The sequence below is a fragment of the Epinephelus fuscoguttatus genome, linkage group LG16 (genome assembly GCF_011397635.1).
Source record: "Epinephelus fuscoguttatus linkage group LG16, E.fuscoguttatus.final_Chr_v1".
In the NCBI taxonomy this organism is placed as follows: domain Eukaryota; kingdom Metazoa; phylum Chordata; class Actinopteri; order Perciformes; family Serranidae; genus Epinephelus; species Epinephelus fuscoguttatus.
In genome coordinates this window covers 33,618,072-33,742,408 of record NC_064767.1, presented here as the reverse complement: position 1 = coordinate 33,742,408, position 124,337 = coordinate 33,618,072, and the positions used below count along the sequence as shown (strand labels likewise).

The 124,337-nt window shown below is 40.5% G+C and overlaps 1 protein-coding gene across 1 annotated transcript; it reads left to right on the top strand.

Annotated features, from left to right (window-relative positions):
• The first annotated feature begins 46,308 nt into the window (after nt 1–46,308).
• b3gat2 (beta-1,3-glucuronyltransferase 2 (glucuronosyltransferase S)) lies at nt 46,309–123,761 on the top strand. Its single transcript, XM_049600398.1, has 4 exons — nt 46,309–47,415; nt 83,978–84,122; nt 110,900–111,048; nt 123,647–123,761. The coding sequence occupies exons 1-4, from the start codon at nt 46,879–46,881 to the stop codon at nt 123,731–123,733; spliced, it is 918 nt and encodes a 305-aa protein (XP_049456355.1). The 5' UTR covers nt 46,309–46,878; the 3' UTR covers nt 123,734–123,761.
• The last annotated feature ends 576 nt before the right edge of the window (nt 123,762–124,337 follow it).

Genomic DNA, 124,337 nt, shown 5'->3' with positions numbered 1-124,337 from the left:
GCATACTTAATGAGATTGTTGGAGGGAGCCTGAGTTCTAAAATTCCTGCCGCGGTTCAGCGGTTCAGATTTCTGATAACTTGAAACTTTCACTTGAAACATTAATCATTCCACGGCCTGCAGATTTATCTTGTGACACTTTAGAGGAGCCTGGGATTGAAACCACTGGACTGAACTACAGAACTGTATGTGAAATAGTTAAAGCTAGCTCAATGTGGACCAGCTACAACAATAAACTGCAACGTGCACATCAATATATCAGTGATAATGTCATATAAGATAATATTTCAGTCATAGGGGTCATTTAACTGCTGACAGTGTTTCTTTTTTGTTTTGATACTTCTGTACTTTTAATTCAAGGGAAATTTTTACAAGACCCAGTGATTTAAACCAGTAAAAACACAACAAAGCAATTTCACATTTCAAATCAGCATTTCCCCTTAGCTGCTCATCGTGGAGAGAATGCTAACTACAGTGGCTGATGCACACATGGGAATGGCCCTATCTAGAACCAGTGCTTGGTTTGTCCATTCTGGGCCACTGTAGAAACATGGTGGTGCAACATGGCCGACTCTATGGATGAGGACCCACTCCCTATGTAGATGTAAATGGCTCATTTTAAGGTAATGAAAACACAATTCTTATTTCAGATGGTTATACAGTAAAGAAAATATACTCATTATATTACATTTCATTTCTGCCACTATATCCCCCTAAATCAGGGGTAGGCAACCTGTGGCTCCAGAGCCACATGTTCTTTAGCCACTCTCGAATGGCTCCCTGTGGCTTTGACAAAAGTTTACATTTTTGACAAAAGTTTACATTTTTATTTATCATTGCTGTAGGCCTAAATAAATTTATACATTCTCCAAAAAATGTGTAGCCTATGCACTGGATAAAAACAAACAAACAAGAAGGTTTTAACATTTTTAACATTTCGTCAACTTCAATATGCATTATACATCTATGGCCTGGCACCTTTGCCAAACCTTAACAGTGGTGGCTAGTCTTTAGCTTCCTCGGCTAGACTAGCAATGGATTCCGAATCAGAAAAAGTGAGTCTCAGAGGAAAATAGAGAATTTAATAGTGCATGGACAGATTTGTTTGCTTTCACTGCAAACGCTGCAAAGTTGATGTACCAAATAATCATAAACTTAGCCCACTGCACAATAACCACCTTGTAGTATAACATATATTTACACCTATTTTCAGTGTCAATAGGCTAATTTAGACTTTATATGCTGTGTTACCAAAAGGCTCGAATATGTTTTGCAACTCCAGGCAGATTTTTTAAAAATTATTTTTGGTCAAAAATGGCTCTATTGATAGTTAAGGTTGCTGACCCCTGCCCTGAATTCTACACACCTCACCTTTACCAAAGTAGGATTTTAAAATGCAGGACCTTTACTTTAATGGTTTATTTTCATATGGTGGTATAAGTATTTTTCCTCCAGAAAATGTTGAGAGTACTTGTTGTACCACTAGTATTTACACTGGTCTTTGTTTACAGTTTAGGTGTCCTGTTTTTCGAAGTAAAATTTCTCTGGATAATCACCACAACTTATATGCAACTTCACTGCAAATGGTATTAGTATTGACCTTCAAAGGCACATAGGAGTCCAACCCTCATAGGCATTTTTGGTTTTGGTTAAGCCTGTAGGTCAACCAGCCTTACACTGGGAGGGGAGCTCACCTGGAGGGGAGAGTACAGTTGTTGCCAGCATGAGCGACACCTGTGACATTGATGTGACTCTGATCATATGATGTGTCCAGCCTTTCAGCTGGGGCTGCTGCTGCAGTGAGTTAAAGTGAGTCACAGGGGTCAGGGTAAAGTCAAATTTCTAACCAAACGATTTGTCTAAACTGAGTGAAACCAAGAAATGAGGCAATCGAGACTCAGTGCCACAGTATTGACCACATAGTTTCTGTCTCATCCACAAGTACAGGAAATGAAAATTAAAGTGATAGTTCAGGTTTTTGGACATGAAATTGTGTGAAACGCTGACCATCTGTAGCTCTGATGTGATGGTGTCACTACTCTCAACGAGCCTCCTGTTCTGAGAAATCGCCCGTAGCTTACCGGAGAAAAAGTAGTTCTGAAGATGTACGGGGGACACGTAACCAAAAGGTTTTAAGCTACAAAAAAGTACGCATGTGTTTTGTTAGACTATTTCAATAATTTTAAAACATCCCGCATTACATCAGACCTTGCTATCAACTGGGACTATTTTCTGGCCAGTATCACTCCGCCGTGCAGGCCCGCAAGACAGCACGGCAACAGAAATCAATAAGACAGTTCATCAGCACGCTGTGCAGGTGCGCAGGATAGCAACGGCTAACGAAAACTTCATCGGCTGTTTCCAACAGAGAACCAGTAGGCTATTATTAGTGAGGAAAAAGATGTACTAGCCCTATATATACCTACTACTACAGCCCAAACACCGGCTCAGGCTCACGACACACCCTCGCCAGCTGCTGTAGGTAAACAGAGGAATGCCAAAATGGTGCGAACAGCTGTGGGAATAAAAACATCGCCGGCTCCCAATTCCATCGGTTTCCTGTTACAGATGTAACCCGCAGGCAACTTTGGCTTGTGTCAATTGGGATGAACCTCGCTACCAAGTTAACGAGGGTGAAGCAACTGCGCGTATGTCAGGCTCACTTCAGCTGCCCACAGATCCCGACGGACAGAGAAAACGCAATTTCCGCACTGCTGTGCCCAAAGAGAGATATATTACCTAATGCCAGTCTATATAACGATGTCTGTAACTGTCTGTAAAACAAAATGTTTGATTGAACTAATAGCCTGTTGTGTTGTGAAGAGTACATTATACGCGGCCTCGTTTTACCGTAGGCATTTAGTTTATTATATTAGGCTAACTGCTAAATCCATGACATGAGTCACATAGAAATGTGAATTCATATGTGATTACGACCAGTCTCTGCTTTGTTCTGGTGGTGGGTTAGCCAAAGTTGCCTACGGATTACATCTGTAACAGGAAACCGATGGAAGGGTGAACCGAGGGTGTGTTGTGAGCCTGAGCCGGTGTTCGCGCTGTAGTAGTAGGTATATATAGGGCTAGTACATCTTTTTCCTCAATAATAATAGCCTACTGGTTCTCTGTTGGAAACAGCCGATGAAGTTTTCGTTAGCCGTTGCTATCCTGCGCACCTGCACAGCGTGCTGATGAACTGTCTTATTGATTTCTGTTGCCGTGCTGTCTTGCGGGCCTGCACGGCGGAGTGATACTGGCCAGAAAATAGTCCCAATTGATAGCAAGGTCTGATGTAATGCGGGGATGTTTTAAAATTATTGAAATAGTCTAACAAAACACATGCGTACTTTTTTGTAGCTTAAAACCTTTTGGTTACGTGTCCCCCGTACATCTTCAGAACTACTTTTTCTCCGGTAAGCTACGGGCGATTTCTCAGAGCAGGAGGCTCGTTGAGAGTAGTGACACCGTCACATCAGAGCTACAGATGGTCAGCGTTTCACACAATTTCATGTCCAAAAACCTGAACTATCACTTTAAGTACTTTTGAGTGACCCTTTAAACATTATAAACACATTCAATATAAAATATAAAACAACTCAAAAGAGTGTAATCCTTTACAGCAAAGCTACAACTCCTATAATGCTTCATAATTGTCTGTTGGTTTCATGCTGGCTTTTATTATTGTATAAAATGGAAGTGAATGCAGTGTTTTCAGCCAAGTTGGAAGGTGGATTTGTTGGACTTCCGAGCCACCATATGACCACGGCAGAATTCTTCCAAGCATACATCAATTAACTAATGATGGAGATCCCAGGATCAGATGACGACTACAATCAAATCAGTTACATTACAGAGAAGTCCTTTTCAAATGTTTTGAGAGACGCTGTCTGCTACAGTACGGTCACAGACAGTCTAGTCTCGCCACCAGACAATCAGAGATCTCTGCCTTTTGATAGTGTCTAAAGACTATAGACAGTCATTCTAACATGCAGAGGTGAACAAAACCAAAATATATATTTTCTTCTTAATCTGAGGACTGAGGAAGAGCCTGAAGATATCAGCATTTCATCTAAATGTGAGCCATAGGCCACAGCACAAAATCAGTGGAGATACTTTACTGCCGCGGTTTTCGTTGACTCTCATCCCTTTATTACTCCAATATTGTGTCAGTCACGAAGGAGTTTCTGCCAGTAAGCATTTTATTGCTTTCAGTCCAACCCGGTTCCTCTAATGTGTGTTTTGGAAACACTACCAGAGCCTGTATATTGGGAAATAATGACTCATGCTGTGTAGTGATAGTATACATACCCACACAGCATAAAACTAATGTTTGCAACTGATGATTATTGTTTAAACTGTTAATTATATTTATAGTCAATCACCTGTTTGGTTTAAAATGTCAGACAACAGTGAAATCTCGTATTTCCACAAGGCAGATTGTCCTCATGCCCCAAGTGACTTCTTCCATGAACTTGTCTGACCAGCAGACATTCAGTTTATAATCCCAGAATATAAAGACATGACTTGTTAAAAAATGACCTCAACAATTAGGTTTATTAACAAAATAGTGCTGTTTCATTTTTTGATAACCATTGTTTCAGCTCCATATTAATGCATCTTGACTATCTGCAAAATGTTAACATGTTATGACTATGCTGTAGTTGCTTTTATGGCATTAAGCACACTGATCCACATTGCTTCCAGTTGAGTTTTGACTTTTTTTTAGAATTTATTTTAGCACTCAACAGAAAATATCTGATTCCACAGCTAAAACACCAGCAACATGTATGTGAGCACCAACAATATGAGGAATAAATGTTTGTTCTTTTTTTATTCAAGAGAAGTACAATATGAGGATTCGATATGAGGATTCTGCTTGTTTGCCAAACAGAGAAAAAGGCTGATAAAGACAGAGTAAAGAAGCACAGACTTAAGATGAATTTTAACAAATGTATTTATACAGATTCAGGTACAAAGAGATTATCAACATGCTAATTAATGGCAGTTACAGGGGAAAATCACCTAAATGAAGAATTTCACAATGTTATTTCCATGGCCTTGGAAAGTTCAATCAACACTTGTGAACATAAAGAGCCTGGTCTTACTCAGAAGTCGTCAAAATCCGGCACTTAGTCAGTGATTTGCTGTATCAGAAACCAACGAAAAAAGGCATTCTTTAATGTAAGCATGATACACGGCTGGTTGCCGTTATAGTCTAACGGTGCCCAACGGCATCATGGGGAAATGCGGCGTGACATGAACGAAAGTTAAGGCGGCATGAACAACTGTGCAACAACTGGGGTGGCTGGGAGGGGTGTTGGATGGGTCCAACAAACACCGTCTTTCAACCGAGAGAGCGGTGCTCATGTCCTGTAAGATTCTGAAGTCAAACCCTGTTCTTTTTTCCTAAACCTAACCACATGTTTTTGTTGCCTAAACCCAACCATGTGTGTTTGTTGATGAAGGGAAAAAAACGTCAATTCACAGTGTTATAAATGGAATGGACCTGCATTTGTATAGCGCCTTTCTGGTCATCTGACCGCTCAAAGCGCTTTTTACACTACAAGTCACATTCACCCATTCACACACACATTCATACACTGGTGGCCGAGGTTACCATACAAGGTGCCACCTGCTACTCAGTTTTAACACACTCACACACCGATGGAACAGCCATCGGGAGCAATTTGGGGTTCAGTATCTTGCCCAAGGATACTTCGACATGCAGACTGGAGGAGCCCGGGATCGACAATCCGCTCTACCTCTGAGCCACACCCGCTATGTTGTACTGACATAGTGCATTTATTTTGAAAGAGACTGTATGTAAATGGTAAATTTCCTGTGAAAACAGAAGTGTATTCTGTAAGAGGACAATGAATGTAACAGGCTTAACTTGACACAGTGTCCCAGAACGTCAACAACCAACACACACAGGGTACCTTGCACGTTGTAGTGGGCGTGGAAAGTCCATGACCAAGCACGTCAATATGTGACGAGGTCGGAGTGAGAATTTGTTGACATAAACTACTCTCTCTCAAAGCCAAAAACCAGAGAAGTAAGTCTAAAACTTGTTAAGTCGTAGCATACAGAGCTTTATTCTATTAGCAGTAGTATTCTCAGTTCTGCAACAGAAGATGTGCCCATATATATACCCATGTACTCCTGGGTGCTCTTATACCCCTTTTCAACAAAATTAGTTCTGGTTCTTGAACCAGTTCCGTTCAGGCTTCTTGGAAACTTGTAGTCTAGTGAACCAGCCCACATTTTCACCAGTTTTGTTGAACCATTGTAATCAAGTTTTCAGTGGAGGGCACTGCACAATGCACAACCAAAGTAAACAGTAATAGCATAATTGCAGATTACATTGATTACCTGCAAGCTTTTGTTCTGTTATTACAGATTTAATTTTTCCTAAAAGAAAAAAAAAGCATGTACCAGCTGTTAAAGAGACAACTGCATGCTCTTCATTTTTACATTTTCTCTTTCCAACCTGTAGAATATGACACGCCTACTGTTGTTATGGTTCGCACTTCAGATCAAGGAAAACCTGCTTCTTTTTTGTGCCAGCTGACAACCAACTTTTCTGGTCGGGTTCTGAATCAATGTATTCTTCGTCAAAATGCTCTGAGCAGTTCAAAATTAGGTGCGGGAAGCAAAATGGAACCAGTTCATTGTTGGTGAAAAAGGGGTGTCCGTGTCATCTAGAACATCTTTCCCACTTCATTGGCTATAGAGCAGATCTGCACTTTATGACATCACAAATTTGAGCTTTACCACTGTAGTTTTTGGATTTTCAAGACAGTTGTTCATGTTTACTAATATTTTGGACTGTCTTAGACCAGAGGAATAACATGTATGAATTTTGAAAATGAGTGGAGTTCCCCTTTAAAGTAGAGCAGCATGGATTAATGATGCTTTATTAGGCTAATCTGTTGTTGTAAAGTCACAACTGTTTCTCTTTCATCATGAACCACATTTAGGTTTCAGTTACACCATAATACTTATTTGTCTGCTTATTTGTTCAACCTCTCCACAGACTGCAGATAAAATCAGCCTTTTAGTTAAATCTTTGCCACATTTCTGACACACAGATGTCAGTTAAAGCTGTAATAATTGGTTTTATTATATGTAAAAAGATTACTATGTGGAATGTGAAATGTCACTCCTTGTGACAAACCCACAGGAAATGATTAAAGTCCAGACTTCACGGCTAGCTGGTTAGTTAAGCTGGTGGAGCATCTAGAGGCTAAAGACACATATTTTTTCTTTCAAAACAGAGCAAAGAGCAGAATGAATAACTTAAAATTATCATCAGGTGGCCAGGAACATATAATTTAAAAATTGCTAAAGTTATTATTATTGTTCTGCTAGATGTGTAAACAGGCAGTGGTGTGTTCACACATCCAAGAGGATAACAAATTGCAGGCCCAGTGCTAAAAAACCCCTCAAATATTGCATTTTCAAACGCCACTGCCAGACTGGCTTTTACCGTCGCTAGTAATACTGTTCACAAATAATAAACGACAATTCCTGTATAGTACACCTTTAATTTTACTGAAAAGTTGAAAAGTAATTTTGATATAGGCACACGCACTTTTCAGATATGTCAAATATGAATCCACAGCACCATGTGAAAACATCCATTTATATCACATATATCACACAAATGCTTAGTAAAGTGCTTTCTATAAGTAAATATACAGTGTCATAATTCAGGGTTTATCTGTACTAATCTGCAGCCTCCAAGGATGGTTTTATAACTGATCAGTGGAAAGCATTCATACAAATAAAAACTGAAAAATATAAAGATTCAGCCTTTGACAGTTCCCCTTCCTCTTCTCTGTTGTACCATATATTTACCACCAGGGAGCAGTGTTTCCAACATAATACTGTCAGACTGTCCCATCCTCAGGCCCTCCCCACTGTGTGTGTGTGTGTGTGTGTGTGTGTGTGTGTGTGTGTGTGTGTGTGTGTGTGTGTGTGTGTTCATCGTTGTATGTAGTTGTGCCTATGGGGAGATAACCTCAAGAGGAGGAGGGGAAGTGGAGGTGGTCCACATACACACATGGGGGCTGGTGCTAAAGCACTCTCGCTGCAGCTGCCAGCACAGACGCAGCACGCATTGTGCTAAGAAAAGGCCTCTAAGTGAAAGGGGCAGCTCAATATTCCCAGCCTACTGAGCAGTATAGGTGTGTGTGTGTTTGTGTGTGTGTGTGTGTGTTTGTGTGTGTGTTAAAAGCATTATGTTTCTCCAAGGATTAACTTGGATGTGTCACTGCCATTAACAGCTACCTGAACTGATGCTGACAAATGAACCATAACGACCATACAGTACCTGTGTGTGTGTGTGTGTGTGTGTGTGTGTGTGTGTGTGTGTGTGCGTGCGCACGCAGCTGTCTCTGTGATGGCAGAATGGGGTGACAGAGTGAATGAAGGCAATGCGATTGATGAGAAGACACTCTTCTCTCCTGTCAAATTGAAGTACATCTAAATGAGACGAGAAACTGATCCAGACAGTTTACACTCTTTAAGTGGTTATCTGTGAGGTGTTTTTTTTTTTTTTCCTCTTTTGGCCCGTCTGTGGTGTCATGACCTCATTGCCAGGTTGTGTTTTTGTTGCTGGGACTCTCAGAGGGCGCCTGCCAATCAAACGGTGTTTCCCGTCCAGCAATGCGACATCTGTAACCTTTGATTTTCTGTTTTGATTGGCCATGGAGGCTGTAACAGCTCATACTCTGTATGCAGCTGATGTACTGTATGTGTGTACGTGTGTGAGAACAGGGAGAAATTGCTGATGCATAGTGCATTACAACAACTCAAACCCATGGCTTACAGACGATTGAGCTGTGTGAAATCTGAGGTAAAAAAGAGTAATGATATCTAACATTTTGCCATTTTCTTGCTCCATGTTTCAATATACCGTAGCCTGTTTGTCTTAATAGTAAACCTACAAAGCACTGTGTCAGTATAATCTGCAGAATTTGGTCCACAGCACACTCTATTAATATTAAAATTGAGCATTAATCATGAATAAATCCCATTAGAGGGATTTTGAAGTATAACCGAATAGTGTTTCCTCTAACAGCTGCAAATTAAACTTAAGTTGGGTCCACTAATGATGTGAAATTCCAACACACATTCTCAGCTAATTAAAAAAGAGGAAAGAAAGTCATAAATGTTTATAGATTAAACACTTTCTAAGGAAACACAAACCCATTTAATGATTGTGGTTGTTATGGGATAAACAGGAGTTAGAACAGGGTTTGCCTGAGCAACTGAATGGCAAAGTAAGCATCAATATATCACTGTAACTCACTGTTCATGTAACAATTTAGTAATTTAATTATGTCCTCAAGTGGCTCAAAATGAAAGATGGAGCAAGGCTATGGTGTTGACTTCAAACAGCATGCTTATGTCCATCCTATAACTGGATTTCAGCCGCTCAGTTGATTCAGGAGTGGCCTTCTGACTTGGTTCAATGGGTGCTGCAGTGTTGCTGTTTGTCTTGCTGGCAGAAATAAAACCTGTGGCTCTGAACCTGAGGATTCACCCAGAGAGGAGATAAAGGCCCAATCCCAATACACCCCTTGCCCCTACCACTTAGCCTTCACCCATCTGTTTTGCATGTTCACAATTAGGGCTAAGGTGTCCCTTTTTTGGTTGGGACAGAGTGGTAGGGCGAAGTATTAAGGCCCAGACACACCAAACTGACTTCTGAGAACTAGTGGTGAGTCGCGCCGAAGACCCCCTGCTACATTGCCTGACATTGCCGTGTCTCAGCCAAGAAGATGCACATGAACACACTGCACAGACTACAGCTGGCGGCCAACCAGCACGTACGTTAAGCACCAGCATGAGAGGAAACTGTCCACACCAGCAGATGGCGGTAGTCCGTAATCGTCATTCAAAAAGGGAAACTGGAAGATGCTGATTAGCCAGTTAGCACATTAACAACACAATCTAATGGTGGAAAAACAAAGAATATTCAATATGCACTGGCGAACAAAATCACAAACCATCAGGAAACGTTTCTGCTAAAGAGCTCAGTGGATAAAGAAGAATAATCTTATGCCATCTAACAAGCTTGATTTGGTCTCGCTCCCTTTTGACTTGAGCTCTTTGTTTATTTTCCTCTCTTCTGCTTCTCTTCTTTTGCCGAGCTGCCAATTAGAGTGAATTCATTCAGACAGGCTGTCCCAGTGCCGTCACCAATTCAACACACTGAATTTGCCAAAAAAAAGCCAAAGGTGGCTGACAAGGGGCAATGGTGCAGGACACAATGCACTGACTAAGGCAACAGACGCTAACTGACAGCCCAACATTGACTGACGGCTGACTGTCAGCTTGGTGTGTCAGGGCCTTTGGGGCTACATGGGCCCTCCAAACTGAGGTTTTTCAGAGCCACATTTCCAAACAAGTGTTATGAGAAATCATGGGCAAGGTGGCTGCAGGAGCAACAAATGAAACTAAAAAATGTATTCTTTGTTAATACTAATTGAAAAACTATAACAATCATATATCTTAATTAAATGTTTTAATGTATGGTCTTTGTTTTTGTAACAAGTACAACAAAGGAAATTGCTTAAATGCTGATGATTTGGTAGCTAGCTTGCTAGCAAATGTAACATTATTGGTGATTTGTTCTTGACAGTCCCGCATTTTGACATATTTCCATGTTGCATTCCACCATTTGATGGCATATGAACCCCAAAATTGAACTTATGTCTGCCAGCAAATTCAACGTTTTTTTTTTTAGCGTTCCTCTAATATCTGTGTTGAGTGGCAGGTTAGGAGCATGGGTTGCTGACGTTAGCCTACAGAGCACCACTAGTTGCCTGGTAATGAAGCAGTGTTCTTTTTTATTTTCATGACTTCTTTAATCGATTGATAGTGTGAAATGTAAGTTGTGAACAAATCACAATTGTCTTGACAACTGCAAAATGATGCCTGTAGCCCACACAAGAGAAATCACTGCTGCAGAAGACAGCATATTTGCATTATGTCCAGCAACACTTGTTGCATCTGTTTATTTAAACGCCTGCAGAGAGTGCCCCAGGCATGAGTCCTAAAACCCAGAAATGAGTTCACATTTTTGCACTCCCAGTTTGCTCTCAAAGTCAATGGGTTTTTTTGAGTGGGTTTTTGGTTAGATGCCAGAAATAAGGTCTGTGGTTAGGCTTACGAGACTTTCATGTTGTGTTCTTTTATATAGAATACATCAGTTAACACCCCACTGGTGGATTTTGAAGCTTGTATGTCTCTTAAAAAAGGCTCCGCTAACAAGTGGCTAAATGGGACTACAGAACATCATCATGGCATCCATGGCTTAACAGCATCATTGTTGTCAGGATGTTAAATCATTTATAGCCCAACATTAGCTTTTTACTTAAGGTGATTGCATTTGGTCTTCAAAAATCATTAAAGAGGTGTTTATTTCTGAAGATTATCTTGCTGAACAAAACGTGTAAGTGCCATAAATCTTTGCTTGCCACAGAGCTCATTTTCTGCAATAATCTAAAATCCAATGGAAAAATCCCCAAGGCTTTTTGATGAGGGAACCAGGGCGAAGCTAACTTCTGTGTCGGCCACCAGATGAATGTCATGCCAGGGGCACTCTATACCAGTGAGGTATCAGGGTCTTGAAGGGTTGACCCATTTCATAGGGGAAGTTTTCAGCCACTACCCCAAGCTCTGTAACTCTGTTCTGAGGGGCAACGTGGCACTCGAAAATAAGGGGTGAAAATATGAAATGGGTTGGGCCAAAGTCCTCACTAGCAAGAGTGACTCCTGGGACATCCTCTGACACAGTGGCTGTTACATCAACCTCAGTGTAGAAAGCTAGCAATTTAAAGTGGTAGTACTGTGACATCATCCTAACCACCTCATTCTTTTTTAATTAGCAAAACAGAATACATCATGTCCTTTATGCCAGAGTGTTTTTCCACAACAGGCCGAGTGGGCACCAGACAGTCCCTCAGAAGACCATATTAGCGCTGGGTGAAAAAGATCAAACTCTACAAATCATTCCCCAGACTCTCCACAGCCTGCAGTTGTGCATACTGTTTCAAATAAATCAACTTCCCACACTGGGTGGACAGCAGCTCTTCTACTGCCCAGCTAGTTGCCTTGTTCCTCCGCCCACTCATTCACACGCCAAACACACTCAAGGTTATGTCCCTTGAAAAATGGCTTCTGTAATACATGCGCTGGACCCTTTTACACCACCCCACATGATGTCACCATGTAAGGGCTTTTACGTGTGATGTGATTATGGGACGTTGGTCAGTCAGTGCGTAAGATATTGTGAATGGGTACATTAAACTCAAAGGCACAACCTGTATTATTGATAGTTTATTTCCAGTAATGTTGTACATTTCATTTTCTCGGAAAATAATTCTAGTCATAGTCCTTTGAATGTAAGGACACTAAAACATTAATACACCATATTAAATCACAAACTGAGTGTCCCCTTGAGAGTGTTGCAGGGACAAGGACAAATAGACTGAAAGTGATTATTTTATAAAATAGGTAAACTGAGGGCGCAATTAAGGTTTTCAAAAAATATCTGAGTAAGTCCACTGTCAAACACAACCCGTTCATGTTAGTACACGTTATCAGTAAGTCTGATAAAATAATTCCAACTCAGTGATTTTGCTCAGTTGTGATTTAGGTGGATCCATTAATATGCAAGCTAGGTAGCTGTTATGATTTCATCCATTTTAGGACTTCTGATCCATGTCAGCTTAAGAGTCAATATTTTTACATAAACAATGGATTACATGACTATGTGGAAAGTGAAAGTGTTCACTTGTAGGTATGTGCCTACAGAGTTTATCACTGAACACTGCAGTCTCCCTCAGCTCTACATGGAGTTTTAGCACCTTTCAGCTTACTGTTTTGGTTTTACAAGCCAAAACGTAAGCATACGTAACCCTGCCCAGCCAACATTCTCAGTCCAACCTAACACATATCGACGTTTGGTCATGGATTTCAAAGTCCAGATACAACATGTAAGGTACCCTGGCAGCGTTGGTTGTTGATGCTCTGGGACGCTATGTCAAGTTATGCCTGTTACATGTATTGTCTTCTTTCAAAATACACTTTTCACAGGAAATTTAAAGTTTATATGCAGTCTCTTTCAAAATAAACACACTATGCCTGTACAACATCGGAAATTGCCCTTTTTTAAATCTTTAACAACAAATGCATGTGGTTAGGTTTAGGCAACAAAAGCACATGGTTGGATTAAGGAAAAAATAAGGGTTTGGCTTTACAAACTTACGGGATGCAAACACTGCTCTCATGGGTGAGAGTCATGTTGTTGGACCCATCCGCCACCCCTCCCACTCCACTCGGACTTTTGCCACCATAACTCTCATTCTCATTGTATAATGCCAACTTTGAAGGACACCTTTTTTTTGTTAGTGTCCGATGCCACAAATCACTACCCAAAGGGGCAGATTTTGATGACTTCGGAGTGATACTGGGTTGGCCCAGCCCAAAACTGCAGACAGACACAATAGTGATAATAGTGAAGCATACTGCAACTACAGTGTCAGAATTTTGGAGACCAAAACAAAGCTGGAAGGAGAGTGAATACTGAATTTACAAGATGGTCAGAAAAATAGTAAATAACCTCAATAGACAACTGTTTGCCAACACATTTACCATATAACTTTAGTAAGGTGATGACACATCAAAGCTCAAAGTGGCCAAAAACGAGTCAGTCAATGCAGGTTTCAGCATCAAGGTAGACCCATCTCCATGGCAACAGAATAAATGACATCCATTAATAACTTGTAATATGGATAAAAGCATCAGAAAGAGCAAGCAAGTTGACAGTGACATGGGATTGTTTTGTTAAACTGCTTTTATGTTTGAAAATGAACATGCCTGATGATTAATTATCAACATGGTTTAAACTGAATGATCTTTCATGACGAACACATAAATTGATATGTATCTGTAATGACCTGTATATGTTGGTATGTATACGTACTGCTATATGTAGCCTACTTATGTTGGTATGTATATATGTACTGACAGTGTGTGTATGCTGGTATGCACATGCACTGACATATGTATGTCAGTGAATCTGATGAAGCAACATGTGAAACGCATTATTCGCCCCTTCTGTTTTTAACTTTTGATAATATATATCTATATCTATATCTATATATATATATGTGTGTATATCTATATATATATATGTGTGTGTATATATATATATATATATATATATATATATACAGTACAAGCCAAAAGTTTGGACACACCTTCTCATTCAATGCGTTTTCTTTATTTTCATGACTATTTACATTGTAGATTCTCATTGAAGGCATCAAAACTATGAATGAACACATGTGGAGTTATGTACTTAACAAAAAAAGGTAAAATAACTGAAAACATGTTTTATATTCTAGTTTCTTCAAAATAGCCACCCTTTGCTCTGATTACTGCTTTGCACACTCTTGGCATTCTCTCCATGAGCTTCAAGAGGTAGTCACCTGAAATGGTTTTCCAACAGTCTTGAAGGAGTTCCCAGAGGTGTTTAGCACTTGTTGGCCCCTTTGCCTTCACTCTGCGGTCCAGCTCACCCCAAACCATCTCGATTGGGTTCAGGTCCGGTGACTGTGGAGGCCAGGTCATCTGCTGCAGCACTCCATCACTCTCCTTCTTGGTCAAATAGCCCTTACACAGCCTGGAGGTGTGTTTGGGGTCATTGTCCTGTTGAAAAATAAATGATCGTCCAACTAAACGCAAACCGGATGGGATGGCATGTCGCTGCAGGATGCTGTGGTAGCCATGCTGGTTCAGTGTGCCTTCAATTTTGAATAAATCCCCAACAGTGTCACCAGCAAAACACCCCCACACCATCACACCTCCTCCTCCATGCTTCACAGTGGGAACCAGGCATGTGGAATCCATCCGTTCACCTTTTCTGCGCCTCACAAAGACACGCGGTTGGAACCAAAGATCTCAAATTTGGACTCATCAGACCAAAGCACAGATTTCCACTGGTCTAATGTCCATTCCTTGTGTTTCTTGGCCCAAACAAATCTCTTCTGCTTGTTGCCTCTCCTTAGCAGTGGTTTCCTAGCAGCTATTTGACCATGAAGGCCTGATTCGCGCAGTCTCCTCTTAACAGTTGTTCTAGAGATGGGTCTGCTGCTAGAACTCTATGTGGCATTCATCTGGTCTCTGATCTGAGCTGCTGTTAACTTGCGATTTCTGAGGCTGGTGACTCGGATGAACTTATCCTCAGAAGCAGAGGTGACTCTTGGTCTTCCTTTCCTGGGTCAGTCCTCATGTGTGCCAGTTTCGTTGTCGCACTTGATGGTTTTTGCGACTCCACTTGGGGACACATTTAAAGTTTTTGCAATTTTCCGGACTGACTGACCTTCATTTCTTAAAGTAATGATGGCCACTCGTTTTTCTTTAGTTAGCTGATTGGTTCTTGCCATAATATGAATTTTAACAGCTGTCCAATAGGGCTGTCGGCTGTGTATTAACCTGACTTGTGCACAACACAACTGATGGTCCCAACCCCATTGATAAAGCAAGAAATTCCACTAATTAACCCTGATAAGGCACACCTGTGAAGTGGAAACCATTTCAGGTGACTACCTCTTGAAGCTCATGGAGAGAATGCCAAGAGTGTGCAAAGCAGTAATCAGAGCAAAGGGTGGCTATTTTGAAGAAACTAGAATATAAAACATGTTTTCAGTTATTTCACCTTGTTTTGTTAAGTACATAACTCCACATGTGTTCATTCATAGTTTTGATGCCTTCAGTGAGAATCTACAATGTAAATAGTCATGAAAATAAAGAAAACGCATTGAATGAGAAGGTGTGTCCAAACTTTTGGCCTGTACTGTATATATATACACACATATAATAAACCTTCTGTCATTCCTATGCTCTAGTGTGCGCTGGAAGTTTTTTGAATTTTTGACATATGTATGTTGACATTTATATTTACTGACATATGTACATATGTTGGTATGTATATGAACAGACATGTATGTGTGTTGGTATGTATATATACTGACGTATGTATGTGTGTTAGTATGGAGTATTAAATGACAGCCTTTGCTAAAAAAAAAAAAAGAATTATAAATAAGTTCAATAAGAAAGAGCTGCTCTAATTGTAAAATCTGTTTTTATAGTCCAGATCATACTGTATTTTTTTTTAAAGGGTTCAACTTGTACCTGTCTGATGCTGACAAACACATGATTTATGGCTTTGGGACTAAAGGACGGAACAACAAAGCAGACTCTTTGCTCTCCTCAATGACACCTGGGCCATTATCATCATGCTGAAATCATCACAAATGGGTGTCACAATCTGAGAGCTCTGCGTCAAGTCATTTAGGATTAACAATCAGTAATCAGCACAGATTACAGCTCATGAAAAAAAACACTATCTCTCCACTCTGGTAATTAGGACCTCCAGTTGATCTCAAGTCAGCTGCGTGTGAAGCAAAGCACTGCTGAAAAACAATGTTTGTTCAACTCCAAATAAATAACGCTTACAAAACCAGCACCTTCCACACAGCCCTCCAAACTCACTTCTAACTGTTCAATGTCGCACTCAAACACATTTTGTCGAATTCCACCTCCATTTTCTATTCCCCCGGAGCTTTTAAGTAGCAGTGTGCTAGCAGCTAATCTCTCAGGCCGACAGTTTGGCTCATGGCGAACGACTAAGTGTCAGTGTAACAGATGAGGCTGCTGTCTACACTGACCTGTTTACAGACACTAAAGGCTACAGGCATAAATGGTGCCCAGGATAAATCATTCATCCTCAATGGCTAGAAAATGAACTGGTGGTAAATGAAGAGCAGCCCCCAGCCCAAAATGTTGCTAACATAACACATCAACCAATTCATTGATCAATTACGAGCATAAAATATAGATTACAAGTCTGGGATGCTAGAAAAACCACTTTAAGAAAAACAAACTTTTATTCTTCCTATAACAGTGAAAGGATCAGGAGTTGGTAGAGTGGTGATGAACCCCTTGTCATCTCATAGTGTGCAGCTGAAACAGAAGATGCCCAGTTTGTTTCCCAATTAAGGGACTATTAGATTTTCAAATGGGGAAAAAAAACACCTCTAGTATCTAGTTGAATTAGAATATTAAACTGAAAAGATGGAATCATTGAGCAGGCAGCACAAGTTTTTCCAGCTTAGACAGAATGGCAGGTGTCAGAGTGAAGATGGATTACTCCGAGCTCTCAGTGCACTGGTAGACAGCGAAGGCACAGGGAAACATACAGACAGCTGTAAGGTGATATATTACACTAAAGTGGTAGACACAATGATGTGCAGTAAACCAGCCAGGGGAACCAGGGACAAGAGGACTTAGGCAGGGAACATAGGGTACTGAGATGAAGGCACAACCATGAATTAGTATCTGGAGAAAATTTAATCCACTGAGATATGAATCTTCTAGACGTTGTAACATCTGGAGTATTGAAGAGAAGAGCATAAAATCTCTCTCATGTGTAATATCTGGCTGATCTGGTATATTTTGTCAGGGGATATGTCATTTAGAGCTTTTTCTCTGGCCAGGCACATTTCATAAAATGCTCTCTTGCACTAAGTAGCCACCACCATGACCAAATCTGAAGCAGGAAAAGTGTCAGGCCGTCCCCACACTTCTCATGCTGTCTTTACACTCTTGCCCCACACCTAAGAACCTTTGCAATAACTTAACTGTGACTTGTCTGCAGACCCTGTACTATACCACTAGGTCGATCACTTCCAGCTCATGCGATGCATTTTTAAAGGAAGTTATTGGAAGAAAGCAACAGCACATATGCTGTTCAATAGCAACATGCATTTATTGTAAAAGTTTTAACAGGGCAGCTTTTCCTGTTTTGTCAGCTTGAGTAGTAGCCTTTCTGTGAGCTTTATCTAGATTTGTCAACAATGCCCACTTCAGTGTCAAAGCCCAAAGATGACAACTCCTGAGAATATGAATATGAGCACATTAACTTGTTGCCATGTATCAGCTATAGAGGAGATGGGGTGTGGCTTGGCGTAAGGACCATGCTAGCCCATAAGTGTCTTCAAGAGTCACCCAAGTCCAAAAGATTCATGCTCGAAAGAAATCAAAACTTCTTTTCACTCAGAGAAATATATCAATAATACACATATATTTTCATTAGAAAGGATCTAAATAGGTACTTTTCTGTCTCTTGTGTGTCTGAGATCATTATGTCATTAAAAGGAAATATGGATAACTGTTCCCACTTTGTTAATTCCACTTCTGACCAAGTAGGCCTTCTCCGAATATTGGATGACCAACAAACACCGCTGCTGTACACCACGTGTCAAAACGTCCTCCTATATTCTATGAACAAACCCACACCGGCACTGGCCGACGTGCCCCTCTGCTTCACGCCTGGGATCCACAGGCTTTTTTTGTGTCCGCCGTGATGCTTATGTCTATTTATTTCCTATGGATCGCGTCAAAACGTTGCTGACATCCCCGCAAAGCATTTTGGGTAGGCGGCACGGCTGTTTGAGCAGCTCCGGCGCGTCCAAAAGTTGACCACGACTCAACATTATGCAAATTAACCTGTCAGACGCGAGGACACTATGCAATAGGGAGCAAGCTTGGTGGTGGTCTGTCGTGACGTTTCGTTAACTTTCCCTCTCTTGAACAACATGGCAATGGAAGACAAGCTATTGTAGCAGTGGTGAGAGCTTTGCTATAGTAGCCACGTCCATCTGTATTTCCATATATTTCCGGGCTCCGCCTCCAAAGCGTCCTTTTCAGGGTAGGCGTCGCATCTGGCAACGATTCTTGGTGACGCCAGTGGATCCCAGCCCACTGCACTATTTCCAGTGCAGCTGGCGCTGCGAGAAAAGCCTTTTTTGTACGTCTCGGCCGCCGTAGTATCAACTCCGGTTGCAGCATTCAAAGGGGTATCTGGATGGTTAACATTAAGTTTTTCAAATTATTAATAAGACGATTTTGATCAGAAACTCACCCCTGAAATCCAAGTTGTTGTTGCCTCAAAGTTTTTCCTCTTCTTCTTCTGTTACTAGCAGTTGGCAACCGTTGGCAACTAGTGTAGGTACAGCCACCTAGTGGGCTGGGGTGGAAAATACACTTCAGTGTCGAAGGTGCTGCTGCACACCGCTGCCAATGTGTGTTGGCCACAGCGCCGCGCTGGCGGCAGTGTGTGTTGCACTTACCAGTCCCGATAGAGTGAAGCCAGTCACTGCAAACAGAGGGCCCGTGGGCCTCATATGGTACAATGTCACGTGACTGAATGTTCTACTGCATCTCGAGATTTAAAATAAAAATCATACATTCACCTGATTTATAAGACTGGTTTCAACTGAATGAAGCTGCTCCCGCAACATACAATCTGTAAATCGAAAGTGCCACAGAAAGTTGATCATTTCAGCTCCTGCAGGGGAGTTCTTTATATCAGATGCAAGCACTACAAATAAAGACATCAATGTAGACTTCTACTTGCAAGAACAATTTTTAGCCATGCTAGTGGCACGGCTCTTGGGGTGGCAAGGCCGATCTCTCAGTTGTTCTGTCAGTCGGTCCATCACTTTGAGTCAAGACTGAAATATCTCAACAACTGCACAATTGATTTACATTATTTCTGTACAGACATTCATGGTCCCAAGAGGATGAAGTTTAACAACCTTGGTGATTCCCCTCCTGTTTCTCTAGCAGCACCATGAGGTTCATGTTTGTGGTTTTAAGTAAAATGCCTCAACAACTAGGCTATTGGATGGATTGTCATGGCATTTTGTACACACCTTAGTTTGCCTCTTGAGGTGAAATATGCTTTATTTTGTCACTTGCAAAACAAATCCCATTCCCATATGCCTCAGCTGTTATTTGTGCTTAATGCTAATTCACAAATGTTAACATGCTACCATGCTAGACTAGCAATTAGCTCTTACACTGAAAATAAATAAAGCTGGAGGTACTTGAGGTGAATACAGATCATCATCAGTTGTTTTGTGTAAGTATGTTTAAGTAGGATGTTTTTAGTGCACAAACCTTGTAAGTCTTTTGCTGCTCTCTGTAGCATAAATGGATAAAAAAAATCAAATGGCAAAAATATACAAACCGGAAGCTGTCAAAATTTTTGTTTGGCCACAGTAGTCAAAGGAGCCAACTTTACAAGTAATATGTAATAGTAATAGATCTTTCAGGAGTGTGTTTGATTGAGTATTTTTGTACTGTCACCATTTATAGCCCTAAGTTTGTCACATTTTTAGCAAAATGCCTTATTTTAGCTTCAGCCCACTACTTCAAGAGGTCTGAAGGCTCGGGGAGCACCTCTGTGCAGAGTTTGCATGTTCTCCCTGTGTCAGAGTGGGTTTTCTCCGGGATCTTCAGCTTGCAAAGGCATACATGTCAGGTTAATTGGTGTAAACCTGAAAGTGAACAGTTGTCTGTCTCTATGTGTCAGTCCTGTAATAGTCTGGTGGCCTGTACCCCCGACCATGACCCCCAACAGGTTAAGGCAGTTACAGAAAATGAATGAATAAAAGAAGCACAAATACACAATAGCTCCCACCATGTAGGCGCATGCCCCCCTTTTAGCTACAGTAACTGGCATGAACACAAATACACACCTTCACACTTGACCTCCAAATATCAGCCTCCCTGGGCAAAAACTGGGGCCACCAAAAGTTGGGGAAATTTTTGTGGACTGACAAACCAACCAAACCACCAACACAGCGAGCTACTGAGCTGCTGGTCACAGCTAATAAAAGAAAGGTTCACATGAAAGTAAAAATATTGTTGTTAATGAGGCAGGTTGTTTTGGGCTTGTTAATGTTTTAATGTGAGATCCAAAAATGCAGAAATTATCTGAGTTCCCATAACAACCTCCTGGAAAAGGCAACCAGGATGAAAAAAACCATCTTTTAAAACATAGCAGATAGCTCTCGCTGAATGGATGACCGTGTGCTGTAGATCATGTCTCACCCCTTCTTGTTAACTTCTTGTGTATCGGTGTGACCTTGTTGGGTTGTGTTTTGAATGCTGATTGGATGTGAGAAGGAGAAACAGAAGGTAAAGTCACCGGTAATGGGAACTCACCTCCTCTGGTGTCTCATATCTTTAAGTCTCTGAGAGTGAGGACAAGCAGCATCAGTTTCCTCTGCAGAGACCAACACAAGACTTCACACACACACTTCAGTTTATTCATATTCTTCTTCTTATTGTAATCTTATTGTGAATAATAACTCCTCTTTTATGTTGAACTTTACGACCACATTGTTAATATTTTAAGTTCAAATATACAAACATTGCCTTAATGCAAATACAAAAATGTTAGTGTGATGCCTTGCAGTGGAATTTTTTGTTCATTTTTATTCATTATATTTCAGGGTATGTATTTGCCATACAATAATAACAGTGTCAATTAATGTTATTATGGTAATGTCTCTCACTTCCATTTTTACTCTAATGAAGCCTTTCCCATCAACCTGATAACAACCCAGCTAGCCGAGACTCTTCTTCACATCCTACTGCATCATGCCAAGCCCGTCTCCATTCGTGCTGGGAACAGAAAACCTATCCTGCACCTACATAACCTGTCCAGAGACACCTCCAGCACCTCATCCAGGCCAGGGAGCTCCATGTTCAAGGTTACATAACCCCCCTCAGATGCATCGAGCCCAGTAAACAACCCCATTTTTCTCAGTCACACAGACAAGAGGAAACCTGTCCTGACCGTGCTTTATCCGGGACGAATACGTGGGTCACAAACCTGTCCCAGCATCCGGTGCCAGTGTCTTGGACGTCAGCCCTAAGCGGGATCCCCAGTTCCCACTGTTAGTGCAGCCCTGCAGGGGGAAGGAGACAGGAGGAGAGGTGTAGGAGCAGTTCAGAGAAAGGAGCATCACTGTTTAATGTGTGGACATCTGCTATGGCTGTTGTCCTGGCTATCTTCACCCCACTGGAAGCGGTGGAGTTTGTATGGCTGATCTCCTGACCAGAGAGTGCTGTTATGAGCATGGGAAAGACGCTTACCCTGTGGATGACCCATGGGCTGCATATGAAGATACATATCTTCGAATTACTGTAATAAACCAGAATTAAAAACAATGCATTTGCTGTGACATCTGTGAGTGGTTTTTGTGGAATACTAAAATGGAACATGCACAAGATGCTTAGTTTACGTCATTGATTAATAACCGGGATAAAACCCATGGTATGATCCTTTGAGACAGTGGTACATCTGTGCCTAATGTGAAATTCAGAGCAGGAATAAAAATATATTGTATTGTTTCAGCAATGTTGTTCTTCTTCTTCTCCTTTGATGTAATTTGTACTAAGTGTGACTTACTGTCAACCATTTAACTGATGAAGATAAACTGAACACATAAAAGTTGCCTTTCCATGTTATGTGCACCACCTAGTGGCCTCATAGCATATTTGCTGTATTGAAGCAAAAACATATGGTGCCATTTTACTTCTTACATCTAGTTAACTGTCTACATGCCGCACTGTAACCCGGCTAAACAGTCAGGTGTAGATAATTCAACTGTCAGATATGGAAATTAAGTACATTTACTGTAAGTACTATACTTATGTACAATTTAGAGGTACTTGAATATTTTAATTTTTGTGCTCTTTACTGCTATATTCTGGAGCGAAATATTGTACAGCACACTTGCTCCATGCTTTAAAAGTTCAATCAAGACAAAATTTCTACTCAAAATGTTTAAAAAGTTGAAACCACAACTATAATGCACACCAATGGGCTGACAGGCTCTGTGGTGACTCACACACACACACACACACACACACACACACACACACACACACACACACACACACACTTTTTAACCTCCTCCTTCCTTGTCCCATAAAACACAGCAGCTAACATGTCATTGAGGGAACGGATTGGCAACTGACTAAATACTGACATCTAAAACACTCTAAAACTTGTAGCACTTTACACTCACTTAGCCAAAGCCAAACATGTAGTTAACATCACATGCACACACATTGTACAGACTTTACATTGACACTGTGTTTCTAAAGTTAAGGTCTCCTCTGTTATGCTAATGGGGCCAGATATTGCCAGTAATTCAAGGTTAGTCAAACAGCAGTTTGTTTGGTTGCTGGGCACGCTCGAGAGACTTTCCTGTCCTCGCTCGACAACACGCTGGCAGAGCTACAGCCATCAATGTCATTGCACAGACAGCGCGAGGTAGAGCATTTGTTTCCGAGTCCAGCCCTGTGTTGTACACAAAGGAAAAGCCAGGCTGCGAGCCAGCTGAGAGTGTATTCACAGGGAAAAGTATGGAGTGTATGGCTGCGTGGAGTGTGTGAGGGACAGATCGAGGAAGTGTGAGATTCTGCTACCTTCATATTCATATGTAGGGGTTAGATATTTACACTTTTAAAGGCTATAGATATTCTGTCAATGTCAGTCACTGAAATCCACACAGCTACTGCTGGGCTCTTTTAGGACGGGTCTAAACTGACTGCTGCGTGTGACTGTGTTTTTCAGACTTCTGTACTGTACTGTCCCCTCAAACTGCTCTGTTTTCTCAAACAAATCAGCTTAGATTGCCTCAGCGCTCTCAGAAAGAGAGAGCGAGGAAGAGAGATAAACACCAAATGAAATAAGAAAAGAGAGGGAATGAGATGGAGTGGGAGGGGAGGGGGGGGCGGTGGAGAGCCAAGAAAAGGCACGAGAAGGCCAAAGAGACAAAGAAAGAGAGAAATTGATAAACAAGGAAGACAGTGAGAGAAAATCTTTATTGCATTTTCATCCAGTCCGTCTGGTAAGAAAGGAGGCACAAAAAAATGTTTTTCTTTAGGAGATTTCATTTTAGAGGCAGAGAATAAATGCTGTACACTGCCAAGTTGCTGGGAACACAGGAGAGGCAATTTTACCCTTTACGGCCCTTCCTTCAAGGTCTAATATTGTTCAGCATTCAACCAAATGTTCAAATGTGTTATTATAACCAGAAACTGGACTGTATAAAAACTGAACTTGTCTGAATTTCTTTGAGCTGTTTCAACATAGTGACATAACTGAATTGCACTGGTGGAAACTTTGTGATAAAACTGTGTTCTAGTCATTTATTTTTTCCCAAGCATGATTTTTAATGGAAGTGCCCTTTACAACAGGCAGCCCTGGTTCACCTCATGAATAATCATGTTTCCACTGAGTATTGTCCTGCTGCTCAGGGAAGCGTTAACTGTGCCTCCTGCTGACACAATGAGACCAGTGAAAGCGCATTTAAAGAATCCTTAGTTAGTAGTTAGTGTTTTTGAAGCTTAGCAGCATAACAGCAGCATTTAGTCTGTGTGGATAACTGAATGTTCCTAACAGGCTCACACCCAGGGGCCCAAATGGTTCGGGGTGTCCTGACCCAGAGCCTTTTGAAGGGACTGTTGTTGATATTTCTTGTTGGAAAGTCAATGAAATGAAGACAAAGAGATGCAGAACAATTGCAAAGATTCACAAAATAACTAAAATGCACAAACACAGAACACCTACAAAGAAACACAAGCAGGCCACAGTGAGACTCAAAATGACCACAATAACACAAAACAACTACAAAGAGATGCAAAATGACTACACAGAGATGTAAAATAACCACCAAAAGGTGCAAACTGCCCATAAAGAGACACAAAACACTACAAAGAGACTCAAAGCAAACACAAAGAGATGCAAAATGACTACCAAGAGATGCAGAGGAACCACAGAGAGATGAAAACGACACAAAATTATCACAAACAGATTCCAAATGACCAAACAGAGACACAAACTACTAAAAGTTGCAAACTGAGCACAAAGAGACACAAAACAACCACAACGCGACACAAGCTGACGAAGAGACTAAGAAAAAACATAAAACAACAAAATGACTACAAAGAGATTCAAAACAACTACACAGAGACACTTAATGACCAAAAAAGCTTGCAAAATAACCACAAACAAATATTAAATGACCACAAAGAGACAGCATAAAGAGACACAAAACAATTTCAAAGGGACACAAGCTGAGGCCAACAGGACTCAAAACTACCATAACACAACACAAACAACCACAAAGAGACACAGAATGACTACTAAGAGATCCAGAACTACCACACAGAGATGCAAAATGACTACAAAGAGACACAACAACTATCAAGTGATGCACGCAGTGATAAACTGCAGAGACACAAAAAATGCACAAACACAAATGGCAAATGACCATAAAGAGAAGCAAAACAACCACTTAAAGGCACAAACTGAGTGTAAAGAGACACAAAACGACTGTAAAGGCACACAAGCTGACTACAGGGGCTCAAAACAACCAAGAAATGACACAAAATGACTAAAAAGACATGCTAAATTATGACTCAGAGCTGTTTAATTACCACAAAGGCATGCAAGACAACCACAAACAGACATAAAATGACCACAAAGAGATGCAAAACAACAACACAGGAACACAAGCTGTCTACAAAGAGACTCAAAACAAGTCAAGCTGACCACAAAGAGATGTAAAATGACCACAATGAGAAACAAAACACGTCAAAGACACAAAAATAAGACTACCAAAAGATGCAGAAAGACAACACAGATGCAAAATGACTATAAAGGACACCAAGTTTTCACAGATGCCAAATGACCATAAAGAGAAGCAAAAAAAAAAACACTGAAAGATGCAAACTGAGCATGAAGAGACACAAAATGACGTCAAAGAAACACAAGCTTACAACAAAGATACACAAAAAGACTACAAATTAACACAAGATGGCTACAAAGAGGCACAGAATGACCGCACAGAGAAGAAAAACCATCACAAAGAGATGCAATGCAGCTGAAAAGCTTACCAACGACCACAAGCAGATGCAAAACGACCGCACAGATACACCAAATGACCCCACAGAGACTTTCAGTGTGTTTTGTTCCTATGTTAGTGGGTCAGTGGGGCTTTTACTTGCAATTAGTATAATGCCTTTTACTTTAGTCCACAAGCAGCTGGTGTACCACAACCTCAACACTGGATTAACAGATATTTTGATGAGGGCCATGACGCAGTGTGATAGATAGCATTTACGGTACAATATCAGTAATATACTGGTTACCTGTGGACTCACCTTGACCTGAACTGAAACAAACCTGGCAGAATGGCGTTTTGTTTAGACATGACTAACAACATAAGCATTAATACTTGTTCCAAATAGCTACACTCAGATTAGGAGTGAATTACTGCCATCATGTTGTAGCCTTCTCATGGCTACATCACACTACTTCTTCTATCTGACTCCAAAAACTCCTTTGTGTATTGTTGTCTCAATGGTATGCTTCATAAAATGGAGATAAAGGCGCACACTTCAGTCTCTGCTCAGAGGCTTTCATGCCGTTACACTCATTTTAGCTTAACACACTGAAGCTATTTCACATCAAGTGTTATAAGAAACAGCTCCTGTTTATTTTATTTAAATAAACAAATGCATTATTATTTTACGCTGCAAAACAAGTGACTAGTTGTCAGAGACTCCAGTCTGCAATAGTAGTTCAATACAGTTCCCTGATACATGAATGACACATTCATTACTTAACAAAATTACCCTGTCTGTGTGCTCTCTGGTGGTGGAACAACATGTCAATCATTTCAAAGTTTTTTAATCGTCAAGAGAAAACAAAATCTAGCAACTGCAGTTTTTGTGCACAGGACCCTGCTACTGAATTTTTTTTGAATAAGTGAAACTATAGGCGTTGCTACATGTATCACCTACTCCCTGACACTGACAGTGCTGGTGTTATTGCTACACAGTTGGTCGTGTCATTTCTCACTGCCATTATTGGCTTGGCAAAAAAAATGTTAAGGGTGTTCCAGCCGCACACAGATTACAGATGCACACATCAGAAGCTGTGGCTGGTGCCCTTTTGTAATACATATGAGAATTGGATTTGGCAATGAAAAGGATCACAATAAATAGCTGTGTTATTATCATACCTGGCAACAATTAAATGGCTGCAACATGAATGTGAAAATGTGCTCCAACAAATACAAACTCTACACCGTAATACAATCCAATAAAACTGTGATACTTGGGTGTTGTTGACATGGTGTCAGAGAGGGACTGATCAAACTTTGTGGTCATGATAATGGTTGTAATTATTGGAATGTAGAGTCAAAAATATCAGTGGAGCGATACATATTGATTTCACTACCCTTTTTTGGCAGCACAGATACACTGGTACTAGGGGTAGGAATCACCAGAGGCTCCACAATACGATATTATCACGATACGTGATTTTAAACATGTCTCGATATGCTGAACATTGCAATAAAATATATTGCGATACATTGCAGTTTATCCTTTTTTTCCAACTGTAAATTATGTCCCCAAAGGAAACTTTGTCAACATCTTTATTATCTAATAAGATAACGTTTTCAGTCTGTTCATCTCACATTTTATTTGCAGGAAAATGTATATGTAGTGGACTGAATAAGTGGGATACCTTAAGTTTAATTTGTATTTGTAACATTGATAATTTATATAATGAAAAAATCAATACTTGCCAGTATATGACAATATAATATTGCGACACAAAAATATCGCAATCCAATGCTGTATCGATTTTCCCCCACCCCTAACCAGTACCAGCTGTGCTTTCTTGCTGTAATGGTTACTACAGTCATTCTGCTGTTCACTGCTACTAATAAAGAGTACAAGTCATTGTTGTCATGTTATAGCTTCGTTGTATTTAAAGGAGCTACTGTATATGTAAGAAATCTAAAGCAAATAGTCATAAAATCCTCCTAATATGTCACAGAGACTAAGGAATAATGTTCATATAACATACTGACCTCACCGACAACAATAGTACAGCCAGAATATTCGCATTTAAAAAACATTTTTGTGGTCTGCAAATCACGTTTATGTTTTGAATTTGTGTTTTGGCCTGTTGCGCCACCCACCACTGTCTACCAGTCACACAGTCAGTAGAGTCTCAGCATCAGTTACAGTTACGACTGAGCTACAGCAGCACGGCAAGCAGCATTAGCAGTGTCCCAGTACATAGCATTAGCAGTCGGCTTCTCCTCAGCTGTATCCTGGCAGCAGCGTTAGCAGCAGAGAAGCCGGACTTGCTCGGACGGTCCGCTGGAAAACCGAAGATCACGGACGCGGCGACACGGTCCTGCCACGGCAGCCGCCCGTGGGCAAACAAATCAGTCTCCAGCGTGCCGCTGTCCAGCAGCCTTGAATCTGTAGGGGAGGGGGGGCAGACACGACCCGCGGCAGTATTTTGAATTTGAGTGCAGTAACCGTTTTGGCCATATTCTTAAATACAGCGCCTTTAATTTTAAATTATGTGGTAAAATTTTATTTTATTTAATAAAACATGTAATGGCATGCCCTCAGTGTCCATTTTGTCCCTGTGGTGTCGAGGATGATATCAAATGTTAATATTTTTCAAGGTATTTTGGCAAAGTTTGTGCTTTAGAGAAAGGATCAGCACTCAGTGAATAACCTCCTAAGCCCTGTTAAAGTTAAAAATACCAGTATCATGACAACATTATTGGACTGCATTTTTATATAATACAGTCCAACAGAACAACACCGTAAATAAAAGCCTTGGAAATTACTTCACCTTTCTACGGAAGCGTATTGCTGCCACACCAGGAAAAAAATAATGGGTCAGTATTATGTTATAACATGAAAAGTTTATTGTTCGAACAATACGTTTTTCACATTATAACAACATATTTTCACGTTAAAATGTGATAACTTATTTGGAAAAAAATGTGAAAAGTTTCATGTTAAAACGTGCTAATTTTTATTGTTAGGACATTAAAAGTTCCACATTATAATGCAATATTTGGTCTCGGGAGGAGGTGCATTCATATACTCTGGTTGTGATTTGACACTTGGCTATTCGCAATGAACAGGCATCAACATGGCCCAAAACATGGATAACATGAAACTATATTGTTATAACCTGAAAATATATTGTTATAATGTGAAAAACTTCTTGTTAGAATAATAAACTTTTTGTGTTATAACATAATACTGATCCATTATTTTTTTCCTGATGTGGCAGCAATACACTTCCGTACCTTTCTGACCGTGTCAACAAAAGCTGAACCCTACCGCTACTTTATATGTTTAACAGGGGTGGGATTTGGTTCATGACAGTTGACAGTGGATTGTATTATGATGTACAGGGGCTTCTATATTTTTGAGTCAAGTCAGTGTAAAATATATATAGTCTGATGATATTACATTTAGATTATAGATGATTGAAATTCTGGCTGTTTTGTTCTTGTATAAATGAAGGTCAGATCTTTATTTGCAAACCCAGTTTATGATGTTTCAACCCAATCACCAGAATAAATGTTGGCACTGTACGTTTCTGCAAACAACAGATATGTTACATTTGCATGTTATAATGTAGTGGATACCTTGAAACTTTATGTTTCAACAGTGTTGTGGTTAATGTGTGGTTAAGTTTAGGCACAAAAACCATTTGATCATTGTTACAAAAAGATCTTTGAAACTTTGACATGATATGAATGAAGTGTGCAAATGGAGGGTACTGGTAGTTTGCCGGAATGTACAATGCCAACATTTTCCTCTGGTGACTGGGCTGGTTGTTTTGCTGTAGAAACATCTTGCTGTCTCAAAAGTTAACGTGAAAGTATTCTAAATTGCTCCCAAGCAGATGGGATGGATACAGATTCCCATTCCTGGCTTCCTTCACGCACACTCCCTCTGCAAAATGCCTTTAGGCCCACTAAGGTTGCCTCACCCCACAGTTTGACAACCACTGATTGAGTTGTTCAGACCCTTTGGCAGCTCTGTGTGGCTGTAGAATCAGTAAGTGATGCCAAGTAACAAAGAAAGAAAGAAAAGCAAGATGCTTTACCCTGTATATTATTTATGATAAATGCATGGTTTCTTCTAGTCCACACTGTTAAATGTGAAGACATTTAATGTCAGCATCTGCTACTAGCACTTTTATAAACACAAGACATGTAGAAGTGAGTCAAATTATTATTCTGTCAGCATTGGGAATTGAGAATTTAATCAGATCCATTTTAAATATAGGTCAATCCATATTTAAGAGAATGTCAGGAGACTTACCAATTTAACATCTAACGGAGTATTACACTCTTGACTTTTTTAATGTTGATGCCATCAAATGTCAAGCGGCGCCTCTGAATGTCTTTTCAACGCGCTGCAGAATGTATCAAGTCACCCACCAATCTGTAGAAGTGCTGGACAGAAACTTATTTCTATGCTAATGGTGTTGACAAATGTGTTGTGATCGGGTTGCCATTTTTGAGTGGATTTGAATAGTCCCCGTGAATTGAATTGTACTGTGAATTATCATATAATTGCATTTTCAGTCTTGATTTATGTGCACATCGGTGCCGGTGTGCTCCAGTTAGTTGGCTGTGGCATTTCTTCAGCTGGTCTGACTCCAAACACTGCAGGATGTTTCTCCACCAGTAAACATCAATCTTTACCCCTCCCCTCCCCCTTTCCTCCTCCCTCTTTCTGCTCTTTTCTTTCTTCATTCATTTGTTCTTTCCTTCTCTTCCTATTGTAATTGCTTTCATTCATTCATTCTTTGTTTTTTTTTTCTTTCAGTTTCCCCACTAGCAATGCTTTCACTTGCTCTTTAATTTTTCCATCTTCCATCATCTGTCTCAGCTGTATTTGAAGGAATGACAGTGAAGTGCCCTCAGGGTTATAGAGTGGCTCTGTCTCATTCATAGCACACAGGCACATACAAACACATGAACACTCATATCTTCTCTTCTCTGTCGTTGTTCTTTTGTTCTGTCCCAGCACTTGGCATTGGCAATGACATTTACACGCATGCTAATATTCCACTCATGGACTGTTTAAAATGATAGCCCCTGTGATGTTGGCCATTGGTTCGTGGACTCCCATTCTGAGGCCTTGGGTTTGGCATTTTTGACTGTTGCCATCTTGGATTTTTTGAGCCAGAAGTGACCATATTTGGACAAGTGGAGAGAGAACCCTAATGCTTGCTGCTAGCTCAGTGAGCATGAGGCATTTACAGCTATTCTTAACTGTGATAGTGTTAATGCTATTTTTTGCTAGAAAGAAACAGGCTTAAAACCACCACAACAAAATGTACTTACCAGAAAACCTGAATATCCGCCTCCTTAGAGGGACTTTATACAAGCAAATGCTGACCAAGATGTTATGGGGGCGACCAAATCATTACAATTAACTTTCATGAACTGAAAATGCACTAAAATAGTGACAACTATGACTATGGCTACATTCTGTGAATCTGGGGTTATGCCATGGTTACATTACCTAACCAACGTTGTTGCTGTGCTAGCGACTTGTCAAGTGACTTGACGTCACCCACTTCTCACTCTAAGCAGTTATACCACTTATTATGGATATCTTTAAGCCTTAATGAGGTTTACACAGATGAGTTACATTAAAAATGTACCTTCGTACAGTTGTCTTGACTCATAAAGAGGGAAATTACCTACAGAGACAGGCTGTAAACATGTTTATTGAATTATTGATTGACTCATTCTTGGAGCCAGCCTCCAGTGGCCATTTGAGGAACTGCAGTTTTTGGCTTTGCTGCGCTGCCTTCATTTTTCAGCCCAGGCGGTTGCTGCTTGATTCAACTAATATCCCAAATATGACACTATTCTGAATTTGGTCATGTAAACAGAAAATTTTGTGTGGATATGCCGGATTGGGTCTTATTTCGAAAGTAGCACTGTTTGCGAACCTTTTCAAGAAGCTGGTTGAAGGAATGAAAGAGGAAGGCTGCATTCGCACAACTGAACGAGCTCACCACTGGTGGAAAACTTTGAGAAAACACAAAGAAGCAAAACAGCACATGCGGCTCCAGCCGTTCCACTATTCCATATTTTGATGTAATGAATGACGTGCTAGGGCATGAACTCCTGTCAAACACAGCTGTGCCATAGTTGCATGGAAATGGGGATGACTGTGAAATATTCATTTTCATCAACAGCTTAGTAGGAATATTGTATTTTTTCGGAATAAGTGAAATAACCCAAATATTTTGTGCTATTTTATAAATGTAGTGACTGCCACATTATCTCTCTATAGGGGGTCTCATTCACCAATATGTGTGCAGATATGTTCTTACTCTGCGCATTAAGTGTGCCCACAAAATTGTAGCCAGATTCATGATGTGTGCATAGACTGATTTTGTTCTAACCCCAATGCATATGTTGGTGAATTAGAAACATTCTAAACTGACCGACATGTGCCTGCTACCTACAATCAGCATCCTGTCACACCCCCATGTCTCTATAGAAGGAAATCTGTTAAGATGTGCGTAGTCACAGCATCACTACTTTTGCTTTAATAAATCTCTAGGCAAACAGATTTCCTTTTACAGAAAAATGGGGGTGATAGCGGGCTCCTGTCAATTTAGAATAATTCTAGTTCACTAACATACATGGTATTAAGAACAAAATCACCCGGTGCGCACGTCATGAATTCAGTGGGGATTTTGTAAGCATACTTATTTTATGCACAGACTAATACTGTTTCTTCACGCATATTAGTGATTGAGGCCCAATGTGACCACTTGTACAACAAATATTACAAACTGCATTATGTGTACATGTGAGAGGTGGATGACCATGTGGCTGCACAGTCCCACTTTTCATCCTCTGGCAGCACTCTGCCACTAGCAGGAGCGGCGTCAGTCATTGCGTGGTACCACACTGCAAGGCTCTGGCTGCCCTCAATAACACAGAGTCCTGACATTTAACATGATGTCACATAGTAGCCAAGCCCTCAGGGTCAAATCAACAGCATCTCTCAATCCAACCTTACAGTGACGCTGAATCAAGCTTATGTCAGAGGTGAACACATCATCTAAATTGACTTCACTGGGACCAGCTTGTTTACTGGTGATACTTTTAATAGCATGCAGCTGGACCAGGAGTGGTGCATGCAATGATGGGATGAAAGAATAATGGACTGGATTACCTGAAATTGTTTTTTTCTTCTAACTGCATCAACTGCTTTCACACTTTGACAAAGTGCCCAGGTAATGCTGAGCAGATTGGAGGTTTAGCTTTACAAACATTTCTCAAAGCTGCTCTGGAGGCAAAAATAGAAAGAAACACTGGCTGATATAAACCACAGCTTTTTGGGAGCTTAAGGCAGGGACACAAGTTTGCAAACTGGCAAACAAACCCAATATTTGCAGCAAGTTAAAACGACTTTATATTTTTATATTAACACTGAATCAGTGTTATATGATGTCAAGTAAAATGTGTTCCTCCTTGTGACAAACCCACAGAGAATTTACCACCTGACAGTTTCTCTCAGTTCTGTAGAGCCTTTCATTTGATTTTTTTCTCATTAATTACATTTTTACCCTGAATGGGTAACTTGCTTCAGTAAAAAGCTCTGTATATATACAACATGTCCAGCATCAAACAGCAGATACACAAACCTAGTTGCAAGCTGGCTGACTACCAAACAAAGCTAGTATCTAGCTGGTGATTATAGTAGAGCATTTTAAAGCTACAGGGCCAGATACACTTAAAATATTCGTCTCAATGGTACCACATTTGTTCTGTGTTTCTTGATACGTGTTACATGTTCTTGTGTTTCTTTTTCTATATTGCATTGTGTTTTGTAGTTTTCTCAGGAGTGTTTGGAGACCAACACAGAGCTGAAAAGAGAGTAAATATTGGATATTAGCCAGATGGACAGAAACACTGCTCAACTGTTTGCTAAAGCAAACCGTTCTTATTCCCAGGTCATCAAATGCTGTTTATCACATCCATTGGTGTCCCATAGTGATGCGCAGGGCACCCTTTAGCGTCTGTAAGGACGCACAGCTGGCACACATTGTGGTCGCAGTTAGGTTTAGCAAAAAGATCATGTTTTGGGTTTTAAAAAGTATGTATGTTACATAACAGTAACGTAATCTGACGTAAATACTTAATGTTATGTAAATATATCATGTAAGTGACATCAGTAAGTGACAACCATACATAAATTATGTAACATTACGCTAGAACAACACTGACTTTTGGTTTCACATGGAACACGCACTGTGGTCTCCTGGGTGAATGTCCTGTTTTGTTTGACCATCAACCTATGCGTACTTTCTCAGTCTAATGTTAGTTGCTCTCAGTGTAAAGTACTGCTGCAGATGGAGTTACACTGCAGTTGGTTGAAAGCTGGTGTGTCTCATAAAGACGGTAAAGGGAGCCTTTGATGCAGATATCACATGCCAAGGGATGTGACAAAGTGCTAGTCTCATGGATGTATAAAGAGAACCTGAAACCGGGGCTGGACCCTGTGAAAGTTGCTCAGGCCGCATGAAGCCAAAAAAACAGCTGCCCCATGTGAAAATTACCTGGATGTTTGGTGCAACTTCCACATTGTGTTGCTCATAGAGAAGGCACAATAGAGGCTTTCATTGGGTGAGACGGCTACTTCTGGTTTAGCGCTCTGCTAATTTGAATGGGAATTAAATGATTCAATCACGTGGCTCTTGCAGACTTGCCAAATGTTATCAGATGTAATCAACTGAATTGTGATAGAAACAAGTCATTTGCGAGGGGTGTGATGCCAGATTTATCCATTGATTTATGGGTGTATCTTTCGCTATGTAAGTCCAAGGTCTTTTGGTCTTTTTGAGCCCAGTGGCATGGTGTGATGGGTGTAATTCCACCGTTTAGCCACTATGAAAATTGGCTTCAAATCCTGGGACACTTCCTAAGGTTCTGGTCTGTATTTGACAACCTAGGAATGAGAGCAGGCTTGTTTTTTCCTAAACCCAACTATGTGCGTGCGTAGGCATAACGTAACCACGTGCTTTTGTTGTTGAAGGAAAAAAATGTCAATTTGTAGTGTTGTACCGACATAGTGTGTTTATTTTGAAAGAGGCTGTATGCAAAGTGTACATTTCCTGTGAAAACAGAAGTGTATTTGGAAAACAGACAATGCATGAAGTTGACACGGCGTCCCAGAACATCAACAACCGACGCACCCAGGGTTCCTTGCACATCATATCTCAACATAAAAGGTCCACGACCAAACGTCAGTATGTAACAAGGTCGGAGCGAAAATGTGTTGTCCACAGACATGACATAATTAATCTCGGAGCGTCAGTTAGCTTGCAAACCACCAGCCATCAGCTAGTTAGCATACCTTAAATTTGGAGATGCAGAATAACTACTTAAAAGAAAACAGAGTAAGAGAGTATGTCTTCATCATATCGGCTAACTCCACTTTTATTCTTTGCTTTACATTGGTCTCATGTCTAATGTTACATACTGTTTTCTGATCATTGAGGTTTAATTCTGTCTCCAGAGCAGTTCTGCCAATGAAAATCTGCTCTTATCATCTGACAAAGCTTTTGTTATTGTAAATTATAATTTGATTTAGAAAAGCATGCCTTAGCTGTGAGAATTAACGACATGCTGAGGCAATTAGTTTGAAAGCTGTTGTTCATGGTTGATGCTTTACATTGGTGAGCTACACATGCTGCATCTGCAGCAGGATTGGTTCTGTGTCAAAAAGTTACAATTATTTATTCTTAAAGGTGTCTATTTTTGGCCCAAAGGTTCTTTCAGTTGTCAGTCATTTTCATACTTGCACACACACATCCTATGAATAAAACAGCATTTATAATGTGGAGACAGGTGAATGACAAGGCAGTTTGACAAGTGATTGATAGATTTGACAGCACGACAGGAGGAAGAGATGGGAAAAGATTTTACAAAGATTGACAGTGCAGGAAAGGCGTCATGACTTGACACTGGACTGACAGCAGGATTTAAAGCAGCAATACATATGATTTTTCTTGTACCACAGGATTGACAGGATTGAATTGTTGATCAATTCCAGTGACTCCAACATCGCTCGTCTTGCTGCTGAGAATTCTCTTACCTCAAGACGCTCTGAAACAAATGAGTCAAGAATTGCTACAAATCAAGTTTGAAAATACTTGATTATTCAGTTGTATCATAAAATATTTCCATTTCCATAAGTAAGCATCTTTTGATCATGTTGTTTTCAATGTCCTACATAGAACAAACAAACAAACATGCTGTCCTTCCTCTGTAGATAGCTACTAATATCTGAAGCAATTTCAATCAAAATGATCTCATTAAAAATTACATTTTGCTTGATGAGTCATCTTAATTTCCAAATTGCTCGTTGTGTGTGAACAGATGGAAGAACACGCAATCAAGGTTGATAAAGCATGACAATTTAATATTGGAATAGAGCCTGGTAAACCATTTGCTATCATCACATCAGTCTCTTAAAAGTGATTTATCATTGAGTAAGCCCATTACTTGGTTTTCACCCAAATCATTGAGCATGAGATTGATTAAGCCTCCAAAAGTCATTTTGTTTGAGGACAGTGTGATATGCGATAGGCCTCAAAGTGCCAAACATCGTGCTTTAAAAGTACTGCCAGTTTCTACCACCCTCCACAAACATCAGCTCTCCCAGGCTGCTCCCTAATCCAAACAATCAAAGGTGCTTTCATCCTGTAAAATTATGAGCTTGTTTGCCTGCAATTAGTTTGGTGTGAACCAACTCTATTAGCGTGGCTCAGTGATTTCTCTTCTTTTTCCTCCCGACAGATCTCTTGATCCGTGTTGTGTGCATAATTAACCATCAATGATTAGCTTCTCAGCTGAAGTGGAGAACACCAGTAAACCAGGAGCTCCTGCTCTTATCAGCTTTAAGGATCCCTGATGGATCCACAATAGACCACTGACCTCTGTTTGATCCAATTCTGTTCAGATGTACTACATTGGTGAATTCAGCTGTTCTGACCCTGTATAGTCACAAGTCTATATCATCAACAAATATTCTCTTTGCCTTTCTGTATGGCCACTGCATCAGATAATCATGGACTCATAGAGACTGAACACTCCCCAACCAATCATAGCAGTCCATCGTTCACGACTTGCAAGGCATCCATAGGGGGTTGGGAAGGAGGTGTCAGTGTCTGACTTCACTGTTCCTATAGACATCATCATTCTTGTTTTGCTTTGCCATGTGTGGAAGAGTGTCCTGGGCCAACATCCCGGAATGTGTCGTTGCAAAAATCTTCAAAAGGACTTCAGTTTTTCAGATACACCTACTTGACTAGAACAAAACACAACCATGTTTCTTCATAATTTTGACTGGTCGCCATCATGAAATGGGTGATCATAGCAAACATATTATGTATATATATATATATATATATATATATATATATATATATAGACTCACCCCACAGGAGAAAAAGTGCAGAATAAAACCATTCTGGAGATGGTGGTGGCCATTTCTCATGTAGTTATAAATCTATTGCTGAGAGGCTTTTAAATACAAAGTTGTCAAAGGCAAACATTTCACACTGACACTATGTTAAAAGAAAGTTACTTTCACTCAAGTATGTCTTATATGATGATATGTTAGCACAGTTCAGGCCATCACATTAAGAAGCTCTGCAAAAAAGACAATTAAGATGGTGCCATAAAGAAAAATGCGTACAGTGAAGTGTAAAGTGCTTATTATGTTATTATGTAACCAAGTATGTAGAAATATGTTTTTATTGCTTTTATACTTCTAGAGATTTAGTAAAATACTTCTTTCTACAGATTTTTGAAAAAAAAAAGTTTTTAAGTTACTCTCAATTCTATGATCTCCATTTATTTGCTACATAATTTGCTTCAATTTAGAAGATACAAACACCATTCCGACTTTCCAAGGAACGGTTTGTGTGATATCCTACAAAAATGTACACAGACCAGTCTGTATGATATCCTACAAATAAGCGCCCCACGAATGACTTTACGTTCTTAACTTAACCTTAAAGTCAAGTTAAAGTCAAATTTACAGAGGTTAGGATTAGGCTAGTAAACTTTATGTGGTTATGTTTAAGAAAAGAAACGTGGTGAGGACCAGTGTTGGTTACTAGTAACACGTTACAATAATAAAATTACTTTTTCAAGCAACGAGTAGTGTAACTAATTACTAATAGTAATAATGTAATAATGTAATAATACAGTTACTCCAAAACCAAACAACTCGTTGCAACATTACTTTTGTTATCACATCAGTACTAACTTGAAATGCAACAGTCACATCAGCAGACTCTTTTTAGCCATTGTCATGCTGCGCATCCACGTCACAAAGCAGCAACCTTCTTGGAAATGCTTACCTTGGCGGATGGAAATATTCCCATTATTTTGATTTTGTCGGGGGGAGAGATGTCAAGAACACTGCTGCTGTAGGTAGTTGGACAAAAACTCTTTCCACTGCAAAAAAAAACATGTCTCCAAACCTCCGGTCTGAAACACCTTGGCTATTATCACCAACAAAACAACAATGTGAAGCTCCAGGAAATACACCTCACCAAAGGTTAGCCATCCTTGGCCACAGAGATCAGTTGTAGCCGTGCACTGGCTAAACAACTAAAACTGGATTTTACTGATGACAGCTGCAGCTGCAAAGAAGTGATGAAGCTTGTGGCTGGATATGTGGTGGATGAACTGTTGCTCCACGAGGGACTCTCAATCTTTTGGGCAGAGACTTGGGAAAATACCAGTAGTATCACAATACCACAATGTCATTTATAAAAATATAAATCACTTTTCTATAGGCCTAATTCATCACTGATATTTCAATGGAATAAATTACTTACTGACTTATTCATACTTCAAAAACAGCATCAATAAGTGATTAACATAGGGGGGATCAAAATAAAATAAATAAATAAAATAAAAATCAACCAGCCACCCTCCTCCCCTGACAAGTAAAGAACAGTCCCTAAAGTGCGGTGAGGTTTGTCGGCTGTTACCTGCCACAAAGAGAGAAATGTGAACTGCTTGTTTCTCCTCTGACACATCACACCTGTGTGCTGCCACGGTTCGGCTGTTCAGGTATTTCTGGGCAGTCATGAAATCAACAAAGAGGAAATTACTGGACCTGGAGCCAGACTTCTCCGTCGCCAGTAAGCCATTATCTTGCGCCGTATTTGACAGGAATACGGCATCTGTGACCCCCGTTCAACCCACAACCGGTAGGATTCGCCTTTCGTTTCTGCTGCTGGTTGAAATCTGTACTCGCACAGTGTGCTCCTGAATGATTTGTTTTGCTTGCGCAAAACTATTTTTAGTCGCAAATGCGAGTAAAATGTTCGCACCGTAGAGCTCTGTGGAAAACAAATCACTGTAGCATATATAAACAAATCTAACCTACAAGTAAAAAGAAATAAATAGTAACTTTCACCGCTTAAAGATACTCAATAGCTCAGCTAATACCTGAAATGTCACTGGATACAAACCACTGCAGCAGCATATCGAGTGCCAGGTGGCCAGTGTGCGCCGTTATTGGATGGCGCATGGACACTCACCCTCTTGCAATTGGACTTTGAACTTATCCCACAGTAGGGTTACCGTGAGGTACCGTAGTACTACGGTACTCCAACAATGCTAGTGCGGGTGGCAACCAATCAATCAATCAATCAATCAATTTTATTTATAAAGCCCAATATCACAAATCACAATTTGCCTCACAGGGCTTTACAGCATACAACATCCCTCTGTCCTTAAGACCCTCACAGCGGATAAGGAAAAACTCCCTAAAAAAAACCCTTTAACGGGGGAAAAAAAACGGTAGAAACCTCAGGAAGAGCAACTGAGGAGGGATCCCTCTTCCAGGACGGACAGACGTGCAATAGATGTCGTACAGAACAGATCAACATGATAAATTAACAGTAATCCATATGACACAGGGAGAGAGAGAGAGAGAGAGAGAGAGAGAGAGAGGGAGAGAGCGAGAGAGAGATATGCAGGTAATGACAGTATCTTACAACAACATTAATGGAAGTAATAATATTATAGTTATAGTTCTGGTTACTGCGGTACAATATGTTGAAAGTATGTATTAATACCTGGCAGTATACATGTGTGACAATAATCATATGTGTATAATAACAGAAGAAGTATGACTAATGACTAATGATGGCAGCAGCAGCGGGAGGCATCTGGCGGGACCACGGCAGCAGCACAACCACACATGTCACGCTGTCCAGGCACTGCTGTGATATGAGTTAATCTGAGACAGTGGAGCACAAAGGCTCCGGAGAAGAAGCCGAGTTAGTGACATCCAGAATGGCCGGGTTAGCTAGATGCAGTAATAGGATACGAGAGAGAGAGAGAAGGAGAGAAGGGGCCCGGTGTATTATAGAGGGGTCCTCCGGCAGACTAGGCCTAAGTCAGCCTAACTAAGGGCTGGTACAGGACAAGCCTGAGCCAGCCCCAACTATAACCTTTATCAAAGAGGAAAGTCTTAAGTCTAGTCTTAAATGTGGAGACGGTGTCTGCCTCCCGGACCGTAACAGGAAGATGATTCCACAGGAGAGGAGCCTGATAGCTAAAGGCTCTGGCTCCTGATCTACTTTTGGAGACTTTAGGGACCACGAGTAACCCTGCGTTCTCAGAGCGCAGTGTTCTGGTGGGATAATATGGCACTATGAGCTCTCTAAGATATGATGGAGCTTGACCATTTAGAGCTTTATAAGTTAACAGTAGGATTTTAAATTCAGTTCTGGATTTTACAGGGAGCCAGTGCAGAGAAGCTAAAACAGGAGAGATATGATCGCGTTTCTTAGTTCCTGTTAGTACACGTGCTGCTGCATTCTGAATTAGCTGGAGAGTTTTTAAGGACTTACTAGAGCTACCTGATAATAGAGAGTTACAATAATCCAGCCTTGAGGTAACAAAAGCGTGGACCAATTTTTCTGCATCTTTTCAGGTCAGGATAGGCCTAATTTTCGCAATATTACGCAGATGAAAAAATGCAGTCCGTGAGGTTTGCTTTAAATGAGAATTAAAAGACAAATCTTGATCAAATGTTACTCCGAGGTTTCTTACGGTAGTGGCAGGGGCCAGAGCAATGCCATCTAGAGAAACTATGTCATCAGATAAAGAGTCTCTGAGTTGTTTGGGGCCAAGAACAATAACTTCAGTTTTGTCTGAATTTAACATCAGGAAATTGGTGCTCATCCAAGTTTTTATGTCTTTAAGGCAATTATGGAGTTTAGTTAATTGATTACTTTCTTCTGGCTTCATTGATAAATACAACTGAGTATCATCCGCATAACAATGGAAATTTATAGAGTGATTTCTAATGATGTTACCTAACGGAAGCATATATAGAGTAAACAGGATTGGTCCGAGCACAGAACCTTGCAGAACTCCAAAACAAACTTTAGTACGTAAGGATGGTTCATTGCGTAACGTCAACAAATTGAAAACGATCAGATAAATAAGATTTAAACCAGCTTAGTGCTGAACCTTTTAAGCCAATTAAGTGATCCAGTCTCTGCAGCAGAATTTGATGGTCAATTGTGTCAAACGCCGCACTAAGATCTAATAAAACAAGTACAGAGACGAGTCCTTTGTCTGAAGCAATCAGAAGGTCATTTGTAATTTTAACTAGAGCTGTCTCAGTGCTATGATGCACTCTAAATCCTGACTGAAATTCCTCAAATAAATTATTATCCTGGAGAAAATCACACAGCTGGTCTGCGACTACTTTCTCAAGGATCTTTGACATAAAGGGAAGATTAGATATTGGTCTATAGTTGGCTAACACCTCTGGATCCAGGGTGGGCTTTTTTAGTAGAGGTTTAATTACAGCTACCTTAAAAGACTGTGGTACATAGCCTGTTAATAAGGATATATTGATCATATCTAATATATGAGTGTTAACTAAAGGAAAGACCTCCTTAAGTAGCCTAGTTGGGATGGGGTCTAAGAGACATGTTGATGATTTGGATGAAGAAAGAAGAAGTCAATTCTTGAAGAGAAATTGGGGAGAAGCAATCTAAATATATATTAGATTTTACAGCTGTGTTTGAGGTTAGATAGGTACTATCTGAGGGCAGGAGGTCATGAATTTTGCCTCTAATAGTTAGAATTTTGTCATTAAAAAAGCTCATAAAATCATTACTGCTAAGGGCTAAAGGAATACAAGGCTCAATAGAGCTTTGACTCTCAGTCAGCCTGGCTACAGTGCTGAAAAGAAACCTGGGGTTGTTCTTATTGTCTTCTATTAGAGCTGAGTAATAGTTTGCTCTGGCATTGCGGAGGCCCCTCTTATAAGTTTTGAGACTGTCTGTCCAGATTAACGAGATTCTTCCAGTTTGGTTAATCGCCAATTCCTTTCAAATTTTCGCGATATTTGTTTTAACTTACGGGTTTGAGAGTTATACCAAGGAGCGAACTTTCTTTGCTTTTTTAACTTCTTTTTAAGAGGAGCTACAGAGTCGAGCGTTGTTCGTAGCGAGCCTACGGTGCTATCAACAAAATGATCAATTCGGGAGAGGTTAAAGTCGGCACGGGAAACCTCTGTTACTGAAGGTATTGGTATTGAATTTAACGACGAAGTAATCTTTTCCTTAAGTTTTGCGACAGCACTATCTGATAAACATCTAGTATAGTAACTGTTGCTGAGTGGCGTAATCGAGTAAAAAGAAATCAAAAGTAATCAGATAATGATCCGATAGCGAGGAATCTGTGGAAAGACTTTTAGATTATCAATTTCAATACCATACGTCAGAACTAGATCGAGGGTATGGTTAAAACAATGAGTAGGTTCATGTACACCTGACTGAAGCCAATGGAGTCTAATAATGAGATAAACGCTGGTAGCCAGGAGTCATTATCAACGTCGACATGAATGTTAAAATCGCCTACAATAATAACTTTATCTGATTTAAGAACTAAACTGGATAAAAACTCTGAGAATTCAGATAAAAATTCAGAATACGGGCCAGGAGCACGGTACACTATAACAAATAAAAGTGGCTGCGAGGTTTTCCAGGTCGGATGTAAAAGACTAAGAACGAGGCTTTCAAATGAATTATAATCTAATTTAGGTTTAGGGCTGATTAACAGACTAGAGTTAAAAATGGCTGCAACGACCCCTCGGCCGCTGCCTCGAGGAATGTGGGTATTATTATGACTGGGAGGAGTGGACTCATTTAGACTGACATATTCATCTTGACACAGCCAGGTTTCAGTGAGACTGAGTAAATCAATATGATTATCTGATATTAATTTGTTTACTAACACTGCTTTAGACGATAGAGACCTGATATTTAACAGTCCGCATTTAATTCTCCTGTTTTGTCTTTCTGTCACAGAAGAGGTTTTAATTTTTATGAGGTTGTTATGCACAACTCCTCTTTGTTTAATTTTAGATTTAGATAATTTAGGCGGTCGGGGGACAGACACCGTTTGTATAAAACTATTAAAACTATGGCTGGGTAACTGAACTAGAAGCTCAGAGAGGCGTTTAGGACTGCGACTCTGAGTCCTGGTCTCAGCTCTGGGTTGTCAGGGATTTAAATTACTAATAAAGTTTGCCAGGTTCCTAGAAATGAGAGCAGCTCCATCCAAAGTGGGATGAATGCCGTCTCTCCTAATAAGACCAGGTTTTCCCCAGAAAGTTTGCCAATTATTAACAAAACCCACATCGTTTGCTGGACACCACCTGGACAGCCAGCGGTTAAATGATGACATGCGGCTAAACATGTCATCACTGGTCAGATTTGGGAGGGGTCCAGAGAAAACTATGGAGTCCGACATCGTTTTTGCATATTCACACACCGAAGCAATATTAATTTTAGTGACCTCCGATTGGCGTAACCGGGTGTCATTGCCGCCGACGTGAATAACAATCTTACTGAATCTACGTTTAGCTTTAGCCAGCAGCTTTAAATTTGACTCAATGTCGCCCGCTCTGGCCCCAGGGATACATTTGACTATGGCCGCTGGTCATGCGGGACATGGTCTCAATTTGCGTGACACATGAAAAGAGACAGAAATACTGTGCAGTCCTGCACAGTGCGGGACTTCTGGTCACCGTGCTTCCACTGCCACTTGCAAGCAGCAGCTAGCAGGGGGCCCCATTAGGGGGAATTCCAACATGTTGTCGTTGTTGCAGTGTCTATAGGGGTTCCATCATATTGTCATTGATATGGACCAATGTCAGCAGTCTCTGGGGGCCCCCTTCCAGCTCGGGGCCCTAGGCAGTTGCCTAGTTTGCCTGTCCGGTTGCGACGGCCCTGCACTTACTGGTGATGGTAATGGTAAATGGACCTGCACTTGTATAGCACCTTTCTAGTCATCCGACCATTCAAAGCACTTTTTACACTACCACATTCACCCATTCACACACACATTCATACACTAGTGGCTGAGGCTACTATAGCCTACAAGGTGCCACCAGCTACTCAGTTTTTAACACACTCACACACTGATGGAACAGCCATCGGGAGCGATTTGGGGTTCAGTATCTTGCTCAAGGATACTTTGACAATCCTCCGATTGGTGGACGACCCGCTCTAGCTCTGAGCCACAGCCGCACCCTGACATTCACATACAGGCACACATCTGAATTTTGGGGAGATACGTATTTACCAGTTTTATGGGGTGTATCAGAAAAGTATAAAACGAATATTGTCACGAATTACTGTTGGCAGGGAGTCATAAGTAAAGTAATACATTACTTTTGAAAAGAGTAATGAGTAATATATTACATTTTCAGAGTAACGAGCCCAACACTGGTGAGGACGTACCTAGATTCAAACTTCACTCAAAGTTCACAACATTCCAAACACCCGTCTTCTGGGGAAATTCTAGAGGGAAAGTCTAGTTTTGTGACCTGTCGACCACCTTAACGTGCCTCCTGCCAAAATACAAAATAATGTAGGAAAACATATGAACAGTATTTGAGAACAGCCTGAACTTCCATACCCTCATCATTACGCACACTAGTGCGTGCAGTTTCTCCTGTTTTTCTTTGTTTGTAGTTGTCTCGTAAATATAATGTTAGTTTTCAGTCTATAAAAACTGGAGGGGTCTGATACTGCCTTACGTCCCTGGCCTCCGCATTATCAGGATGATATTGTGTAGTCATATCCTGGCATTAAGCATATTCTCATTATCGTGTGAGGCACAGATTATGAAAAGTAACATTATACCATTTTTCCCTCATGGTGACCCTGTAGAACTCTTTCCTATAGTTTAAGAAATACGACCCTGAGCAATTCCAGCTTCAGTTGAAGGACTCACATATATTTGGTCTATAAAATGGAAAATGTAGTGAAATAAAATTGCTCATCACACATTCCTGGAGCCCAAGGTAAAGCTGTTAAGTGCTTGTTTTGCCCAAACAACACCTCAGAACCCAAAGACATTCTGTTTACTGTCAAATGTGAGTAAACAGAAATGTTCACATTTTTTCTTTGCATTTTTCTTTCAAAAATGACTTTATGGGTAAAAATAAACAAAAAAAACCCCTCAAACTAATAATAACTGTTTGACACATTTTACATCAATCAACTAATCAACTTAATGACTAATTGTTTAAGTTCAATTTACTGTATATGTAAATTATGAGAGCACTGGGCGTCCTGGTGGGTTGATGGGTTTATAATGCATTTAATTGCAAATTCGACACAGTCTTCACTGTGAACTATCATCTAAGGACAAAAATGACTCATAATAATGATAATAATTTACAAGTAAGATAATTATAGATGGATGAATTGAAATTTAAATTGTTTACTACAGCCCTGCTTCAGATTCTGCCTTTAAATTAGTCTAATTGGACTACAGTCTACTATTTATTTTATTAATGTAATGATTATTGAATTAATACCTTTCTTTTGATAGTAGTGACAAACAGCCTCAAAATTTACTAAAGACCAAGATGGCACCTGAACGTTGCTTGTTTTGTATGACCAGTTCAAGACCCTAAAATATGAAGACAAGTAACAGATCATCACAGTCAGGTAAGAGGCTGGATCTCTGTTTAAATGTGGTTACACAAAGCTTACCACTTAACTTTATTAAACAAAAGTCTTTGTTACACTCAGACCCACAGACCTCATTAACAGAATGGGGTCATATTGTGACCCATTTCTTATCATTATGTCCTGTTAATTTTAAAATAAGTTTGCAACAGTTCTGTTTCTGAAAAGAAGCGATTCTGGTGTTTTCAGCCCAGGGGCCCCTGGAACTCTGTCAAAGACCCCTGAAGGTATCCTGTCCTCCGAGATCTCATATCAAATCCTCCTGTTTTCTATCTAATAATTTATTCTTGGCAAAAACAGCATGAGATACAACACAGGCTACTCTCTCACTTACTGTTTCTCCCTGTGCCTCTCTATCAGCAGGGTTTATTCTCAGTGGACACTGATGCGCACAACATAACAAGCCCTCTCGCCTGTCCCCCCCTCCTCCCTCTCCTCTCCTCTCTCCTCTGGCGCTCTCTCTCTCTTTCTCTCCCCAGGTTCTCTCCTCTATCCCGTCTCCCCTCCTCTGCTGTGCACCTGCTCCTCCCCTCCTGCCTTATTATCCTCAGACTCAGAGCAGCGCTCCGTCCTCGCCAAGTGATGCTCCTCGGCGGCGCACATCGGTGGGTTATCACCGCCCGCTGCAGGGAGGACCGCGCCGGCTTGTTTTTCTCCTCTGGAAACACGCGCTGAAGGACGACAGAACATGGGAATTTAACGGGGCTTGGGAGAGAGTGAGCTGGAGGAGGGTAGGACGACGAAGAAGCACTCAAGTCCCATCCGAGAGAAGAGAAGGAGGAGGAGGAGGGGGACTCCGGGGAAACGGTCCCGCCGGGACGGGGGAACGCAGCGGAAGGTTTTGTGCTGTACATAGTTTGAGATGGACTAAAGGTGCATGTTTTTGATCTTTGGGTGTGAAGAATAAAATTACAGGATTTAAAGGAAGGGTTCTTGGAGTTGCGGTCTGTCGGTGCCTTTCCGTGTGTGATGGAGTGAGTGAAAGAGAGGGCGCACGGTAACTTCAGCCTCGCCATGAAATCAGTGTTTTTCAGCCGCTTCTTCATCCTGCTGCCCTGGGTCCTTATTGTCATCATCATGATCGATATCGACAGTAAAAGGGCGATCCGGGCTCCGGCAGCCAGCCGGACCGGCAGGGCGCAGCGGGCGGCCCGGACCGGCGCACCCGGAGTGGGTGGCAGCACCCAGAACCAGTCCGCTCTGCCCGTTATCTACGCCATCACACCGACTTACACCCGTCCGGTGCAGAAAGCGGAGTTGACCCGTCTGGCCCACGCCTTCCGCCAGGTGCCCCGGTTCCACTGGATCGTAGTGGAGGACTCGACCTCGCGCACGGAGCTGGTGGCGCGCTTCTTGGCCCGGTGCGGCGTGCCGTACACGCACCTGCATGTGTTCACTCCCCGCAGGTTCAAGCGCACCGGGATGCCACGCGCCACCGAACAGAGGAATGTGGCTCTCGCGTGGCTCCGGCAGCACCGGAGCAGGCGGGACGCCGGTGTGGTTTTCTTCGCGGATGACGACAACACGTACAGCCTGGAGCTGTTTGAGGAGGTAACCGGACATTTCATATGCCACCTGCGTTATTACTGTTTGTCTTGGTAACTTCTCATCTCTTTACTGCTAACCAGGAACATCATGGGAGTAACTGGCAAGATGCGTCTTTGATACACAAAATGTAGCCTATGGATTCAAAGTCGTTTAGTTTGAAAACCATGGAGTTAAAATAGCCTACTGTACACATAAAAGTCCTGCATTTAAAAACAGACTACATATAAAATGTGAAATAACATAAGTATTATCAGCAAAGTTTAGTCTCTTTAAAGGCACACAATGAAACTTATTTTAAAATGCCACTCAAATTAATATGGACCAGGAAGAGACTCAAAACAGCCACAAAGATACACAAAAAATACACAATTGCACCAAAAGATGCATAATGACTATGAAGAGACACAAAACAGCAACAAAAAATAGGCTAAACTAGCACACAGTCTGTGTGTCAGAGGAGAGGTGGTGGGGCCTTTTGTGTATCTGTGCCCAGGGGCCCGTTGTCTTATGATCAGCCCATGCCCTGCTTGGGTTTTGCTGCTACAACTGACTGAGACTTCATGACTGAGACTTCTGTCCTTGAGCTACTCTTACACTACATTTTAACAGTGACCATTGTCTTATTACCACCTGTGGCCATAGTCGCTGCCTTTTAAGGTGCATAGGCTTGCTTTAAAGTATCAGAAGTCAGCCTTCTCATTATGCAGAATGGCCCCTTTCAGAGTTATGTTATTATGTAATTAGATGATTATTAATCAGTGAACAGCAGTATGATGTTGTAGCCAATACACACATAACTGCTTTTCATACTGCTGGGTTGTTCAGTCCAACAATATTCCTACTGCACTGTATCTTATTACGGATCCTGTGTATATATGTAAAATGTTAACCTGTAAAGTAAGACTAGCAGTAGCAGTCAGACAAATTCAATAGTCCCTGAAAATTGTATTTAACTATAGGGAATTGAGTTGACTAACTGTACTTTCGACCTGTATGTATGGAGCCCACCATTAAACAGCCCTGATAAATCTCAGAGCCATCCCTGCACACCCTATCGCACACCTGATGAAATGTGGGGGGATAATAGACTGAGGAGCTATATATTTAATAGCATGTGCTATTTGAGCACCGTTTTTCCACATCATCAGTACTACATGTTTGAGGGTAAAGGGTCTATTTCCCCCCTATCTGACTGTTTGGCTCTAACCATTCTGCTGCACAGGAAAAGTCATTGTTAGGCTTTCCCCAAATGGGATCATTTCAAAGGAATCCAAACATTGAAATTCACAGGTTTTTCATGTTTATGAGGTCCCACTGGAGCCTTACTAAAAACCCTGGGGAGGCTCCAGACCCCGTTTTGAGGACCGCTCATTTCTCCTGAGAGGTGGTTGTTAAACCAATGTATTCTAGTCCTGAAAGCAGGGAAGCGGTATGGACACTTGGCTGAGTGAAGGCTTAAATGAGCAAGAGAAAGAACAGATGCAGAGTAAGAGGGAGTGCTGACTGACAGAGAGATGGGTGGCGGCTGTGGCCGTGCTGGTGCTCGGGGGAGGCTGGTGCACCGAGGGTTGCCAGTTCTGTCAAATTTGTATGTCACCACCATTACTGTTCAATTTTCTACTGATCCAGCACAGAATTAATAAGCAGGATTGTGTGTGTGTGTGTGTGTGTGTGTGTGTGTGTGTGTTTAAGTCTATATGAGGGTGAGTGATACTGGTCTTTTTTTTTATTTATAGTAAATGAAATACTATAGACTACTAGATAGATAGATAGATAGATAGATCAATTGATTTTGATCAATTTTGAGTTAATCCCCTCTTTAGCATTATTGTTAGCTCTGTTAGCACTGCAAGCACCACTAGCCGTGCTGACATTACTTGTATAGTTAATAATGCTACAGGGGTTTTGCAGCCTGGAAATGAAGCCGCTTACTCACTGAGGCTACCTCAGGGGTGGGCTGTAGTTTGGCCACTATGTCTTGCAGCAACGTCGTCCCCACCTGACCTGGGTGGTGCGCTGTGCAGTGCGGCTAATTCTAACATTAGCTAACCAGTGTAGACCAGATGCTGGGCAGTAGGATCTACAGCTATTTCTGAATGTTAAAGCAGCTAGCTAGCTTCCTGTCAGCAAAGCCAACAGAAAATAAGATAAAAGACAAATCAGTTAATCTTTGCTTCTGCTAAATGGATAGCACTTTGAAATGTCATGCTGAAGCTCACAGAGTCATTGGAGAGCAGAACAAAAATGACAGGTCTTTTGTATTTTACATTATTTGCATTTTTTTGCCTACAAATTAAGTGTTTAGTTATTGGTTAATGGGTGTCGGGCTGTCATAAGCAGCTAAAATTGAAATGCTTTACATGTACGTATATACTATACCTAATATACAAAGTATATTACCCTTCCCATGCCCCTAAGTCCTCAGACATATCTGGACTGAAAGTCTTCTGATATATAAATACTGTTAACCGTTAAAGAGCTGTAGCTGTAGTCTGCAAATCTGAGTTGGACAACAGGCCATATGATATGCCAGTATCAACCTTGGATATTGATACTCTCATGTAACTCAAGTCTGTGTCTGAGGGTGTGTTTCTCTTGGGTCATGTATGTATAGGGGTATCTCTTTCCACATCACTGTTAACAATCAGTTGCTCTTTATATTGAACACACACACTTGTCCTCCAACACACCATGCTCTAGACATTTCAGTAATGAAGAAAGATGAGTGTCAGAAGCAAGAAACCAGTCGTCTCACTCTCATGAATGCACAAACACTCTGAATGAATGCTTTGCTGATTTCTGATTGCTCGCTCTGATTACTGCCATTCAAAGATGGCCGGCTCCAAGTCTGAAATTGGTATAATTTGCTCCAATAATAAAATGTTAAGAATGCAAAACATTTTATATTAATTGCCTGGTAACACTGCTCTGAATAACATTGTAAAACTGAAGGAATATACCTGATTGTACTTGTAATACCACTACTAGAAAATAAACAATTTCAAGCTGAGTTATTTTAGAGACTGGTGAGCTTTAATGTGGTCATCTGGGACCCATTCAGAAATACTGTGCTCTCTTTCACTTGAGTATTTTACTGGCCCTTTGCAGGCAAAAATCTGTCTTTAGCTGCAACATGTTGATTTGAGAAGGCTTTGTCTTCTTTTGAAAGCAATCTCCGCTTACGTCTACAATCTGTTTTGCAAATAGCAAGGTAAACCCAAGGCACATTTACATTGCTCGTGTTTGATGCGCTTTATTTGAGCTCTGCAGCTTTGCATTTTTCATTTGGTTTGTTTGGACATGTGACAACAAAGCCTGATGGCTGAAAACCTGCATGTTAGATGCCTCCTAAGAGAAATCTGGCTCATCAGGAGAGGCAATGCAACTTCTGAAAAGCAGTAAATATAAGGGTTTATTTTCACTATTGATTATCCAACTTTTTTTTTTTTATTTATAAAGTGTCAATTTTCTAAAGGCTCTCAAGTGAAGTCAGTTTATATGATACAAAACTTTTAAAAATAAATTACTTTAGTTCACGTTGCTGGCCATCGTTGTTTATCTTTTTCTTTTCTTTTGTTGCTTTTTTGTTGGTCTTGCAATGGTTGCATTATTGGTTGCAATTAGCATTGCATTTAAACAATAAATGCAATGCTTATTTTTTTGCTAACTTAATAAGTAATGGTGAATATTTTGGTTCATAATGAAATGAGGTTGTCATTGCTTATATTTAGGATGCACAAAAGTATGGCTGGCTTCCATGCCCCCCTCCCCCTTCAGTGGCAGAGCTCCCAGAGCTTCCCCCTTATGGCCCCTTATGGACAACCCTGTGTGGAAGTGATGAGTTCTGGATTGTACCGCAGGAGTTGTTTGTTCAAATAGATTTTTTAAAGTAGTTTTGTTGCTGTTAAACACAGCCCTCTTTCACTCAAATTTCCCTGTTTTTGGATTCTTCGTCACTGTGAGAAAAACAGTTTTCTTCACAAATTCCAAATAACACAGGGTGAGCTACTGAGATACAAGTGATCATTTTGTGGGTGAAGTACTCCTTTAATACCAAAATGGGCTGAGGAAAAACTGCAGTCTGGGTTAGTGCTTTGACCATCAAGTTTAACTAAAATTATAGACAAATGACCCTAAAGTCAGTCCGTTCAAACAAAATGCAGCAAAATGAATTTTTGCTCCAGACTTAAGAAATCCAGCTTTAATTAGAATCACATGCAGACTCTTTATGGCTTTCCCCTCTGTTGCATCCCTGAATGCGGCACTTGGCTAAAGATCATCAGTACTGTGAGCCCACTGTACTGTAGCTAGTCTACTCTGACACATAGTCTCAATGTTAGATTCCGCGCCTGCGGCTCAGTGTAAAGAGCATCTGTTTGATTTGTTGATAGCACACTGTCCTCTCTCTGTCCTCCTGCCTATTTCATTACCCAGCTCCTCTGTGCAGGTAATGGCCTGTCATAGAGAGATAATAGGCTGTCATACAGCAGTAATAACCTGCAGAAACTGTCTGCAGGCTTTAGACTGATAGCAGTAACTGTGCTTATAGTGGGTGGCAGCTTCATACCAGAAACAATTATATCATTTCAAGAAGAAAAATGATTGAAATGACATTTTTTCGCAACTAAAATATTATTTTACTGTGACTCTTTGTAATACTAATTCTTGCTCATACATTTCTTAAGCTTAATAAAATTCTGCCATATGTACAAGGCAAGAGTTATGGGTCTCTATGCTGGCCATAAAGCAATACCTTTATAGTTTGACTACACAAAACCCACAGTCCTTGTCCTGTTTTACTTCCCCTGCTCATTGAGGATTACAGCAACCAATAACTCTTCCAACATACAAATGCGAGTAATATACTGTGCTAAGATAGATTTTTAGTGGTCTGAGCCCACATAGGGTTTTTTTCTGAGCGCCAGTGTCGTTTTCAATGAGGGGAAAGTGTATGGGTGTGCATGCAGCCACCTTAGAGAAAAAGCACTGTGTGGTGGCTCTAAGAGTTTTTAGTTAAATTCTCTGAACTTTTCAGAAATAGCTATCACTGCTGCTCCTTTTAAAGCTCCTCTTGATTCACTCTCTGTCCTGAGCTGTATGAAATGTCAGTCAGAAACTATCAGGACAAAGAGTGAAAAGGCCATTTGTGGAAGTAGATGAGCTGGACACTGAATGTTGCTGGTGACTGCTGTACTATTGTAACTATATGTGCTTTAAGCTTGTTGTTTACTGTGTAGCCTAGTTAACCCTCTGTTATTGTTATGTTAATGTCAAGATCAAGTTGTCATAGAAGCAAAACCCATGAGTAGCACGTATGTAGCACTGGGATGAGCACTCCCCAGCTCCCCGCCACTGCTTTTCTGCCAAAGAAAACTGCTATGTGGAAAAACGCCCTAATTCTGTACATTATGCACTGGAGCACTGGGTACTTTCGGTTCTTAACATGGAGGTGGCTGAACTTGTGGTCAGCAGCTAATGGTGCTAACAGCACGAATAGCACCAATGTAGCCAAGTGGAACTGATGCTGTGGCAAACTTGGTCCAGCCAGACCTATATCTGGTGCACTAACAGTGATCAGGTGATAAAGGGCACCTGATGGTGAGCAGCAGTTGTTTTTCAGTCTCCTTTGTTCCCTCTATGTTGGGCTGGATTGTCGTGTGTGGCAAGTAAAGCACATTGTCGCTGCAGCTAAATCCCGGTGTCGTTGTATGCTAGTCCATGTCGTTGTCTCTTGAGGAAACAGGAGCCACATGCTGACTGATGTTACGCATGTTTACGTAGAGTGTAACCGTGGAGGATCCATGAGACTCCATGAGAGCTCAGGGTCTGGGAGGTGTCCTACCCTGAGGTAGCAGCATGTGCTGATGGATCGCTGCTGTGAGAGCCGTTTTGGACAAGTAATTGGGAGGAAATCCATCAGGGGATTTCTATGTAGCCGTGAGTGAGCCACTGCCTTGATGTTTTCTTTTGTTTCTTTGTTGGTTTTGATTTGGGTTTGCCCACATCAGCAATTTTGATCACCTGAGGCGTAGTTTGTAAACTCCTCTTGCACTTGGCTGATGTATTTCTTCATGTACTTTATGTACTGTGCTGGTTCACATATTGATGTACGCCATCCTGAGCTGAGAATGAAGTCACAGTACCTCTGTGTGTTGTAATCTGAGCTTCTCTGTTCTTTGTTGTTGTAGAATATCCAGCAGTGTGTTTAGTGCATGCAAGTCCATGTGTTTATCCCACTGGCTAGTTCAGGACGGAGTTATCTGCAGGAACTGCCGTATGAGTGTAGTACAGAGCAGCTGCAATTAACTAGCCAGTGGGATAAACACATGGACTTGCATGCACTAAACACACTGCTGGATATTCTACAACAACAAAGAACAGAGAAGCTCAGATTACAACACACAGAGGTACTGTGACTTCATCCTCAGCTCAGGATGCCATACATCAATATGTGTTTATGGTAAATAGTATTTTGCTGCTACATTAAGGCCCTGAATGTCATGTACTGCTCCTTTGCCTGATGAGGGCCTAGTTACCGAAACATCGCAATAAATTTATTTCTTTTGCATATTTCTTTTCTTTTGCATATTGCACACTTTCTTTAGGCAGTGTGTGGGAGTTTCTTGGCAAATTTTAAACTGCTCCTTTAAAAGCTTGTGTTAAAAACTATATCTAGAAGTAGACTCTGCTAAGTAGGGATGATTGTAAAATATAAAGGCGTATAACCTTAATTTCTTCAAGCTTTTTTCAATATTTGGATTTTAACTAATTTTATCATTCTCTTAGTTACTGAAGAGCAAAAGGCAAAGGGTTACTGACCTGCAGCTGCCCAATTAATAAATGAGGAGCCCCAGTTGGGACAAAATCAGCTTCATTCCTGACTCTGGGTTGCTGATTACATGAAAGTAGCTGCCCAGGCTGTTTTTGCTCCAAGAGGCTACAAACTACCACAGAGTAATGAGCAAAATGTATTACAATAGCCCCCTGCGCCCCCCTACCCTTATGAAAAAAACATTGGTACGTAGCAAATGTTTAACAAGCCTCCTTTCATCTCTTTTCACTCTCTAGCAGAGTGAGTAGTCAGATGGAATGACGTTTAGCATTCAGACAAGAGCTAAAAGGTGTATTCTCTGTTGCCGCACATTAGTCAGGTCTCAGTTTGGCCTGGTTTATTATGCAGACGACACGTTCCGGCTGAGTCGCCTCCTAGCAGTCAATAGAGTGTCAGAATACGCAAGACTGCTCATTTAATGCAGCCTGTGCAATTACACCTTGATTGCCCCTCAGCACACACTGCTTCCTGCTGGCTTCTTAAGGTGATTTAGCATTTTTTGCCTTCAAGAGTCAATGTGCTGCCATCATTGGGGAGCTCCTCACTTCAGACCACACTAACATGATGCTTCTTTTGTTTGAATAATACAGGTTTTTATATATCTCCTTTAAATTTGACTGTTTTTGTATGAACATTCCAAAAAAATTTCCCTTTTCTAATACTTTCTTCCAGTAATGTGTTCTTGTGAGGACAGACAAGCTTGTTATACAGCATTTAAACTGTCATTGGACAGTAAAAACCATTTCATACCCAGAATAATGGAATTGTTATAGGGTTAGAAACTCCCTAAGCTACAGTGAATGAGGCCTCATTGATGACTTTTGGGTTATTTTAGTAAAATACCTCCCTTAGCACAGTGGGTGGATTTCTCTGGTGGTAGAAAATAAACGGGAGAAGATTTTTTTCTTTGGCAGTCCAGCAACAAAAATGTAGCTCCCAGATGCTCAATAATGCAGATTCTTGCTTGCTTCGGTTTATTCACAGTTCAAGGTGGAGTGATACTTGTGGAATACACATTTGTGTATAGTACTGAATTCCTATTTTCGGTTCATTACAACTGGGTTCTTATTCTCGTAGTTTTGGTTATGATTGCCAAGTTCGTTTCAAAACTGGGAAAAGGTCAACATCACTATGGCAACTACATGGTGGCAAGAAATATAAGCAGTTACCCTCTATTTACATTGGATGTTGCAAAGATGTAAATGCATCCATCTGTCCAACATACATACATAATCTCCTATGGTGTAACTTTGTCAGCAGGCTGTGGAAATATCCACTTAGGCTACTGATCTGATTTCCTTAAAGGATAACTACATCCATTTCCAAAATCTTAACATCTTATTTTTTATGATCTAAGACAGTCCAAAAATATGAGCAAACATGAACTTACTGTCTATCACATCCAAAAATGAGAGTGCTAAAAGCCTACAACTGTTCCATACACAATGAATTGGAAAAAATGGTAAAGATGATACTGAGAGCCTGTTTACACTGTATTAACATGCGTTTTGGTGATCCGAACACAAATGGACACATCGCAGTTTACACCTGTGTCTGTCATGCATCTCCAGCAGGGGCGGACTGGCCATCTGGAGTTTCTGGAGAATCACAGAATGGCCGGTACTCGAGAACTGCCGGCGGCTGCCACAGAGTCATCACCGCCGACCCATAGATATCTATGAGCCGGCCGGCTGCCAATCAAATTGAAGAAGAAGGAAGCGCATACCGTATGCGCACCGGTTGTTGTGGGCTGGGCCGAGTCAAAGTCCAGGGCTGTTTTTTAGTCCCAGTCCGCCCCTGGTCTCCAGCAGACCACTTGTGTTCAGATTTCATTACTGCCTACATCACCTACACTAGAAGGTCAAAGGGCTTGGTGCGCAGTAATTATATCCACCCTGCCTGCTGCTCGCTAGTCATAGTATTAGCAGTTATGTCAGTACACTTTGAGATATCGCTGTCAGCAGAATACAGTACTTGTTTTTCCATATGGCAAAATGCTGGACGGTCAAGCAACACTCTGTCTAACAAGTTACAGAATGTTAGCGTGCTGTCACCAAAACAACCACCATGTCCTGCATTCTTGACAGACACATCAGCATACACTACAAAAGATACGTGGTCAAACACCAGACCACCTCTAAAGTGGTTTGAGGGATCGGATCACATTGCTACTTGGTGGTTGTTTACACCTGTATTTAGCGCTGGCTACTTGAGATTGGATCACCTGAGACACATGTTAATACCAGTTATGAACAGGGCCTGAGAGCACCCAGTGGAACATTCTGAGTATATGGGAACATTTTCTTTTTCAGAACTGATTAGATATAAGGCACAACAGGATAATGCTCACCTGGATATAAAAAAGTAAACATTCCATGGGTCCAGGTAATCTTGCAAACTACTGGACCAATCAGCCTCATATTTTGTGTGCATATTTATGACTGTTTGCTCAAGGATCTCTTGTGATTGCGTTGGTTCACAACTGCTGAAAACATGTATTATTGACTGTTTTATAAAACACATTCTGACATCACCAGGTGCCGTTGAACAACAACAGCGACTGGCTGCTTATCATGCAGACGTAAAAGGACAGCTTTTTTTGTCAGTGTCTGACGTCACTGACCAAGCACTGTTTTTTGATCACTTTGGAGTGAGACCTGGTTGGTTTTATATCGTCATTGTCAGCTGACTCCTTATTCCTCTTAAGCGCCAGTCTGTTCGCAGGTAAACTCAATTTGCCTTATTGCTATGAGTGCTACCATAGCTCCATCATATAGATGAGGCATGTATTTTTATTACGTATTTTTAAAACGTGGCCATGATCAGCCCGGTCCAGTTTTCTGTGGAGCAGCTCCAGACATTATACTTGATGACATCACAAGTTTAAGACTTACTTCTGTGGTTTCTTGCTTTGAGAGAGATTAGCTCATGTTCACAACTAATAATTTAACTTTCCTAGGCCATGGAAATAACATGTTGGTATCCTTAATTTAGGTGGTGTTCCCCTTTAAATACATCCATGGTCTGTCTCATCTGTCCTTGTGATAACAGCAGCTAATCTTTCACTGAAATTACACTGAAATTAGCTGTTTGTTCCCCATCTCATTAAAGCAACAAGGCACTTACCAAACACCTTCAGGTGCATTATCACCTCCTCCTGCACTGGAGGAGGGCTGACCCTGATTTACATGTAACCGGGAAAGCAAAGACGGACTGCAATCAGATTTGTGATGTGGCCAACAGATGCATATATGTGTCTAAGTGTTAATGAAAGTGTCTTAAATCTCATCTGGATTTCATCTGCATACCAGACACCTGAAATGACAAGTGTAAATGAGGCCTTAGACAATCAACTGTCTATACATTAATAATTTGTCCATTAAATTGTGAAATAATCCAATGCATTTTAAAACATACAATATACAGTCACAGAACTGGCTCTGTCCTGTTTGTCTTGATGGATGAATAAATACTTTATTGAACACTTTGGATCCCCATATTTTCTGGGTTCAGCTAAAATGTTTAAAGCCATCTAATCGTCCGACTGCTCACCTTTCTGCTGTAGAATCTCAGCAGTTTCTTTGGTGAGTGTTCGCCATTATTTTGAACCCAACTCTTACTGTCGTGGGTCACGTATAAAATGAAGGAACCTATTCCAACTTGGTTGGGTAACAAGCAATCAGGAAAATTAAGCAGTGCTTTTTGTCCCCCCCCTCTTCATTCCTGAAAAGCTGACTCTGGGGATGGAGGGTTTTTCAGCTGACGGCAGCATGGCAGAGCTGTTTGATTCAGCTGCAGCAGCCTGTCAGGCAGGCAACACTTTCGTCAGACCTTTTTTGAATAATTGAACTCCCCCGGCCCTGAGAGCTACACAGCAGTCGCAGCAACTATTTTAGGGAGCAGGTACTTAGGCAAATGCCCTGTGCTGAAGTGTGACTCAGGGACACCTTTCTCGAATGGTGCCATACTGGGTCCAGTGTACATTTATTATTATTATGTTATTAGCTCTGATATGGCTTTTCACCATGTGTGAGTGGTAGAAATCCACTGCTCTGCTGAAATGCAGCCAAGATCATTTCCATTTTCAATCAGTGGGGTCAGAAACTTTAACAATATGTTTTATTTTCTTTGATAATTCTTTGAAATAAATTGGATTTTCATTTTACTTTCTCAATGTTTAGACTTTCCTCTCTCATATTGGTATATTTGTTTCATATTTTTATCACTGATCCAAAGACACACATGCAAACATTATGAGTACATTTGCTCAAGTGTCCAAGCGGCAGACTCTAGGCCTGCAGAGAATGGTGGGGAGATGGAGGGGGGCAGCACAAAAAGGAACTGGTGGGATAAAGGAGCCAGGGCAAAATGGGAAATTCAATTTCCTCAAACCCCTATGAGCAATTATCATAATTACATACTGTAGTGGGAGAAGCGAGGGCGGGGGGTTGTAATGTCAGGGAAGCGAAGCAGAAAGGAGACGAACCTCGCCAAGAGAAATTGTCCGTGGTGGGGTTGGCGGGAGGATAAGGATGGGGAGAGAGGAAGGTGACGGAAAGGTTGAAGGCTTTTAAGGGCCAGTGTAAATGTAAAAAGGCGTTATGCACCAGCTCTCTGCTTATTTCCACTACCTTCCTTTTTCCTGAATTTGCAGTTTGACTACACACCCTCTCTATACTCTCTACTCCCTCATCAAATCCCCATTTTGCCCTCACTCACCGCTGTGTGTGACAGCGATTGAGATACATTTATGTTAAAAAAGAAGCTGACATTCACTGAAGAAAATTGACACATTTTGTTATCAGGCTTGTGACAGACTTTCAAGGCCATGTGCCAAAACTCTGCTCTCAGTTTTTCTCAGTGTTTCCTAACAAAAGAGGCTGTATAATAGCTCACAAATTTTAATATTTGAAAATTCAGTTTTTCTCATGAATTTTGGGTTTGCAAGGACAACTGAATTTTTTTAGGAGCCATGTCTGGGGTATTTCTGGTCATGGGATTGGTAATGGCTTTTGTAGTGGTTTGTGATCTGCTTTTAGTTGGTGAGTCTGTCTAATAGACTGTATAAAATAATGGACGTAGCCACCGTGACATCACCCAGTGGTTTGTGGACTCCCATTTTGAAGCCTCGAGTTTGGCATTTTGGTCTTCGCCATCTTGGATTTTTGGAGCAAGTGACCATATTTGGACAGGAGGATGGAGCTAACCCTTACGCTAGCTGCTAGCTTGGTTAGCACAGTGCATTTACATCTATGGTTAACTATGATAATGCTATTTTGTTTTTTTCGCGAGTAAAACACAATCTTAAAACCACTGAAACTCCATAGAGGGTCTTTTTGTAGTCAACAAATGCCGAATAAAACTTTTTTGTCGAGCAAAACGTTACAGTTAACCTAAATTAACTGAAAACACACTGAAATAGCTACATTTATACTCTATGAATCTTGGGTTACAGCATGATTACGTTACCTAACCAATGTTGTCACCATGGCAGCAACTTGTCAAGAGACAACACCCACCTGTCACTCAAAGGGACCACACCTTCAATTCTGTATAACTTTAAGCCTTAATGACATTTAAATGGATGAGTTATATAAAAATTCCACTGGAACAGTTGCATTGAATGAGGAAAATAGCTATTGAGACCAAATATTTTTTTGTACCAGGCTGTAAGCATGTTTACTTCTGCTGCAAAGTTGGACATTTTAACATGGGGGTCTATGAGGAGTGATTCACTCATGGAGCCAGCCTCAAGTGGCCATTCAAGCAACTGCAGTTTTTGGCATTTCTGCATTAGCTTCATTTTTAAGCCCCAGAGGTTGCTGCTTCAACATATTGATTATTGGCTATTATCTATGATTTAGGATGTGTTCAACATTAGAACGATCTATAAAAGGAATTGTTCCACATTTTGTAAAAGAGTGAGAGAGTGAGCTGACATGAACAGTATTAATCTCATGTCTGTGTGTTAATGTGGAGTTGAGACAGTGTTGCCTAGTGCATTGTAATTATTGCATGATAATTACTGTATCTGTAGAAAAAAAATATGATCATTTTGAAATGTCATGGTTTCAGAGTGTGTGGAGTTTTGTCTTTCATAATAGTGAAATGGTGTAAGGGAAAACATTCCTTGGGTCTGCCATTAATGGTCCAATCACATCTCTGCTGAGATCTTGCAACACACTCACAACCTTTTTAAAACTCGTTGTGATTTAGTTTAATATTCAAACCATTTTGTCTATTATAGTTTGAGGTATAAAAATGCTACTTGCTGTCTTTAACATTTGCTTACACACAGAAATTTAAATTTATAGTGTGCCCTGTGGCCTGCATAGTAATCGCTGACCTGTAGTGGTGGAACCCATTGCAGTCAGCATTGTGACCCCAAGGTTAGTTTGTAAGGTACACTTAGATATAACTTTTGCATCCTAATACAACAGTCCTGCAATAAATGCTATCTTCACGAAGGTTCTAATGTTTAAACAGTTTGAAAGAGGTGCTGATTCAACTGCATGGTGGATTTGTATGTAGTTTGTGGTTTTGTTGGATTGTATTTCTTCATAAAAGGAGGTATTTTTAATCTTTAGCCTACTCTCATGATATGGACATTGTGGACAAAATAATAGAAACAATTGTTGCGCGCAATACAAACAGTACACGCAAACAATACGACTCAACACCACCAACAGCTCGAGGATAAGTTTAGCCTAGCTAAGAGTTGCATAAAGCCTAGAAATGAATTTGAAACTTGGGCTGAAGCATCTGATCAGTCTTCGGAAATACCTGCGAGTGAATGCTGATCACAAGATTTTATTTTATTAAAAAAAACAACAAGAAAAAAACAGAAGACATAAACACAAAAAAATTCTTTTTTTGGGACTGAGAACTTCAAAATTCAAATGGTGAACTATGAATGTGAACTAGTTCATTCTGATCCTTGTGAACTGAACCTGGAGCCACTGTTTGTGAAGTGTCAACATGCATAACACCGCCATTGGCATTACGTTTGGTTTCCTGTAAGCCTCACTTTCACGATGCAATTCTGTCTTCCATCGGGTACAATCTCCCAGAGAAATGAAGACTCAATTTTCGGCAAAAAGGAAGTGAGTCCACCGCTTCACAACCAAAACTGGAAGAGGATAACGCTATTGTTTCCCCCAGGAGCTAACTGTGGAAACTCTGGTAGTTGCTCGGCTCTGAGGAAAACTGAAAGTGGTTGGTTGTCTCAGCGACAGTGTCAACAACAATAATACCACTTGAAAACGCTGGTGAGGAGGTTGAAAGGTTGTCTGTTTCCACTTTAAATATTTTGTTTTGTGCACAAAATGACATGTTGTACAGTATATACACTAATGCATGTACAGAATGTGCACAGAGACACCTAGCTCCCCTGTTGGAAAGAAACACTGGGACATTGGGTATAGGTTTATACTTATGTATGCACAACCATACACACAATATGCATGCAACTTCATCTTTTTCATTTTTTTCCCATAAACCCATAAAGCATTCAACCTGCACACATATCATGCTCTATTGCATCACAGTTTCATAGCCCGTCTCCGGCCTCTCTAATTTGATTCATTCATTTTCTCCCAGCTCATTTCTTCCCTCCCTTTCTCCAATTGCCTCTGCCTTGCATATTAATAACACACAGATAAAAATACGCTTGATTAAAATCACACCCGGCCCAGCCACCCGAACGCTCGTCCCAGTACGCAAACAACACAATGATGGCTCTTTCTCCGGGGCAGGAGGCAGGAAACGAGAACATCCATAATGGATTTCATATACTCCATCATTAAGAGTCTCTTTGTGTGTACACACAATTCACTTCTCACCTATTTGTTTGCAGCGAAGGGAGTCAGAGTTGATTACCCGACCGAGCCTCAGCGCTCCCAGACAGAGTGTCCTGGCTGCGAGTCAGATGAAATGTGATTCCTCTCAGCACTGTATTTTTCACCCCCAGCTTTTCTTTTGTTTACTTGTAAATAGCATGCGTTTACTCACTGAGCTGCCGGTGCTGTAATTTGTCAGGACTTGCGGGTTGTCGTGCACCCAGCCGCATTTGAAATTATTTTTCATGTGCGGCAAAGATGAATTATTTGTTATCTCAGTGTGGTATCTACCCTCTGGTGAAGATATCCATATTGATAATGAGACAGGAGCTTTCGTAACGCATGACAGTGTCCACTGGTGCCTTCAACTATACAGCCCAAACTGATGTACAGTACAGAACAAAGGCCTTTACAGATTCATCAGTGAAGCAAAGAGAGTGTGGAGAGCAAGAGCAAAGAGCTTCTGTTGTCAGCAGGTCTTATCAGAAGAGGTAGAAGAATGAAATAAGCTTTTCTGGAATCACTCCAGCCTTTGAATCATTTAAACACTGATATACAAAATAATTTTATTGTATTATTATATATGAATTAAATTCCATTTCACTCTGCATAAGTGTGCTCGATGGAAAATCATGTGAAGTCCTTTAACATTCTTTGTGAGAGAAGGAAACTCCTTTTTTAGAATACTCCCCCTCCTCTCTGTCTCTCAGCACCAGCACTGAGGACAGATGATGGTGACACAAACATAGTGTAGCTGTCATATACTATATTTGCTCTGTGGAAGACACCAGGAGACAGCAATGACATAGAGGAGGTTTTGAGCTCCAGGTCATACTTGTACTTGTCTTGGCGCCACTTGGAAGTTGCTGAACATCTGATCCAATACTTATAACATCATTCCATATCATATTGGGATCTTATTAGTCTTATTTCTGAGTTTTTCTTAATCCAAAGTGACCTTTTTCACAGCAGACATTTTGGGATGTCATACCAGGAAACAAAAAGGTGTAACTGCAACCCAATTGCCAGAATAAATTATGGCATTGTACATTTCTGCAAACCATGGATATGAAACGTTTGTATGATGCTATGTAGTGCATATGTTGAAACTTTAAGTTTCAACCAACATGGAAGTGCCAAAGACTGCAGTTCCTCTAATGGCCAGATGAGGCTCCATAGACCCACATGCAGATTCACCTTTCACTCCTTCACAGTGCCAGCCTCATGCCCAAATATGGTCACCAAAAAACCAAGATGGCCACAGCTGAAATGCCAGACTTGAGCCTTTAGAATAGGGCTCCACAAACCAATGGGTGATGACACGATGACAACATCCATTATTTTTACAGTCTATGGCTTATGATGTTGTGTTATGTTTTGGCTTAAAATACCAAGTTTTGATGGCACAAACCTGATCTCACAGAAATACAAGAAATTACCACGACGTCTTAACAGCGCATCGCTTGGTGGTGGCACGTATTGTGTTGCAGTTACATGGTGGGGGGACAGCTGGGCTTTGGCACCAAAACTAATTGGTTAGATTTAGAAAAAGGGTAGCTTATCCCAGCTGTCATTGGGCGAGAGGCAGGGTTCACCCTGGACAGGTCGCCAGACAATCACAGGACTGTTCCACAGAGACACAGACAAAACAAGTTTCACACAGGATATAAAAGACAAGAACATTACAACAACATAACACAAGTCTGTTATAGTGACTCCAGGCTATTTAAGGCAGTAATGACTGAGGGCACAAAACTCCTCCCAAAGCAAGGTTTCTTGCAGAATAGCTGCTTTCAGAGGGGAGGTGGATGAAACATGGTTTGAGGCGGTGGCTGAGTTTGTGTGTTGTGTGTTTTGGTCAGTGCTCTGCAATTGGTGGCAATGTCAGTGAGGTTTGGCAGGTTGCAGGTTGGGAGGCCAATTATTTTAGAAGATACATTGGTGATTTTCAGGGGCTTGTTGGTGAGGTGAGCAGTACAGGAGGATGGGTTCAATAATACTACAGAAGGAGCGGGAGATGAGGTTTGACTGAGAGAGCCCTGAGTGTGCGGATGGCAGAGAGTCTTTGATGGTGGATGTCTGAGGTTTAGTAATTAAAGCTCAGTATATTGTCCAGGATGATTTGGAGGTACTTATAGCTCTCAACCAGTCCCCAAGTGGTTGCCGTTATGGAGGTGGAGCAATGAGGGGTGGTGAGATTACTGTGATACTGGGTGTCAAAGATGAGCTCTGTTTTCCTGGTGAGTCCCTGAGTGAGTATGGCTGTGTCATCAGATTAAGTATGTAGGTTAAAAGAAGTCAACCTTGACTTTCAGTTTCATATGGGACCAGTGTAAAGTAAGGGTTACTTTAAAAGTAATCAAAGTATGTTACTGCGTTACTTTTTAAAAAAGTAACCAGTTACTTTACTGCATTACTCCCTGAGTAAAGTAACTCAATTACTTTAAAAGTACTTCCAACGTTACTCCCTTTTCCTACTGGGCAATGGACCACAGGGCGCTAAGCCTACATTTTTTGTCTCCAAAATTAAAGTTATGGACCACTTGCCCTTCACTGAGATCCAATTCTCCCATCACAGCCGTCACTTTGACCAGTAGAAACACAGAACGATCTGCTGCCGTAGACAACTGTATGACAACAACACCCCAGCGTTTTTAATATTTCCTCTAGGGATGTTACCACACAGAGTAAAAGGGGAAATGATGGTGTGAAACAGCAGAGGCACTTTGTCAACCCGCTGAGTTAACGTTACTGTCATTAGCATCAAGCTAGCAAACAATGGTACATCCTCACGGTCGGACATAAAGTAATAACATTAACAACAATAACATTTACTCACCACAACTGCAGAGGCTCCCAGCTTCATTTGAAACAAACTACATTATAGATGGTACGTTATTTATTAATCCCTCTGTGTGTTTATATATTTACTTTTTATCCGCTCTGTTGTCTTTGTAAAGTTAACATATCGCACCGTCATTTCAAACTCAACACTTGTTTCAAATTAAAAGCCCCTTATAACCTCGGCTGAGAGAATCCCTCCATTTTCTAAATAGGCTTTTATTCTGAAACATTTGTCAGAACTTCCTGTGGAAGATACAGTAGCTTTACAGTTTACATATTGCGCTTTAAATGTAGCTCCTGCCATCTGCTGACGCTTTTAGGTGACTACAACAACATGTCGGCTGGCACATGAACAGACACAGTTCTGGCAGTGACTCAAATAATAGTGAAAGTGATAAAATAGGACAAGAATAACCCGATGACATCACACACGCCGTGAAAGACGACCGGGGATAATTGGTGAGTACCAGCGTGTAGCGCGTACCAGGTATAATGCAAGTCCTGAGTCTGAAATATGTCTGTCAGCGAGTCCTACTCCACCTATTCAGACTCCACTGTAGACAACGGCAGCATTTCTCCGACCACGTAGTGAGCCACAAGCTCCATGGCTTCTTTCAGACTGATAGGTTTAACGTTATCTCTGTTATTAGAACCAAACGACAGCCGTTGCTGTTTCAGAGCTGAAGGACCAGCGTTCTAAAAGTAACGGAAGTAACCGATGTCTTGTTTGAAAATGTGCTTAAGTATTTTATTACTCAAACGCATTAGGTTACTCATTACTGCAAAAGTAATCAAAGTACTCTAACGCGTTACTTTGAGTTACAACTCTGCATGGGACACAAACAGCCATTTATCAGGTAAAAGTCCTGTGTTTGTTGACCCATCCAACCCAGTCTCCACTGTACGCAGACTGTCTCACTCTTTATACTACCTATGTGTCCTAATATTAAACACCGATCAATAAATGATGTCACTGAACCAGGAAATATATGTGTCCACTATGATAAAAGATCCTAATTGACTTTCCATTGGCACGTTTCCATGATCTGGCACATCATTTAAATACAATACGTGCCATCACCACATAATGCAGTGGTAACAGTTTGTGGTCATTTCACGGATTTCTGTGAGACCAGGTTGGGTAGCAGAATCCCTGCACAGCAATGCTCATACATATAATCAGAATTATGTCACTCTCAAAATGTTGATATGATACGTATTAAACATAAGTGTATCGTATCTCCTGTTTGCAGAAACATACGATGCCAACATTCTTATCTGACAACTGGGCTGGTAATGGATGTACTGGGTACTGGGCTGATTGTCATGGCTTAGGCTGACTGGGTCTGCAGTGGAAAAGGCCTGCTGAGGGTCAGATCAGCGCCATTTCCACCAAATGCTTTCAGTATGCTTAAGTCTTTCAGGTCACTGCTCTATCCAGCACTCGCTGTATTTCCTCATCAAATAATTTATTGTCCACAGAATGAGGTTGCACGTAGACATGTTAAGAACAAAATAGCAGGCTGCTATTTTAAAATAGTGGGTTTGTGCATTTAGTCCTTCTCAGGCAAGTATATATATATATAAATATATATTTGTAAACTTTTGAAGACTCACTCAATACTGAAAGTGTATGTCCTCCAAGAAGGACAATAGTAACAAATGGAATGGGTAAAGCTGTCATACTGAAATTTAAGGTGGAGTTGAGTAAATGTTTTGTCTTAAAAGTTGCCTGCAGTCAGCCCTGTGAATTTTTTTTTCTCCTACAACAGCTGTTGCAAGAGGTAGCAAAACATAATTTCATATTATAGTTTTAGTTTATTAATGTATGTAAAACTTGCCACAGTATGAACAGTGGTTACATTAGCCTTAAATCCAGCCACAACCTTAGCCCTGAGCAAGCGTGACCATCCACTATTGACCAATCAATGGACTGCAGTGTTTTTAGCTCCACCATGTAATGCCAGATCTGTGTGCTAGATACTCCACAGAGAGATGACCAAAATGGGAACGGTACCGAATGGTTCATTGGTACCATCCACAACTTTTTACAGTGGAAACAGAAAAAATGCCTACTGAACTGAACTGATTTGTACCATACCGGCCTGCTTGGTGGAAATGGGGCTATAGTGGATGTATACAGCCTGGAAAGCTTGGGGGGTTTTCTTGTTTGCTGTCTTTCAGGACCTCAAGGGCCCTGATGATTTAGAATTTTGGGCTATATAGATAAAATTGACTTGACGTGACAATGTGGATTTTTTTGGCAAAAATGCTTCTGTTGCAAAATGTAACTTAATGTTCAGAATATGAATATAATATGGATTATTACTATTAAAAGACCTTGTTTTGATACTTGATACACAGGGCCAAAGTGCCTGCTGCTGCTGCTCAGAGAGAACTCCATTCAACCAAATGTTTAAGACATGTACTATACTGGGCCTCCCAGTCAGTGTTTGACATGTGAAACTCTATTGATCTCCAATAAGGACATCATTTATCTTGCACCAGAAACCAATGAACTAAAACAGATGTCTTTAGGTTTAAAGTGTATAGCTGCTTCACAGACAGTGAAGAGGAGACTGAATGTGTAGACCCAGAGAATTTGCTGATTTTTTTTTACGCCCCAAGGAGAGATGTATTCTTGTGGAGCTGTGGCACTTCGGGACAGGAAAAATACTTTATCTCCAGAAAATCCCACTGTGTGCTCTCACAGCAACCTTTACTATTTTTACTTCCCCAATTCAGTCCCTGTGGGGAAGTTGCAGAGTTCTGATGACAACCCTGATCATAAGGGTGAGCTCTGTGGTTTCTGGCTTTCTTAGACAGTTTTTTGGGCTCTCAGATGTAGTCTGGATTACTGTGGACTGTAGGAATAACATGTAGGACTCGTAGCTTCTCTGAGATCTTGATCTGAACTGACAGCATACAAGACTAAGATCTGCTGTGGCAGCTGGCTGTTTCTACACACTTTCTATTCTTTCTGGGAGGACAATCCCCTTAACAATCACTAATATTTTTTCAAAGAATCTACTATATTTTTATAAAAGTTGTCATTGTTTATCCTTTTAAACCCTTTCTTTATAAAACATTTTCACTGTGTTGCTATTTGCTGTGATGAATACACTGTATTGATTTCATAGAGCTTTATTCTAGCCTAAAGAGATAGGGTGTGTGTTTTCCTTCCCACTGTAACAACCATTTGTATGTTGCTTTAAAAATATGGATTTTTACTCAGTTTCCAGTGAAAAATAAGCAACAAAAACACACACTCTCACATTTCCCAAAATAGAAGCCTTTCTGTGCAGAGGATTACATTCAAGGTTGCATCGATTTTTTTTTTTCTTTCTTCTCTTCATACTTTCTGAAGTTCGTTGCAGTGTTGGTGAGTGTTTGAAACCCTGCTTTTGAAATTTTACAAACCTAAATAGGACTTAAACACAATAACACTTTTATTTTTTAGTTAATGGTATAAAATATCCTGATAATGATAAGTCAAAGTGGGAGTAACTGTTTTTAAAATTAGTTTTGTTTGCAGTAAAACACATGAGATCATAGTAAAAATGGATGAATAAAAGATAAACTGAGCTCCTGGTTTGCTCCTGAATTGGCAGCAAAGAAAACCTGGGCAACAGCCAGAAACAGAGGAACCAACTCACTGGTTAGCATTTAGGCGCTAAAGGGATGAATCTGCACAGCTGCAGTCAGAGCTGCCAAGTCAGGATACTGCTCACACTTCCTCACAAGTCCCAACTAAGAGCAGCTCAATTCTGGAAGGCAAAGTCAATGAATCTTTAGCTGCCTGTATGAAATCTACTTATTATTAATTAAGAATATTTGGTGATCAGATTGAAACAGACATGTTGCTGCTGGTCATTTGCTTAAGGGTGATCTCCAAACAAATTGCCAGAATATTTTTTTGCCATTTTATGTTTTGCAAACCACTTATGTTACATCTGTGTGTTATTATTTAGTGAATATGTTGAAACTTTAAATTTCTTTACATTTAACACTGTGGTTAATATGTGGTTATATTAAGGCACAAAAACCACAGGATGATAGTTAGGAAAAGATCATGTTGTATATTCAAACAAGCGCTTTATGTGGCACTGTCCCATCTGGAAATGCAGCAGTGTCTCGGTAAAAAGCAACCACTTCTCCTGGCATAATTCCTGGGGGGTAACAATGACCAGTCACAAAAAAACACCCATGTTTGGTGGCTAAAAACCCTTTGGAAAGACAGCAATGACTCACCAAAACACAACCGGTTTTGTTTGTTGGTTTGCAGCTTGGCACACATCTCACCAAGGTGACTTGCCATCCACAGTCCCCTTCACCAATTCAGTTCATTTCACTTCAATTCAATTTTATTTCTAAAGCCCAATATCACAAATCACCATTTGCCTGAGGACTTTACAGCATATGACATCCCTCTGTCCTTGGACCCTCACAGCGTATAAGGAAAAACTCCCCAAATAAACCCCTTTAAACAAGAAAAAAATGGTAGAAACCTCTGGAAGAGCAACTGTGCAGGGATCCCTCTTCCAGGATGAACAGACGTGCAATAGATGGCGTGTGTACAGAACAGATCGATATAATGACAAAGTGATACATAAAGAGAGAGGGGAATTGAGACAGAGAGAGACAGAGACAGAGAGAGAAGCAGGGTAGACAGTAATGACAATAACTATAATAACATTAATTTTAGTAATAATATCATAATAATAATAATAATAATAATAATAATAAATATAATAATGGTAGTTGTGGTACAATATGTTGGTAGTATATTGTAACATACGGTAGTATATGTATGTGACAATAATAATCATATGTGTATAATAACAGTAGAAGTATGACTAATGATAACAGCAGCAGTAGGAGGCATCAGGCAGGACCATGGCAGCAGCAGAACCACAACAAACGATCCAGGCGTAGCTGTGTTTTAAGGGAACCTGCGAGATAGTGGAGCACAAAGGTTCTGGAGAAGAAGCCAAGTTAGTGACATGCAGTACAGCCAAGTTAGTGACATGCAGTAATAAGACGTGAATGTTAGCAAATGAAGAAGAAACTGAGGAGAGAGAGAAAGAAGGAGAGAGGGGGCTAGGTGTATCATAGGAGGTCCCCTGGCAGACTAGGCCTATGTCAGCCTAACTAGGGGCTGGTCCAAAACAAGCTAAAACAGGAGAAATATGATCTCTTTTCTTAGTTTCTGTCAGCACATGTGCCTCCGTATTCTGGATCAGCTGGAGAGTTTTTAAAGACTTATTAGAGCAACCTGATAATAGGGAATTGCAGTAATCCAGCCTAGATGTAACAAATGGGTGGACTAATTTTTCTCTATCTTTTTGAGACAGGATATGAGTTAAAAGACAAATCTTGATCAAATATTACTGCTAGAGTCCCGAGCAATGCCATCTAGAGAAACTATGTCATCAGATAAAGAGTCTCTGAGGTGTTTGGGGACAAGAACAATAACTTCAGTTTTGTCTGAATTTAACATCAGGAAACTGGAGCTCATCCAGGTTTTTATGTCTTTAAGGCATGTTTGAAGTTTAGTTTATTGATCTGTTTCTTCTGGCTTGATCGATAGATATAATTGTGTATCATCTGCATAACAATGGAAGTTTACAGAGGGATTTCTAATGATGTTACAAAGGGAAAGCACAGAACCATGTGGAACTCCAAAACAAACTTTAGTATGCAAAGATGCATGACCCATTTTTATTAGTAAAAATCCATATAATATTCATATTCCAAACATTTAGTTACATTTTGTTACATAGGAGCATTTTTGCCAAAAAAACCCCCCCAATTTAATGTCAAGTCAATTTTATCTATATAGCCCAAAATTCCAAATCATCAAAGCCCTTGAGGTCCCGAAAGACAGCAAACAAGAAAACCCCCAAGCTTTCCAGGCTGTACACATCGACTATAGCCCCGTTTTCACCAAGCAGTCCAGTACAGTTCAGTTCAGTATGCATTTTTTCTGTTACAATTATGAAAAGTTGTGGATGGTACCAAGGAACCCTTTCGGTACCTTCCCCGTTTTTGGTCACCCCTCTGTTGGGGTACCTAACACACAGATCTGATTCTAAAAAGTGGAGCTGTGAACACTGCAGTCCGTTGATTGATCAATAGTGGATGGTCACTCATGGCTGAGTTGTGGTTGGTTTTGAGGCTTATGTAACCACTGTTCATACTGTTACAAGTCTTACATTAGTAAACTATAACTGTAAAATAAAGGAGGTCTTGCTGCCTCTCGCAGCAGCTGTAGTCTGAGGAAAAAATAACTTAATTCACTGGGCTGACTGCTGGTAACTAAGGTGGAATGTTTACTTGTAATGTTACTCAATGCATGAGCTGATGACATAAATCCATCAGCACATCCTAAATTTCAAATGGCAACTTTGACCATTCCATTAGTTTTTATTGTCTCTCTTGGTTGACATACACTTTTAGTAATGTGTGGATCTTCAAGCGTTTAAAAATATATATTAATTTCGACCAGATTATTTGGACTGCATATATTCTAATTCTCATTTGGAGAAAAAAAGAAAAAGCGTTGCAGAGCATCAATCCTGTGGGCTCCGGCAAAACTGAAACCCTGCACTTGCCTGAGAAGGACTAAATGCACAAACCTGCTATTTTAGTATCACATAAAGAAAGACTCACTACGGTCTTTTCTATTTTGTTCTGAAAACAACCCCAACCACATTTAAGAGTACTGTTTGTGGTGGAAACGCTAATCGGACCCTAGGGTCTAGGCACCATGTCTGAAGGGTAACTTTTGGTTTCAAAGGTACCATACCAAAAGTGTTTGGTGGAAGTTGGGCTAAAAAGACCTTTGCTGAACCTTACTGTTGATGTTGAAGTAACTAAAAGTCATAGATGTTGTTATATGTATCTACACCAGTCATTACAGGGTATTCTGGCCATTATGTCCCAAAATATGGAAAATATGGTCCCTCTGCACGAAGATAGTGAGATTTGTGTAACCCTAATTAACAATCAGTTTTCATTATTTTACAAAATCCTAATTTCAAAAAAGTTGAAGATTTACTCATTATTATTATTATTATTAGTAGTAGTAGTAGTAGTAGTATCATTATGTAAACTTTTATCTGTTTTATCTGTTGGATATGTAATTGCTTCCTTAATTATTCAGTGGAAACATTTTTTCCACTAAACAAAGAGTTTTTTTTTTTTAAACCACCTAGTTATTGAAAGATTGCATGTTAATAAAAACATTCTGTGTTGTGCTTCAAGTCACTGTTGACTCAGTATTTAAATAAGACCACAGTTTGTCCCTGACCATAAGCATGAGTGAATATTATGTTGCGAGGGTGGACGTTGTAGGGAAACAAATGAAATACATTGGCAGTGAACATTTTGTAGATAAACTCTGCCAGAGTATGAAATGTTCCAGAAAACAAGCATGATTTACAGATAGTTATAAAACAGAAAACAGAGGCTGACAGCATCAATATGTCTCTCAAGTAAACTGAGTTATTTGTCCTATTAGCTAGCTTTAAGGTGGGAACTGACAGCTGAACTTTACTGTGCCACTTTCTGGACCAAGCCTTTATGGGATGGTGGTATTTTATATTGTGTGGCAGAGTCTATTAAATTATTTATGGCTAATTTAAAACTATTTTTGAATACAATGCAACACACTTCTATTAATTTTAAATTGGTGCTTAATGCAAATAAAAGAAAGGTCAAGCTTGTTGAATTCTCCTCTGTTTATGTGTGATTTATAGAAATGCTGCTGCCTCCACTTCTACATTCAGCTCTTTGTTTCATTACTGGAGATTTTACGATAGCTAGTCATTTCTCCATGCTGATGTAATAAACACTGATATTCATTTATATAAAAGGCCCTTGTCTGAAAATGGCCATCTTCTATGCAGCTTGTGAACTTTGGGTGACAGTGAACTTGACGACACTTCATGAACCCCATACCAGACCTTGCTTATAAAAGACTGCTTTTATTGTTAACAAACAGGGCTCATGGAATAATCTGCAAATCCTTGTAAACATCATATGACACTGCATGGTTAGATTTGACTCAGATCGACTCACTTTTGGTACCAAGTAATTTTTCTCGATTTCATTTTCCATGGCAGATACCCTGTCAGTGTAGGCAGGATTCTTAGCTGATTGTCATAGCTATGCTCCATGAAACTGCTGTGACAGCATCGTCAATGCGACATTGCGCCTGTTGCTCTATCTAGGATCTATCACCAGCTCTTGATGATTTCATCGGCACACCAAACAGAGGAATTTCTGCACTTTATTAATTGTACAATGTAGTGTATGTCGTAGTTTTACAGGTTGCCATTGTTTAAAATTAACATCAAGCAAATTTTTAAAAATGCTGTCGCTAATGTTGGTATTATGGCTATTTACAAACTATGGGTTTGTGCAGGACGTCCCATGCTGTGCCAGTGACGATTCTCCCTGACCAATCAATGGTCTGCAGTGTTTTAACGCCACATTCTATATCAGCTCATCTCGCTCGGAGATTATTGCCAGATAGTCAAATATAGACACTTTGTCATACCCCTCGGGGTCTGACAGTGATGCACAGGGCACCCTTTAGTGTCTCTATGTGATGCACAGTTGAAACACATGGTAACACATGGTTAATGTTGTGAAATGGTTGCGGTTAGGTTTAAGTAACAAAACTTGTTTTACAAAAAGAGATCATTTTTTGGGTTAAAATAATTACATTTGTTATGTAACAATAACATAAGGTGATGTAAAGACAATACTTGAGTGATGTAAGTGCACAACTACTGCATATAAATTATATAACGTGTAACATTAAAACAGTGATGACTTCTGGTTTCACGAGGAGGGGCTACATAACTTGTTTTGTTTGACCCATCCATCTCCCCTCCCTTGCACAGATTTTCTTGCTCTTCATACATCAGTTGTCTCAGTGTCAAGGAGTGCAGTGGTTGGGTTTACTTTGGAGTTAGTTGAAGGCCCGGTGTGTCTCACAAAGACGCCAAAGGGTGCCTTTGGAGTTGATATCACATACAAAGGGGTGTGATAGAGCATTGGTATTTGACAACCTGGGAATGAGAATCGATTGGCTTAGAAACCTCCACTGAGGTGCTACCAAAAGAAGAACCAGGTATTATCCACAACTTTTAACAATGAAAACCCAAAATAGAACAGTTCCAAGTGAGTCAAGTTGAGTATTGCCATGCTGAATGTGGAAATGAGGCCTTTAACTCCCCTTAAACTTCAGACTGTTTTTAATGATGTGCTGATCTCTGCCTGTTACTGCTTAAAGCCTACTCTTCTGTTTACTATTCTCCTTGTGCCTGCTCTTCGACACAATATTTGATTTATTTCATTTTACCTGCCAGCAAAGCATTGCTGTATAACAGCATGTACTGTATGCTCAGCCAACCTAAATAAAGGTAAATAAAGGTAAACTAGAAGTTTGTGTTGCAAACTTTTCCTGTGCCAGCAGTAATCTGCAGATGGTGGCATGAAAACCAGCATGTGCTAAAGCAGTTGCCACCGAGCAGAATAATGTACCATCTGTTGGAACACTGTCACCCCACAGCTTTGTTTGGCTCCCAGCAAACATTTTGACATTGAGTTGTTGTTGATAAGACGGCTGCACAGACCTTGAAAATGAAAATCGAGGCAACATCTGTAGTCGGCTGCTTCTTGCATCGGGACCTTTTCTGATATCAAACCTGTCTACAAAGCTGGTTTAATATCACTTTTTTATCATCCTCTAATATCAGGCTGTTAAAAGGTTGTGCTTGATTAAACTGATGCTGAACTTGGACAACCCCCTTATCATTACTGTCTGTCAGATGCTTCCTCTGTACGCTGGGGCAAAAATTCACTTGTCATCTTAATGTGATTTTTATCCTCAGACGCTCCAACAGGACGATGTGGAAGGTGTGATTTTCACTCTAATGACACAGCCACCCCAGATAGACAGACTCACATTAAACACAGATAACTACGCAGCCTGGCCACAGTCCAGTTCTAATGGATAAATGAAAGCTATAAAGACAACAAGAGGGTAAGCAGTAAAATGTGCTGGCGATGTAGCCGTCACTGCCAGCCCACTGTTTTCATCTCACTCATTTAATGCAGTCTGCAGACGCTCTACAGGCAGTTGTCTGAGACAGATGGACATTTTAACTGAGCTATACAATGGATTATTGACATCTTACTCCTTCAGTCAGACATCAACATGAACCCTTCCTGCATCTGGTTGGTCAAATTAACAACTCGCTGAATCACATTTTCAGATTAGAGAAACAGCAGCGAAAGTGAAAATGATTTGTTCTAAACCACCAAAACACATTTTTAATCAAACAGATACAAAAGAAAATCTAGATTAAAGTTGCACTTTTTCTTTATTAAAAATAAAACTATGGGTCAAATGTCAATGTATGATGTGAAAGGAGTTGCTTGTAGTGATGAACCCCACAGATAATTATCACCGTCTGCAGTTCCCCTCAGCTCTCCAGAGCTTTTTAGCATTATTTAACTCATTCTGGATTTTCTTCTTGCATCTTGACTGTTTTGGTTCAGTCTCATAGCTCTCATCAATTTTGTTTCCAGCAGCAGCTGTTTTCAGCAAGTAAACTCTGATAATCCCACTGTACACTACCTGCTCAGCATCAAATGACAGACAGACAAAGTTGGTGACTAGTGGGGAACATAGTGGAACATTCCCTTTGCAATACTCCTGTAACACCAGGTGCCTGCATGGAGGTAGCTGAGCCAGTGGCTAGCTGCTAGCAATGCTAACTTCATAAACAGCTCTAAACAGTGCTGACAGAGCCAACAGTGTTAACCAGGGGTGCAATGTTGGAAACATTACCTTTGAAATGTAAAAGGTTAGAGGTTACTAGTTATTAGGGTTAGGGCAACAAATCGATATAGCACGGTATCATGATGTTATCATGTGGCAATATCATATTGTCACACAGTGCCAGGTATTGATTTTTTTTATTATGTAAGTCATTAATATTACAAATACCAATTAATTTAACATAATATATAGATATAATCAATTGCTTTTTTAGTCCACTGCATACATTTTGCTGCTGCAAAAAACATGGCTGAAGTAAGATGAACAGACTAAAAACTTGATCTTATTACATAAAACAGAGTTTCACTTTGACGACATGATTTACAGTCTGAAACAAATAATAAATTGCAATTTTTCACAATATATTGTATTGCAATAATCAGCATATTGGCACATATTTGTAATTGCAATAATATTGTATCGTGACTTAAGTATTGTGATAATATCGTATTATGGATCTTCTGGTGATTCCCACCCCTACTAGTTGCCCTGTTAAAATTAAATGAGTACTGTAAATATTTATATTACACCATCAAAGTAATGCAACTTATTACACACAAGTGTAGTGCAACTTTTCAACAACAGACCAACAAATATGACATAATTTAAGAGAAAACAATTACATTTGAATTTGTGTGCGTGTGTCTGTGTGTGTGTGTATGTTTGCAAAGCTTTTGTTTTTTGTTGGGCAGGGTTAGATCCTAGAGCCAGGCATCAAAAGAGATGGTGTCTCTTCTCTCTCTTGTCCTGTGTTTTTTGAGTTGGCTCTCAAGATCATCCACACACGACCTCATGGTGCTCTCTGCCTTTGGACCAGCCACAAGGTTCCTGTTGTTGTTTAAAGGAGCTATATGTAAGAAATCTAAAGCAAATAGTCGTAAAATCCTCCTAATATGTCACAGAGAATAAGGAATAATGTTAATATAACATAGTGATCTCACCGACAACAATAGTACAGCCCGAATATTCGCATTTTAAAAAAAAATTTTACGGTCTGCAAATCATGTTTATGTTTTGAATTTGTGTTTTGGCCTGTTGCGCCACCCACCGCCGTCTACCAGTCACGCAGTCAGTAGAGTCTCAGCATCAGTTATAGTTATGACTGAGCTAAAATGGCTGACGGTGTGACTAAACCCAAACGACCTCGTTATGATTCCCAAAAAACGCCAAGACAAAACTTGAGGCAAAGCGAGGGTCTATATAGGAGATGCTTTTGAACGGAGGAGATGGTTGAAAGTGGAGAAGAATTTGAAATTGGATGTCGAAGTGGCTACTCTTCTCCTCGACAGGTAAGCTTTAGCCAAAGTTGGCTAACTAGCATCATAGCTAGACAGGGATGGACATTTCAAATACTTTCAACTGTTAATCATTTTCCATCATACATTGTAGCCCATGTGCAGGTGAGTCATCGACCGCAGCACGGCAAGCAGCATTAGCAGTATCCCGATACATAGCATTAGCAGCTGGCTCCTCCGGCAGGAACACAGATATCCTGGCAGCAGCAGAGAAGCCGGACTTGCTTGAACAGTCCGCTGGAAAACCGAAGGAGGAAAATCGATAGGAGGTCTGACATGTCTCTAGAGTCTTCTTAGCCTCCTCCTTCTGTTTTCAGAGAGGTTTTCTCATCTGACTCAGTGTCAGATTCATGAATTTTAGCCCTCTCATATGCCAGATCATTCTCCAGCAATTCTGCTCTTGAACAAGCTTCACATTCTGCTGTGTCCATGTCAAGCAGTCGCACTGTCTGGGGATATGCAGTCATCTCCTTAGTGTTTCGGCCGCTGCACTTAGTGTGCAGGTCCTTAATGATGGACGTCTACTGCTCAAGATTTTTTTGAGCTTGGGCCCTCTCGATTTCCAGTTGGTTTTCCATCTCCAACTCCACTTTGGCTCTGGCCTCTGCATGGACCTGCATGTGACAACGGAGTTCCAGCTTCTTTGCCTCCAGTTCTTTATCAAGGGCCTCTTTCCTCACCCTTCATCTGCTCGAATTTGGCATGCAGATTGTTTTTAGCAGTGGTTAGCTCCTTGTGTTCTCTCTGAACTTGAGCCATCTGGGTCTCCAGCTGTCTTTTAGCACTAAATCCAACTGCTATGCATCCAATTGTTTATGAAGGGCCTCCTTCACTCCCCTCACCTGCTCCAAGTCAGCACCCAGGTCCTTATTGATAGAAGTCTGCATCTCAAGATCTTTTTGAGTTTCCCTGAGCATTGTGCAGATCTCCCCCAGCTAGAGTTTCAGAAATTTTGTTTTGCTGAACGGAGAGTGGCCTTGTTTGGTCTGAGCCAAATCCAGCTGGGCTTTTTCATGTTCCGCTTGACCTTCTCCCACTGCTCTTGGAGCTTGACCAGAAAATCATTCAGCAATTCCTCTTGGACATCAAGGAGGACTCTCCCCTCAGTTGCAGGTGAGCCTGGCCTCACTGTCATTCAATTCACACTGACACTTTTCTTCAATTGAACCTAGATAAAAATCAATTTAAGGGTCCTTGTCTCTAGAATTGAATTCCATGACTTTTGGCTTCGTGTTTTGCTGGACAAGCTCTCATTACGTTTAAAGATACTGACCAATGAACTTCAGATAGGGGCATGGCTCAGTACATAACTCCACAACCTTTGGGCCATTCATTACAATACTTGCAAGCAATGTCTGAAGAGATACCAGAAACATATCCTGACAGTTTCAAATGAATTGACTACTAGAGGGCAGGTCACATGCAAAAAATGGGCATGGGATAATACAACTCAGACTATAAATCAGTAATTGATTTACCAATCATTACAAAGTGCAGGGTATGATAAAGAATAATGACGAACCAAATGTGTTAAATTATTTTGAAATGGGTCAATGGGGGGCAGCACCAGTTACAAACAAGTGCAATTAAAAAATGTGGCCATAATCAAAGAGGGTTTGTTCAGGCATCACCAAACTTGGTGGACTTCTTTATCTACGCCATTAAAGCATGTCCCCAAAATGTCTCTGCAGTCGACTAATAGGAAGTGACAGTGTTTCCAAAGAAGAGTGTGGCCCGTTTACAGATTTGGACGTAAAGGAATGAGCATCTGTCTGAAACCTGTCCTAAACTGTCAAAGGTCTTGATCCAACCCAGCTTTCAATTTTAAAGTTCCCTGCTGGCTTGAAGCCTGGAAATGCTGCTTGTGATTACATTATAATCAGGGAGGGCGGTATGCTTTCGCAATACCACCATTCCAATATCAGAGGTAACTATCGAATAAACGCAGTGCAAAGCAGCAGTAATGAGCTAGCCAGTGGGATACACACATGCACTAACATGCACATGCAGTGAGACCAGCTTACCACAGCAAGGATTACAACACATACAGGGGCAGTATGACTTCATTCTCTGCTCAGGACTTCATTACTCCACTATATCTTTACATAGCAAATAGTGGTTTGCTGTTATTGTAATGCTCTGAATGTCATATACAGGCCCTTTAAATACACACAATAAACATATGAATATCTGTCAAACATAATCCAAACATAATCATTGTCTCATGAGATGTGAGAGGTAATGAACTCTCTGATTGGTCCAACACAATTTCGGATTGAGCTTGGTTGATTCACTGTGGATGGTTGCCTTCAAAATATCTAACAGAATATTTATACTGAACAAAGTTCAGTTCAAAGATGATGACAGGTTTATATTAACCAAACGGACATGGCAGGTTTCTTTATCAAGCACAAATTAAAATTGTTTGGCTGTCATGTGTTAGGATTACATTAAACTGTCATATATGATTATTTGGCTGTAACTGTGGTCATCAGATACTCTCATGACAGTGTCATTCATCATTTTCCTCATCCCAGCTTTGACTCTGTCATAGAGTAAAAGCATAAAAGTACAAAAGATAAAGGTGACTAACTGTTTTACCTTTTGACCTACTGTAAAGTTTGATTAGAAAGTTATATACTGTTGGTGTTGACTAAAACATCCAGTTAAGGCCCTCTGCTCTTTATGAGGTTTCCTTATGGAGATGTTTATGACTAAACAAGCAATCCTGTATTTACTCTCTGCAGAGAAAAATGTGTTTTTTACTTGGGTGATACTTCAGAAAACTGCAAGTTGCTAGTAAAAACTCTGATAATGTGCTTTGAAAGTACTTGTTGAAAATTACTTGGATGCGACTTGTGAAAACCTCTGTGAACACTGAAAAGCTAAAGACAACAAAGACAGACATTACTTTGTGTGTTTATGCGGGAAAAGATGTATTTTCGCCATTTTGTGGTGCAGATTTTGTTTCTAAAGGCAGGCTAATAAGAAAAAAAAATGAAAATGTTGGTCTTCAAAGTGTTATAAAATTGGGCTCCCTGTAAGTCCAGCCAGTGCTTCTGAATATATTTGCAAATATGGACCTTGTTTCCATTCTATCAAACTGTGCTGAGCTTTGAGGCACTGCATTCAAACCAGGGGGATCATTAGCAGTCAAACTAGGACTTAACCACTGAGCCAAAATAACGATCGTACTCCAGGAATGATCTGGGAAAGACTGACACACAGAGTCAGCCTCTCTTTCTTCCTCTTCCTCTTCTTTTCATGTGTTTTTTTTTTCACAAAGCAGAGGAGTCAGTGTCTTTGAAAAATGACCTGGGAGAGAAAGGCAGACAGCAGCAAAAGAGAAACGAGGGGGAAGGGTTTAAGCGTCACACAGGCAAACTCAAGGGGCCGAAGTATTAACGGGGAATGGGCTTCAAAGCTGCTGGCCTCGCTCGGGGGCCCTGGGAGGAAAGAAGGTGCTTGGGTAAGGGGCAAAAGAGGTGCAGAGAAGAGAAATGAAAGGGAAGGAAGGGGTGAAGGAAAGGAAGAGATGTTATCATCCCTGACAGGTTGATATAAATAAATATCCATCTCCTGTTCTTTATCCCATCGCTTTAACACAACAGGGATTCAGCCTGTTTCCAATTCATGAAAGATTTATCATGTGCTGGTTTAACTCCTAGTACCTGCTTCCAGTCTTTATGCTCAGATAACCGCATCCTAACTCCAGCTCCATAATAAACACATGAACATGAGAGTGCATCAATCTTCTCATCCAACTCTATGAAAGAAAGCAAATAAGCTTTTTCCCAAAATGTTTAACTACTCCTTTCAAGGTTAAATAATATTGCCACACCACTTGTTATTCTCACACATACTGTAGGTCAGATCCTGTAATGATTTAGAATAATATATGTACAGTACATGTATTTATATTATAAGTATGTTTCTTTGATTTTAGTCTTTGGATGAAAGTACCAGTATGTCCATATGTTGCATGATATTTACATCATGGAAGTATGTGACAAACATAATAATGAACAAACTGATATGCACTCAGACTTAAACAGAGGAATAACCAAGAATATGTCACATCATGACATGTACAGAATAAATCAGACTGACATTGCTGTCGATTAATGCTGCAGAGTGAAAACAGTCCTTTGACAACAACACAGAGATGAAGAGAGCATTATACATTTTTTCTATAACCCATTTTATGAGAAGTAAAAAAAAAACATTTCAATACTTAGCACAATGTAGAATCTAACAAGGGTACATAATAGCCAATGATTTTTGTATAGATGACCCGAATGCTTCGAAACTTCAATCGTTGCTTTGTCAATCAACATCCAAATCAGTGTTTGAATGTTGCGTTTTTTTGTTTTGTTTTTTCATCAGTAAGCTGGTGGAGGAAACTGAAAGGACGTGGCAAGTGTCTGACAGGGACGAGGCCAATGTCCTTAGATCAGTCATTGAACAACGCTTCAAGCAGTAAATTAGCTGTCAGCTCAAGGAGGTAAAAGAGGGAAGTTGCGGCGTCATATCATGTCATGTGATTTACCTGATTTACCTAAAGCCTCAATAGCTGGCGCACTATTGTAGAACATGAGGATGATTAATTTGTTTCACTGAGACGTCAGCAGTCGGTCATGAGTTGGAATCTATTTTATATGAAAAATAAAGATATGGATGAGAATTACAATTCTGCAATTATTAAATGGTCTTTAATAAAAGACCATAAACATATGCTTTTACGTATAAAAACATTCTATTGTATATCCCTCCAGTGTACCCGAAAAGGTCTGTCAAGCCAAGTGCACGAAAGGAGGCTAAACAGAGTGTACTCAAAAAACACTTTCCCTTTATTTCTAGTGATGTCTGCTGTAACCCTCCAGCATCACAGCAGCGGTTACATTGTGCATGTGTCATACCCCATAGCTCCCATGGGGTCAAAGACCATGTCCCGGCTTTTATTGAATAACCTTGTGTCTGATGAGTAAAAGGAACAAGTGAGGCTAATTGTTATCTACAGCTGGCAACTGTAGTGAAGGGCTCGCTTTGCATCTAGTGATATGGTCCGACCCACTGCATTGTAAGTTATTAATAGCTTCCCTCTTTCTATCACTCTCACGTCACCTATCACCTCACCCAGGTGCCGTTGCATTCTGTCGAACTTGGAATATTTGTATTACAGCCCTAAAAATTTGGTGCACCTCTGCAGCAACATCCATATTTGAAGTATTGTCTACTGCCATGGCTACACATGAGTCTGGACAGACACAGATGTAATTTAACTGTTTGGCTGAGACACACAACCACAAGGTGGTAATTTCAGTATATATTCTATTATAGTCTATTATTTACTGCTTCATATCTTTGGTCATTGTCTTGTACATTTGTTTAGTAGTCATCATATCTACCAGAGACCAGTAGGCCTACAATTGCATTAAGCGATGATTTTGAGCTGCGTCTTCATATGAAACTGTGTTTTACATTTCCTTGCCTTGCAGCTCCGTCTACAGTTTGCTTCTGTCATTGAGCTCTGGCAAGGCTCAATATGCACTTTGCTCGAGGCAGACATCCTTTAATTAGGCTGTCAATGGCAGACTGACAGTTCTCCCCATCAGTAATACATCAACATGAACCTGCCTTCACCTGATTGGATAGATACCCCACTCACTGAGCTGTCACTGGTATCTGCTTGCACTTATCCAGATAGAAAAACATTCAATTTCTCCTAAATTATTTACCAATAAATACATTGTAGTTAAGATAAACTCTTTGGGGTGTTTTTATTCTGCATTCAGCTATTCTGTGCACAACCAGGTCTCCTCCTCCATTATTGCTTGGAAGTTTGCAGCAGAACTGTAAATCCTCTCCATAGATTGGGCTATATATACACTTGGTTTCCTGTGGTTTTAAAAGCTAGGACTCAGTGTGATGCCTGGGCACAGTAATGCAGTGCTGCTCACTGATTTGGTTTTGTTCTGTTGTTTTGTCGTGAGCGACTGGCTGGAGGCTGTTTGGGTGAGTGATGAGGAGCGGCGTCTGAATGAATGGGCTTGAGGGTGGCAGGGGTTGGAAAATAGAATCTCACATGTGCACCCACACACAAAGACAAGATACAGATGTCTCATACTCCAACACAAAAACTCAGCCGTCCTCGCACAGTCCACTCTCTGCACCCCCATCTCTGTCTTTTATCTCGCTCTCTCTCACTCTCATTTCTCGTCGCACTGCTTCCGGCTGTGTGCAAATTCATTCACTGTGAAAATGGAAGGCAGCTCCGCACAGCACAGTTTCATTTAGTCCTCTATTCAGTTAGCCACAGAGTCCCTCTGCATGCTGCCCTCACCCATATTTCATAAGAAATTAAAGATCTCTAATCAGTCATGCAAACAGACACATGAGTAATTCATTTCAGAACCAACGTCACCAGACTTTCTGGGGTTTTCCACTTTATTGCACCCGCAAAGTGTGCATCGCCTGTAGGCTCAGACATCGTGTCCGGTTTGGTTTTGCAGAACTCGTATTGTGACTGACAAGAAAACTGAATGTAGATCAGTAAAAAGTCTGACCTCTGACGATGTCACAGCTGTTGTTACTACAGCAGAACACACTTTAAAGCAGCCCCACAGAGGAGACTGTTCGAGCACATTGGCCTCCTGCTGGCTCTAAATAACACAACTGTCAAATGATACTGGTCAGGTTTTAGGAGGCACAGGACAGTTCTGTGTTTAACTTAGTTGTCTCAATTGGGTCTACTAGACCCAAATTAATAGAGTTAATCAAATAGCCACCTTTATGCTTGAAATGTATGAAATTATGTGCGTACATAGTCATCTTGTGTGTATGATTGTAAGAGTGTGTCATAAGTGAACTAAAACCTTTCCTTATTCCCTCTTTGCAGATGCGCAGTACTCGAGGTGTTTCTGTTTGGCCTGTGGGATTTGTAGGCGGTAGAGCATATGAGCGCCCCCTGGTGTCTGGGGGGAAAGTTGTGGGCTGGTACACCGGCTGGAGACCGGACCGACCCTTCGCCACCGACATGGCAGGTGAGGAACAACTCCATGATGCTGTGTTAATAAAACCTATTGCAGATTCATTTTTTTGTAAGTGTTATCAGCTGGAATGACCAGAATGTATTTAATGAGGAATTTAGATCTATTAGTGAGACAAAGTCTGGAGATGTCCTCAAAATGCTACAGCTTTTGGCACATTTGTTAATGATCATCAGACTGATAAATCACACTAAAAGGTCTCCAGTTACCCTCTGACCTTTCTTAAAACCAGATACTAAATTCAAATTCATCACACTGTCTGTGTGAGCAGCATGTGGCGGCAACCTTGCTGAACTGCTGTGACTTTCACACATGTAGTGCTCTCATAGAAAGTTGTGCTGCTGCAGAGCTGTCTGGTGCTTTGAGTACTGTATTTACACAATTTAAAGCCGATAGTCTGCTTATCTATGGAGCTGTGCATGCCACTGCATTGTCAGCAACATGGTCCTGCAAATAGTTCACAATAATAAACCTTGTGTTAACAGAAGAAGGGATTCTGTCCACAGAAATGTTGTCAGAGGGCTTTTATTTTGAAACAGAAACAGGAAATGTTTTTCTATATGTCAGTGACAGATAAATACATTGAAACTGTAGTGAAAGGTTGTGCAATGCCAATATGATCACCAAAAGACCATTTTACTGTCCATTTTTGCTGAAACCGCACGCTTCACATGGAAAAAATAGGCAGGCCTTCTATTCCCCAGATATTCTGCAGCTGACCACTGCTGCTCATGTGGGCAGTATGTCTGCTCTAAGATGTTAACATAGGCACCAAAATAAAAAACAAGGTTCTTCAACGCAAACACGTTGCTCACACAGGCAGTGTGACCCGGGGATGAATATTTTATCATTTCTGCACCACTTTGTGAACAAACGGAGGCATCTGTTGCCCCTATGTTATTTGTTCCATGGCCAGAAACAGTGGATTTGGATCAAGCATGGTCATACCAGCAGATGGCGGGACAAAGAAGGTGGGATTATTGTCGATGAGGAATGAAAGGAAAACTTTCAAATGTCCAGAGCATCACTCATTTGTTTGAGTGCTCTGTTCTTACAGTAAAAGGGAATCAGAGGTGATGAAATATCCATAATCAAAAAAATCTGTATACATGTAGACAGGGCCTCAGTAGATTGCCAGCAGATTTGAAGAACACCTTACAGTCAATGTCTTATTTGAATAAAATCTTTGCATCCTAATGACCCATACGTACAGGCCTATGTACCAAACAAAATATGTTGGACCCATTACTGGCAAAATTACAAAGGAATATCATAGTATTGATTTGTTTCATTCAACATTTGGTACACAGACTTCACAGCCTCTCTGGTCCACCAGTAAGGCTTCAGGAATTTGACTTGTTTTCTTGAAGAAGTACTTCAACTATTTTACACATGCAAATCAGTACCGCTCAGCCTGCGGAAACAGTTGTCTAATGTTTTTTTGTGGCTCTGAAGAAGCTTTGTCAAATCTGAGAAAATGGGATTGGGCTTTGAGACTACAGATTTATAACAGAGAGTATGTGTAACAAACTGAAGATGAGGCAGAAAGGGACTAATGAAAGATGCTGAAATTCTGACTTTGTGGAATGAAAAGTCTAGCAACAGCATGAACTCATTTAATGTAATCATAACCTGAAATAAGGCATAATAAAGTTTCTATCAACTGCCTGTGATAGCGAAGCTAAATAGCAGCAGTGGGACCAAGTCATTTTTCCGTAAGTCACAGGTAAGTCTCAACTCTTGGCATCCAAGACATGACAGGCAAGTCTCAAGTCCTAAACTTTGAGTCCTAAACAAGTCACAATGTGCTCTTCACCAAATTCAATACCAATTTAACAACATAGTATTAATATATTAAATCTACAAAAATCAAAAAAGGTTTTTTAAAATGTCTATGTGTATTAGTTAAAACATGTCTGTTAGAAGTTTTTGCATCTTGGTCTGAAATTTTCGACCTGCACATTTTGCGTACTGCTGTTCATTTTTGTTGACCACTGCAGTTTTTGCTCATGAACAAAATTATCCTCAGGAAATGAAGGGAAATGGGCTGATTCATGGCACGCTTATTTAATCCTTGGATTTGAGGGAAGGTATCAAATATTTTCAAGTCAAAGTGTTCAAATCAAAGTGAAGTCACAAGTCATTGGTGTTAAATGTCAAGACGAGTTGCAAGTCTGTTTTGATTTTGTCAAGTTGAGTCTAAAGTCATCACATCTGTCAAGTCTGACTGTAGTCCAAGTCATGTGACTCGCGTCCACAACTCTGTTAAATAGATAACTGGTACTGAAGTACAATGCAATATATGACCGAGATCATGTTGCTCTTTGTTTTTCTTTTCTGATATTTATCAAAGACAACAGGATTGAAAATGAATGTTGACTGAGTTGATCAGTGGTTTATGTTACATCTCGGAGGTTAAAAGGTGGTGGAAACAGTTAAGATGTGCGGATAGCTTGTGGCACTTACTGTGGTTCTGTAAGTTTACTGTAGTAAACTTACTGGAGTGTTTAGGAAATAGTGGTGAAAATGGAATTTCAGTTCCTTTTTTTTATCTCAACCCTTTGTGGTAGCATCAAAAGAGTTTATTGACCAGCGCACTGATTGAAGATCAATTAAAGTCAACTGGACTGTTTTGGCACGCTGGCTTTCATCAGAGAACAGACAGAACAGAAAACAATATTCTGTGCTTTTTCTTCCTTTGAGTTTACGTGAAGAGATCAGACAGCTTTTCTACTGAGCTTCTGTTTTTTTCATGGATTAATTTACCATAAAATGAGATGTGATCTATCCAATTTAATATTCTGACTGTTGCTGCTCCACACAGGAGCTCCTGTGCTACTTTGCTTGATTGTTTATTCCTGAGATAAATCACAAAGCAGGACTGCGGAGTCATGTTGAATAAAACTGTCCTGAAAAGCGACAGAGTAGATGGAAGCTGAGCTGAAGGAACCCAGTCAGTCGGAGGCATCAGAAAACTCAGCATCATGGTTCCATTTATGTGTTTTGAATACAGCCGGTTGTCTCAGAAAGACTCCCCAGGCTCCAATACAAACTCAGACCAGACCAGTCCTGCACTCTTCAAGTGTGTAGTACATATATTGTAGGTGTAAACACTGTGCCATCTCTTAAATTATTTATAAAAAAAATCATTTTATAGATTTATTTTGTGCTAACAGTCTTCTCTAAGGGTTTCATTTGTTATTACTTCAGCTATCTAACATAACTGTAGCGTTTCCTCTAGTAGGCCAATGTCTCAATGTTGAAACTTATAGGCTGCTGTATTTTAAAGAATTTCTAAATTCAAATTTTCCTGCAGACCAATTTAAATATAAAGAAAATCACTTCGAAAAAATATATGATACTTTCCAATAATACGCTTCTATTTACTTCATTTCAGGTGAATATTACTCTGCACATGATCTTGAACATGCATTAAAAGCCTTAGGGCCCTATTTAGATGATCTAAAACGCGAAGCACCAGGCGTGCGGCGCATGGGCATGTCCCAGTCACTTGCTAGTTAGACAGCGTGTTTTCAGACTGTGCGCCATGGTGGAGAGTCTAAAAGGGTTGGACTTACTCTGTGAATTAGTCATGGGTGTGTTTTGGGCGTATCATTCAATAAGCCAGTCAGAGTGTCACCTCTCATTCCCTTTAAAAGAGGCACGATTGGAGCACATGGCGGAGAGCTAGTTAGATGGCAGACCTACCAACTGGAAAGAGTGAGCGTTTTACAGCTGAGGAGATGGATCTCCTCGTTCGGGAGGTGAAGCCCCGTCAGAACCCGATCTACGGGGAAAGCAGACAGGCACCCAAGTTCCCCAAGGTAAAGCAGGCGTGGGATCACTAATACAAGAAATATCTTACTAAATATCTGTGGAATATTATTCAAACCTGTTTTCATCATATAACAGAGCACAGCTGTCAGGACTGCTGCGGAGCTCCCCAAGGTGCTGATCCTGCAGCTAGGACCTGTTCAACGTTTTCTCCCCCACCCACGTTTGTTAATTGTTTTCACATGTTTCCTAGAGCTGTGTTCTGCCTCTTATTTGCATGTGTGTCCTCTCTACACTCAGATAACAATATAATAATATAATATAATGTAGCCTAGTATAACATGTTAAAATAAATGCAATGTGTGGGCTTTGGTTTTCAGTCAAAAAAATGATTGATTGGCCAGATAATTTCACAATTTCATTTGACATTATTACAAATTATCCATCCATCCATTCATCTTCTAACCGCTTCATCCTCTTGAGGGTCGCGGGGGGGCTGGAGCCTATCCCAGCTCACACTGGGCGAGAGGCAGGGTACACCCTGGACAGGTTGCCAGACTATCGCAGGGCTGACACATAGAGACAAACAACCATTCACACTCACATTCACACCTACGGACAATTTAGAGTTATCAATTTATTATAAATTATGATGATCATTATTACTGCGATTAGATCATTATGACTAATGACTGACCATTAAGACCTGTTTCTGATAAATATTTTAATGTGCACAATAATAACCTTTCATATTGTAATCATATGTTTATTTGTTATCTTTTGCATATGTGTGGCTGCTCCGTGTGTCTGAGCAGAGTGCATGCGCGTTGTGCACCCGCCTAGAGACGCATATTACTAATTTGTTTAACAGCGAAATACTGCGCCGTTGACTTTAGACCAGGTTTAAGTTGGTCACTGGCACATTTGCTTTTTACGTCATCTAACTAGCAACGCGCCAAGACTGCGCCTGACCACTCCTCATTTTTAGACCAACACACCCAGAGAAGCGCAAGTTCATTTGCTAGTTAGATAACGGGGGCGCAGGGCGTGAATATGACAGCTGCGTCTGCATCTAAATAGCAATGACACTTGCGACATGGATTATGCGCCCCCGCCGTCCACTTTAGACCATCTAAATAGGGCCCTGCATGTTTCAGCTATGTTTGTCCTCTCTGTCAAGGTGAAATATTCTGATAAAGACACAGAGACAAGTGCAACTGACCAAGCTATTATGTTTGTATATGGACATCACCATACAAAAAAATCTAACTTCTACTGTTCATCTCCCATCTTACACCAACAATGAATGCCAGTAATCTTGACAAAGTAGATTAAGTTGACTGAGCTTAACCAAATGTAAAGTGAGTAAGCTCAGCATTTGGGTTAGACCAGGCATGTCAAACATATGGCCCGTGGGCCAGAACCAGCTTGGCAAGTGATCCAATCTAGTCCACTGGATGACTTTGAAAACCTAATGTCCCATCACTTGTGAAGGCTAAGAGGTGCCTTGTATAATGCTGCTTCAGGGGCTAAGGCATGGGATGACTTACTCTGCTTCCTCAACATTCAAAATAAACTTACGATAACAGTAAAACACCTTGTATTTATGTTTACTTCCTTGTGCAACAAAAGCATGTGGTTAGGTTTTGAAAAGAACATGATGGTTTGGTTCAACATTCACAAGTGACGTGAACAGCAGGCTCCTGGGTAAAAGTCCAGGGTTTGTTGGACCCATCCACCCTGCCCCCAATATAGGGACTATCCAGCTCTTTAAATTACATTCTTACTGGTGGTGTTACAAACTGCTGCCAGCAACTTTGATTCGTAATGCTGCAAAAGCTGCCTTTGTGCATCAGTATCTTGTGCAGAGGTCCACTGACATAGCGCTGGTATCTGACGACTTTGGTTGGTGCCCCTGCATCAAAATTTGCTGCTGTCCGGTGCATATTATACCACCCCAAAAGGTGCCTTTGTGCATCGGTATCTGACGCCCACGTCATTGACAAAGCAACAATATTTGACGAGTTCAGAATGAGAACAGGCTGGCCTCTGCATAAGCCTCCACTTCAGTTTGGTGTGGAGATGTCAGCATTACTACACAGGATCTGAAATGTATGGAAAATGCACATGTACCTATTGACAGTGACTAGTAACTAAAGATTGAATGTGGAAACACTGAGACAGATTGTTGAAATTGCATTTATTTTTCTTAAGACATCTCAGGTTGTTCATCATCTGCTTTTTAAATGAATGGATGTTTCACGGGAAGGGAAACATCTGGAGGTGTTGTTATTTATACGTTATTATGCAATGGTTTAATTGGTCCGAACAACCCGAGATCAAGTTGAGCTGCATGTGGCCCATGAACTGAAATGAGTTTGGCATCCCTGGTTCAAAGGTTCCATTGCTTTCTCTCCAAGAGTTATATGAGCTGATCAGTAATATTCTCATGTCTGTGTATTCAGTATGAAGCCAGTAGGTGATCAGCTTAGCATAGCAGAAAGGTGCAATGACAGCTTGTGGTTTCAGCGGGAGTCACATGCTGGAACTATTTCTTGGCAAAGCACAGCTAAGCACAGTGACTTCCTGGAGTCACAGTGAGGTGCAGAGACACCACACAGAGGTGCTGGGCTGATGAATGTTTTTCATCACAAAATAATTACACCACATAACACCACAAACTGTTGTTTATACATTCATGTTTGAGGGCAGATTAAACAAACAAGACAACATATTATGAAATGAGATTCAGGGGTGTTGGCAGTTTTTAACCCGGCTGGAGAGAGCCAGGCTAGCTGCTACCCACCGTTTACAGTTTTTAAGCTGAGCTACGCTAACACCCAGCTGCTACTGGAGCTGCAGCCGAATTAACACACAAAGATGAGAGCGTTCTTGTCTCACTCTTAGAAAGAAAGCAAATAAGTATATTTCAGTCACCAGTGTAAATGTTGGCATTGCAGGCCTACATTTCTGCAAACCACAAATATTTTACATTTGTATGTTTTTTAGTGATTTTTGATGTGATTTTTTTGTGTCCCTGTTAGAAATAAGAAAAACAAAAACACATTCCTTTTTATTTTTGTAACACTTAATTGACACTTAAAGGAACATACCAAAATTAAATCATGGATCAGTCATTATTTTCTTACACACACACTCACACACACACACACACACACACACACACACACACACACACATATATACGCATATTAAATGGCCTTTTATGTGTGTTTTTTGCTGTATTTCCTTTGTCCCTGAGCCAGACAGTTAACCCAGCTTAATTTTGAATGAAATACTGATCTAACATTAACTTCAAATTCAAATAACACATAGACTGAAATGTTAATGAAATATATCATATGTTGTAATTAATTAAATGTCAACACTTAAATGGACAATAGCAAGCTGACACCATGAGATTTTTTTTTTTTTTTTTAAATTTGAGAAAATGTTATTACTACAACAATTATTTCCATCACTGTGTTTATTGTGATTAACAGGACATATGGTAATGGAAATGAAAATGCCAGTTTATATTACTAAAAAATGTCTAAACATCTCTAAATATGTGTAAGATATTCTAAAAGATTCCAGACCAAAATGGACCATAGTTGAAGAATCACCCTATTATGCAGTGAATATGCTGAAACTTTACATTTCATTTCCATTTAATAACGCTATGGTTAATGTGTAGTTAGCTTAAGGCACAAAAAAAACACTTGGTTCATTCATTCATTCATCTTCTAACCGCTTCATCCTCTTGAGGGTCGCGGGGGGGCTGGAGCCTATCCCAGCTACATCGGGCGAGAGGCAGGGTACACCCTGGACAGGTCGCCAGACTATCGCAGGGCTGACACATAGAGACAGACAACCATTCACACTCACATTCACACCTACGGACAATTTAGAGTTATCAATTAACCTAGTCCCCAATCTGCATGTCTTTGGACTGTGGGAGGAAGCCGGAGTGCCCGGAGGGAACCCACGCTGACACGGGGAGAACATACAAACTCCACACAGAAGGGCTCCCATGCCCGGGATCGAACCAGCAACCCTCTTGCTGTGAGGCGAGAGTGCTAACCACCACACCACCGTGCCGCCCAAAACACTTGGTTATGGTTGGTAAAAGATCATGTTTTGACTTTAATAACCTGCTTATGATGGCATTATCCTGGCTAAAACAAAGCGATGTCTTGGTAAAAACAACACCTTTTCAAGGCACTATTCCCAATGAAAACACAGTGAAGTGTGGTGGCAAAACTCAGGTCACTTACAACACCCACGTTTGGTGGATAGAAAAACTGCTGGATGATGCAGCAATGTCTCACTAAAAAACAACTGCTTTTGTTGTTTGTTGGTCTCCAAAAGTGTTCTGCAGCTGGGCAGGCGTCTCGCCTCGGTGCCACCATCCTCTCCACCTCTTGATGACAAAGACAGCTCACATATTACATCACTTTAGAAACACTGATATGATGCGTATCTGTGGTTTGGAGAAACATACAATGCCATTATTTTCTTCTGACAGCTGAGCTTGCCTTTGCTTTCCCTTCCTTTAAGCACAGAGGTGACAGATCAGACAATGCTAATATGATGGCAAAGACAAATGGTCTGTTTTTGTCATGTAGGTTGTTGACCATCATTTTGACGATGAAAACACTAATTTTCTTAACCCAACTTCCTCAAAACTCAAATGGAGTACCAGTTCTCTCATTATAGTGATTAAAAAAAACAAAACAAAAGTAGAGGCAGTGTTTGATTTGTCCATTCTGGGCTGCTGTAGAAACAACAAAGACTCTTTGGAAGAGGACGTGCTCCATGTAAGGGATAATGTAGAGCGAGCCGGTCACTATAGAGAAATAAACCCCTTCAGGGTGATGCAGGACCCCTCCGCTTCGCGTCGGGGTCCTGCATCACCCTGTCGATGCCCCTGTCGATGCCCCTTCAGGGTGATGCAGGACCCCTCCGCTTCGCGTCGGGGTCCTGCATCACCCTGTCGGGGTTTATTTCTCTATAGTGACCGGCTCGCTCTACATTATCCCGCTTATTACACGGCTACTCACTAAAGAAATCAAAAGTTTGACATCAAATGCTTATCTAAATATGATTTTATTGATTTACAAAAGTTTTCATTGCATCCGCTTGAAAAAATAGTCCGTTCCTTTCTACGGTTGAAACAGTAACGGAAAGCAACGGTAACTCTGAAGCGAAGATTAGCTTATTTGTAATTCACATTAAACTGAACGTTTCCATTGATTGTGACGTGGGACAAGGTGAATGGGGCGTCCTTGGGAATATTGATGCTGACGTCTCTGTCCTCATTCATGTCCATATTTCCTCCCTGCTGTGGCCCTGCAGCTGACATACCTAGAAACATCGCCCGAATCGATCAGAAGCGTCCTTAACAACGGTCTGCTATTCATAGCAACGGTCTGCTATTCAGAAATAACAGACCGTAGAATGTTGTAATTGACCAATCAGGATCGAGCATTTGACAATGCCGTGTAATAAATGTAGATATAAACAGCTCATTCTAAGGTAATGACAACACAGTGATTCTTATATTCAGGTGATTATAAAAAAGGAAAACATAGTTATGAATAGTACATTCCATATCCCCCTACACACTGGAGCTTTAAGAACAGAGTGAATCTGAAATCCAGCTGGAGTAATATGAATTCTTCCGGTTAGGTAAGTGATGGAATTTTTATAGGGAAACACTGAGTCTAAATTTGTCCTTTAGTTATTACCATTGTAATGGAGAGTAAAGACCAAGCAAACACATCCAGGAATCTATTTACATCTTCGGATCGCCGGTGTAAAAATCCAATCAGAGCAGCGCTCAGCACCAGCATTCCCTCTGACCCCAGAGAAAATAATTCATCACACTGACCAAATAATAACACCACTCATTATCCCACTTCACCCACACACATACTGTATTTAGACTCTCTGCAGGAGACACTTTATGTTAGTAAATAACATTCAGTGTAGAAGTGTTGTAGATACTGTAGATACAAATGATAATTGCATGCTCATCATTCCAAACACATGTGGACACAGCCGGGGGCGCCGCCGCAGAGCACACGTGGGCTCACACTCTCACACACATGTACAGGTCTGCCCTCGGGATTAGTGTTAATTAAACCATGCTAGCAAGCGCGAGCCTCTCTTTTTCCTCTCCTCCACCTTTCCTGCTCCACACCGGCCAAGATCCCATCCCTCCATCTTCCTCCCAACCCCATTCCACCTAATCTCACTCTCGCACACACACACACACACACACACACACACACACACACACTATAATTATCAGCCTTACTTTTACACTGCACTATATAATTACACTGTCAATTTGCAACGCTAAGATTTACTGCCGTGACTGTGTTACTGTGCATTTTTTTGCCTTAAATTCTGCAAGAACAACAATGGCTACACCGAGCAAACGGCCCAAACTTTATTCACTCTTAAATTATTATTCATAGGATTTACAATGGGGTGTCTGCAGAGCACTGAATGAGTGCCAGTGCGTGTCCTAATAGTATTGTGTTATACAACGCTGTATTGTTAGCAGATCACTAAAGCCTCCCATCTCCTGCTCTGTCTCATTTAGCCAGACACAATGGAGCCTGGACAATGATGGTGTGGAGTACTATTCACCTCAGCATGTGCGTGCCTCTGATTACAGACATACACACACACAATTACTACATCATGCATCTAACTGAAAGACACGCAAGTGCACACCTGCCAGCACTTGAATTTAAGTGGACAAGCGTACATGTTCTAGGACACGCATAAATATATATACACACATGCAGGAGCACATTAGTCTTTGCGTCTTTGCAAAGCAAGGCGAGTGAGTCTGTGTGTACGCACAGGCACACCATCACAAAGACTGTTGCACCTTTTGCTGAAGTGGTACTTGTGCCTTGGGAGTGCTCCCTAAGATAGGGACATGAAAGTGTTTAACCCCCAGTAACCCCAGTGTTTATACCCTGCTCTTGAGATGGTGAGATGAGAGGAGATAGAGACAGTGTGCAGGAGCAGTTACAGACCGCTCCTCCTCCACAGAAGTACTGTAGTTAGAGTTAAACAATTGAACAGAGTAAAAAAGCATATTAACGACGTGTGTAGCAAAATATAAATATGGTGTATAAATGTTCCTTATAGCTTAGATGTGTGTAATCGTGAGGTAATAAAACAACAATCCTCTGTTTTCAGCTCATCCTATGACCATTTAAATGCAAAATTTGGCTACTTATAAAAATAACTTTTATCTTTTTACTTCATCCACAGTAGTACAAGAGACAGATGGTGCTTCTCAAAGTCAAGGATGCTTCCTCGGTAGGACAGGTCCTTCCAAATTTGGTCCTACAGAGGCTAGGCAAGACTACTTGAGACATTGGAACAGGTTAGCGAGTGCCAAGGTGTGTGTCATTGAAGAGGCCCGGCCTTCAATTCCAGCAAATCATGTGCAAATGGAAGGGTACTCCATGCCCGCTGAGGATTCACACTTGCAATCTTAAAAATTCTCTACAGGAAGGTTGCCTGATGGTTCCCTGACACTGGAACAGTGAAAATAGTTTTTGAAAAAAATCATGTTTCTCCTCCTCCTACTGCTTCTATTGGCATTTGCTATAATCTACGGAAAATAACCAGTTAGTCTTAAAAAGTCTCTAAGGCAGCTGTCAAATATGTTCTCAGAAACATATTGTAGTGAACTCTTTAGCTGTAAAATGAAAATGTTTGCTTCAGCCAGTGGGCAGTGCTCAGTACTTAGGTTGACTTTTTCCATTATGCTGGCCAAGTCACAAACTTTCTCATTTTACAGCTAAGCAACACACTCAGATATTTTTCTGAAAACATATTTAACAGCTGCGTAAGAGACTCCCTGGCGCTGATTGGTTGTTTTCCGTGGGCCGTGGTAGATTCCAACCCAGTCTCACTCTGAAGTCATCGAATACTATTGCTTGGGCAGCGACTTATGGCATCAGACATCAACGAAATTGTCGTCCTGTCACATCCATGTGATAGTCGGCCAGTCGCAGTTATGGACAACAATGTAAGTTAAGGGGGCGAAAGTCCGAGTAGGGTCGGGAGGGGGAACAACCACTGACTTTCACACATGAGCCAGGTGTTGGCTTTCTGTATGATTTTAAAGCCAAACTCTTTTCTCTGAATCTAACTATGTGTGTGTTGGCAAAATATAACCATGTGCATTTATTGTTGAAGGAAAAAAAACATCAATTTGCAGTGTTGCACCAACATAGTGCATTTATTTTGAAAGAGACTTAATGCAAACTGTATCTTTTCTGTGAAAATGGTAGTGCATTTTGAAAAGACACAATGCAGTAACAGGCTGAAGTTGACACGGCTTTCAACAACCAATACGCCCAGGGTACACTGCACATCATATGCCAACACGATAAGTCTGTTACCAAACGCTGATATGTGATGAGGTTGGAAGAGAATGTGTTGTAGATTGTACTAAATGCCATTTGAAGCACAATGAGTGGTAGGAGGAACAAAATTTTGGTTAATATTTGATCAGCACTGCCTAGCAGCAGCAGCAGCAGCAGCAGTGATTGAAACAGTTACTGTGTGCTGGTAGAGACAGTTTCAGCAGATATGACAAAAAGTTACTTTTTAAAAAGTTGCCAACTACAGCCTCAATGCATCTGAGATAAGTGCATGCATATGAGCATCTTTACAGTGCAGATTGGAGGTTATTACTGTGTGAAGTGCCAGGAAGGGAAAATCTGTCTCATACAGCCATTTCAGCATGTGCTGGAGCAGGAGCGGGGTGTACAGTTAGATAGGTTGTTGTCAGGGCCATCGTTTGTTAAAAGGCTGCTCTGCTCTCTGATTAGTGGATGGAGCTTTCCTCCTCCATGTCTGATGCAGCCACTTGTTGAAACATATTTTTAGTTTGCATATTTTTCACCTACTTTGTTCACACTTATTCTAAAAAAGTATTTTGTCACACAGCATGAAAAGAAACTGGGGGTAAAAAAATGTATTCAGTTATATTAGCATAATAATGGCATTTTAAGATCAGACCTTCAGTATTTAGTTACGGCAGTTGTGTGGGAGTATTAATGAGGTTCGGAGAAGGCATCAGTACACTAGTCCTCAGCAGATGGGACATAGAGGCACACACAGATGCACACTTAAAATCCCGGATTACACAAGTATTTTCTGGGATCAAAGGAGCAGGCTATGGTGAGAACTCCTGGGAAACATCATGATTCCAGCTATTAAAACTGTAGTCCTTAACTTTTATAAAAAATAACCTTTTGTCATGTTTGATAAAACTATATAGCCTACTATATTATATACTGACAATAGTACATAAAGCAGATAATCTATGAAAAAAATCTTGCTTTCTCTTCTCCTCCTAGTGCTTCTAAAAGCATTTAGAAAAATCCACTGTGGCTTAAGTTACACAACCATAAAATTTCTTGTTTTACAGCTAAACAGTACACTGATATATGTTTCTGAAAACATCTAAGGCAAGAAATAGGCAATGCAGTAACAGAATCTTTGCTTGTATTGTTTGTAATGGTTTTTGTAATGAAATAGACTCAGTAACCATAGTGTAAAAAAAAATCTATAGAATTATATACAATGGAAAATATTCAGAAACCTTAAAGTTTAAAATTCATGCCATTTGAAATTGAAAAACGTAAAATTTAACTCATTTCATAAGATTGTTTGTCTGAGCGTTTCCCATAGACAACATTGTACCTATGGGAACCACCCATAGGAATGAATGTGTTAAAGAGTGTAAGCATATTTCATCAACTTTCATAACCCTCTTCACATTAAGATACTGAGTTACATTTCAGTGTTTGTGTACTTGTTTTACATTGAGTGCCTGTTTTCAGTGTCCTGCTGTGTGTCTTTCCTGACATACTGTATGTCGCCACCATTTGCTGTGTTACTGCTGGGCTGCTGGCAGCTTGTCTCCCAAACTTCTAAAATCTGACTCATCTTTACTAACATCAATGCTAATTTTACCCTCTTCCTCTCTGAAGAGTCATAGAATAATATTGTATTCACTCTGTAAAAGGAAGAAAAATGTGTATAAAACACAAGCATATAGCCTGCTCTGCAGAGAGGACTCACACAGAGCACTGTTAAACAGTGTCATAGCCTGAACTTTGTTGAAACTAACATTGTTAAACTTATTTAGGTTAACTGTAGTGTAGAAATAAAAAGAAAAGTATGATGACTGTTAGTTATTTAAACAGTATATTAACCTAAATACACAATACCAAAAAATGTAATGGTGAAATCCCATGGTCCATGGTGGGACTTTACATTTGAACAATTTTCTATTTCTTAATTATTTAGTGAAGTACATTTAAAAAACTTAAAATTGAACTTTACTTTTCTGTTATTGTGAATCCAATATTTGTACAGATTGTAAAACGACAGAAAAATACATTTTTCAGACCATTTCTGTGGAGAGAGTTGGTAGAGCTGAACCATCTGAGGAAGGCCTCAACATGAAAGACTCAACATGTAGAAAGTCGTGTTACAATATAAACAGTGCTATTGGTTTTCCTCGGACCCTGGGTCTTTTTTGACAGTATTGCTCCATAATTGAGGATGTATCTTATCAGTGTAAACTGCCAAAATGTATATGTTACCTAGAGGCAGAGTGGTACCATAGACTTCTCGGCTCTGATTGGTTGTTTTCGTTCAGCAAATGGGATTAGAAGCACTAAAAGGAGGCAGAGGAATATTATTTATTTCACACATTATCTGTCTTGTGTACTGTCAGGATGTAGTAATAGTTTAAATCAAATATGACAAAGTTATTTTTTAAAAAGTTACCACTGAAGCTTTACTCCCTACTTCCTTAACTACCAACTATTAATCAGTGCCTTCCGCATTTATTAATTTCTTTTTTTTTATTCTGCTGATAGACTGAGAAGATAAGGAGGTAATGTCTCTAATGTCATCCGTAGGCATACAGACATAGATGCTCGGATTTGGGTTTTCTCGCTGACCTCAAATCTGTGGGATCATCACCAGATGCACACTGAAAGAAGTGAGATTTGCTAATGGGACCATCCTAGTAGAAAATAATGCATTTACTGCATCCTCTGTGGGAAGTTGAACTGTTATTAAATAGACATGGGTGCAGATCTGATGACAAGTTTGGGGGACACACAGTCAGTTGTGATTTTTTTTTTTTTTAATTGCACGCATGCAAATCATGCCCACAGAGCGCTTGAGATTACCAGCATATTTCACAATTTCATAGAGGCTCATCACCATCACCAAGTCATTCAAAAAGCACTACACAGAGAATCATATGCTTACCTTTACTGTTTATTTCTCTTAAACAGCCAATAGTTTCTGACCTGCTAGTTTCAGGGTCTCAGACATGTTATGTCCACTCACGTTCTCATCTCTCACCTCTCACAGATTCCCAATTCTCCTCATCATCTTCCCTTTCTCCCAGTATATGGGACTACTGTATACATAAGTAGATATGGATGGTTATCAGAATATGAGCCCCTAACTGAGCTTGGTTAAACTAACTGATCATGTTTTTACAGAGCCAGAAATGCTAGTATTAGTACAGTTCTAAGAGCACAATAAGTACTTACAAGTTACACAAGTTGACCCCCCAAAAAATCAGATTTATTTAAATAAATTCATATCCATTCATTAATCATCTTTATAGGAATAAATATCCCAAAAACAAAATGTCCCCCCCCCGTCCCCGAGGTTCCCACTAGATTTTGCCTCAGTTTGCCAGGCACTTCTTTTTTTTAAAGATTATTTTTATGGGCTTTTTGCCTTTATTGACAGGACAGAGAGTGAAATGGGGAGACAGAGAGAGAGTGGGGACTGACATGCAGCAAAGGGCGGCGAGCCAGATTCGAACCCGCAGCCGCTGCAGCAAGGCAATGCCTCTGTACATGGGGCGCCGGCACTATCCACTACACTACCGACGCCCCAGCCAGGCACTTCTTCCCATGTTTTTTTATGGTCACCTGTCAATCAAACTGTGTGGGTGCTACTATCTGTGACAGCTTTCTCCTGAGATTTTCACTTGTCTTTATTCACACAACGCAGGAACCTGTCTGCCAGAAGGGTTTTGTCAGGAAACATGACCCTGTGTGTTTGGAGGAGCAGATATACAAGTTCCCTCAAGTGTGTAACACTGCAGTAGACTCACTGCAGTGTTACATGGACAGGTGACAGAGGTTATATAAACAGTTCATTTATCATAGGCTTATGATTTTAATGTCACAGAGTAGTAGTTGTTGAGTGTGCTCATATCTGGTTTTGCCCTGGAGGTAAACTCTTTTGTGTTTTGTATGAGCCTCTGAAATAAAAATGAATCACAGAGCGATGGGATGGAACAGAGGCAGGGGGACGCTATGAACAAAGAGAGGAAACAAAAATAAAAATTGACTGCATGCTCCTATGTAAACCTAGAGGACAACAGAGTGGTCACATGGTTCCCTCAGGCTACCGAAGCTTCAGGTTACACTACAATAAGACAAATCAATAAAGCACCAGAGGCTGTGACGGGTATCAGTTTCTCATTTCTTGTGTTTCTTTAATCTTCTTTGAATCTCTTGTCTTCCAAACCTGACTTTTCTTTCCCTATTATGTGTTGTTCCATGTTGGATTGAGAGTTTTGATGGGTGTAATGCAAAGTCAGATAATGCAGTACAACACTGAAATATAACATTTATGTGTGTTTTGTGAGGTCATTCAAATCAAAAGGGTTTTTTTTTCTCTTTTATCACCTTTAGCTCAGAACATCTCAGGGGGATTTCCTGTGTGCACGTTAAACACTTCACCCATTATATTTTAAGATGTGTAGAGCTGGAAACCTTGGCCTTGTGATGGTGCTGGAGGAAAGATCAGGTGCGCCCTGAAAACAACCCCAAAAAATAGGAAATCCAGACATTACTTTTAAAGCTAACTTGTTATTGATCAAAGTGCTGACGAATGGCAAAGTTTGACCTGGTGACGTTGCATGGTGAAGAGTCAGGTGGTCCCCAAAATCGGGATAAATCATGATAAATTACGGAAGACCAAGGATATCTCTTTGAAGGTAAACTTCAATGATTTTGCACTTCAAAGGCTATTTACAATCCGGTCTCACTCCAGTGACATCAAAAACTGACACTTAGGCAGTGAATTCCAGCATCAGATGCAACAAAAAAAGCAGCCCTCTCACATCAACATGATAAGTGGCTGGTTGCCATTATTGTTTAACAGCACCCTGCAGCATCTTGGGGAAGCAGTGGACAACAGTGAAAAGGCTGAACTTGACGTTGTATCCCAGAACGTCAACAAACAACATACCCAGTACCTTGCACATAATATCTTGACGTGGAAAGTCCATGGCCAATTGTTGACATGTGATGAGATCGGAGTGGGAATGTGTTCACAGAGGTCGTTATGTGCCATTTCATATGTGAAAAGTGTTGTATAATACTTTCTGCCAGGGGGAGCTGTGTGAAGTCTGATCAACACAAAATGCCTCAAGTGATGTCACTTAAATGTCAAATTGTTGGCATTGTACGTTTCTGCAAACTGCAGATATGTTACCTTTGTACATTATAATATAGTGGATATGTTAAAACTTTATGTTGCAACAACACCGTGGTAAATATGTGGTTAGTTCTATATCCAAAACACATGAGGCATGGACACAACCCGTCATGTCGGTGGGGTGGAATGTGTCTTTCACCTGTTACACAGACTGTCTTTGCAGTATGTTGTTGCTCCCAGCTTCACTGTGCGTAGTTTTACCAAGTGACAAAGCAGCTGGTTATGCAGGGTTTTGAAGCTTCGGGTATATTAACTGGTACTGAACTAATCCACTGGATTGATTAACTGCATTGATTTGACTGATTTATTTTCAAGTGACATGTAAAAACAAGGTTGCTCTGCTGCTTCGCATTGCCTCTGGTACGATGAGGTATACATGTGAATCCTTTTAAAACATATAGTACAAATTTTTTTTAGACAGTTGTGTACTTCATAACAGTTTGAGGTCTGCAGAGCCATGTGCAGAGAAGAAAAAAAAAAACAATGTAAAAATAGAGAAGGGCCAGCAAGCTTGGTTTCTGTGGTCAGCGTGGCAGCTTCAGTTGATTACACTGGACACACTCTGCTGTGGCCATGCTGGGACAGACGTGTCTGATCAGTTGTTAGGCACAAAAAACATTTGGTTAGGGTTAGGAAAAGATCATGTTTCAGCATAAAATACCAGGTTTTGGGTGCACAATCCCTGCTGGAAAAGCAGCAATGTTTTGGTAAAAAACAACCACTTTTGGTGCCACTATCCCCGGTGGACAGACAGCGACAGGTCACTAAAAAAACACCCATGTTTGGGAGCTGAAAAGCCGAGGGAAACACAGCAACAGGTCCCTTAAGAACACCCATATTTGGGGGGCTAGCGTCAATACGATATGTATGAAACATGTAAAGGTAAGAGTTAGGAAGAAGTGATCTTACCAGACCACTCCTCATCTCTGCTTGAGGCTACATTAGCTGCTGCTAGCTTAATAACCCTGAATTTCTGACTGAATTGTTGGCGGTTTAGTTGTGTTTAGGTGCAATAAGATCACATGAATTGTAAAAAAAAAAAACTAGGCATACGGATCACGACAGTTGTAAAATACCTCTAATTTCACTTGTTGATAACTGACTGTAGGGCCCAAGTAATGATGAACTACAGGCACATATTTCTCTCCAAAGAGGGTAATGTGGCATTCAATAGATACATACAGCCAAATAGGTCAACCAGAGTGGGTCAGGAGTAAAGTGGGACAGAGTTAGTGCAGAGTCTGGACAATAGCCTCGTGGGCAAACATGGCTTAGATAAGCTGTGAATCTCCATATCACCGAGGCTGGCTGCGGGTTAGAAGATGTCTATCTTGTAATTGCTCTCATATCTATCTGCTCCACCTGAGCTGCATTCATCTCTGTTATTAGCCTGCGGTATCACACACAGAACAGTAATGAGCTTGATACCAGAGTAACCTAATACTTGTATAGGTATTATACCAGGGTCTGTGTGTTTCTTTGTGTAGGTGTAAGGCATTGTGCAGTGCTGGGAGTTTGCTTATGGCATGCGAGTAAAAACTCTTTTAGTATAATGGACTTTGTTTAATCTTAAAGGGATCAGATTTTTTTAAATTGGGTTGTATGAGGTACTCATCCATTGTCAGTATATTACCCACAGTAGATGACAGTCGGTGGGGAGCAGCAGGCTGGAGTACCACAATAGAAGCTACAGTAGATGTACTGCTTAGGACAGGGTTAGCTGCAAAACATATTTTAGCCACCTAAATTAAAACCTTAATGTCAGGCCAAGTGGACACTATAATGAGAATATTTTTATCACTTTACTGTGCGATCAGGCAGTCTCTTTTCTTTGAAGCTGCATTTTCTCAACTATAGAAATTGGGTATTCCTATGCATAGGCACAACTTACTCACTGTATTACACAACAGATCAGCTGTTTGGTCAGACTTTCAGTGGTTTCTGTAAATAAAAGAAAAATCCAGTGATGATGAAATCCACTTGTCGCCACCACTGTGGAGACAAGAGGATAACTTTATCAAGGCTAGATCATTTCAAACTGGACAATGCAAACATTCTAAATGGGTCCAAGCATATTTCCTGTTGGAATGTTTGTTAATCCAGTTGCTGACAGGAAGTAAACAGGGACCAAATCTGTTGACCTAGCAAAAGGATACCAATGAAACAGTCTATTGACTGAATTAGTTTGTTTTACAGTAACCTGTAAAAAAAAAAATCCATCCATCCATCCATCCATCCATCCATCCATCCATTTTCATCCGCTTATCCAGATATAAAGTACACCAGACGTATCTCTCCCCGGCAATGCTTTCCAGCTCCACCTTGAGGATGCTGAGGCTTTTACAGTCCAGATGAGATCTATAAGGTAGCTTATTCATTAGTGCGGAACATCTAAATTCTTTTTGTTTTTAACATGAGTATGAGCGAGTATTTATTAGGCTTGTCCACAATGTGTTTATTATGCTGTGTGTATTTGTGTATTTTTGTACTTTGTGTTGCTCCCACTGCTGCGAAACTAATTGCCCCACTGGGGACAAATAAGGCAATTGATTGATTGATAAATCCCTCTACCATGTTCTGGGTCTGCCCTGGGTCCTCCTACCACTTGGATGTGCCTGGAACACCTCCAATGGGAGGTGCCGGGGGGGCATCCTAACCAGCTGCCCAAACCACCTTATGACGCAAAGGAGCAGCAGCACTGCTCCGAGCACCCCCGGGATGTTCTGAGCTCCTCACCCTATCTCTAAGGCTGAACCCAGCCACCCTCTAGAGGAAACTCACTTTAGCCGCTTGCATCTGCTATCTCATTCTCTCAGTCACAACCCAAAGCTCATGACCATAGGTGAGGGTTCGTGATTCAGCCTATACAGAAGAACTTCTCAGAGGGAGACTGAAGAGGATGAAAGACAGCGTTGCATAGGTATATAGAGGTTCTACGATTGAGAAAATATTGTGCCAAAAAAACATATTCTCAAGATATCTATTTATCAATTAAACTGATATTTATTCTTTGGGTAGGCCTTCAAATGGCTTAAATATGTTTTGCAACTGCCCCCCGTCCACAGCAGCACATTGCTTAGCTTCTGTGGTACTCCTGCCTGTTTCTCCAAACTAAGAGCATGCCTTCTGACATCTACTTTAGGTAATACGCTGACTCTGGATACAAAAAGTACCTCATATAACCCTACTTTAAAAAATTTGACCTGTTTCTTTAAAATGTTACTGTAAAATATAGTTGTTATCAGTTTAAGTATAACCTTTAGCCTGTAAACACTGGTTAAGTGTGAGTCTTGCTCTCAGTCTCACCTTGGTATATATATCTGTGTCTGTAAATGGGAGCGAGTATACAGGGTTGGAATGTGTTTGTGATGGCTGACCTGACCTTAAATGCAGCAGACTTAAGCCTATAGGAGGATGATAAGCCAAACTCATTTGCATGTCTACATTTTCTTTCTGTGTGACCCGCGCTGACACTCACATTACTCAGAGGACTGCTGTCTGCTGGCCATGTGTCAGTACCTCAGAAGAACTGCAGCCTAGAAAATGCAGTTCAGCCAGGGGGAGAGGGAAAAGAGAGGAGGCGAGGACGGTGAATTACTTGGGGTAATTCACCACCAGTGCTAATGCACTGATTGCCAAGGCGTGCCACCCACTAACGATTTGCATAAATAAATATTCAGTAATTATGCTGAGACCTTGTGCATGGAGGATCGCAGCAGTTTCTGAAAATATCCTCCTGTCACGCTCTAAACTCGAAACTTCAGCATTCCTCGGAGAAATGCTGCTCTGCTTAAATACATAACTACACCTACACATTCATGCTGTCTTGATGGGGCATTTAAGGACCGTACCAATATTTTAGCCCGTTTATAACAAATTACATAGGCTTTAAATTACACCATAGTGTTTGGATTTTAAATGTGTTTTTACTACCTTCCAGACAGCCACTGGTTTCAAGTTGAAAATTCCAGGTATGCATAATAACTTGCAGAGACAACACTGTGTCAGGTTGAGTTTTTAATTAACGTACATTATGTCCTTGAAAGGGAAGCACATTATAAGACGCTTCTGATTTAGTTATTTCAAGTATTAGTGTGGAGCTCCAACATCCAAGACTTTAGATTCTGGCTAAACCAAGGAGTTAACTCCGGGTCTGAAATGTGAAGCCACTGTGGAAGTGCCTTAAATCTGCTTTCATTCTAATGGCCAGCAGGGGGTGACTACACTGGTTGCAAAAAGAAGTCCAATTGTATAGAAGTCCTCGAGAAAATGGCCCTTCTTCTCACTTGATAAAACCTCCTGAGACCCAAGTGTTTGTTTGGTTCATTTTCAATTTCTCCTTGGGATTAGTAGAACATCATAAGTACAAAAAACTGAGCATTGTCTTTGAACAGGAAGCAGTTTTTTAAAAGATACTGTCCTCATGTGGGAACAATGGGTTTATTTTTAATAGTCACCAGTGTGTAATAAAGTATAAAACTTTTTATTTCCATCCCTGAACATTGCTGTGCAAAACAAGATTACAAACAATGCAGTATATCTAAAAGCGTTCTGATTTGTTCGTTATGTAACTCTGCATGAATTTTCCTTGCTCCATATTTCAAGCTAGGAATTTCCTTTTTGTCTGTCAAAAACAGTCTGTTACACCTAACTGGCCTTTAGGAAATGCTGTGAAATACAATATTAAAGTCCCAATGTCCTCAAAGGATAACTTTCGTATTAACGGCACTGTTGTTAAAACTGGTCAAATTTGTATGCTAAATCAAGCTGCAAACATTATTTAGTATATAAACAAGTTCCAACCATGAAATTTAATCACGTTTTGTACCTTGTTCAATTTTGTGTCTGGATTCGTTTGTGGATTGACTTGGCAGAAATAGATGCAATCTTCTTTTCACACAGATTAAGGTATTGTACTTTTTCTACCACCACATAAAAGTGTCCACAAATGAGGACAACAGGTCTACGTTAAGTAAAATAAATCATAAAGTGGAGCAAACCCAAAGTGTAATGTCCTCATCTGTGGACACTGGGTGGGAAACATCAGTAAACAGTTTCCTGATGAGTTTATGGTCTCAATCGATAGTTTCAAGTCCTCTGCAATACAGCATGGTGCTCATTTTGCAAATTATGGTCCCATTTACAGTAAAATAGACTGTAGAGCAGGGGATGCTACTTAAGATTGACAAGTCACTACCACGGTGGTGTCCTCAGGGTTGTCAGTCAGCTCCACCCCTCACTTCTCCACAGCTCCACCCTGTCATCAAAATATAGTCATTTCTGGTTTTAAAAGACCAAGATGAGGGCCAAAAAGCCAAGCTGGGGACTTCAAAGCACTTGTCCACAATCCCATGTGTGATGTCACGGTGGCAATGTCCACTTCTTCTATACAATCTATGGGGCAAACGCCATTATTTAAAGTACAAAAAACCACATTCCTGCTTGCACCATGGATGTATAAAGAGTACTGGATGTAGCCTTGGAGGTGGAGCCGTGTTTATCCCTATGAAAGTTGGTCATTGATGCATGAAACCAAAAGATTTGACCCATGGGGTGTAATTTTATATCTTTCGCATTGTTGGGCCTGTAGAGCAAGCACATTACAGACGTCTGCTGGCTGAGCCAGCTATACTTCAGGTTTAGCCCTCCACTAACTTTAATGGGGATAAAATTATTTATTTGTGCTGTTCCTCTAACCTTTCTAAGTGTCATAGGACCAAATAGCTAAAATCCAGATAATAAACAAACTGTTTTGAGGGGGTTGTGACACTCAAAAAAATGTATCCACTGATTTTGAGATGTCTCTTTTACAATGAAAGTCTATGGGAAAAAGTCTTTTCGGGCCCAATGGCATCACATAACAGAGCTTCTTGGGGACCTAGATTGCACATGCTAGGTTTAACAGAATAGTTAAAATTGCATTTAAACTTTATCTAACTTCTAGCAGTACACATCATGAATACATTATTGTTGCACAGTCATAGGAGAGAGATTTTTGTTTTAATCTAGCTTGTGAAAAATGACTTGCCATCTCGGACCACCCCAGTCAACCAACTGATGCAAGAGTGATATACAATGCGAGCCAATACCGCAGTTTGATTGTACTTGATCTTTATTCTTTAAGCAGAGGAATGTGGTGAAAATGGTGGATCAATGGGCAATGTGAATGTCAGTCTCTTTCTCTGCTCTTTATTTCTGCCTCCTGACTCAGTAGGAAGGCTGAGATAGTTACTCAGCAGGCAGAATGAAGGAGAGAAGGTACTGATGGGATTTGTTTTCAACCCAGTGGGGATGTCCTAAGGCTACAGTGTGGGGTCTTAAAGGGAATTGCCACAGAGGACAAGAAACTATAAGACTTACAGTATGTTGTCTTCTGAATGTCTAGCTAATGTTTGTGAACTCTGACTGGAACATACAGTCTGATTATGACATTAGAGCTAATTCATCAATGTATAATATAAGTTCAGTTATTTTACAACACTGAGATAGAGTTGTGTGTCTGTGTATCATGTGTACATAATACGTAGGTTACGCTAATGGTGTAGCTCCAGGCAGTCTTGGTGGGTTGGCCAGCAGTCTTCCACTTTCGTCAAGTCTGAAATATTGGATAAAATTATTTGTTGGATCACATAAAAATTGACATTCACGTTTCCCATACAATGAACTTTAATAATTCTCTGACTATTTAGTGCTATCAGCCCAAAATGTCACAGTACTTTGTGTTTAGTTCTAATTAGCAATCGTTAGCATGCTAAAACAATAAACTACGATGGAGACCAGCACTGCCCGCTAAATATCATTGTGAAAATGTTGGCATGCTAACAGTAGCATTTCACTCCCACCGCAACTACTTAAAGCACAGCATCATAGAGCTGCTAGTTGGATCTTAGACTCTTAAGATAGTCCTACACAGGCCTAACTCAGGCCCCCAGGGAGTGTGCCAGACTTTTAAGCCAATTTTCGTAGTGGCCAAACAGTGGAATTACAACTTCCGGGTCTGTCACATGATGCCATTGGGCCCAAAAAGACTTTTTCCCATAGACTTACATTGTGAAAGAGACATCTGAAAAACAGCAAATACATTTTCTTGAGCATCACAACCAATCGGCAACCTCCAGGACTGAGAAATAAAGCCAACAGAGAAGTGCCAAAAACTGAGGTTCCATTTTCCAATTGTGGATGAGCCAATCATCCCAGAGTCCCGTGTTAAAATGCCCAAACATGTTTACAGCCTGGTACAAATAACAGTTTGGGTCTCTATAGCTAAGTCATAAGTCATATCTACCCCTCCACAGCGCCAGCCACTTCTGGCCTATCCTGGCTCCAAAAAATCAAGATGGCAATGCCCCTGATGTCAAATTTGAGGCTTCAAAATGGGAGTCTACAAACCAATGGGTGACATCACAGTAGCTACCTCCATTATTTTTACAGTCTATGATCAGAACCCATGTGAAATGATTAATTTTACTATCAGGATTTGATCCATTCGGTCTAATAACATTTGTAAATTCTAAAAAGGCCACAAGATTAAATCATTTTATCCCAATTTAAGTGAGTGTAGCACTCTATGGGCCCAATAATGTGGAAGCAGTGCTGATCATCTGGGTGATTTTTTTTTACACAGCAGCTGAACATTTTTCTCTTCATGAGCCACTGAGCAGCTTTCAGAGGAATGAACGGGTTTCCCCCTCCAACACAGGTCTCTTTACACACCCATGGACTACCTACGATGTAGGTCTTGAAATTTCAAGGAAGTTAGTCTTGGACTCACCCACTGATATCATACTGTAATGCTGGATGCATGAATTATTCATAATGAGTCATGTTTTATATCATATCCCATAATAGTGACTGTGTTTACTTTATTTCAATTTGTGATGCAGAGCAAATGTGGACTACTTACATACCTATAGAACTGGAGTTACATCAAGGTAACTTAACAGGTTACTCCACTTTGTCTCATTACTGAATGTGGGACAACTGCTGTGCTGAGTTCAGTGATCATGATGAGCAGGTTTGCAGCTTTGTTAGATGTGTGTTAATGTAAAGGAAGTAGACTAATGAGAATCTGCCTTCAGCTAACTTAATATAGTCTTCACTATTTCCACACCAGAATGTGAGAGCATGTTTGATTTATCATTTTATCATTTATTTGGGACAGCTCTTTTACATTTTGGAAGATGGAATAATAATATTGTCTTAGGTTAATAAGTTGATAATATGCTTTTAAGTAGGACCAAATGGAGGAGTAACTATTGAGTGATAAACAGACTGTTTATTGTGAAACTCAGAACTCTTAGAAGCATCACATAGAAAAAGCACTGCAAACTAAGTGAGCAACTAATGTTATACACATTTAAATCATTTCTAAACTGAGGGCAGATTACCAGCATTTGTCAGCTTTAAAGGAGGTCTGACAATCATCAGTTTACTGTGTTTTAATAACAACTTGAGGCAGTTAGAGATCCACAGAGGCCGGGGTCCTGAATTTTAAGAGTATCCATTAATAAAAATGGAGAATTACTTAGTGCAGCAATAACAAACATGCTGAACACAGACAAACTGCAGACTATGGCAGGAGAATGGAGGCCAATACCTTATTGCCAGACAGAAATATAACTGAATATTTGCCACAAAACTGCACTCTGAAAAAGGACTTGGCAGGGTGACCATTTGGAAACAGTTATATATTTATATATACAAATATATATGCATATGTAAGGATTTCTTACCTGGTACTCTGAGCATGTTGCTTTGTCAGTAAAGGATAAGCGAGATGGAGGCAAACAGATGCAAAAGAGACACATCATGTGTAACCTTCAGACCTCTAGCTCCAGGGTCAGACAACACATTGGATGTGTGAATGACGTGTTCTCCACACATGTTGATGGGAACAAGGTTAAGTACGGCAGTAACGGATTAGCTTTAGCTTTTGTGTTTAGTTTGTCAACATTCATCTCACAATCTGAATCTCTTTTCTACCTCGAAATAATTATTTGTGGTTGTGCGACAGCTAATGTCTCCCAAAGTAATTCGTCACATTTTCTGCCACTGTTGCCAATTTTTCTAATCAAGTAGATTAAATCTGGTTGCAAGCCAGCCATTAATCCTCACCTCGGCTACAACACACTGGCATCACAAGCGTTTTGATTTCCCTTTGACTTTCTGGTGCTTTCCTTCTCATCTATAGTGCAATTATCACAGGAGAATGGCAGACCCCTGTGGTAAAGGAATTTCATATCAGCCATATCATAGTCATTAGATACACTAATGCACTCTATCATTTTCTGCTGTGATTATAATAGACTCATAATGTCCTTTTAATCCATGCTGGCTAACCTTCTCCCCCTTTCTCCGTCTTTGCTCCCTCACTTCCTCTCCTTCGCCCCTCTCTCCCTCAGGCTTTGCGGTGAACCTCCAGGTGATCCTGGCGAACCCCCGAGCGCAGTTCAAGCGACGCGGATCTCAGCCGGGGATGCAGGAGTCCGACTTCCTCAAGCAGATCACGAAGGTCACCGAGTTGGAGCCTAAGGCCAACAATTGCACCCGGGTCAGTAACCAGCTGCTGTTATCACCATGGCAACAGAATGAAAATACTTTTATCTATGAAACAATGCAGGTCAAGGGTGCTGCTTACAGAAGGACCATAACTAATTGTGAAAACACAAAGGTGTACATACATTTAAGTTCAATATTCAGACATTCAGGGAGGGTTCATCCTCAGTGACTAACTCAGATTCAACTAGATTAGTTGTGCAGTGCAGGATGAAACTTGACAGATGTTCCACAGGTGTTATTTCCTTGCACAACTTCGACTGAAAATGAATGAACTGGAGTTTAGGACTGTCTCTGAAATTCCATGCAAAAATGACCAGAAGAGTTTTACAGGTTTTTGTGAGTAACTTTCCCTTTTTTGTAGACACTTCAAACCAACTTTACTTTCATCTCATGTTAATGTATTAGTTTTAAATCCCCACAGTCCACAGGCCATTGGCAGTGGAAATGTGGCTTCCAGGTATACCTCTTTTTACACATTATATGCATGTAATTAAGGCGTAGCACAGGATCAGTTATAGTACAGTGCCTCTGGAGTGGTTTGAAGGTTTAGTGCCTTGCTCAAGGGCACTTTAGCAGTTCCCAGGAAGCAAGCTGACAGCTCTCCAGCTGCCCCAAAGACTGAGCTACTGCTGCAAAAATAAAGATATACTGAGACATATACCTAATACCTACCAGACCGCTTTTTACTGCATGCACACCTTCCATTTGTATGCCTCTACACTGGCAACAGCTGTGTCCAGAGTCATTATGTTTTCATGTTGTCCATCCGTCAGTCCATCTGTCCATTTCTTGTGAATGTGACATCTCAAGAATGCCTTGAGGGAATTTCTTCAAAGGTGTCCACTTGGACTCTTTGATCAATTAATTGCCATTTGGTGGTCAAGGGTCAAACATCACTGTGATCTCACAAAGCATATCTTAACTTAGCAGAATTCATATGCTAATTATGACAACATTTCACACAAATGTCTAAAGGGATAAAATGATGAAGTGTTGACATTTTATATCCTTAAAGCAAGAGATTCACTGTAACATCATAATGTTCTACAAAAACACTTTTCAGGCTATTATTCAACTCAGCGTCATATCTCAGGAACAGAAGGGGAGACATTTGGTCAAAAACTGAATTGGTGATACTAATCTTGGGTGTCCACCTTGAAATTGTGATGATTGTATAGATCTCCTGTGCTGCCTGGGGAAAGATCTCTGTGAAGCATCCATGTTTAAGAATAAGTAGCCTCTTTGCAGCAACATCCATATTTAAAGCATTGTCTTTTATGGCTACACAGACATGAATGTAAACTGTAACTGCAACTTGAGTTGTTGAAGGATGCACACAACTGCAAGGCGGTAATTCTACTTTAAATTATGCAGTATGGACCAATAACTATTATGGCCAGTTTTCTGCCAATAGCTGCTGCTGTGTTTTTATGTTTGTTTTGTTTTTTCTTTCTTTTTTTTTAAAAATCATGGACACCTAAGACCAACCTAACCAAACTGTCTGTCTCTGCATGCAATTATGCATTATAGGCCAATATAAAGTTCACAGAGAAAATGAAGCGGTCTGTCTTCTAACAACTTTCGGGTTAAGCCTCAGTATAAATCTGAATGCAAATATGTTTATGAAAGAAACTCTTTATGCAAACTCCTTCTTTTGCACCTGCGTTGTAAGGGTCAAGGGTCGTATCTACAGTTAGATTTCATTTAAATGATGAGGCAATATGTGGGTTGTACTCTTTATGAAAGTAAAATGATTTTTTTCTGCATCACTGCTGTTTGATTATGCAGGAAAGGGTTGATCCACTATATAGTAGGTGTGTTATCAGACTGCACTGACCTGCATGTTGGAGGTGGGTGACACAGACTAGGGTTTAATAAAAACCCAGTTCTCCAACTTTTGTGTTTGTTTATTTGTGTGTGTGTGTGTGTGTGTGTGTGTGTGTGTGTGTGTGTGTGTGTGTGTGTGGTGCAGATATTAAACTGCAGTCATAATAATGGTCACATCACAGCAGTAACTAACCATGGGGCATCTCTCCCCAACTATTGACAGCATGAGTCATTCTTTAAGCTGGTGGCACAGGCTAAACTTAGACACACAGAGCTGGAATTGGATAGAAATGGCGTTATGGTGCTATCAATTCTAGTTGTGTGCTTAGACAGCTTAGATCGATGCAGCTCATCTCAAATCACCACAGCCCCTGTTGGCACTTGGTTTTATGAAGCCACTCATCCTCTTGACAACCGTCACAGAGCCGCCTTAAAGGAGTTTTTGTGAGAAATGGATTCTATTATGTTTTACCTTTAAAGGAATATGTGAACTAAACATCACGTCTGCAGTTGCTCCAAACACCACCAGGTTATTCATTTACAGGTTTTTTGTTTTTTTTTCATTTAATGAATTGCTTTCATGATACTGTTAAGGTGATAATAGCAATGGGTATGTTAATCATAGCCTCATAATCAGATTGAAGAGTCATTTCATTTGATGTCCTCATTTAGTGTGACATCACATTCATTAGCCATTTCCTGGTTGGGAGGAGGAATTATTTTGTCCAAATTAAGTGGATAAGAACCCATTTTCACATCAACTTAAGACATATGCAGATTCAGGAGTGGCTCCTTCTGTAAGTCCACTAACAAAAGCATGCATAGCTGTGTCAATCTTATTCACACTTGTTGCCATTTTTGTGGCCACTTCACGTCTGTCATTATTGACATCCCCATTTTTAATCTGGCCTACGAAGCTGTGATTGGCTTGTTCGGGAATCCTAGAGGATCAGCCTTATTGACTTTGGTGAACTGTTTTTCCCAGCACCACCTTTACCTCAAAATGGCTCATGACAAATTTTCTCGAATGTAATTGCCACATTAACATAAAATTTCCTTCACCATCAGGCAACAAAGTGATTGCTGAGAACAATCATGCTTCCAAGGATAAGCAACCCACTGTTGGTCAGGGGTACTATATTGTCAGGGATAGCTGAACAAATGATTCAGGGCCCCAACATGGGCAGGGCAGGTAAAACACATGGGATTAAAGTTATTTTTTTCTTAAGTAAATTATTATTGTTGACAGACTATTTTTTTACCAGCTGCAACAACGTTGTGATGGCTGGTATTGTTTTCAACTTGTGAGTCTGTGTGTGTGTGTCATAATGGCAAAATGACACCTATTGTAGCCGGAACTACCACAGAAGCAGTTCTGAGTATTTTGCCGGGTGTTTATATGTCTGTCTGTCTGTCTGTCTGTTTGTCTGTCTGTCTGTTTGTCTGTAGACACATTTTGTTAATGCAATAGCATCATAACTGTGCAAGATGCAGTCACAGAACTTTCCAGCTGTGTAGTTAAGATCTGAGTTTGAAGATAGGTGTGGTCCGAGCAAGGGGTCTGGAAGTGGGGGGGCAGGGAGCAGGGAAGGGGCCATTGTCCCCCTACTTACGCCCCTGGCCCACATTCCTTTTAAGTTGCAGATTGTTATATTGTGGCTGGACTAATCCTCATAACACATCAGACCACCTCACGGCACTGCACTCTGGGCGCAGGTACAGAGCATTAAGGTGAGGAAGGGCTCGCTTTGGGAAGAGCCTGATCCCTGCAGCCATGGCTGCCTTAAATAATAGGCCTCACGGAACAGGCCTGAGTGTGCACTCCTGTCTGTGTCGTTACTGTGATGTTGTCCAATTTGTTACTATGTGCCGTTGTGCAGTATATATGATGTCGTCCATGTTGTTACTGTGTGCTGTGTATTTGCTGCTGTCTGATAAGGCACAGTGCTGGGGAAAAGAATCTCCTCTCAGGGACAGTAAAGTGAAAGTCTAAGTTAAAGTTAAAGATGGCCTCTAGTTTTTTATGTGACTATTTCACTAGTCTTTCATTGGATTTAGACTGAACATTATTGTAATAGTTAGCTTGCTGCTAAACAAAGCAGCTTTGCAGTCAGGTTCATTAACAGCCACAAAGAGTAGATCAGCCCATCTGAGCTCATCAAGAGCTCAAGTAACATTTGTAGGAGTTTAAACTGAAAGGAGATTTACAGTTTTAACACTGACTAGTGCATTTTATTGTATTGTTTTATTAAGTATTATACAGTTTTATGATGCTTGTAATATTCAATATTAACAAGATAATTTTAACTAGGCCCCAAAAACAGCATGGATTTTTTCTACCTTTGTCTTTTGCCCAGGCTATAAAAAACAAACATGAATGAAATAATGTTCTATACTGTTCTGTTTCCAAGCTAAACCCATAGTAAAAGTGTTGAATGTGTTTACACTGGCTGCATTAAGCAGGGATGGGGGCTCAGTGGGGCAGAATGTGGTCATTGCCTGGACTTTTATGCTACCGGTACAGTAAAGCTCAGACGCCAAAACTGTTGGTTCGATCCAGTAATTTTAATGTGTGTGGTGTGACTGACATAGCAGCAGCGGCAGTAAATTTTTAAAAGTTTATTTTTATTTTTATTTTTTTAATATTTAGTAGATAAAGTAAACTGCAGTGAAAGGACAGAGGTGGGATTAAATAATTCAAACAATATTTTCAGTCATGGAGTGGAAAAGTGTAGCAAGCAGCTGCTTCACCTCAAATCAACAAATGTGAAGTCACAGTTTACTGTTTCGCCTTATGTCTGCAGGTCACATTGTTGCACAGTAAGTCCCTGGTGGGTTATGGGTAAATGTTTCCTGCAGGGAATAGGATAAAGACCCCCGGAGTTGCTGGATCATCACTTACAGCTGGCTGCTGCTGTGGCTGCAGACAGCTCTGTGTTGAAACTATCATCATCATTATCAGCCCCATTACACTAATGGAGGTGCCCTGCCGCTGATATTAATACAGGCCATTAGCGGGCTATGACATCATCAGTCACCACCCAGCACCGCACAGACAAGACAATGTAATATCAGCATTTATCACGTCAGCGTTACAAAAGCAGCGGGACGTGACATCATCACTCATAAAGCCACTGTCGTGCAGTTTGAAGATGTGGCATGATTCAAGACTGTTCATCCAGTGTGCACAAGTTCTTGCACAGTTAGCTGTGACATCACTGATCATAATTAATGCAGCTGCAGTGAGAAGGTTCGTGATCATAATTCGTTAATAGTTGCTGTTGTTTAATCATATTTATAGAATATATTTTAAAAAGTAATGAGTGGATAATAAAAAAACAGGTAGATAATACAAAATTCTGAAATGAAAGGATGAGGATGGAGAAATGAAGGGATGAGGGTCGAGGGATGGATGGATAAAAGGTTAGGGATAACAGGGTGAGGATTAAGGGATGAAGAATGAGGAATAAAGGGATGAGGGTTGAGGGATGAAGTCTGGGTTTCTGGGTAGCGGGCAAGTGCAATGATGGATGTGCTGGGTCGAAGGCAGGAATGCAGGAGGGATCCCGGGAGTGAGACTGAGTTGTCTCTTTGTAAACTTGGCTTTAGGATAGAGCCCCTGCTGGTTCCTGTATGCAAAAAGGAGCAGAGAAAAAAGGTGTAAGAGGCGAGAAGGGATTAGGCGGGTGGGATGTGAGAAATGCGTCGAAAAGAAAGAGAATGTATCAGGTGTGCTTAAATACTTTTGGGAGGAAATGGGATGTTTTCGAGGTGTGGTCTTTGTTCCTGAACCTAATTATGAAACTACATTTAATGTCAGTTCTTAAGTAAATCCCAATCAAAGGTTGCTAATTATTAGTTAAAAGGCTTTCATGTCGTTTCTCGTTTGTTCCCTCACTTGTTTCTCAAATCATTCACCACTGATTAGACAATCTATGACCCTCACTCCTTTCTTGATGTAACTAGTCATAAACAACTGATAAGGCATTCTATGACGTTTGAGTGGGAGTTACTCAAGAACGACGGACCTTTAACTAATAGTTAGTTCCTCATTTGTTCTACAGCAATTCCCTTAATAGTTAATAATTAACTCATTATCAACTAATAGTTAGCTACTGTATGACATTTGATTAGGAGTTACCCAAGAATGGACCATTAACTAATAGTGACACATTTGTTTCTCATTAGTTCTCTCTGCCATTACCAGTGAAGTATTTATTAACTAATGATTAGCTAGTGTAAGACATTTGATTAGTTGATTGATTACTTACTCAATAACTGATCTTTAACTTATAGCTAGTTACTCATTCTTCCTCATTTCTTTAGTGACTGCTTTTTTGTGTATATGTTGTTATATTTAGCATTTTTATAATATTAAATCATAAGTTAACACATCACGTTAACAAAACTGAAGCTTCTTTAATCCCCCCCCGCCCCCCGCAAAAAAAACTTTTACAGTGCTTCTTTCATAAAAAAAGTGACTATCTAATATCTGTTTCTCTTTCTTTGAAGAAACATGAAAAAAATCAGATAAGTCAGTACATTTTGCTAGAGCTGCAAGGATTTATATAATGAGAATAATAAATTAATAGTTTGACATTTTTGGAAGAGCGCCTGTTTGCTTTTAAGCTAAGATAAAAATCTTTTAAGGATCGATGTTGCTCTCATATCCTTCCAGTAAATATGTTGCTGGTGCCAGGTGAGAAACACCTAAAGAAACACATCTAAAGCTCACTAATTATTATAGTGGTCTTACTAATTTGTTTAATTATTAAACAAATATTCATGTTAAAATGACCATATATGGTTTTAGATTAATCTAGTCCAGCAGGTAGCCCCACTGTTAAAATATTTGGACAGAGCCAGTCTAGCTGTTTCCAGTCTTTATGCCAAGGTAAGCTAACTGTTTGCTGGCTGTAGCTTTAGATTAAATGGATAGCAAGTAAACAAACAAGTATCGTCTGAAATGTCAAATCATTGCTTTAAAGTGGACTTAACCTTACTTTGAAAGTAGTATTTTTGGGGCTACTGTTGGGGAAGCAATCAAACTACCTTTAAATCCACAGAAACATAAATCCAAAAGGATTTCCCTGAAGGGCTGAGTCTATTTCACAAGTGAATTAAACCTTTTTTTTTTTATCTTTCGAATAAACCAAAGAATTCCCCTCTAACTTCTCCTGCTTAACTAAGGTGATGATTTATTGTGGAGTAACTTATCACCTCCTGAACATCTTGTATTTGTTGACCTCCAGTGGTTTAACATTTTTCACCCAACACTTTCTTATTCCAGCTTGTCAGACACTGACGCTCCCAGGTCATCAAATGCCGACTCCTCTCACGCCCACATGTGATACCAATGCCAAAGGCACCCTTTGATAGCTCTGTGAGACACACCCTTAAATGTCTGTTTGTGACCCACAGCTGTCTCCTGGGTAAAACACTTAACACTTGTTTAAAGTTTTCAAGCGGCCGTAGTTAGATTTAGGCAGAAAACTTATCTGGTTAGGTTTGGAAAAACATCATGTTTTGGGTCAAAATAAGTACACAACCTGACGGAAATACATCACGTACATGATGTGGACGGACGTGAGTTACATAACGTTGCATTAAAAACAGCACTGACATTTGGTTTCCCGTGGGACACAAACAGCAGTCTCCTGGCTCAAAGTCTGTGTTTGTTTGACTCATCCACCTCTCCTCCTCCAGGCCCTGTAAGGACTGTCTTGCTCTTTAAACTACATCAGTTGCTCTCAGCATCTAATATTGCCACTGGTGGATTTACATTTAAATTAACTGAAAGGTGGTGTGTCTCATAGGGACTCCAAAGGGTGCTTCGGCATCAGAATGTCACCCTGAGGGGCATGACAAAGAGTCAGTTTTTGACAAGTTGGGAATTAGAATGGGCTGTCTCACCTTGCTGCAGTGAAGTAAAGATGGACTCCAGGACACTATTGGGTGTGGTTACATGTTCAAAGGAGCATATTTCTGACCACCACCAGAAGGAAGTGAAACACTGCCATTTATCCTGGTGTTAAGTTAGAATGTGCTTTAATTAGAGAATTGAACTGCTCGTTGCAAAATGGAATTTCTGCCAACTTTTAATGCCATCATTACCCACATCCAAAAATAGTCTACATAAGTAGTAATGCTTTGTGTAGTCATCATCATCATATTTTATTAATGTGAGGACAGATATGCCGTGCATTACATCATTAGATGACATAATCAGTTACTGAATATTTCTTGCTTTGTTGATGAGTGAAGCTAAATCTTGACAGAACTGGAAATATCTCTGCTTGACAGATTTAAATAACTCTTAAGCTGTGGTTATAATCTATGGCTGGCCCGAGCGGTTGTGATTGAAATGATTTGATATCCACGGCCTCTCTAACAGCTGTGACACACCCCACCCTACCTTCAGGCTCCATCCACTTTGAGGAAGGTATCTAGGATCAGATCACAGAGCCCGAATCCCAACCTTGACAATGGAGGGCAGAAATGCTCATCTGATGGCCGGGTCAGTATCTGCAGACGACTGACAGGAGCTGTAATGTAGTTAGAGCAGGAGAGTAATGGCAACAGACAGCAGTGACAGGACAAGAAAGGAGGGGGACGGCAGGAACAGATGGAGACAGATGATAGCACAGGAGGAAAAGGAGATAGAAAAGTGAGGAGGAGAGGAGGGAGAGTAAGAGCCTGCTTAGAGAAAAGGGGATATGGCTGAATTGACTGGAGGTGGAGTTAAAAAAGACAAACATAATGACACAGAGGAAAGGACAGGGACACAGGGACATCGTGCCACGGACTGAGAGACTATACTGTCGTCTATTTCATTTGCATCGGCTCTCAGCTTTCTACTAAACTTAATTTTAATTTTATTAAAGTGGCCAAATGCATCTCTAACCAGCACTAGATCTGGTTTGGGTGATCTGATCCTTAAAGCATCTTGAGTGCTTTTACAAATGGATTGGGTGCACTTTTTCTTCCCTGTTGCTTCAAGGGATAACAGTGTTTTAATACAGTTTGGGTTTTGAGATTAGGAGTTTATTTTTTGAAACAGCAGTGACAAAAACGGTTTCGAGTCCTTAAATTGCTCAGAAAAATGGAATTTTTTTATAATATCTACAATTCCACAACAACTGGGGAATATTTGTCTGCTGAGACAATTGTGTGGCACATTCAAAAGCTCTTTTTTGTGGCTTTTATTTCTTTTAGAAGATACAGAATATATATTTCTGTCACTTAAAAAAGTTACGTTCAAGGGAATAAGAGCTAACACTGTTTGTTCCAGTTAATTAATATGCAACTCATCAAGCCTGATCCTAACAAACTAACCAGTGGCCTGAGATTTTTTGGTGTGCACGACAGGCAGCAGCATTATTAAAAGGCAGCAGACAGCCTCACCACCATCCAAAATTTTCCATCTATGGTGTCAAAGCAATTTCAGTCCTTTCTCAGAATGTTTAGTGTCATGATTACCCCCTGCATTCTGATCCCAACTCTGCAATTATCGTCTTTTTGTCAGTGGACTTTCACATCTAAATATGTCATGCTAGGTAACGTCAATTTGCGCTTGTTAAATGCATTGTGTCTTTTCAAAATACACCTCCAATACATTTTCTTTGGAGGTAAAACTGAAAACTGTTGCTACCTAATGGCGCCTCTCCACAGATTCCTCCTCCTGATGGGAGAAACAGGCCTACCCTCTCCGTATGCTATTAAGGCAAAAATACTCTAACCTAGTAAAGCTTTTTGTCTCCATGTTGCCTCAGGGAGGAAGAGAAAGATAGAGCAGGAGGGAGGACAGAGAGGTAAGAACAAGAGCAAAGCTATAAGAGAAAAACTGGACGTGACGAATGAGGAAAATGGAGAGCAGAGAGGGAGAAAGAGGCTCGTGCAGGAGTAGAAAGAGAGGTGTGAGTCCAGGGGAGCAGGGAGGGCACTCTGACTGCATGATTAGTGAGCGTGCACACACGCATGTGCACACTCTCACACACATTCAGTACAATTTTCCTCCCAGCTCTGGAGTGATGCTTAAGTGGCTGCTACATTAGCCTCGTTAGATATGCAAAGCGGGCCAATTAGCAGCACAGTGTGCAGGAAGTGACATGTTCCACCTGAGGAAGCCCAGAAACAGCGGCAATGTTCACAGCCAGCAATAAATCATGCCTCTGTGAGTGTGTGTGTGTTGCTTTGGACACAGAAATGTCACACATGTGAATTATAGGCTCATTAACTATTGGCTAAAAAAAAACATTCTTACTCCAAATAACCTCACTCAAGTCTCTGAGGAATGAAATGCTTCCCTCTCTCCTGATAAATATCGTTCTTTGCATCCATTGCAGTGTTTTCTCACCAATATAGTGCTGTGAAATTGGCTCTAACACAAGACAAACAGCTGCAGTGACGTGTGTGCTGCTTTAGATGTGATCCATTTCAGGAGGTGTCAGACTTGTTTCCTGTGTATGGAATCCCTCCTGGCACACCGGTGAGTTTCACATTTGACAGCAGGAGGATACGTCTATGGAGGATACAATGCAATCTCTGTTTCAAAGAAAACAGCAGTGTCTTTCATTTGACAGATATTTCATCAGAGCATCATCAAGGAGTGACACCATAACTTCAAAAAGGCTTTCCAGTAGGGGAAACACCACTACTCACTAGCTTTAAAGCAATAGATCGGTCTTTTATTAACATTAGACAGTAGACAGTGAGTGTGAGTCACCGCTGATGTAAGAGAGGTTTCTCCCATTTTTAGCTACATGGGTGTCAGTGTGTAAAATGTCATTCAGTGGGTCGCAGATACATGTGTCAACATGTCTAGCATCCAGTGGATCTGAACAGACTCATTATCAGCTCTGATTACATGTCATTACCATCACAGGAGACACATTTGTTTTTCAGAGGGAGACAGAGACAGTGATGTTTGAAGTGCAGGTAAAATTATATATATTTGTAGGCCTACTGTTTTCAGCTGCTTGCTAATTATTGAAACATCATGCTGGTGCCACTGATGGTGTTCCCACTGTTCGGGTCGGGTTTGATTATTCTCCAGTCTATTTGGATCAGCTATCTATTATTATGCATGTTGGGTTTAAAATGGTCTTCTGGTCAAGTACCAAACTTTACTTCTGGAGGACTCTACTGGAAGCATTATGCGACAAAGTCCAACGTGGCGAGAAATAAAAGCAGCCAATGTGATCAGACGGGTTTTAAGAAGTGAACAGTTTAGTCACTTAGTATCAAAAAACACTTTTACTAAAAACACTATTTAGAAAGTGAGAAATCTCTTAAATAATCTCTGACTGTACCAGTTAACTTTGTGTGCTCAGCTTTAGTTGGTATCTCTTATAAAATATCTTTTTTGTCAAATTTGATGAAGCTGTCACTGTATCCACAATCTCAAAAAAAAAAAAAAAAAATCATGACTTGCGAATGTGTCAAGTTTGTAAAAAACACTCCCGTGGCCCTGCTGTAGAGTGAGTGACTGACATACAGCTACTTAACAGAGAAAGCTAACTAGCTCAATAACATGGCCAAACATAGGTATGATGCTGAATATATTAAACTGTGTCGACCTTGAACTAATGACTAAGGAGAAATCCGGACCCTGTGGCTGGACCAGCCAGGAACCACTGTTTTAGTGTACTGTTTTGCTGTAAAATGAGAACGTTTGCAACCCATCTTGGAAACAATTGAGCTGAAAACAAAGCACCGCCCACCTGCCAGGCCACATATTATCTCATTTTACAGCTAAACAGTACACAAAATGTTTCTGAAAACATTTGAGGCGAGAAGTAGGCAATGAAGTAACAGAATCTTGATTCATATTTGATCAGTGCTGCCGAGATTGACAGTCTGACCACAGTTCATGGGCACTGAATGACATAATTGACAGCTGCCTTAGAGACTCCTCATATGACTAAAAGTTACTTTTTAACAAAAGTTATCGACTGTATCTTTAACTACAGTAGGTCAAAGGTGAACTGGGAAGTCAGTCTGTAAACTGTGGTGGACATTTACAGGGTACAGTTTGGATATTAATTTAAAACATGTTTAACCATCTGAGTGCTTGTCCTTTCAACAGTTGGACTCTTTTTTTTAGCCCTGTTCCTTAACCTCTGCAATAAGAGTTATGTTTACATTTACTCTTTCTTACCAAAATTTATTGTGTGTATTCTTTAGGTCTAACCAATCGTATGTTCTTCTTTACAAAACATTTTCAAAACTGATTTAAAACCAAAAAAAGAAAGCTACCCTGTTTACATCCATGTTTGCTAGCTAACAGTCTTTCTTGTGTTTTGCTTGCAAATTAAATGTTTCTTTACCGACACCAGCTTTCAATCAATAGTGTGAGACCATCTACAGGAGTGTGTTTGTCAGATTAGATACAAAGAAGTGTTATGTATTAGAGTACAGTCTCATTATTACTGGTAGAAAAGATGGCCACTAATATACAAAAAATAAGATCCAGATTATAATAAACCAAATCATCCTCTAACCTGCCAGTTTCAGTATTGCATGATTTTCTAAAAGATTTTTCAGACATTTTTCTACGCTTGGACAGAAAATATCAGGTATTAGCAGCTTTAATCCAAAAATATCAAATTAAGTATTTTGGTCTTACACAGTCTCAGTAAAGCTCTGCCATCTGCCTGCATCTGCGCTGTATTTATCCAAGCATAACAGCCTGTTCATTCTTTATTTAGTGCCCAGTGTTTCCACTGTCAGCACATTTTCTCACTCCTCTTCCTCTTTTTCAGGTGCTGGTTTGGCACACTCGCACAGAGAAACCACACCTTGCAAATGAGCCCAAACATCGGAAAGACACTGTGGTCATCGAGGTGTGAGAGGAAGAGCTGAGCAGCGGATCCATAACCAGACGCTGATTGTGGCTGCCCATCATCTCTTGGCTGGGACTTACCACAGCACCCTGCTTCCTCTCCTTATGGGGTTAATACAGTCTGTTGAAAATGGACATGGACTCTGAGGAGCTGCATGATTCAAGACTTCTGGCTGTCTGTCAAACGTGCTTTGTGAGAACTGGACAACACTGAACATGTTTGTTTTTCAAACTGGGATGACTTGGACTGTTCATTTCCTCCATCCACAGCTTGTTAATGTGAAAAACTAAAGTATAAATGTTTAAAAAATACCATGTTGCTGAACTGGAAAGTGCCATGTGAATAATTAATGACATTTTAATCATTAATACATCATTGTCAAATTAACTGTGATTCCGTGATATAATTATCATACAAGCTGATCATGCCTGTATCTTACAGCAGTGGTATTGTGATGCTGTGTCTTTCACAGCAGATAAGAAGATTGATAGCAATTTCATATCTGTGCATCAAGTACGAAGCTGGTATCGGGATGCTGTTAGCATAAAGCTAGCTTAGCAGGAAGACTGTAAACAGCTAGCCTGGCCCTCTCAAAAGTTTAAGAATATGC

Excerpts from the sequence above, each read along its gene's own strand:
- b3gat2 (XM_049600398.1), top strand. The coding sequence starts at position 46,879 with ATGAAATCAGTGTTTTTCAGCCGCTTCTTCATCCTGCTGCCCTGGGTC. Across the intron at positions 47,416-83,977 it reads GCCTGGAGCTGTTTGAGGAG|ATGCGCAGTACTCGAGGTGT; the intron begins GTAACCGGACAT and ends CCCTCTTTGCAG. Across the intron at positions 84,123-110,899 it reads CTTCGCCACCGACATGGCAG|GCTTTGCGGTGAACCTCCAG; the intron begins GTGAGGAACAAC and ends TCTCTCCCTCAG.